Source organism: Micrasema longulum, unplaced genomic scaffold (genome assembly GCF_059751315.1).
Source record: "Micrasema longulum isolate JH-2025_06_02 unplaced genomic scaffold, ASM5975131v1 h1tg001856l, whole genome shotgun sequence".
Classification (NCBI taxonomy): domain Eukaryota; kingdom Metazoa; phylum Arthropoda; class Insecta; order Trichoptera; family Brachycentridae; genus Micrasema; species Micrasema longulum.
Window position 1 is genome coordinate 108022 of NW_028279030.1, and position 142080 is coordinate 250101.

At 34.2% G+C, this 142080-nt stretch overlaps 2 protein-coding genes across 2 annotated transcripts; both read right to left on the reverse strand.

Moving 5' to 3' along the window:
- Nucleotides 1-9025: 9025 nt before the first annotated feature.
- LOC148273725 (uncharacterized) lies at nucleotides 9026-15157 on the reverse strand. Its single transcript, XM_088238304.1, has 2 exons — nucleotides 14689-15157; nucleotides 9026-14088 (listed from the first exon to the last, which is right to left on the reverse strand). The coding sequence occupies exons 1-2, from the start codon at nucleotides 15155-15157 to the stop codon at nucleotides 9026-9028; spliced, it is 5532 nt and encodes a 1843-aa protein (XP_088094430.1).
- Nucleotides 15158-17014: 1857 nt separating this feature from the next.
- LOC148273726 (uncharacterized) lies at nucleotides 17015-118827 on the reverse strand. Its single transcript, XM_088238303.1, has 2 exons — nucleotides 118147-118827; nucleotides 17015-18630 (listed from the first exon to the last, which is right to left on the reverse strand). The coding sequence occupies exons 1-2, from the start codon at nucleotides 118272-118274 to the stop codon at nucleotides 17097-17099; spliced, it is 1662 nt and encodes a 553-aa protein (XP_088094429.1). The 5' UTR covers nucleotides 118275-118827; the 3' UTR covers nucleotides 17015-17096.
- Between the last annotated feature and the right edge of the window lie 23253 nt (nucleotides 118828-142080).

Here is a 142080-nt window from a genome sequence, read left to right on the forward strand (position 1 = left end):
TGTCCTATCTAGATTAGTCAATTCATTGCACGACTTGGAATTCTTTGGGATAGATCTTCCGGCTTTTCGTAGATCTCTTCGCGACTAAACAGTGTGGGATGAAGTTAGATTTGCATGGTTTAGCTCGAAGTCTTAGATCTTTCGTTTTTATGAATATAATGTAATTATTGTTTTGCCCTTGTCTGTCTTTCCTACTTAGTTTTATGTTCTTTTTGTTCAGTTTCTTGTATTTATGTTTCTTTATGACCGTGTTGTAATTGGCTTAGGCCGTATATATAATAAGTAAATCAGTCTTACGTTTCAAGTGGTCGTCTAGGGACTATCATGGACATTTACCGGGCGTATGGTCTGTTTTTTATTGATTTTAGTGATCGTTTTACACTCTGTATAACATTTGATTGGATAAGAATATTAATCCAATGATATTTTCACTGCAAACACTCACCATGTTTTGATAGTAAATAAATTTATTCAAATTAATAGTCGAAAATTGAAGTCCGAGAACGGACGCAGCAGTCTCCTATGACGAGCGTCTTGAGGATGTGTTGATGGACCTGGCTTGGACACGTGCTGCGCATGCCTCAGAAGAACTTAAACCCTCTCAGTTGCCTCTTCTTTAACCCTGCGGGCTCACGCCGCCCTAGAAGGCCGTCAATGACAACCTTTCGACTTTATTCAGCGGAACTAAGGGGCGCTGGATTGACGTAGGAGGAGGCGAGAGTGCTGGCTGACGATAAGATCTCCTGGAGCCAACTAGTGATGTCCGCATGCTCCACTTAGGAGTGGATGTGGAAAAGAACAAGAATAGTCTAAATAGGAAGTTCTTAATTATTTCAACAGAAAGGGAAAACATTTTGAAGAAGGGAATATGGAAGTCTAGGCATTTACAGGGCGTATGACCTGTCATTGGCTGGTTTAAGTGGCCACTTTACACACTGTGTAACTATTTATTTGAACATCTAATATTTGAACATCTATAATCCTTAAATTCTTTTATCGGTTGATGTTTGTGAAGTTAAAGAGCTGAAACCTTTATTTATGCGAGTGAGATTTATCTAATTGACAGGTTATAAGCCCTGTAGATGCCTAGATTTCTATATTACCTTTATTTGTCCTTCATCTCTGTTGTTATATGTTAAAATATTAAAAGCCTATGTATTGTATAAATGGACAATGTCCGTAAAATAAATAAATAAATAGAAAAAGGTTGTCCATGTCTGGTTTATGATTTTAGATCCCAGTATTAGTTTCATTACATACAAAACGGGTATAAAAAATGCAACGCCACTGGTCGATGTATTGTACAGTTTCGCTCCAATTGACAAATCGATCGCGAAATAATATACTTCAATTTATTATTAGAAAATGAATATGGCTTTGGAGCATAATTTAATCTACCTGCACTTTGTTGCGGTTTCACTTACAAATTCAAAGTGCAGACTACACAAAAGATTATGCATTTGCTGTTTAAAACGGAGTCCCGGTAAGTACCGAAATCGACCCTAATAAACATTGAGGTATATAACTATAGTCCTTAAAATATAGCTTGATTAGAATTACAGTTGTCAGCAAAAGTGACGACATAACTTTGTAGTAACGTCTAAGGAGTGATTTATAAGCTTGGAATTAACGAAATATTATCAGTAAAAAAATAATTTAAAAAATTTGGGCCTATAAAATATGCATTTCTCTGTTCTAGCTTCGATTTACAATGTGGTATTTCTAACACACGATTCCTTCTTTGACTTGATCTATTTGAATAACTTGTAAATAAATTTTGGTTCTGAAATATATATTTTAAACAATATATTTGTCCTATGTCTAAAAGTTTAGCTTCTTGGAACAATTGGAAAGAGGGAAACGTACGATTTTTGTGAAGCATTATTTTTAAGATACATTTTTGAACAGTTTTTATGGTTTAATATGGTTGTTAAAAGCTCCCCCATCCAATTATTCCGTTGTAATAGTATTTAGCTGGGCGTAAATACTTAACCGTTTGAACACATAGGTTAAATGTCTCAGTTTATTATAATCCTTAAAATGTAACATGATTAGAATGACAGTTGTCAGAAAAAGTGACGACATAACTTTGTAGTAACGTCTAAGGAGTGATTTATATTGAAACACAAAAAATCATTCGTATCTGGCATATTTTTTTTTTATACAATGCTTGACATATAAATCAACATAATTATATAAAATCTGCTTTAAAACAAACAAAAAAAACTAAAATAGACATAATTTTTAATGAAGTTCTTACAAGGTTACATCATTTTGCAAAAAAATGTTGGTGATGGGACAAATTGATCAATGTAAATCGATCGATTAAAAAAAATATTTATTTGATATTGTTTATGAAAAAAAATACAAAGTGTCTTATTTTTGGTGAATAATTGTCTTAAAGACACTAAAACGAGCATGTATTTGCGTTTTTATATCAATTTTCGGAAACAGAGTGTCGTGTTTGAATGCGGAGAAATTTGAAAATCGATTTGATCGGTACATGGTCAGTTGGTCAGTGATCAGTAATTTCCTAATACTATTAACATTATTTTGGCACCTGTCATTTTAATCAAGCTATATTTTAAGGACTATAGTTTTTCTGAATTTGCAAACTTTATTATGGATACAAACCATTTTTTTCATTCCGATAAAATTAAACTTTTACATTCCGTCACAAATAAAGGTATTATGTATAATAAATAACTTAGAAAGTTATTTTGGTACGTGTATTGCAGGCGATTACTAGTACTTAATTTAACTCGGAAGAGTCTTAACTACATAAAATAAAGTAATCTGCTAATTAAAATACTTAACTTCAATATCAATACATAGATGGCGCTCCAACTCGCTTGTGAATGGTTTCTCGTTTAGTAACATATATACAAAAATCAAAAATATTACCTGTGTGGATATTCGCTAATAAGCGGAATGGGGAATGTTGTAGTGCCTACTTAAAGTGGCCACTTAACCCAGCCAATGACAGGTCATAAGCCCTGTAAACGCTCGAATATCCATAATCCTGAATTTGAAAAAATTCTACCTCATCTCTGTAGGGATATAAATAAAAACTTTGAAAGTATTGAAATGCAATAAAAAAAATCGAGAAAACTTTAATAATATTGTATTTCAAAATTCTTAACCCCTGCTATTTATATTCTCCATAATTAGGAAAACCTCATCCCCTCCACCACACAATGAATTAACACGCCAGATACGAATGATTTTTCGTGAGTCAATATAAATCACTCCTTAGACGTTACTACAAAATTATGTCATCACTTTTGCTGACAACTGTCAGATCAAGCTATATTTTAAGGACTATAGTGCTAGAAAGTTCACTATTATGGCCGGGTGGATTGGCGCTGCATGTGTAAAAAGGGCCACTGGTGTCACGTAGCAATGGGAAATCGTACAATTTAAAATGTGCGCAGCAAATAGATGAACCCTTTGTGAAAAAAATGCGTTATCTTCTACAGGAATCATAAATAAAAAAGACATTTGAATATATTTTTAATTCATTTAATCACATCGAATATGTACAAAATACGAATCTATAATTTTGCTATTCCTTAAAACTAATGACATGGCTTATAAAAGAAATGTAAATTTTGTAAAACTTAAAATTACTTCACGATTTCAGGAAAATCTTAACATTATAAGCGTGTCAAAATACAAAACAATCCGAACACATATATTTATTTATAAAAAAATCGATTTAACCTATAAGTAAAATATACAATTTATCACAATACATTATTTTCTGTCACCTTTATGATTAAAACTGTCGCAATAGGGAAATATCACACTACGAATACCGTCAAAAATATATGAAATGGATTTTGAATAATTAATTGTATTTTCAAAATCAATATAGATATTGTGAAGAATTTTTTTCATACATAAATTTAAAACAGAACTTAAAATAAATACATCGCTAGAAAAACGCAACATTGATAGTTGTGACGTCAAGATTCGTGACTATGTTCTAAACAAATTTGAATGCCAGGAACAAATAAAAATGAATCGTGACGTATTAGGGGCGTGGCCAATGGAATGACCGTTTTTTGCGGGAATTTAAAATTACTAATTTGAAAATATTTTTTATGCTACTAATAATTATCAAAAAAAATTTTTTTTACTGGACAGTATTTCATAGACCTTTGTTACTTTAAAAATGTTTTAAAAAAAGCTATATTTCCCTATCGTTAGAAGAGTTTGTTCAAATATGTCGATATCTAGTTTGGCATCATTTTCTCGGGACCTGAAGAATGGTAGGTAAACACGCCAACCAATGTAATTAATTCTACTTATTTTGTGTACTGAGGAAGTTCAGTGTATTTTTCAAAATTCTTAACTATCAAACCGAGCCAAAATATACTGTTTTATTTATCGTATTCATATTATTACCATACATTCACGGAGACTGGACCGCTGTGCACGTGCAAACCACGAGCCCACTGCGTGATATCGCATGATTGGCCCATTTCACACCACGGCAAAAATCTACACGACATGATAAAATACATTACGGTGGATCGATATTTATTGTTTTACAATTATTTACTTATTTGGCCTGGCAAACGCAATAACCAGAACACCATGAGACCGACCAATCTCCAGTCGATTTTCTTTTGCAGGATTTTTACCCGCGTTTACTCGCTAAATTTAAAAAATGATTTTGATAAAGTTATCAGAAAAATATATTTTGTTAAGTTTAAGTATATTATTTGAATCGGGTTGTGGTCCCGTGGCTAGTGTTGCGGACTCACGGATCAGAGGCCCGAGGTTCGAACCCCCCTCTACCCCAACTTGATTTCCATTTTCTAATAGTGAGTTATTTACAACTCGTTGAAAATGGTCACCAAAATTGAAATATTTGGGTAAATTATAAAAACACTAATAATTATCTTTTTTTTAAAACAATATATTAACCTAGTCGTTTTTATTGATAATTTTATTAAAGTCATTAACTATGGAGTTTTATAATAAAAAAAAAACGAAAAATACAAAAATTATCATATTTAAATAGGTACTAACGAATCTAATAAATGTCAATCCACTATAATTTTACCGTGCCGTTTAGATTAAGGTGACACATCACACATATGTGAAATAGGCTATTCTCCGTCGGGTATCACGCGGCTGGTTTGTTTATTTCGAAATTCTTGTAATAATGAACAGACTTTAGTTTCATAATTTCGAAATTACTATGCTCGTCATGTCACGAGTTCGAATCGGTGAGTTTTCCTGACATTTAAAAGGAAAACCCCATACCTTTCAAAACACGATAAGAGCTTAAAAATATGACTACCCGGAAATCGGAAATCTATCGTAACACATGACAACGCTATAATTGATTGTTCACCTGAACCTGTGACGTTCAAAGTTGTCCATTTTACATTTTAGCTAAATTTCGCCGTACAATTACCGCGCGTAAGAAAACGTTTTTTATATCAGATTTCCCGTAGTACTGAACTTTCTTATTCTGTTATTGAAGTTTAGTTTTGGAATTTTATCAAAGAATATCTACAAATTGTATGTTTTTAAGTATGTATCATTTGTTTTTTTAATTACCTTGTAAAATAAAATGAAATAGACAAATAAAATAAATTATAGCAAAATAACATTTAAATACGGAATACAATAAATTTGTTTTGTTTTTTAATTTAATGAAAAATATTTTCAAAATTAAAAAAATGTCTCAAAACAGAAATAATAATTTGTTTACAAATAACTTTCAAAAACACATCGGTACAATAAAAATTCATGTAATCACAATATGAGATATAGATTTAATGAAACAATTTATGCGAATAAACATGTTTTTAGAATTTTCTATTTAAAAAGATCTCCATTTTTGTTTAGACATATATCTTTCTCAATCAAAGTTTCCGAGAGTTTAATTTGGTGGATGTTATTTAAGTGTTGGACATACTGAATTATTTGTAAATGTTTTACTTACTGAAAATAATTTAGAAAATTTAAAAATAAATTGCAAAGATTTTTAAAGCAGAAGTTGAGATCAGATAATATTTGATTAAAAAGTGTATTTTATACTTTGAGGATTGTAAATATTGTGATTGAACCTATTATATATAATATTAAATATGTTTTTTATTCATGTATCCAGTAGAACTCCGTTTATCCGGACTCCAGTAATTCGTATTGCTAAATATCCAGATCGTTATCGGGACATAAAAAATAAGGGAGAAGTTTTTAATATGATTCCAATTCGCTGTATTATTTCAAAACCAATAAAATCTAGCACTTATTAATCCGGATATTTGGAGATTTACTGTACCTACAAATTTCCATTTGTAAATATCGACAGCGAAAATGTAAATAAACCCTTCAATTTATGTGTTATTAAATGTTCTAAGGGATAGTTGCACTAAACATGTAAGCCAAAAAACATCTTCGTCACAATAATCAAACCCTTATCTGCACCCTGGCGGTGCATAGGCTACTGCATTGTTAAATCAAATGCAGCGTCCCTCGATCATCGGTTACATGAGGGTAAGGTGATAAGTTCTACGCTTCAGCTGCCTGTCCAGGGCAGTTAAATATTGTAGTGTAAAAATACCTACAAAATAAATATTTCATGTTAACCTTCGCCCGTCTTATGGCAAAAAGATGCATCTGAAAAAAGCTTAAATTAAGATGATCGTCTGTGATATGTTTAATGGGATTTAAATGAGAACTTTTCTATGGTTATACAAAGTTGCCGATTGGCTATTGAAGCCTTATAACAAAATAATCTTAAATATCATGTGAAAGATCTCAGAGTAGAATATTTTGTGCCGTATTTTGGCAAATCGGTGCATCGTATTCATTAATTTGTAGCAATATTTAAAAAAAAAATATTTTAAAAAAAAAACGTGAAAAATACGTAATCGTTTTCAAGCTATAAATAACACAATTCAAAAAGAAAAAAATCAAAAACTCTACTAAATCTATGTTCTGGAATCAAAGGGTTAACGCATTTTACATTTCCACTGTCGATATTATATTTTTAGGGATAAAAATGACGCAAAATATCCCAATTTACATTTTACATATTATTTAATTAAATATACTAAAATGTATTTACAATTCTTGTAGTTTAGTGACAGATTATGGCATCAAATGGCCTCGTGGCCATTTTTAAAGTATTTTTTGGTATTATCATCAAATCATGGCCAGATTGTATGGTAACTTACCGATATAAAAATTACGCATCAAAACTAGAATTCGGCTTTGTCGTAATTATTTTGATTCAGTATCATTCAAAAATATATTAACACTAAATATTTTATATACATCAGGTTAAAAATACGTAAATTAATTTATGACATCTTAAAAACAATTATAATCAGTCTTTTATTACGTTGGTTGCACAGAAATTAAATTAACTATTATATAGATTGATAACACTCGCGTGTCTAATTAAGAAATTAATAAAATCGATGGTTACGCTATTGGAGTTGTGATTATAGCTTTTGTATTGAAAGTTTTAAATTGATAAGCTTTTTGTCTATTTTTTAAAAATCACTGTTTTGGGATTTGTACTTTATACGAACGTTTTGTACTAAAAAAAAGGAGAAAAAATGTTTACGGATTATACTGATTATAGAAATTTAATATGTATAAGCAATGAGTTTACTTCACTTTTAAATGTCAGATAGTTTATTTGACCTGAAAGAGGCTCATATAATGTAATATGTAGCATACGTTAAAAAAGGTATAAAAATATTATTTTACATTTTTCAAATATATTTGCTGCATAAAATGTATATTTAAAGCATTAACTTTACGGTAATTAATTATATAATTGAAACAAGAACACTTTGTTTTTTAGCACTTATTAATTAATTTAATTACCGACCGGTTAGGTAATAAATCAAGTCTTTATGTCAAGTGTTATTTTCCGTTGAAATTCGATCATTTGCACCTGTTTTCAACAAATTAGACAAAAGCGGACTATATTATGAACTATTGTTTATTTATTCAAAAAAATATATATCAATTTAAAATGTTTCAGTAGTTGTCTACGTTTGATGCTCAAAGTGTTTTTATTTTAATTTAGATTATATTAATTACATTTCACTTTTATTTTGTGAGTTTTTTATGCATGAAGTTGCATTGCATTTTTTATCAACACGACAGGACATTTTGAAAATCGCGTACTATAGGTGATGGCTGTATTTAATTATTATAAACAATGAAAAGTATTGTTTTTAAATAGTATTGATGGTTATTTTCATTATATAATAACTTGTATTTAAAAATAAGTTATAAATTAAAAATACTTGTGTAACGTACGCGTTACCACGATGAAAGTTTCGCCGGTTCGTCACCCGCGTCTGCCGCAGTCAAGCTTCCCGGCGTAAGTGGGAAGCCGCCCTCCCAGACAGAGCCAAAGACAAAGTCGGAAGGTAGGAGCACAGCTGCGCCGACCGCAAGTCAACCTCAATAGCCCTGAAAAGGACTTTCCACCCGGTCCAAGTGGTGCAGAGAGGCGAAGGCAGTCAGCAGGCAGAGCGGAGCGAAGAGCGAAGTGCAGGAAGGCGAACAGGACGGAGAACGGAATAAAACACGTGTGAACTGTTCAGAGTTAGGAACTCAACTGATTTAATATCTCCCATTGACCGCCTTATAAAGCGGTGCGCGTCGGGCTCCGTGAGTCGGCCATCCCACCCGCGCCGGCTGCCTCGGAGTGGTGGGGGTAATCTTTCCCCGCCACTCGCTACATGCCGCCGGCCGCAGGTGGCGTAAATACGGGCGCTCAATGCCCGTACGGGCCATTTCGTCGGCAGCCGCGACGCGCGCAACATGACATTTACATAATATATTTTTGTACATTTTATTCATTTTAACCTAGCTATTTTTCCCCGGTAATACTGAGGCCAGGCTCGAAAGTGACCATTTTATCTTTATTGAGAGCCCAGCCATCAGTTCTATACATTTACCGGGGATCCTTTCTAATTATTGTATTATTTTAATTTATTCGATTTTACGCGTCCGGAACACTCCCCCCGTGCAGCTAGTCTGTACTATTTTCCTGCTGGGCGCGTTGTTCCTCTTCCTTCATTAGTACGGCGATCTTCACCGCTGGTCTGGTGTAGGTGCCGTTGGTGGTCCGCACCTCGGCGACTCGTACTTGTCCGTCAGCTGCTGGTTCTGCACGGGTGACTCTGCCGCGAGGCCAAGAATTCCGCGGCAGATTTGGGTCCATGATGAGCGCGAGGTCCCCGACCTGTATTGGAGGCGCGGGCTCGCGCCATTTCTTCCTGTGCGCCAAGGTGGGAAGATACTCCTTCAGCCATCGGCGCCAAAACATGTCGGCCATTTTCTGGGCGATCCTCCATTGCTTATGAAGGCAGGCCCCTTCTTCCCTTTTGTTATAATATGCCAGAGTTGGCTGTGTGTTGGCTGACCCGAGCAAGAAGTGGTTCGGGGTCAGCGGTGCTTCGTCGTTGGGCTTGGTTGACACATGCGTGAGCGGGTGATTGTTCACGGTGTACTCTGCTTCAGCCAATATGGTTTTGAGGGTCTCCTCTCTTGGAGCCTGCTCGTTGAGGGTTGCGTGGAGGGCTCGTTTTACAGATCTCACGAGTCTTTCCCACGCTCCCCCCATATGAGGTGATGAGGGTGGAATGAATTTCCACTCAATTTTGCGAACTGTAAGTTCGGCGAGCATTCTGGGGTCCGCCAGGAGCTCGTCTACGGCCTGTTTCAGCTCTTTGTCCGCTCCCCTGAAGTTGGTAGCGTTGTCCGAGTATAACGCGTGTGGGCAGCCTCTGCGGGCGGCCATCCTTCTTATGGCCATTATGGCGGAGTCGCTTTCGAGGGACGACGCTAGCTCCAGGTGGATCGCGCGTGTGGTGAGGCAGGTGAACAGTGCCCCATAGCGCTTTTCTTTTCTTCGGCCGTTGGTGATCATCATCGGCCCGAAGAAGTCAAGCCCGCAGTGCGTGAACGGCGGCGTCCTGAAGGCCAGTCGGGCCTCAGGCAGTTGCCCCATCAGCGGGGGTTGGGGCCGGCTGCGCAGCATTTTACACAGCGGGCACCATCGTGTTATCTTCCTCACAGCCCCGCGGAGTCGCAGGATGAGGTAGCTGGCTCTCAGGTCGGCGATCGTCCTCTCGACTCCCGGGTGGCCACCCTTCCGGTGGCTGTGCGTGATCAGCAGCCGGGTGTATGGGCAGGTCCCGTCCATGATAGGCGGCGCGCTGCAGTCCTCTGCGAAGCTCTGTGCCGCTTGGATGCGCGTTCCCATCCGGATGACTCCCTCTTTGTCTAAGAAGGGTGCCGCTGCATGGAGGCGGCTGTGCGGCGGGATAGGCGCCTTTCGTCTCAGGAGCTCCAGCTCTTCTCCGAAAGCCGTCTCCTGGGACCGCTTCAGCAGCATGATTTCTGCGGCCCGTGTTTCTGAGGCGTGAAGTTCAAAGGTCCCCCCTGGGGACGGTAGGGACTCGTGGCGGCGGCATCGTGCGATGAATCGCAGCACCCATGCCGTCGCCCTGACGAGTCGGGTCCACGACGAGAAGCGCTGCACCTGGGGTAGGGCCTCCGTCCGTCTGATGTGGCCCACGAAGTGGCGGGGTTGTTTCCGCTCCAGCGTCTTCTCGTCCGGTTGTTGTAGTAACTTCTTCTCTTTCGGCCAGTCGGCTTCCCCTTTTCTCAGGAAGCCGGGGCCTCCGAACCATAGTCCCGACCTCGCAAGGTCGGGTGGGCCCTTGTCGCGGGTCCCTATGTCGGCTGGGTTGTCCTTGGTGGGGACCCATTTCCAGTCCCGTACGTCTGTGAGCTCGTCAATCTCGCCCAGCCTGTTTGCGACGAACGTGCTGTACCGCAGTGGGTCGGTTCGCAGCCAACACAGGACCGTGCTCGAGTCCGTCCAGAACACGGTTTGGGTGATGAGAGCTCGACTCTCTTTTTTTATGGTGGCGGCCATCCTTGCCGCTAGTAGCGCTGCCTGGAGTTCTAGTCTAGGCACTGACAGAGGCTTTAGGGGGGCCACCTTGCACTTCGCCATTGCGAAACTTGTGGTATCGGCCCCCACAAAGTATGCCACTGTGCAGCATGCCTGCTCTGACGCGTCGCAGAACACGTGCAGTGTCACGGGTTCTTTCTGCCCTTGCAGCGAGCATCTCGGTATTGTACAGCCGTTCGCTGCCAGCAGGTCGCGCCATTCCAACCACTTTTCGGCGTGGTCCGGTTGCAGCGGTTGGTCCCAACCTGTGTTTGTCCTCCAGATGGCTTGCAGCAATATCTTCGCCCGTATCGTGAGGCACGCAATGAAGCCTACTGGGTCGAAGATACTCATGGCGGCGCTCAACATGCCGCGCTTGGTGGGTCGCTCCGGGATGGCTGCACTTTCGGCTCCGTGCCGAAATATAAATAGGTCGCTCTTGGGATCCCATACGATCCCGAGGACCCGCTCCGTCATTACTTCTTCCCCTATGGTGACTGCTGTATTGGCCCGGTCGTCGGCCTTTACTTCTTCCAGGACATCTGGTTTGTTTGAAGCCCACCCGGTGAGCCGGAACCCGCCATTGCCGAGTACGAGGGTAACATCGCGTACCAGGCTTGCAGCTGTTTCTTCGCTGTCTGTGGCGTCTAGGTAGTCATCCATGTACATATTGTGCTCGATCGCCTCTGCTGCGGCGGGAAATTCTTTCGCGTGTGCTCGTGCGACTGTGTTTCGCACGAATTGCGCGCTGCTGGGTGAGCACTTCGCTCCAAACATCATGGACGCGAAGACAAACGTGTCGGGCTCCTGCCCGTCCTGCGTCCGCCATAGGAACCGCTGCGATTGCTGGTCGGCTTCCCGGATTCTTATCCGCAGGAACATCTCCCGTATGTCGGCCGCGATGGCTACTCGTCCCTCTCTGAAGCGGATCACGTTTCCGAGGAGGGATGAAAGCAGGTCAGGTCCCGTCAGTAGATGGTCGTTCAACGCCGTCCTCTGGAACTGGGCGGCGGCGTCGAACACGACCCTTATCTTGCCAGGCTTGTTGGGGTTTGTCACCGCGAAGTGGGGCAGGTACCATTTGCGCGAATGGTGGGCGTCTACCTCCTCGCGGCTTAGTTTGACGGCGTATCCCTTTTCAATGTAGTCCGCCATCTTGGCGCGATATGCGATCGCCAGTATCGGATCCTTCCGTAGTTTATTTTCCAGGGAGTGCAGCCGCTTCATGGCTGCTTGCCGGTTGCAGGGCAAAGAATCTCCGTCTTTCGCCCACAGTAAACCGGTCTCCCATCGTCCGGATGGTAGTTGTGTGGTTGAGCTGCTCATGAGCTCCGCCGCTCGCACATCTGCGGCGCGGCAACGTTCCAGGGTGGTTACACCTAGCGAGTCAACGGCGAAGCTCTTCTTTACCAGTTCCGCTAAGTCCCTTTCACCCTGGCCGTCTGGGGGTAATTCAAAGGCGGGGTGCACAGCCCCGCCGTAGGTGACGGCTCCTAGGGCCGTCTCGATGGTTAGCCGCCCGTCCTCTTGTAGGACTGGCGGGCCTGTAGATACCATTAGGGTGGCGTAATCAAGACCGATTAACATCTTCGGCTTGATGCCTGGCCCGTGTGTCTTGGTGCTCTTTCGGTTGCGGTGCGGCAGATCCATGACCCGCACCGTCTGTGCCTGGACACCAAATTCTTTGTTTCCTTTAACGAGGATTACGGATACACGCTGTGATTGTAGCGTGTCCGTGTTCCCACTGGCACCGATGAGTCTCAACTCCTCGCAGGCCCCGGTGGCGCCCACTGCACGGGCGACATCCTCCTCGAGGAGAGTTACCGATGAACCCTCGTCTAGTAGTGCGTGGATCTCCATTGACCCACGCGGGCCCTTCAAGGTTACTGGCACTACCTTGAAGGTCACTGGGACTTCCGTTCGCCTTGTCAATAAGACTTGCTCGTTCGGCGTACTGTCCACTCTCTCGCGGTGTAGTGACCGATGATGCCGCCCGTGGCACTCGTCGCACTTCGCCGCTTCACAGGTGGTCGTTTTGTGTCCCGGTTCTAGGCATCCGTAGCACACGAACTTGGCACGCACAATTGTCCACCTCTCCTCTACCGTTTTCCGGAGAAACTTCCGGCATTGTCCGAATGCGTGTCCACTCATGTCGCAGAACAGGCATTTTTTGTCCTGAGTGAGAAACACGTGCCTTTCTTGGGTACGCCTTTTCTCCACTCGGGCGGGTTCCGTGCTGATCCCGATGCAACCCGCATTCGGTATTGCACCGGTCAGTCTCGCTAGCCACAGTGCCAGATCCCTGGGGGTAGCTTTTCTCACGGTATCCGCTCGTGACATAATCCACATCATCCTCTCGACTCGTGGCAGCTTCTGAGTCATCTCGGACAGAAGCTTCGGGGAGGAGAGGTGGCTTCCATCGAGGCCCTCTACGGTCGATACGACGTTTCTTATCGCGACCGCGTAGTCCGTCAGGGCCTCCAGGGATGCGTTGTCGGCCAGTTTAGGGAGTTTTCTTATCCGCTCCAGTACTCTGTCCACGACGATCTCCGGGTGTCCAAAGGCGGCCTCTAACATCTTCACAATGTCCGGCACATTTCGGGGATCTACCAGCAAAGACGACACTGTGGCCTTGGCCCGTCCTGTGAGGGCTCGTTGCAGACGGAGAATGTTCTCCGCGTTTGTAAGGGAGCACATCTGTGTCGATTGATCAAATTGTGCCTTAAATATTCGCCATTCTAGCGGGTCGCCGGAGAATTGCGGTAGATCCCTAGCGCCGGTTTGCCTCGCCATGAACGTGTGCCACTCCGGCGGCTGTCTGTATTTCGTCACAGGCTCGCCGGTGGCACCCGGCGGCATGTATTCCGTGGGTAGCCCCTCTTGTACCCACGCGCTCACCGGGTCACGAAACTCGTAGCCCCCCAGTGGTATAGTACGTGCCGCTACGGGCTCGCCTGGCCCGGCGGCGTAGCGTACGTCGGCGTCCTCCCTTCGGCTGTGTGCAGGTGGCGCCTCATTGTCCCGATGCCGCTCATTGTAGCGGCCTTGTAAATGTGCGTTTGTCGCTCCGGCGTAGGCCGGCTCAGCGGCGTAGCGTGTGTTGGCGGGCTCCTTCATCCTGGAGTCCGTCTCTGCGACCGGGTGCCTCCGTGGCACCCCGTCTCTCACCCGGCCGCTGTCGTAGTGGCTCGGCGGAAATGTGTACGCCGCTCCGGTGTCCTCCGGATCAGCGGCGTAGCGTGTGTTGGCGGCCTCCTTCGTCCTGGAGTCCGCCTCTGCGACCGGGTGCCTCCGTGGCACCCCGTCTCTCACCCGGCCGCTGTCGTAGTGGCTCGGCGGAAGTGTGTACGCCGCTCCGGTGTCCTCCGGATCAGCGGCGTAGCGTGCGGTGGCGGCCTCCCTTGCTCTGAAGGCTGCTTCCGTGTCGGCGACAGGGCGCTTCCATGCGGCCCCGTCTCTCACCCGGCCGCTGTCGTAGTGGCTCGGTGGATGGATGTACGCCGCTCCGGTGTCCTCCGGATCAGCGGCGTAGCGTGTGGTGTGGCGTGCGGCGGCGGCCTCCCTTGTGCTGAAGGCTGCTTCCGCGTCGGTGACAGGGCGCTTCCAAGCGGCCCCGTCTCTCGCCCGGCTGCTGTCGTAGTGGCTCGGCTGCTGGATGTACGCCGCTCCGGTATCCTCCGGATCAGCGGCGTAGCGTGCGGCGTGGCGTGCGGCGGCAGCCTCCCTCGTACTGAGGGCTGCGTCGGTCCTAGACGCGTCTGACGTCAGCGGCAGCGGCTTGTGAGCCGGTTCCGACGTCCCGTGCGATGTGAGGTCCCTCTCGATGGTGGGCGTGAGGGGGGTTGCCATGTCTCGTCTGGCGTCCTCTCTCGCGTTGGCGGCCTTCAGCGCGGCGATGATCTCGTTGAGGCTGCTCACCTGCCTCTCGTGATGCGCCTCGCGTTCCTCCATCTGTCGGCGAAATGTCGCCGATGAGATGGACCGCTCCGAGGGTGCGGATCCCTCGTCCGAGTCCTTTTGTTCCTCCAGAAGTCCTTGATGAGGCTCCTCCTGGCAGTCGTGTGAAGGCCCTGGCTGGGGCTCCTCCTGATGTGCTCGTACAGACCCCGGTTGGGGCTCCTGAAGCTCCTCTTCGTGCTCCGTGCCGGCGTCTCGACGCGTTCCCGAACGCGTCGACACAGGCGATCTGTTGACCGGCATGCTGTAGGTGTGTTGTAGACTGGAGACCACTGGCGACGATCCTTAGCTCCGAAGGACCAAATGTAACGTACGCGTTACCACGATGAAAGTTTCGCCGGTTCGTCACCCGCGTCTGCCGCAGTCAAGCTTCCCGGCGTAAGTGGGAAGCCGCCCTCCCAGACAGAGCCAAAGACAAAGTCGGAAGGTAGGAGCACAGCTGCGCCGACCGCAAGTCAACCTCAATAGCCCTGAAAAGGACTTTCCACCCGGTCCAAGTGGTGCAGAGAGGCGAAGGCAGTCAGCAGGCAGAGCGGAGCGAAGAGCGAAGTGCAGGAAGGCGAACAGGACGGAGAACGGAATAAAACACGTGTGAACTGTTCAGAGTTAGGAACTCAACTGATTTAATATCTCCAATTGACCGCCTTATAAAGCGGTGCGCGTCGGGCTCCGTGAGTCGGCCATCCCACCCGCGCCGGCTGCCTCGGAGTGGTGGGGGTACTCTTTCCCCGCCACTCGCTACATGCCGCCGGCCGCAGGTGGCGTAAATACGGGCGCTCAATGCCCGTACGGGCCATTTCGTCGGCAGCCGCGACGCGCGCAACATGACATTTACATAATATATTTTTGTACATTTTATTCATTTTAACCTAGCTATTTTTCCCCGGTAATACTGAGGCCAGGCTCGAAAGTGACCATTTTATCTTTATTGAGAGCCCAGCCATCAGTTCTATACATTTACCGGGGATCCTTTCTAATTATTGTATTATTTTAATTTATTCGATTTTACGCGTCCGGAACAACTTGGAACACTTCCATTAATTTATTTGACCAATTGGCGTTTTCTCCTCTAACGGGTATCTTCAGACTGGTAAATATTATACAGTGTTAAAATCATTTATTATTTTTATACAAAACAAAAACAGTTTTCGAAATTGTAATTTTCAAGATGTCCGCCTGGCCGTTGAATTAATGGCCGATTGTAGTTCGGTGAAAAACTACATATTAACAGATATGATTAAACAAGTCGAGTATTTTCACAGAAAATTCTCGATTGTACATAATTCCACATTTATTCCATTAGAATATTTCTAAACAACCACCAATTTGACTTAATTAAAAATTGAAGCAACGACTGAACATATAGACGTCTTTTTAATTAAAAATGTTTGATGTTTTATATCGTTGCTTCAAAATTTTAATGCCCGTATCAAAATCACCTCTAAATAATATTTTTTAATACATGTTTTAATAAGAAAAGATTCTGCTATAGGAAACAAAAAATTTTGTCAATGTGTCGGAAAAAACAATCGGTTAATTTAATAGTTGAAATCGATACAATAACCGGTTGAAGGTATCAAATCAGGTGGTCAAATCATTCAAGACATTACAATAATATGAATGCAGTTTGTCAGGCAGAGTAAAATTGTTTGGGTCATTTTGGCTCGGTAATAATTGCGTTCGTTCGATTCAAATGAAAAATAGCAAAGTCACCTATCTAAATACTACGTGTAATTACAGTGTTGCATATTCGAACATTGAAATGCTCCGAGAAGCGAAGGATTAAGTTAAATTCTAATGGTAACAAGAAGGGAAGCCATGGCAACGAATCCAACACCGCGTTGGGTAATTTCTCAAAACTAGCTGAAAGTTTAATTCTGCTAGAACTATGCAATGTCACGCTAACTGCGCAAATACTTCCATTTCCAGTTTGATGTAGAAGGAATTTATATCTTAATCTTCCATTAGAAATTAATATACGGTATAAATAATATAATTAAATAGATGATCTAATATCACTGTCCCCACCTTGCTTTCGACACAAAATGGACTAAAATGAACATTACCTAAAATCACATTGACTTAAAACACATTCTCGTCTATAGCATCTTTTAAATACTTAATTCATAGAGAGGCAATCACTATATTAATATCACAGTAGTAATGTTTATAGAGAACTCGGTCACCGGACATCCTTGGTCGCCTGGCTGCTGTCCGCGTTGCCGAGGGATCCGATCACTATACTCTCCAGGCAGTTCTTGGTCGGGAGTTCGAGGGAGTTTCTCCTTATAATCGTGTCAGGGTCGGCGGCCAGTTGCGAGTCTTGGAAGAACTTGCATCTTTGGGATTTGCGACCCCATATTCTGGACTGCGCGCGGACCCGCTTCAAGATGGATTTCCCAGGGGGACAGCTCAGCAAGTCCGGGACGTGCTTCCCGCGGGCTTCGCTCTCCGCCGCGAACGCTCGCAGAAGCTTCCACGCCTTCTGAGACGAGTTTCTAGAAGCTCTCCAGCTCCTCTCTGTACTCAAAGAAGACGCCCTCCGCAAGGGCGCTGGGAGCGGACTCATGTCCTCCGAAGACCTCCGACAGCACAACCTGCACAATTCTTCTTTGATCCTCGTGCTTCGGTACGCGAACACGAAAGGGGATATCGTCACTCCCACGAAGAGAGCGTAGATCCCCGTCAGCCCGATCGCAGGAACTACCTGGATCAAGGCCGCGGGGAGTTGGGTGCTCAGAGCGAGAATGATCACTAAAGAGCTAATACGAGCGGCTCTAGATTCTTCCTTGTATCTAAAGAGAGACGCGTTCGATATACGGCATCGCAGAGACGTCATGTAGGAAGAAGCGCATCTCGGAGGAGGAGACGGCACTCGACAGTCGCTGGAGCCGAAGTTGGGGCTGGAGCGGACGGTCTTCAGTCCGGTAGACGGTAACGTCTGCGTGATCTTATAAATATCGTCGTGAGATAATCCTTTCCTTTCTTTCTCATGCGTGAGCTTCAAGCACAAGGGAGCAGGGAACGGTCTGTTGACATCCAATAAAACGCTTCTCAGAGATCGCGACAGCGCCGGTTCGTATATCGGAGGAGGCTGCGCGACAGTAGCACTTTCGCTGCTCTCGCTGCCGACGGACTTCTTGTCGCAACTCATCAAGAGCCCGACGCTTTCTTCCGTTTTGGGGTCTTCCTTCGGCGAGCGGTCGATCTTCAGCGACATCAGCGGTGGCGGCGCAGCGGGCGGCTTGGCGCTCTTATGCGCGGCGACGGAAATCCTCACGTACATCCAGCACACCGCGAGCAGGGAAGAACAAACCAAGACGAGGAAGAAAGAGGAGTTGACGATTCTCGGGATGTCGTAAGCGGCGCTTGTGCCGTGCCGCGCCCCGCAAAGGTTCCACACGCTCGGTCGAGTGCTGGGGACGACGGCGGTGGTCACCGCGAACGCTATCGCCAGCGTCCACTGGATGCAGACCGCCAGCGTGGCTTTGGCGTAGCTGACCTTGGAGTGGTAGTGCAGAGGGTCCGTGACCGCCATGAACTGGTCCCCGGCGATGAGCAGCACGGCGAGGGGCCCGGCCAGGGCGGCCAGGGCGGCGCCCCCCTCGGCGGCTGCGCAGCCAGGGCCCCAGGGCTCCAGCACGGGGTTGAGTATCAGCAGCGCGCCCAAGAACAGGCAGCTGATTAGGTTCCCCGCCAGGAGGTTCATCACGAATCTGAAAAAAAAAAAAATCTTTTAAATTTGTAATCAAATATCGATATTTTCAATGTGTGTTTATGGGCTCGAGCTAAGGATTTTATTAAGGAACACGTGTTGTTTTTTGTGAAAGGTAACGATTGACATGGAAGTTCAAGAACCTACATTTACCCATATTTCTAATATATTTTTGTAGATACAAGATTGAACTCAAGAGGAATTTTATTAACATTTTGAGCACCGGCCGAATACACATAAAACTTACCCTGTGCCCGGCCCATTTTTGTGAAATTTCATGCTTTGTGAAGGGTTTTTTAAAAGTGGCATAATTATGAAAATACTGGGTTAAATCAATTGAAACTCCTCAAATTTATTTGAAACAATTTAACAAGTCATTTTTGTATGATAGTTTTGCCAACATTTGCCTTTATGGAGAGCCACATTGCAATGTTCGCACATATACAGGGTCTCACTCCTTTTTTTGTGCTTTGTATCCGGAGTCCGGAGCCGTGTGAACACGTGATCATAATAACCACGCGTCGTGTCCCGGCCCCGTGTTTCCACGTAATTTACCAGCAGCGAAAAATTATTGATAAAAGTCACTAGATGTCAATAAAATGCACTTTTTTGGACAGCTGGTAAACCACGTGAAAACACGGGACCGGGACGCAACGCGTGGTTATATAATCACGCGTTTACACGGCTCCGGGATACGAGGGGTTAAGACAAATCCTGGTTTAGTATGAACGGGAAAGATATTTTACTTATCCCTATATTTGTGTATTAAAAAAAATAGAAAAGAGAAACCCACAACTAATATTTCCATTTTCGGACCATTTCCTAAAAATCGTAAATAACTGGGAATTGAGTTATAGTGGAGTGGGATTTGAAGATCGGAACTTTGGCCACAACACTACCGCAAGACCACAACTCGGTTTATTTGAAGAAAAAAAGGTAAATTAAATTAAATAGATTATTTGCAATATATCATCATATCAATTATACAGCACAAAATATCTTTATATACTTTCAAGACACCGTATATATGAAGGAATTATGCCTTAAATTAGTTTGGATAAACGGTTTTATTTTTCAGCTCGTGGGAAATAGAGGATATGGAAGAAGTACCACATTATCTTTAACATAATATTTTATTTTTTCTTTCTTATGTTATACAAAAATATTCTAACATAACTATTTTTAATTTTAATTTACTTTGTTTTAATTTACTTTGTTGAAAAAAAAAAATGCGAAACGAACTCCCTCTCTAAACACAAGTATCTACTTTATTAGAGAGGTAGAAACGTTATATATAAGGTGTTCTAAATATTTACCTATTTTGTATTTCAAAAATGTATTTTGTAAAAAAAAAAATATTCAATAAATAAAAAAAAAATAAAAAAAACTATCCATTGTTTATTATAGGAGCAAAAATTCATTAACATATTCTTGTATACCCACGAACAGGCAATGCCTTTGTGGGATTTTTTGTTTACTATTTTTCTATTAATATGTATTTTGTTGATATGCAATTATGCTTTATTTTTTTTAATACTCTGTTTTATTATTATGTTTATTGTTAAAAAAACAAAAAAATAAAATAAAAAATATTTTTAAAAAATAAAAAAAAGTTATGTAAAATACACTACAAAACCTAGACCAATTGAGAACAAAATAAATGTATTTCTTGAAACGGATGGGAAGCGATCCTTGGGCGCCTATTTTTATTACGTTCGCGAAAAAAATATATGAAATGACTGAAGTCTATGCAAAAACTATATTATATGCTAACTATTGTGGGCAACAGGAGATTAAAATTATATAAATGGATTACAAAGACAGCAAAATAAAATATTAAAATTAGTATATGACGTCCCTTATCTAACAGCAACTAAAGAACTCTTTATCATATCCAACATTCTATAACGAGACTAATGAACCAGGGACCAAATTCATTCAATAAACTATTAGACAAAACTCAACTAAATACTCAGACAACCTTTACAGAAGATGTTAAAAATATTTATTTATTTATTAAACTTTTTGTACATAATTTTATTTGTACATTGGCGGGCTTATTGCCAAATGGCAATTTCTTCCAACCAACCAATAAAATAACAGTTTTATTTTTACATTTCAAGTTATAGAACATATTCAATAGAAAAAAAGCTAAAGATATATAAAAATAGAAATAACGTATTTGTTTATAAATTACCTTAAATCAAAACTATTACTCAATGGTAAAAAGGAAAAAAGAGGAAAAAGGAAAAAAGAGGAAAAAGGAAAGGAGGAGAGATTAAGGAAAAGAAAGGAGATGTAATATTATCATTAACAAAAGAATATGAGTTTAAAAAAAGAAAAAATATATTGTTTAATTAATGTAATCCGTAAGGGTTTATAAATAAATTTTTCAAATAATAAAAAAAATAATATAATCTTCTCTAAAAGAACACCGCCAACACATGTTTCAATAATTTGTCTCACTCTGTTCCATTGAAATATTGCGTATCGTATCTTTTTCAACTTATTTTTAAATGTACCTACACTTAAGAAAATATTTAGTTTTATATAAATTATCCTTACACTGTATAATATTCACCAGTCTGAAGATGCCCATTAGAGGGTGAAAGCGCTAATTGGTCAAATAAATAAGTGGGAGTGTACCAAGTATTTTTAAATGAATTTACTTTTTTACATTACAATAGAATTCCATCAAGAATTGTTAATAAATAATTTAAATAAAATAAATATAATTATATATATATATATTGTAACGTAAATATGTCATCTTGCCCCGTTTTTAAGCAACGCGCAAATACTTACGTTTCCGAAAGTATATTTTGAGCAAATGACGCGGTTTCAAAGATTTTTGTTGCCAGATTACGGGCCGATGTTTACCGACACTACAAATTATACTGTCGGAAATGTAAGTATTTTCGCGGTGCTTAAAAACGGGGCAAGATGACATATATACGTTACAATATAAAACGGAATTATTTAGATAATTTACCTTTTTATATATTATACATACTATATGATTATTGACGTATAATGGAATTCTCCTAAACATTGCATGATTATCAAAGTGCATAATCAAGTTTATCCTAATGTCAATATTTATTGCGATACGAGTAAGTATGTAAGAAATGGCAAACCTTAAACCATAATGTAGCTGATTATTTTGCATTTAAATATAAATTATGCACTTTCAAACCACATAGTAGGTACTAGTTAGCCTTCGCTAGGACATTAATATTATTAACAATGTAAATAATAAATATGATGAACTTATAAATGGAGTCTTTGAATTAAATTCTAATAAATGTCATTATAATACTATACATACTTTTGACGTCTTGGAAAATTTCTACCAACCCAGCTTGAAATTCGCAGCCGCAGTGTTAGATCGTTTCCTTATTTTATCGTCGACAAACGGTGCATAGTAAATTGCATTAGTACTGAAATCGCAACAACAATTAAACGCAGTTATGCAGAAAGCAGCCAGCCATAGAAAAGTGAAATTGAGATAAAAGCACCTTTATGAAACGAGTGAACAAAAACACAACAGTTGGAATGTTTTTGACTTTGACAAATGATAAACAATGAATACATTAAATTTGGTAATGTATCCAAAATAAAACAAACGACGATCAGCTTTCCTTACTCTAAAACACCCCGATCTCTATAATAGATAGTCAAATTCGCGACTAAGGTGTTATTGCTAATACGAATCTCATGTTTAATATTCATATTGAATCAGTCCTGAAAAAACAAATTAAATGGTCGGACTCATTATGCGGGCATTGAAACCATTTAAACATGCAGAGACATGAAGAACTTTACAAAACATTTGTTCGTCCCCAGCTAAAATACTGTGCTCCTATTTGGTCACCTTACTATAATGTAAGTATTAATAGACTAGAGAGGCCTAAAACTTTTTTTAAGCAGGTCGACTACCGGGTAAACATTTACTTCTCTAACCACGCGAAAAGTATGCAGTACCATGGAATAAACTCTCTTAAAAATCGAAGAATAATGTCTAGTATTTTTTTTTTAATAACCGTGTCACAAATTCTTAGGATTCTCAAATCGAGTGTTGTATTGACAAATCAATTGAATTTATATAAAAATGTTCAATTTCCTTAAATGTTACATTTGACTTGTGTACAATGCACTTTAAAATATAGACTTCCTGGAATCCATACACCATAACTTATATACACGGATTGATATTTCAAAAGAGACTGGTTTTAACAAATTACAACAGAGATGGAGAATACCTTAAATAAGGGAATATGGAAGACTAGGCATTTACAGGGCTTATGGCCTGTCATTGGCTGGTTGAAGTGGCCACTTTACACACTGTGTAACATTCACCATTTTGCCTATGTTTGAACATCCACATTTCTTCAATTCTTCCATTTGTTGATTTAAGTGAGGTTAAGAGCTGAAACCTTTATTGTTGTGAAGAGATTCATCTGATTGAATTATTTCACATACAAGCCTAGTATTTGAAATAATTAACTCTAACTTCATTTTGATTTGATGCGCCTGAACTACTGAGCTCAATAAAATGAAATATCCAAACTAGAAACCTCAGACAAAACTTACTCTTTTATACCGATAACCATATAACTTACTATGGTTTTCATTCCCCTATGCCCAGAATTCTTAGGTCTGCCAACAAACATACCAGTCTTGATTTCTTTGATAACAAGTTGTCTTCTTTTAAACGATCACTGAATCAAATTCAATTATAAACACCCCTCTCCCGCTTCCACTCCCACAAAGTCTACTATAAACCATTGAGTCTTTCTAATTTTTTAATAATAATTTTCTATGCATAAATGTGTCCATAAAAATACCCACTGGGCGTATATATAAATAAATAAATAAATAGTAACTGTATTTTTTAAAATTAATAAAGTGATTTTAGTATGTATTTGTAATTGTTAAATTGCTAATAAAAAAATACCCTTTGAGACCAAATGCATGTTCAATCGAACATTGCAGTAACTTCTAAACCATTAGGAATAAAAATATAAAAAATACATAAAAAATGTTTAAATAATTTTCTTATCAAGCATCAAATATTTTTTACAACTTCCAGATTTAATTCAGGTTTCAAATGGTTAATAACTCCAATACTTTTTTAATAAAGAAATTTTCTTAATTATATTAAAGTTTATATTACCATTTCTGTCATGTGTTTTTTTTTCGTAATGAACAATGAAATACCTCTATTTTGGTTCCAGTATCGTAGCCTGACCGGATTATCAGGGCAGGCTAAAGAAATGTCAAGGCATGCAAAAAAAAAACATGCCTTACTCTGCTGCGGAGATACACACATTTATTCACGCAGTCTACATGCGTTTTTTCTATTTAGTATGGCTTGGTTTAGTTCTTAAAATTTTATGAACTTGGTCAAATCGGACGCATAAAAAATGAGGCCAAAACAGAATAGATAATATACATGTACCAGGTACCTTCGTTTAATCTTAAATAAAGAATTCGTCTTAAGAGTAAAGTTAGGTCAGCTATTAACCATTTATACTGGTATAATTTATATCTTCAAGCATTCTCAAATAGTTGTTTTACAAATCTGTTAAGGCTGTGGTCTGATGAAAAGTAAAAAAATCGTACGATTTAGCCATTATAAAACGCCGTTTTTTTTTCAAAATTGCTCAATGAGAAAATTCGGCGTATTTAATTTTTTTTTTGTTAAAATACTATTAATCTAAGCCAAATATATATTTTTATTTTTTTTATATATCGTATTATCACTGCTATGATTTTTTAAAGATTTCTATTTCTGAAATAACTCCGCGTGTGACGTCAGAGATTTTTCGGCGTGCGTGCATGAAAAGATGTATGAATGTAGAGGGAGCGAGGTCTGTATGCAAAGACAGAGTGATATGACATTCTTTCCTCTCTGCCTACACCCCTACGGGGAAACGGCGTGATGGTTCGTTTGTAAACGGCTCTTAAATTTCTTCTTGGACCAGCTGCTCTTATCAATATTCCATATTTGAGAATCTTTGATCAGGGACATCCCGCTTTAATAACGAATGTCAATCTGTATTACAAGAGCATCACACAAAACGAAATGACCACAAATTGGTTTTATTGCTTTTTATTACGGCATCATTCAAAATGGCGGACGTGGGGACACAAGTCTTGTAGATCGCTCCCGTTACACCGTGCGAAAATATACCAACAAAGGCCTTACTCATAACTGGTATAAACTTACGCCTTGGCATAGTGATATAACGAAGAACTGTACAATATATACCAGGCCCCGAGTATCTCGGCATATATGAAGTAGCTTAGATTAAGATGGGCCGGACATGTACAGAGAATGCCTGATTCACTTGTTCCTAAAAGATTAATGAGCGGACAGCCGGGTGGAAGGAGATCAGTGGGAAGACCCAGGATATGGAAGGATGAAGTGAAAAAGGATGCAGCGCAGTTTCTCCAGGTGGCAAATTGGAAGACGGCGGCTGAGGACAGACAGAGCTGGAGGCGAAAGTTGCAGGAGGTCAAAGCTCGATATAGGCTGTAGCGCCATCGAAGAGAGAGGCATAGTGGTAGACTTTGCAACTCCCCGGTGCAAAGTAGATTTGAAAGTGGCTCGATAATTTGGGAGCCACATGAACTGAAGTACCCTCTTATGATATAAATAATCCAAAAGAAGTTTCTGATATCTCTCTACGTGAGAGAGCGCAGGTATTATCTTTGGCTCTACCCGACCGAGTTTCTCCGGGGCATGCTTGGCTACAATAGTTTAGAGACTAGAAGGAAAGTGTATTTGACTGCACACATTTATTGACTGTTGCGCGGTATGGTTGATAATTCTGAAATTTTGATGAGCATTGGTTTGTATGTTGCTGATAATTACCAAAGACAGCGTCAGCATAGATTGTTTCATACTCCGATATACAGGACCAACATGCCGATGGTTATACCTGTAGGAAGGGCTACCGCCATGCCGAGCAACATCGCTCTGGATGTTGATCTGTTCCATGTATTTGAAGGGGTTTTCGGAGCAGGATTCTCCTATTTCGACAAGAGTCTTATTATGTATTTTTTTTTATTTTTATAATACATACGTCTTTAATTTTATTTTGTTATCTATATTTATTTTTAATAAATGAATCGAATCGAATTGAATATTATAATGATGCGAATACCATCCTAATTATTACTACTGCTACCATCACGCAATTAGGCAGAGAGGATGGACCGCCACCTACGTCTATCCTGACATCCATTTCTAGCTTCTTCCAAATTTATCCATCTTGTTATACAATTCCTTCGGTACTGCCTGTTTTTGACATGACTGGAAGATTTATTGCAATGGCAATCCAATGAAGAAGTTGAGTCCAACGGGAAATTGGATATAAAAAATGTTTTATTACGCGCGGTTAAAGCATTAAACTATAGGGCAAAGTTTGTTAAAATGTATGAAATAAATAATAATAAATATTTTAATAAAAACAAAATACTTTGAACGACGTCAGTAGTTCATATGAATCAAATAATGACGAGAGAGTTGTGAGTTATTTCTGGATTACGGTAAGTCAACGACCAATCGGCAGAACTGACCAAGGAGAAGCGGAAGGGAACTTGAGACGTCACACGCGGAGTAATTTCAGAAATACAAAACGTAAAAAAACATATCACCGATAATACGATGCATTAAAATAAAAATTTGGCTTAGTTTTAGTCAGAAAAAAACAGAACTTCCACACAAATAAAACCTTTAATTTTTTTCTTTTAATTGGCGGGAGTTTCACTCGCGACGCCAGTTTTACAGTTAACCGTTTAACCCACTGCGCCACGGCGCCTGCCGATGAGACTGATCACCTTATTTTATTTATTTATTTTATTTGTATTTATTTAAAAAAAAAAAAAAACAGCCATGTTAGCAAAAATACAATATTTACAAATAAACCAAAATTATAGGCCAATTATAGTTTTCTATACATTACTAAATACAATGTCAAAAAAAAAAGAAAAAAAAGCGTACATTTAAAAAGCCACCCCGCATCATTCCACACGTAAAAAAAAAACAATAATTAAGAAATAGTAAAAAAATAAAAGAAAAAGATTTTTGTTTACTCGGACTTAAAAATCCGTTCGCCCCGCCGCCGGATCTGCCATCCATACGGAGTAAACCCAGATCAGCATATTATATTCAATGTAACAAAAATGACCCAGAAACGCGGCAAATTGGAGTACCGATGCAGTGCCCTATGCGCCACTGGGTGTGGATAACGAAATGATGGTGATACACAGTTAGAAATACGATTAATTGAGATGTCAAATCTTGAGCAAACACCATATTCGTTTTGAAGGCAATTTTATGACAATTTCGATCTTGAAATATTTAGTTTCGTTAACTTGATTGACCTTCAGCACATGCTTTGCACAGCACTACGCCCACCTGTGCACATGGAAATCAGTTCTAAATATATCTTTATCATGTTAAAACCCACAGACAGTTACATAATGCTGGGCGAGCGGTACACTGGCCAATCAAGGATCGGCCATTCAAATTTAGAACCTCTATTCTCTATTCAAATTGAGCTGTTTGAATTTAGAATAAGTCGGCTGTTTTCCGGTTTTCCGAATGAGGAAGGCGAGTGTTGCGGGAAATCGGATAAAAATATGGATTTTTGGCCACACCAAAATAATATTAAATTCAATACATTGTTAAAAGTCATATTCCTACATTAGTAACCCCTCTGTTGGTGAGAAGACCGGAGTTTGACGTTTGCAAAAAGAATGCCGAATTAAAAAAAATACGAATTCAACTATAAACAAGTACCTAGGTTCCTACTTAAATTCAATATTTGAATATTATCAATTTTTAGTTTTGGAATTTAATCACCTACAAGTACCTAGGTACCTAATTATCAATGAAAAGTCTTTTGACAACGTTCGGGCAGGACAACGTCTGTCGGGTCCGCTAGTTGTATTATAATTATGTTTGATTAAATATACCTATTGTGCGAAGCCCATCACATGACGTCTGAGATGACGTAATAAAAATACGGATCGACATGTCGGTTGATAAAAATTCGCCACGCCGAGGAAGGTAGAGATAGTAGAAAAGTTATGTGTACCGTCTCGATATATACCGATGCAGATAGCGTTTGTAATTGCGGCCCAGGGCCCGTATTACGCTTACACTAGGAAATAAACATTTATCTTTAATTTTGTCTACAAAGTAAAATTAAGTTTTCAATAATGAAAATATAATATGTATACAATTTTTTTTTAAACTGTTCAGTTATAATATCGATTTACTTTATACCGTCTCGATATGTACCGATAAAGATAGCCTTCATAATCGCGGCCCTGGGAGTGTACGGCTGATCACCTCACCTACATGTCACAGATGATCGATAAACTCAAAATATCGCTGATGTTGAAAATCATCTGATGACGAATCGAGGCACATACGAGTATATTATAACTAGAGCCCAAACCAGCTAAGTATAGTCGGGGTCTACGTTTAAGGCGCACGGAAGAAATACGGTAGTGTGTGACGCTGACCGGTTGGGTTTAGATAAAAAAATAACCAGAACGAAAATTTAAAAATAAACTGGTCAATATTTACGAATATTACAATTATTTTATTAACATATACAGCACAAACGTCTTTTTCAAAAATTATAATATTAATATATTTTTTCAAGATTTAAAAACAAAAATAAAACCCTAAAATTATATTACACATCCAAAAGAAGTGTAAAACAATTAAAAAATAAATATAAAAATCAAATTAGATAGTAAAATATTTTAAAGGATTAATATAACAAGAAAACCATAAAGCTCTGTTTCATAAAAAAAACGCACACAATACTATTTACATATGATTTCATCATCCAAGAAGATCTTGGTCGTCTATTTGATTACTGTAATAAAAATCAATTGTACATTAATGCCTCAAAATGTTATTCAATGACATTTACTAAACGTACAAAAACTTTTACGCACAATTATACGATCAAAGATAATTCCAAGATGTAGCGAGATTAAAGACTTGGGAGTTATTCTTGATAATAGATTGCTGTTCGGGTCTCATATAAATTCTATTGTTGAAAAAGCTTACCAAATGCTGGGCTTCTTTTTAAGAATTTCCAAACCTCAAAAAACCAAATACATCAAAAACTTTATACAACACTTTTGTACGTAGTAATTTGGAGTTTGCATCCATTGTGAGGAGCCCACAATACGTCACAAACATAGAAAGGATTGAAAATGTTCAATGAAAATTTTTAAAATACCTAGATCATAAAAACAATAAAACGCTTTGTACTTACAGCCAATCTGCCAAACAAAATGGATTTTTTACCCTTGAAAATAGACGCACTGTATCTGAATTATGCTATTAACATAAATTATTTAATAATAAAGTAGACTCTTTTGACCTACTCTCCAAAATTAATCTTAATGTCCCCTTTTGCGTGACAAGAAATAAGTATTTATTCCATCTGCCAGTCTGTAGCCACTAACTATACACAATACTCTTTCCTCTATCGTTCTTGCTCTAACTATAATGCTTTTTTTTCATCTATTGATATATTTAACACGCTCCTTAATTTATTAAAAAATAAATTAAGACTCATTCTTTTTGGCTGCGATACGATTCCACTTGCTTTTTAATAATGCTCACACTTACACATACCTGAACACTTACTCCTACACAAATACACACAAACACACCTCTACATACTCTCCTCTCATACTAATACACATAAACACACCCTTTTGTTGTACCACAATTTTATATGTATAATTTTTATTTAGAAACTTCGCTGGTCTGTCTTTAAACCGTATTTTCAATAAAATGTTATTATATCACTGACGACCATTTTTTTTTTTTAAAAATAAATTATCATCATTCCCTTTCCGCACCCAATGGTGCACAGGGCACTGCAATGGCGCACCAATCGCAGCGTATCTTGAACATTTTAGTTACATGAAGGTAAGATGATCAGTCTCACGCTTCAGGTACTAGTCCAGGGACTATGAAATATTTTTAGTGTAAAACCACTCTTTCAAATAAATATTTTATATCAACTATGTCGGGAATCGAACCAGAGACCTCTTGCATGGTAGGCAAACAAGCTGACTATTACAAAAAAGAAACAAAAAATCAAACCTAAAAAATATACAGGGTGTTCTTAAAACCCTGTCACACCCGAAACCACGATGATCAGTAAGAGCAAGAAGACATATTGGCACATTAAAATAAATTTTTAGAACGAATAAAATTTAAAAAAATAAAATATTAAAAAAACAAATGGTTGCTAACTTCTGCAGGAGAGAAACGCGGAGGGGGGGTCTGACACACCTTTAACGCGGCCGCACCCCCCTTGCTTCTCCCCTGCAGAAGTAAGTAACCATTTGTTATTTTTAATATTTAATTTTTACAAATTTTCTTCGTTCTAAATATTTTTTTAATATGCCAATATGTCTTCTTGACCATGCTGATCATCGTGGTTTCGGATGTGACAGGGTTTAAAGAACACCTGTATAACACATTCCGTAGAAAATAATACATTCTTGAATTTCAAGGCGCCAATTTTTATCGAAACTCAACCGGGCAGCGTCGTAACATATTACCGCATTTCTCCCGCACGCCTTGAACGTAGACTCCGGCTTCAGCAACGAGATGTAGAATAGGTGATTCATAATTCAAGCCGCGATATGTGTATACATATTTACGATTAGTACACAAGCCTAATAATAGGGTAATAAATTATACACTTTACACAAATTAGAAAGAGTGGAGGCAGTTGATTTGGTAGGAACGAGATACAAAAATCGACATGACAAAATGTATTCTTTGGGCGGTGGACTTCAGAACGAGAGCACTCGATATATTTATACATGGATGCTGATATTAGCAGTTCACAGTGGAGTCCTGGGCCTCGATTATGATGGGAAGATTTATTCATTTATTCATTCAAAATTACAAAATTAAATATTTATGAACTTATTAAGGCTTTTTAGGCTATGCCCGTGTCAAGACACAATAAAAAACAATAAAAATACATGGTAAAATTAATTAGATCAAATTATAATGACATAGAATCGCAATCTAGAAAAAAAGGTAAATGTAATAAATAATCGAATTCCAATGAATACAATGCAAAAAAGATAATCAGAAATAATTTTTTAAATATAAATTATACAATTTAAGAATCACACATAATCAAATATACAAAATAGTGGTATCATTAAAATCAACAAAATAATAGTAAAATATAGTAGTATTAAAAAAAAAACAATAAGAGCATCATTTAAATCAACATAAAAAGAATATATATATAAAAGCATAATTGAAATGATAATTGAGTTATGTTTTCTAGAAATTCACTCAATACTATAGTAAGAAATAGGAGCAATAAATCATATGCCAAATAATAGTACGAACTAAATTAAATTATACAAAAATACATAATAAGAAAAACATAAAAATTATCAATATATATAAAAAGCAAATAAAAGTAAAACGTATGGAAGGAAAGCAGATTTGTAAATTTTTGCTAATCTCGAACATTAAAAAAATTGACAACCTCGTAGTCAATAAAGTAGTCATACCTTTACCTTCGTGGTATAGTAGAAGCAGAGGCGGTTCCTTAGTATGGGCATAAGTGCAGTGCACTGCCAAGTAAAAAATTGTGTAAATAAATTAGTAATTTTATTGATAGTAAAAATATGCTATAGAAACAGAAATTCGCTGCAAAAATTATACTCGTCAGCATCATAATATTCAATACTAGCGCCAAAAGATCTAGCGAAATCGACTCTAGCGGACGATTTTCTCATCTTGTCTACGCATGCGCAATCGTCCCAGTGAATATTCTGTTTTGCACAATCCTTTACCCTGAATCTGTATGAAATAAATAAGAAACACTTAGATCCATTGTGGATTTTTTTGTTGCAACTGGTGGGAATCGAAATGGTGGGGCCTGATAATGTCGTTGGTCCATGTCAATGACCACTTGAAGTGAGCAACCGACAGAATTAAGGGTAATTTAAATGTCTAGTTGCCAACTGACATCAGACAATCATTGTATCAGATGGAATATGACTCCTACACCACATAATTGGCCAGCTGAGTGTACCGTGACATTCAAATGTACAACGTATACTTTCATCTTTGTCATTTTTTAAAAAGCGTAAAAGATAATATCCGTACCTTAAAGCTAAAATGCTGGTAGTCACATTTGGTAAATTGTTCAGGAGAGCGGTTTAAAGTTGTAAAACTGTTTCAAATGTATCTCTCGAAGTAAAAACACAATTTTATGCTGTTTTTGGATTAATAGGCTTTTGATAAGAATAGTTTTTAAAAAAACATTTAAATAACTATGAGACTTCAATGTTTTTTGTTCTAACCGGCCCGCGCCCTAATTCCTCCTCTGACTTTAGTAAAAAAAGTAATGTAGAATATTTAATAAAAAACAATGTATTTATAAAAGTTTTTTTAAGCAAAAACATAAAATTACGTGCCATTAATTAAAACATGAATTATTTATGAATATAGCAGGTAAATATAAATTTAACGACATGATATTAATAGCAATAAAACAGAAATTGAAAGTAAACAGTATGTGAAAAAAAGCAAAGTAAAATGATGATATTAACGGCAAAAAAAAATGACTAAGTGGTTCAGTATGGTAGATTATGACAATAAGAATTGATCTTGTGCAAAATCCTTCGCTGCGTCAGAGGTAGTTTGTTGTAAACATTGTGGAATTTATTCGGTATCCACTGCTTTAATACCAGCAAACCATTGAATTTTGTTGAAAGCGCGAGTATTATTACTGCACTACTGGTGTTTTAGAACAAGCTATTTCAGTAGTGGTATACCGGATGACTCCAATGTTTTTAGCATTAATAGAATCCGAATATATGAGCTAAATGACATTCACACATGACTCAATTTTGCAAAAAAAGTGACTTCCAGCTTTTCAGCGTTAACGTACAGATATATCAATTCATACTTCCATGATAATTTTATAAATAAAGAATATAAATGATGGATGTCAACTTTTCTGCGTTTTAAACTCATAATGCCATCTTACGGCAGTTCACAGAATCTGCATTTCTGTTTAATAAAATTTGGCATCAAGGCTGTACTTTCCAAGATATGGATAGATGCCAGTTAAAAACTGGAAATAAAGCGATAATTTAATATAAATGACAACTATTTCTGTACCTTGGAGGATAAAATACGGGAGTCCACTTTTTGCAAGTTAAAAAATGCAGAAATTATCGTTATCAGCTATTTTATACGTGTCATATAAATGTGTTTTTAAGTTGAAATAAAAATCAGAAGTCCACTTTGTTTTAATGCAAAAAACATCAGTTGTCCCCGGATACGGTATTTGAATATCTATTATTACTTTCAAAATAATAATTCTTTTACACTGAAAGTTCTTTAGAGATTGAAATTATTTTGGTTCAAAAGTTAAAATGTTTTGAAAAATCGTACATTTACAAATTCTCTTTTCCTGACAATTTCGTTCAATGTGACTGACGTGGTTTATCCTTTAAGGTACAGATTTCAGATGATCTAAAACATTTTAGGCTGTTTACATTAAGCAGCTTCCTTTATATTTACGTATATATTATGTTTATATTAATGTCCAAGAGAATTTCTTTATTTGACGTCAGTCCTTTATATCCTGTACCCTTCAAAGTTAGTTAGTTTTTTTGCATAGCGATATTTGGAAGACCGGCAATCAATACAGGCTACTTATTATCCCAAAAAAATATTCATTCCATTGGGAAATTATTATTGTCAAATGACAAAATTAATTAATTGACTAATTATATAAATGATATATATTGTATATTATAAAATAGCAATTAGCAAAAATGTACAAATCTGCTTTCCTTCCATACTATTACTTTTATTTGCTTTTTATATATCTTGATATTTTTATGTTTTTTCATTACATATTTTTGTATTATTTGATTTAGTACGTACTATTATTTGGCATATGATTTATTGCTCCTATTTCTTATATTTCTTACTATAGTATTGAGTGAGTTTCTAGAAAACATATCTCAATTATCATTTCAATTATGTTTATATATAAACATTCATTTTCTGTTGATTTCAATGATACTCTTATTTTGTTTTTTTAATACTACTATATTTTACTATTATTTTGTTGGTTTTGACGATACCATTATTTTGTATATTTGATTATGTGCGATTCTTAATTTGTATAATTTATATTATAAAAATTATTTCTGATTATCTTTTTTGCATCGTATTCTTGAGAACTTTATTATTTATTACTTAAACCTTTTTTTCTATATTCTTATTATATTGCATCACATGTCATTACAATTTAATCTAATTAATTTTACTATGTATTTTTATTGTTAATTATTATGGCTTGACACGGGCATAGCCTAAAAAGCCTCAATAAGTTAATTATTATTTAAGCTAGTGTAATTTTGAATGAATAAAAAATAATAATAAACCTCCCTAATACCATGGAAGCGAAGCCGGTAAGCTAGTAAGCTAGAAATTTACAATAATATTTTTTTTTTTTTCCGACTCTAACAACATTTAAAAAAAAAACGTTGTATTGTGTATCTATGTATTTAGATTTTTTCTCACTATGGCGAAAGCAGTGTGTTGGCCACTGGTGACGTAATTGAATGATGATTGAGAGTGTGACATTAAGGTGACGAGACTGCGCATGCGCTCACCCAAGTGTCACGTGTCACGTGGTCGGAAGGTCAGGGAGTGTCATTCTAACTGTCGCAGTCGGTCAAATACTTTGATGATAACGGCCCTAATCGGAGCCACCAACAACGCTGTAGACTCTAATGGGTGCTTCATTATTCATTTGAGACGGACGAATTAAATCGTGAATTTATTGAAAATGGAGGAGGTCTGAAAAAGCCGAATTATAATAGGGTGAAGAAAAGGCAGTTGAATTTGTGAGCATGCAGTTAGAATGTAGTACAATTAAACAACTATTTAGATAAGGGCCTCGTGGTGTACTGGTCAGCAGGTTTGCCTACCATGCAAGAGGTCTCGGGTTCGATTCCCGACATGGTTAATATGAAACATATATGTAAATGGTGTTTTAGACCAGAATATTTAGTAAGACTGGTCATCTTACCTTCATGTTACGAAAAAATGATCGAGATACGTTGCGATTGGTGTACCAATGCAGTGCCCAAGCTCCATTAAGTGCGGAAAGGGAATGATGATTAGATTAATTATTCTCAAATACCCGGAAAAAAGGTTTTAAGAGTCTCGGTTGATTGAAGAAGAATGAAAGGTAGAAAAGGTTAATTATATTTGGTAGATCAATGAAAGGTTGCAAGAATTTTGGTGAAAAAACTGGTTAACTAGATAAAATTAGACCAGATTTTAAGAATTTTGGTAAAATACTTGGTGAACTGGATGAATGTAGACTAGAAATAGCTTGCAAGAATCATCGTGAGACGATATAATTAGGGGAATTCTCTAATGGGACGAATAATAATTAGAAGAATCTGACCAAGCCTAAATCAAGCAGCAGGAGTTTAAGTAATTCTAAGTTAAGAATGTGGTAGAATAACGGATGAACTTAGATAAATCCCATGAGAGATCACGAATGCATAGCAAAAACGTTGGTAGACTATGCGAAACCAGATGAATTCCCAAGTATAGAAAAAATAAATAGTAGGAATTCGGGTGAAAAGATAGATAAGCAAACGAGATGAATTCCATAGAGACCAAGAAAAAGGGATTTGTGGAAGATTACAAATAACACGTGTCTTCCAAGGACAGCTGGAATAATAAGAACTTAGATAAATACCCAGATTATGTGCGAAAAATCCTGTCTTGACCCCGGTAAACCTCTATAATAATGAGCAGAGCATCGAGAAAGTGAACAGCTTGAAATACTTGGGAGTTCACATAACTGAGAATGGTATCATGCTAAAAGAACTCGCAACCCGCTTGGGAATTGCTGGAGCAACTTAACAACAAGCTGGTTCTAGTTTTTACTCGGTCAAAACGAGATGCTGATTATTTAACTCTCGTATAATGCCAGTACTCTTACGGATATGGGTAAGAATCTTGGCACCTTACCGAAATTTAAAACTTCTGAGTTTTAAGAGTAAGGTGGTTTGATTTTATAATTAACATTAAAGTCCGAGAACAAACGCAGCAGTCTACTATAACAAGCGTTTTGAGGATGCGGCGGTCGGCCTGGTTTGAACACGCTGGTGCTACGCATGCCTCAGGAGATCCTTAACCCAAGTTACCACAATTACGGGCTCCCGCCGTCTTAGAAGGCCATCGATAACAATCTTTCGGCTTTATTCGGCGGAACTAAGGGACGTGGGAGGAGGCGAGGGTGTTAGCTGGCGATAGGGTCTCTTGGAGGCGTCTTATGATGTCCACCAACTCCAGTTAGAGAGATGATGTGGAAAAAAGAAGACAAATACATTGATAGAATGTAACAATTTGACCAACTTGTAAAGAGCCGCACCAAGAGCCGCAACTTGTAAAAGAACGGCACCTTTCTTCTCAGAATTTCCCCTTAGCTTTGCCAAGCGCTGTATAAAACAAAATACGCAGCAGCGTTGGGAGGATCATTATCGCGCTTCTTTACAGGTAAAATGTTTTTCCCAACTCTGGCTGATGCAGCAAACTTCCATCGTCATCACGAAAGTACTTTCAAAACGACCCAAATCTTTACCGGACAAGGAGCTATACTTATATAGGTTTAAATGAAGGAATGATAACTTTTGTCCATGCGATGATATTTCTTCACAGAGTATCGAACATCTGTAATTTCAGTGTTCATTTTTCAGTTTACAACGCCATAATCTTGAAGCCGAATGCAGGAAAGATGGAATATCTTTAACAGATATTCACATTGTCGTTAAAAGTAGTTATCACGCGCCTTTGTTCTTAGACTTAAAATTGTGATTGAACTCATAAAGGTAATAAACCAAAATCAGTGAGCAAAAATACCATTTCCAAGATAAAAAATAACGGAATTTTCCGAGTACCTTAGCCTTGTACATGACACTTAAGGCTATTAAATACAGGGGTCCAAACATACATAAAAAAAACAATTGTACCATTAGTTCTTTTATGTTGATTTTCCCTTTAATTGTTTCACCAATCATATCATTTTCGCAACCTCGCCAATCATCAAATATTATCTTCCCCTTCACACCTTCGAGCACACTTGAAATAGTTAAAAAGCTAAATTGATAACGGGACATTTCTTTTTGGCCAAAATTATTATTTCTTTCTACGTTCATAGCACGCTTTGGTGGATTGAATCAATTAAAGCCGCGATAATTGTGTTATGAAACCATTTCATTGATAACGATAATTACACAATGAAAATTCTACTCGTGGTTTGAAATGTAAACTATTGCAATAATTTATTTTCCACGTAACAATTGTGCCCATGTAACGCTGAATGATTTAGTGGCAGCTAGCCAAATTCATTACATTTTTGGCAAGACCATTGAATGGAAAGGAAATTATGGGTCAGCTAGAATAAACCAGAGTAATTGCAACCAATCACAACATGAGATACATCTTTGTTCTAGTGACGAGAGAAACAAGAATAGAGAAAAGATTGAAACAGTTAGCGGTTCCGAAAATGATAGTAATCTTCTCAAAAGTAGTAAGTGAAACACAGCACGCTTTAACTTCAGCCAACACCCGTTTTTTTTATGTATTGTTAGCAGATAGCCGCGTGAATTTTCAACTGAGACAAGTTCGTTTTGTAACGTTTTATCAAAACATTTTCTGTAAAGATGTGTACTGTATGTTTTTTGCTAAATAAATAAGTCGATCGTTTGTTTCGAAAGCTTATTGAATTTATAAATTAACATTAGATACATTGATTTACTGGAATAATAAAAATATATGGTGGCTACCTTTGCACGAGCCAATTCAAGGAGATTTAAACTTAACAAGAAAAATCGGAGACGAGTGAATTACACACTGTGTAACATTCGATCGGCCGATTAAATCAATCGGTTAATTACCGATTAATTAAATCTAATGTAAATCACATTGCGATATTTGTGAAAAATCACCTCAAGGGCAGTTAACATTTCTATCCTTGCATAATATTCATTTGTTTTTAAATTTGAGGGTATGAGAGTAATCTAATGATGTGTCGATAATTCGCAAGTGTGAAGGGAATTGGTTCCAGGCGGAGGGGTCGGCTTCTGCAAAATCATGACCTCCGAACCTAGTGTTTGAGTAGCGCCGGAGTCCGACAAGTTTTCCTCTGCCTGAACCAAATGCTGATTTATGAGTAGATTTTACTTGACATATATTTTCCGTATTACAGAAGTCCGATTAATATCTTGGAGCCATTCCATAAAGGGATCTGAATACTGTCACAGCTTATACAAATCTCAAAGATGTAAGATTACTTTGGTAGTTTTCTTAGCACCATTTTGTGGGTTAACCTGCCCTCCTAGGTCAGTGGTCGGCAAACCGCGGCTCGCGAGCCGCATATGGCTCTTTAGACACTTGAGTGCGGATCACACAAGTTTCAATCTTCGCTTATTTTGTCAACGGGTCCTAAAGAAGAACTTTTAGGATTATTGCCACTGAAAGGTCAAACACGTGGCGAGGATATTACAAACGCTGTCGTTAATTAAATGGACAGAGAAACACCATCTTACACTCGATAAAATCGTTTCGATTTCAACAGATGGGACTAAAAGTGTGACCGGAAAGAGAAAAGGTTCTGTTTTTATCATCACGAGATGCTTGTTTATCGTTGCATTAATCACCAAGAAGCGCTTTGTGCGAAGACATCTCCAGAAGAAATGCAATATTTTGGAATTGGTAATCAAGATTGTCAACACTGTTTGGTCAGCTCAATGCCTCTCAGGTATTGTACACTGATAACAGAGGGAATACGAGTTTAGTGGACTGTATGGAAATTGTTACTCACTTTAAGAGATCTTCCGATTGTTTCTTATATGGAGCACTTCACTATTGTTGCAGCACGGATATCGGTCTCGTGTAAATGATGACGAACTGTATAATTTAGCCTGTTTCTAAAACACTAACTTCGCTTTGTACAAAATATGCTGACGCAGTATATGATAAAGATTTATCAGAGGGACAACTTTTCACATGTGACTTGCTCACAGACGGTAGAAGCACAAGAGTTTGAAATAGGAAGGATTTGCGAAGGAACGGGACATTTACAGTCTTATATGAGTTGCCAGTATAGAAAATACAAATTCAGTACGTAACAAACACAATTGGTCAATTATCACAAATTCAAAGAATTTTCAGTTAAAAGAGAATACGCAAATCTTCTACCACATAACAAGGTCCGTTGGCTTTGAGGAAACCTTTTTATACGAAATAAATTTGGCTCGCAAAAGAAATCTTAATTCCTGTACCGCTGATCTCTGGATCTTTTGACTAATGAGTTTGCCGAACACTGTCCTAGGTCAAAGACGCTCTTAAATTGTTAAGATTTTCACGTACGTCGGCATTATTTTTTGCGTTCAACAGTTAGAATAGAAAATAGTGGTCGAAACACAATACTGTTTTTAGTTTTGTAACTCGTACCACGTGCCACTTAATGGAGCGTACTAAATACTGAAAACACATTATTATGAAAATAGCTACGAATTGTTTCAAAGTTTGTTCATTGCTTGTTAATTGCAACTCGTGGTGGCGGGCGTGCTATAAACTCGCGGCGGTCGCGGTCTAGCGCCGTTGTGTTCGTGTTGTCCGTACTAGCGGGCCGAAGCAGCCGCAGGTGAACTTGTTAGAATTTATCACCAAGATCGCAAGTTAACACAGACACGTGTGATTCACCCGAGATATAACTTTTCGACAGCATTCGTTCTACTTTCAGAGTAATCAAATGAATTCACAATTATTTGTAAATTATTAACTGCGTAATGAACTAATTTTTAGAATATAGATCCAGAACATGATGGTAGCGATGTACAAAATAATTCAAGTTCATTAATATTTATTCGCAAACCAGTGCATTGGGGACGAAGCGTAAAGTTATTGTTTCCTAAGAGAGCGGTGCTGTCATCTAGTGGCCGTCATGTAGCGGCGCGCGACGCCACTAAAACGTTATCTATACGTTGAGCGTTGATTGTGAGCAGAACGTCAAACATCGGTGCCGCCATTTACAAGACGGCCGTCATAACGGTACAAACAGTCTTTGGACGGTTTTTGTCGTGTGGCAGTGAAATTAAATAATAAAACATTCTACAGTAATACAAAAAGAAAATTATAAGTACTCTTTCATACAGCTGGGCAAAGTGAACAAAAAACTGTATATATTATGAAATGCATGAATAAATAAATAAAGTTACCATTCACCATCTTTGAAAAAGTTCAAAAGGTTCGTTCTATAGGAACAATACCCTACACTAAATATATCCGATACGTGGGAATAGTATTGCCGAGTTCATGAAGTCTGTTAAATACGGCATAACAAGTATACACTGTCCGTGAATTCTCGCTGCAAAACAGTGGCACCTATCTAGTCATTCCTCCGGGCACCCTGAAGTTAATGAGAGATAACAGTTCAGGGCAATCCCTTATTGAATTTACAATTTTGAATAAATTTAAAAGATCGATAATTTTTTTTATCGTTAAGTTTTAACGAATTTAATGTTTTTAGTAAAAACTTTACTCCTCTAGACACCGTTAAGACGGCCGTCTTAAAATCCACCGCATCACGGTATTTTACGGCCGCTTGATAATGGCACCGCTTTCATAGGAAACTGTCGCTTAATCCAAGCCGCGTTAATATTATTAATACACGAGGCAAAAACAATTTTAAGCAGTATTTTTAAAACATAATTATTTAATATATAGCGTTTTGCTGACCTTGAGTAAGTCGCAATTTTACACTACTTGGCAACAGTGAGCATGCGAGTAAAAAAGATTTTGATAAAAGAGATTTATAACGTTACGATTAGCTAGGTGGATTTATCGTTTCTTTTACACGCTACGGGTGTGTGGCCTTAACATAAAAAATCCTAGAGAAAACAGAAAATGTATATTTCGTTTAACAGAAGTTTTGTACCTTAAAATATGTAGTCTGTGTCCAGGCGGATTATTAAAAAGTTCAATACTATTGGAAATAGGATAAAACAAATGCATTCTTACACGTGGTAACAATTAGAGCATTTTGATAACCCAGGGAAATAACTCAAAATCTTAAATTTGGAGTTAATGATGCTGGATGGTATAGAAACACCCCCTTTTCATATTTTAAAAGGAAAACAAGCCAAATTTTACTGGGGAACAGTATTTATTTTCAATTTATTTATTTACATACATAAGTTTATTGTACATTATTTGAGACATAGGTTCCAACTCCATGGAACTATAAGTCCTGTGTTGAGATGGTACGAGCAAATATAGGATCAGAAACATAAAAAATAATTTGAAAAAAACTTATATATGGTACATCAATATGGTTAACAGTAAACTCAAACATTCGGAAAATCTTCAAGGAGTCTCCTACTCAAATCTCTACCACTAAGGAAAATCTAGTCTTTAACTCCTTTCTTGTCTATATTTATTACATTATCATTTATGTAAAAAGATCATACATAAATTGTTAAAAAATAAATAAATAAAATATAATAAAATGAATGCATTTATTTAAAATGAAACAAAAACATTTAAGTTTGTAAGTGAAAATTCTTTGTTTTCAGAAATCATTATTTACAAAACCACACTCACGAAGGATGAGACACCAAAAATAAAAAAAAATACTTAAACTCATTAAAATAGCATTATATCAATTCATTAGTTAACCCATAGAAAATTTGTTGATAATGATCCGTAAGATAAAAATAACTTTGTTTAATTTACTTACATATAACTTTGAATTATGTATCCTTACCTCTGTTCTGTATAAATACATTTAACTTTTTAATAAAGATACCAGTCTCGAAGATGTCGCGAAAGCGATGAAACCGGTCACTGGATATTCCAAATTTGTGGATTAAAGTATCACTCGTGTTTTATTTATATATTAAATTAAAATGAAACACTTTGTAATTCTTACCACATAAGAGTTAAATATATTATAACACAATTAGTGTCAGGTATTCTGAATTACCCATCATCAGGTGTAAATATAAACTTAATATAATAATAAGTGTTTTATTTTAAACACATTCAATTTTTTTTCCATAAAGTAAATAATAAAATAAATGCAGTTAACTCAAAATAATGTATTTTGAGTTATTTCTATAATATTATCGATTTTGACTGGTACCTGAAGCGTAAGACTGATCATCTTACCTTCGCGTAGCTAAAATGATCAAGATACACTGCGATTGGTGTACAATGCAGTGCCCTACGCGGCATTAGGTGCGAAAAGGGATTTTTTTTATTTTATTTAATGCACAAAATACACAATTTTACATAGCCACAATTATATGTTTTTTTTATGTCCCGACTTGTTAGAAAATTCCGTGTTAAGTCGGGACTCTTCGATATATAAATCAAAAATCAAAAATAGTTATTTACATATTAAAACAATATACAGGTAATCAAAAAAATATGCAAAATAATCAAAACAATATACAAAATAATAATAGAAAAATAAAAATAATAAAAATTTAAAATACATGTCGAAAATGGAATCAAAAGTTATATAATAAAACGTATGACAGTGATGACATACACATATACGATATACGTATATGGATAATAATGAAAACAGCAGCGATGTTATGCATTTATTCTTTGCATTTATGCATTTATTGCAATTATGATGATGATGTGAAAACATTTTTTATATACAATTTTCCGCAGGTCTGAACTTCTTCAATAGATGCAATAGCAGTGCCCCATGCACATAATTAATTTGACTCAATTGCTATTCTCATATCTGACTGGATTCATTAAATTTCACATATAAAACGGCTTTTATAGAAATTGAATCACATGCTATAATATAACCATTATGTAACGGCTAATTTCGGAATGGTATTCTCAGGGTTAAGGGCGCATTAAAGTTAAGTAACTCGAGGGGAGTGGTGTGGGCAGAGGGTGTGTTTCGGAGGGAAAAGAACTCGAGACACTGGAGACCAAAATAACTTCAAATTACTTTGTTTTTCTGTGGTGATTCTCAAAGTAGGGAGCAATTAATTTATAGTATAATGAGTTGGGTTTCACTTTGAGAGCAATAAAGATTAGAATATACAGGTAAACGCAGATTTACAATTACGCCGGTTGGTGCCGGCGTGGGATTCCCCGGTTCGGCCGACACCAGACGACAGTAGGCACCGCGATTCTAATAGCAGACACACTTTTACGCGTTGTTTTATTCTATTACCGTGTACGCGAGCAGCCTATTGTGTGTGTGATTTTTTTCCGAGTTAGTTTTCGTTTTGTTTTTAAGAAAAATAAAAAGGTATGATTGTATTTTTTCTGCTATGATTCTGCAAGAAGGAAGCAATAATCAAAGCAAATGAAATTGAATGCTTTTTTCCAAAAACTGTGAGAATTTAATTAAGTACCGACGAACTGGTGATGCAGAATTTACTATAAAAAATTCATCATTTATATCAAGAGATTATTATTTATTTTATATTTAGATTGTTTTGATTGAGAAAATTTTCTGTTATACAAGATATTGTGCTTGCTTTTATGATGCATACATTTTTTTAAATTTTTTTATTATATTGAAAACATATTATACATAATTATATACAATATTCCCAAGGAGTTTTTTAAAAAAAAACTCATTTAGGGACATACAGATAATAATTTTTTTAGAGACGTTTTTAAATTTTAAACTATAATATTATTTAACAAAAGCAGAAAAATTAAAATTATGATATACTACAAAATTAAAAAGGGTATGAAAAATACTTGAAAATAACAGAATAAACAGAATACTAGGCATGGAAATAAATTCAAAATAAATGTTTACATTATGCAATCTGGGAAAGAAAATTGAAAAAGTTTAAAAATTACATGGATGTATATATACATACTGAACTAGTACAAAATAAAATCATTTTTTTTATTAACAAAATATGCGCACACCCAATACAGGTTAATTTTTTTTATCAAAAACGTTGAAAAAATTGAAATTATGTATACAAGCCAAAAAAAGTATATAAAAAGAAAAAAACACAAATAACATTTAAATAGTATTAAAAATTACATATACAAGCAAAAACGGTGAAATATTAAAAGGTATATGTTCACATTATTTTATTCGATTACAAGCTTTCAAAATGGAACGTCAATTAGACGAAAGTGAGCATTTTCGACTCTTTTTCGAGCAGCTACTACTGTGAAAAAGGAGACAAAAAAATTAGAGCGGTTAATGGGTATTAAAAGGGTTCTCTGAAAAGGAGGTTGAAAGGGAGGTTGGAAAAGTTCTCTCAGATAAACAGGCGAAGTGGGATTACTGAAAATATTGTGAAGAAGTGATAAGATGTAAATGTTTCTTCTATGCCTGATATTGAGCCAGTGTAGTTGTGTGCGATATTCGGTTATGTGGTCGAATTTACTAAGGTTAAAGACATAACGTGTACGAACGTTTTGCATTTGTTCCAACTTATGAAGCAATTCAGAATTATCATTTGGGTAACATACCAGTGGCGAGCGGTGATTTTTTTTATAGGTAATCTACAAAAAATGTTCATTAATTTGTACCTATAGTACAAATAAGTACATTGTTATATTATTGTGAAATGCTATTTTTTCTGTGTTTCTGTGAAAATCAACTCAAACCACTATTATTTTTAATTTCGTGATATACGTAGCTTTATTTATTAAAAAAATACCACAATGACATTCAGCAGATATTTCCATAAAGATTGACATGTCAACACGAAGCACTGGCCGATTCCTTTTAAAATGAATAACGCCTAAAACAGTCGCTTCGAGCGCCACATGTCCTATGTGTTACAAAGTATGTTAACGGTATCATATCAGAGAAAAATAGTCCTTCGGAAATAATGTTCGAAATACTAGTTTCCAAATAGAGGATCTCCAAATTATATTTGTAATCCGCAAGATTGTTTTAGTACTAAAAAACCGCGACTTGGTTAAAGATGTAAATTATAGGGTACTCTTTTGTGTGGAGAAATAAGCTTTCGTTTTATTGTTTGTTTATTCATTTTAAGGACCTATCATAGTTCTTCAAGGCCGGGAGTCTGTTAAGTAAATAACAGCATTTATCGATATTATTCCTGGGCGATTACCTTTCGTTCCGGTTCTTCCTTTGACCCATCCTTATGGTACCTACCTAACATCAAGATAGAAGATATTCAAAATTAGAAGATTCGGATTTAGAACAAAAACCAAACAACATTTTTGACTTGACATAAAATCGGATAAAAGGTGGTTGGAATCGTCGCGCGTCGTGGAAAACATTTTCAAGTTAATTTTGTGATCCAGTGCCAGAAATTGAAGAACATTCAGATCATATTAAAGGTAGGAACCACTCCATGTTCTTAGCCTTTCTCAAATGTTTCCCACTCACAAAATTGATTGAAATTCGATTTTCATTTACAGTCCGCCTTTTCGTTAACAATCGGCTAGTTTCATTGTTTATCGAGAACGAACTGGGCGCTGATTTAGAGTGGTGGTGATTTATATTCAAAAATAATTATTTTATTTATTTTCCTATAAATAAAGTTACTATAAAACATTACTATCGAAAGTCAAATATAATGGTAAGCTGTGCATAATCGCCTATTTGGACGATTCGCCCTAGTAAGATACATCTGCTTAATGTTTTTTTTATTTTAATTATTTTATATTTAATTTATTTTACTACTTTTTTTCATTTTTTCTTTCTTCCCTGTTTTCCCATCACATATCCTTTCACTAGGGGTAGTGAACTGTAAGTTATGTATTTTTATATTGTTGATCCTACGTGAAACCCCTAAATATTTTGGTTGGTTTTATTAATTTATCAAATAAATAAAATAAAAAAGTTGAGAAATACTGGTTCAGTAGATTGATTGATCAGTCCACTCCCCCGCATTTGGATAGAGACCCACTTGAAGATAGGGGTTTGATTAACTTTACTGTGAACAGGGTTAATAAAACCATAACTCACTCTTCGAAGAATACAGATTACCTATAATGACAGTTTTAGTGACATCGACATATTACATTGTAAATACCATATTTTTATCAGATCTGTTTAAGACATTTTAAATTTATCTCCTGCTTGACTTTTAATTTTATTTTTCAATTTTAATAATGTAATAACTTATATTTACATATATGTTATTAATTAAAAAAATACTTTGTTCACTTTCACTTATTTATTTTGACCAATTAGCTCTTTTACCCTCTAATGGGCATCTTCCGACTGGTGAATATTATACAGTGTAAGGGTAATTGATAAAAAACTAAATATTATCTTAAGTGTAGGTACATTTAAAAATAAGTTGAAAAATATACAACACGCAATATTTCAATGGAACAGAGTGAGACAAATTATTGAAACATGTGTTGGCGGTGTACTTTAAAGAATATTTTATTAAATGAAAAATATTTATTGTTTTATTACAATGTACAGGGTCTAACTAAGGGGGCTAATAATAGTGAGTTTTTAAATTCTGTTTTTAAATCTGCTGATTTATTAAAATTCTATCGCTATTATTTATTGTTATTAAGTATTTTTAAAAATAATAACTTATATGTAAATATAAGTTATTACATAATAACAATGGAATTCCATCAAGAATTGTCAATAAAAAATTTAAATGAAATTTCAATTTTAAATTTTAAATTTAAATTTTAATTTTTACGTTTAATTTTAACTTTTGATTTCAACTCTTAATTTATACAATATTTGATTTTGCCAAATGTTCGTAGACAAAAGACTGGATTTCACCCCCTCGGGAGTCATTAAGATTAACAAATTACAACAGGAATGGAGAATACCTTAAATAAGGGAATATGGAAGTCGAGGCTTACAGGGCTAATGACCTGTCATTGGCTGCTTTAAGTGGCCTCTTTACACACTGCGTAACATTCACCATTTCGTCTATGTTTGAACATCCATATTTCTTCAACTCTTCCAACACTTCACTAAAATCAACAAATGGAAGAGTTGAAGAAATATGGATGTTCAAACATAGGCAAAATGGTGAATGTTACAGTGTGTAAAGTGGCCACTTAAACCAGCCAATGACAGGTCATAAGCCCTGTAAATGCCTAGACTTCCATATTCCCTTATTTAAGGTATTCTCCATCCCTGTTGTAATTTGTTAATCTTAATTTATACTTATTCACATGTACGTCTACTACCTGCATCTAATTAATTGTTGGTTGTGAATTTTTACAAGGAAATATAAATGTTCATGGAAGCAGAGAGAGAGCGAGGAAAGTAGAGCTATACAATGTCTTCTCCCTTTTATGTACTATTTATTTAATATTCATATTTTTACTTTTTTAGAATTCAACTATTTTCCCCTCTCCTCCTGCATTCATAATAAATTAGTGTGAAATCTGTAAGTGGTCTTACTTTTTTTATTTGTTCTTTTTTACCTTGTATTTATATGAAGACTGTATGATTTCCTTAATAAATAAATATATAAACTGGCAGTGCACAACGGAGTTTTAGTCCCAACACTTATGTATGGAAGTGAAACATGGAACTGGCAGAGGAAGGATGAAAGCCGAGTGAACGCGGTTGAAATGCGATCTCTTAGACGAATGTGTGGGAAATCAATGTATGACAGGGTTACGAATGATGAAATCAGGCGAGAGTGTAAATCTGAGACAAGTATAATTGATAAGATTAAGAAAGGGTCTCTGAGATGGTTTGGTCACGCAGAACGAATGGACGACGAGAGAATGGCAAAACAAGTATATATGGCAAAAATGAACGGCAACGTGAGACGAGGACGACCAAGGAAGACGTGGCATGATCAGATAAACCAAAATCTTAAGTCTGGTCATGTCAAAAGCAGACAGAACCGAAGGGCATGTATGACAAGATGTATGAATGTGGAAGAGGCTAGGATTGTATGCCAGGATAGACGTGTGTGGCGGTCCATTCTCTCTGCCTACCCCTACGGGGAAATGGCGTGATGGTGGTAGTAGTAGTAATAAATATATAAATAAATAACAAAAAATACAGAAAAACATCAATAATATTGATATGTATCTTTATTGGGTGATTCCGTGTAAGTTGGATTCGTTCCGACGTTTCAGCTATAATTGTAGGAGCTGTCGTCAGGATAAACTGAGTGCTTTGTAGAAAAAAAAAATCAAACAAACAAACCATCACGCCGTTAAACCGTAAGAGAAGGCAGAGGATAGAACGCCAAATCACACTGTGACAAAAACAGGGACCCTTCGAGTTCGGTATCGTCCATCATCTTGTTAACCTTAATAATAAGTTAAGGAATGCTATGTTTGTTAAGTTTTGTTATCGTTTACTTTTTGTGATATTATATGTTCACTTAATTACCATACTTACTAGTTAAAGAACTTAGCATAGGCTCGATGTATTATTATTGTGTTTTTTATTTTTTTACTGTAAACTTTTAAAATAAATCTTACGTTGCTGACATTCCACTCGCAGATGCGCTTTGTAGCTGCAAGACTTTTTGTGATGATAGCTATCATATATAATTCATACTATGTAAATGTTTTCAACTGTCAAGTATCTAAATTTAGTAAATGGGGTCTAGAATTTCAACAGTTCATGCGCTCAGTAGCTGCAAGACTTTTTATCTAAGTTCTATTTTTATAAATTAGTTTTTTATTTCGTTTTTTAAAATATTACTTAAACTCTAATCTTTATTGTCAAATAAAATTTAATAAAAAATGTAAAAAGGGGCTAGATTTCTTACTGTCCATGCGCTCTGTAGCTGCAAGACGTGCTGGGATATTGATTTATTGTACAGCGCCCTTGAGGTGATTTTCACAAAAATGGCGCTATATAAATTATCCAAACATGTATATATTTCATTCCCAAAAATGTTTTTCCTCTCTGTAGCAATATATACGGATATTTACAACTCGTTGAAAATAACCTCATAATGTAATATTTGGGTAAATATTATTTTTTGATGAAAAAATAAAATATTTTAACCTACCCGGACCGAAGTGGGGGATTCGAATCCCCCATAGACCGATTTGGTCAATTTAACTTAATGTAAATAAGCATGCGGCAAACTAACAAAAATGAATACGAATGAAACACGAATGAGAAAAATATGTGTACGCGAAAACATTAATAAATTATTGCACGGTCATAAACACTTCCAACGTTTTATTCTACCGACGCCATTATACAACTAGGCGCTGGGGTCGTTTGGTCCCCCCGTTCGGATCATATGTAATTTTTGGATGCTTAGTGAGGGAAAAATTAACATAATCATTTTATGTATTTATCGTTTTTTTTTATATACCTACCAATATAAACCATTCTGTGTTTTTTTTTGCTATAACTATGCAGAATCGATTACTACAGATGAGTTGGCTATATTCTGACGATATTTTAACATCCATGTTCAATAAATTCTTCGATCTGTTTTATATTTTTGTAAAGTAAAAGAACTCACCCCTTTATGAAATTTTACCGAATTGTTTCACAAATTAGAAAACGCCTAAAAAGACTCTAATTTCGACATTTCTTTCAAATGTAATTTTAAAACATTTCGGTATTATTTTTACAAAAACTACTGTTGGTTCCCAGGGGTTATTTTTAAAGGGTAGTAACATGATTTTTTTATAAGGGCGGGTAAAGTAATTTTATCGAATTCCATGGTAGGTATTCAGGGGTAGTTTTCACGGGGGTGAAGGTCAAGGCACCTTCCCACACTCTAAAATACTTACCGTGAAGCACCCTTAAAGAGAATACACCCTTAATTACAATGCGTAAGTAATAAGATTTATCGATGCCTGTCAGAATATGAATTGACAAAATCAAGCTTTTATTTTATTTTATTTATTTTTTACTTAGAATTTCTATCACAAAAAAATAAAATTTCAAAAACATATTACAATACTTTTTTTGGGAGGTATCGTTCTTAAAATCATTTTTGCATTATTTTTATTACAAATGTAGTTTTTAAGGTGTTCTTCAAAAATGTGTTATCCACTGTTTTATTGAATTTTTATGTTAAAAAATAATCAATATAAAAAAATGTATTACCTTATTGGTTCTATTAAGTACTCATTTATTTTACTAAATATTTGTATATAACCACATACCAACTTTTCTATGTCTACCGGTTTCTAGACGTACCCGTCTCTTCGTCAGGACATCAATTAAACCAACATGCAAAATCTACTAAACACATTCACCATATACCACCATAACCAGCTTTGCTAATGTGAAATAGATTTTAACTCCTATATTTTTATTAAAGTCATGATTTAAATTAATTAGGTGATTTGCAAATTCAGAGAAATTATTATTGTGAAGACACCTCATATATTTTTTAACACGAATATCATTTTTTTTTATGTTCTTCCAACGTAAACTGAAGAACATTAATTTTATTTATTGTAAAGCATAATCCGCGAGGCGAAACATATGGGCGAGGGTGTATATTTTAAGTTCTGTAATTTCCTGCCGGTAAAACAACTTTGTGACAACAAATTGATTGTGGATCACTTTGTTGATCCGGAATAAAAAAAGAGTTTCCCACACTCACAACACTAGATTAAAAAATAAGGGCTGCCTGATTATTCCCCGAATTACAAATTACTTCGGAGAGCGAACATTAAATTGCGGTGTTCCAAGGTTGTTCAATGATCTCCCACAAACCATCGTCAACATGAAAGATTTTCAAATAAAAACAAAAGAACTGAAGAAATATCTTCAAGATACTTTATAGTGCCTGTTTATAAATAAATTTGTAAAATATAAATAAAATAAATGTAAAATAAACCTGTCATAAAAAAAAATGTGTCCCATCGAAAAGTCTTTAGACTTAGGTAGTGGGTAACAAATTGTATTTAAAATCATTAAATAAACACTGCTCTGCAGCACTGAAACTGAAAATAAAATAAATTAACACATTACAACAGAGATTAAGAACAATTGAGATAAGGTAATATAGAAGCCTAGGCATCTGCGGAGCTTATGATCTGCCATGGCTGGTCAAGTGGCCACTTTAAACACTGTGTAACTTACATCATTCTGCCCATCTGAACATCAATATTCCTTCAATTCTTTCATCTGTTGATGATTGTGAAGTTAAAAAGCTGAAACCTTTATTTATGCGGTTCAGATTCATCTGATTGAATTCTTTCACCTACATACTAGGCAACGCCAAAAAATTGTTTTCAATTTCTATTTCTTCTTCATGGACCAGGTGGATTTATCAATTTTTGGCGATAAGGACTGGATTCAACTCCCTAGAGAGCTTGTACCTTCTCTAAATTGTTCTTCATCTCTGTAGTAATATGTTAATATTAACAGCTCTCTAGGGAGTTGAATGCAGTCCTTGCCTACAAAAATTTTAACAAACTCAAAATATTGTTGATAAAATAAATTATTTATAATTTATACTACATGTACAAAAAAATAATAGCGACGTTTCCCTGTGGGGGTAGGCAGAGAGATCGTCACGCCACCCCGTCCCGTCTTTGCAGACAGACCTCAGTTCCACGACATACAGAATACAGACATCTAATTATTCCACACAATTTTAGTGCTTCAAGAAAATGACCAAAATAAACATCGACAGCGTCTGGATGTGAAAAAGTGCCACGAAATAATGGAAAGCTAATTTAGCTAGAGAAGCCATACTTATTTTTATCACGCGAAGAGCGAAAGAAAAAAATACGTCTTATTGATTTGTCTTCAGGTAGAGTAGACTGACTCTAAAATAAGAATGCGGGCGCTCACAGGGTAGCGCCATGTTGTAAAAATGAAGTCAATGATACACTATTTATTTTAATTATGCAACCGTGCATGTGTGAAAATATTGAGCAGTATGTTTATTTAGGTTTAACTATAGATTGTAATTTTAAATGGGATGTACATATTAGAAAATTGTGTAAGCGATTAAGAGCAATAAGTAATAGAATGTACAAATTAAAATATTATGTCCCTGTTAATACTTTACGAATTATTTTTTTATCTCTCTCTGAATCAATTATACGATACGCCATAACTTCCTGGGGGTTATCAAGTGAAACTAATATTAATTTTATTCAAACCTTGCAAAATTCTATGATCAAATTGCTACTACATAAAGATGTATACTGCCAGAGACACAATATTTCAATATCATTAATGTATAAATCTGTAAATAAATTATCTGTTAGGGCTCTACTTTGGTACAAATTAATTTGTCAGCATGCGTCGCACTCCGAGTATAAACCCAAGTTGGTACATGATTACAACACCAGGTTTACTAGTATGGAAGGGCTAGCTGTTCCTAGATACTGCAATAAATATGGCAAAAGGACACTGCAATACAGTATACCTATAATATTTAACATGTTACCAAATAATATTTAAAATACTGAGTTAAATACAGGAGTGAGACGTTTGCTCAAATTATGGTTATTAGAAAAAAGTTTTTTGTATTAGTGATAGTTTTTAATTTTTCATCATGTAATATGTAATTGTTTTTCAAGTAAAATTATTGTTAATGTAGGTTAAGTGTAAATAATCGATGTAATTTATAAGAACCTGCTGACGAGTTGTATGTATGCAACTCAGCGCAGGACTTTAATTTAAGACTATTTTGTAAATGTTTTTGAAAAAATATACAAAAAATTAAAATTTGCTCATACCAGGATAATAAAGCGACAAAAAAACTTTAAAATACATATTTTTTAATGCGTTTATTATAAAAACGAAGGGTCAAGGTTACAAAATGAAAAATACACTAATAAATCTGGTATGTTATTATTATAATTATTTATTTTAAAGAAACAAACAGTCGACAATGAAATAGTAAAATTTTGAAAAAATACGGTTTAAAGACAGACCAGCAAAGTTTCTAAATAAGAATCATACATATTATTAAATTGTGTTATAACAAAAGGGTGTGTTTACGTGTATTTGTATGAGAGTAAGTGTAGATGTGTGTTTATGTGTATTATTTTTTTTTTTGTTTTTTTTTATTTTTATTTATTTCGAATACAAACAGATGTACAGGTTAAATGAGTATTAAAAAAAAAACTATATAAAATGTATACATAGTAGGGCCTGCCATCCAATTATATGTATTCACTAAATAATACTGTAATAAAGCGACGACGGCTTGAAGTTTAAACTATATAAATAATAAATATACTAAATATTAAAATAAGATAAATATGGACAAAACAAGGAGATAGTGGAAAGGAAAAGAAGGAAATTTATAAGGAGTGGTAAAGGATGATTGACGGAAAGTGAGAGTGGAAAATTGCATTTGATTTAATGATTAAATGAATTATGAATGAAGAGCATGAATCAAGCCTATTAATTCTCTTCTGTACATATTGTATGGAGTGTTAAATATATCAAGACTATTAAATTTTTTGTTAAATGTTTCATATATACGAGGGATCGTAGAATGTTTCCGATGATTAGTTTTAAATTTACGAATATATAAAATATCAGAGAGTCTAGTTTTAGTGTAGGAGTGAGTGTTCAGGTGTGTGTAAGTGTGAGCATCATTAAATAGTAAGTGGGATCGTATCGCAGCCAGAAATAAGGAGTCTTAATTTATTTTTGAATAAATTAAGGGGCGTGTAAAATATATCTATAGATGAAAAAAAGCATTATAGTTAGAGCAAGAACGATAGAGGAAAGAGTGTTGTGCATAGTTAGTGCTACAGACTGGCAGATGGAACAAATACTTTTTTCTCGTCACGCGAAAGGGGACATTGAGATTAATTTTGGAGAGTAGGTTAAAAGAGTCTTCTTTTTTATTTTATAATTTATGTAAATCGCATAATTCAGATACAGTGCGTCTATTTTCAAGGGTAATAAATCCATTTTGTTTGTCAGATTGGCTGTAAGTACTAAGCGTTTTATTGTTTTTATAATCTAGGTATTTAAAAATTTTATGCCAACAACAGGATAATTTTGGAAGTATGTACGAGGTGTGTACAGAAAATAACGGGAAGTTTTCAATGTTTTTATTAATTAAATTGTCGGACGTATACAATCCATTCTAACGACGGTAAATGCAATTTCTTATAATAAATACAGGTACTAATACAATAAAATACAACTAAATAAATTTAAAGCTAGGACAAAAAAATAAAAATTACTACCTCAAGACAAGATCCGGTATATTTTAGTGATTTTTTAAATCTATAAAGACTGACACCAAAAAAGTCCAGATCTTGTCTAGAGTTTACAATACGAGACATTGGTGCATGCAAGCCATAGTTTGTGCTGTGTTGATCAAGGAACAGCGCATTATTATTTCGCAACCGGCGGATTGGAGCATTGAATGCCACTTGTTCCAGAAACGATGGTACATCAATTGAGCCATTTAGTAAATTAACATAAATATGGCGTCAATGTTATTTATACGTTTTTGTAGACTTGAGATTTTGAACATTGACTCCATTTCTCCGTATGTGTAGTCTCCCCTCTCGATCATGGATAATTGGCCATGCTACTTTTCTTAGAAAACGATGTTGCACCGATTCGATATGATTTATCCGGCCTACATAGAAGGGAGACCAGATCACGGATGCATATTCTAAAAGAGGATGAACAAATGAGCAATTTAGTAGTGTCACATGTTTGGAGAGTCCGATTGCCAAAATTATGTTGGTATACCTGCTCTTACAGTTTGCTAAAATTTTCAGCTGTATTAATTGTTTACTTTGTCTGTGGCAGCCGCTAAGGTTCTGTAGCTCAATCACAAATAATATCTACATGCATAAAAACATGCTAAGCATTTGAGCGATCACAATGAACAATAATGAACACGCTTAAGTTATCGCAGACATAAGTCAACGGGTGCGTAATCTATAAGTCAACGCTCGTGTCGGTTTGTTTTTTGTTTTCCTCGTAAATAAATACAGTTCACTGGCGAAAAATCAGCGTTTACTATAAAAAATAACACAATATATTGCATTTGCAAAATAATAAGGAGTATCTAATACAAAAAAGTGAAAATTAAATTACAATTACTATGGCGAATGCTTTTCTTGACATTTGCTAAATGCAATAAATAGCATGGTAATAAATAAATAAAAAAAACAGATTTGGAATATTTTCCATGTTTACACCGGTGAAATTCAAATATGTGATCGCGCAGCAGGATTATACGTCGCGAAACGTAAATATTTTGACATTTAATATTAGGTGTTAACGGATGTACCATTGTGATCACGAATACGATAAACAACCATGGTGAGAAATTGTTATCACGTCGCTTATTAGCACGTCAATAGTTATTTGTTATTGAGCTACTGGAAGCCTAAATCAGTCTGCGCTGACGGTGTCGTACGTCGGCCATTATTATCATTTTCTATCCGTTCCAATTGCAGTGTACCTGGATAATTTTTGTTACGTAGAAGGCAAGGCGATCGGTCTTACGCTTTAGATGCTATTCCGGGGACAATGAAACAGTGGGGGGGCTTTATTTACATCAATAGAAAATGGAAGCCGCACTTAACCCAACGAAGAGCTACATTTGCCGACGTCTGCTCTAGACTCTTGGGTTGGTCGAATCGAGGACACGATGCCATCATACGATTCTCTAGTCTTCATCTATACGCACACGAGTATGTTAATGAGAAAACAAACGAACAGAAGCTGAAAACGAGTTGTAACAATGTCAGACACGATCGTCTAATGATTTATAGTCACGACTTTTCCAGAGTGAAACAATGAAAAACATAAAATTGTGTATTACAATAACTTGAAGCGATGAATTCGTAAAAAAATATTGAGCTGCCGATAGTGGCGAATAACGTCTCCATGACGAAATATAGAAACTGGAAAATGTTTTAAGGCGTTACCTAGCAGGTGAAATAATTCAATCAGACGAATCTATATCAATACCCTGAATCTTCATATATCATATCAATACCGAAACTTTGGATTATAAAAGTTAAAATATTGCTTTAAACATTCGAATATAAAGGCTCAAACATCACGTTTGCCTTAAAATTTTGAACTTGGATGTTCAAACACTACGTTATCTTTGAATTTTGTAATATCAAAGGAAATTACAACATTATGTTTTCGTTGAACTTTGGAATAAGGAAGTTCTAACATGATGCTATCTTTGAAATTTTTGATTATGGAAATTTAAACATCGCTATAAATTTGGAATATAAAAGTTCAAACATTACGTTTGCCTTAAAATTTGGAATTTGGATGTACAAACATTACCAAATCTGTTGATATTAGAAATTTTTGTAAAAGATAGATTTGCCGCATAATATGTTAATAAACTAAATAATAAATAAATAAATTACATTATTTTTGAATTTGAAAGTTTGAACATTATGTTAGTTTTTAACTCTGAAAAAGGGATCTTCAAACATTATCAAAACTGGATTCTCATTTTTTATTTATTTTTTATTTTAAAATTTCATTGATAAACCCTTACGGGTTACATACATTAAACAAAATATTTTTACTTTTGAAATTCACACTACTGTTAATGATAAGATTTTTAACGTCTTTTATAAAGGTTGTCTGAGTCTTTTGCTATGTTTTGTCTGGTAGTTTATTGTATAATTTCAGTCCCTGGTCTATTAGTCTCGATTGTCCTTGTCTCGTTTTTGAGGGTTGTTAATGATATTTTTCTGATATTCTCGTATTGTGTCCATTTTAGTACAATTTTTTTCAAGTTTTAGTTCTTCGTCTACAATTACATCAGTGGCTAATTTATGAATAAATTTTAAGGATTCTAGTTTAAAGAGTTCAGTTACATTTAATTGCTTAGTTTGTTTAAAAAGTTCTTTACTTGCTGTTAGATAGGGTATTCGCCTAGACACAGAACTACCCACTTCTCCGTTGTTTAAATATCGGTCAATTAATTGTCATTTAATTAAATTTAATTTAGCAAATTCTGTTAACATTGGTTTATCATATTTCGTTGTAAATTTGCAATACTAATGCTAATTATTCAATTATCATTATGTTGTACGATAACGCCGAAGTATTTTTTCACGTTTCCGAGCACGAGATGTTATATATTTAGACACGTGCTATTTTAATACAGATTATGAGAAGAAGCCTTATTACCATTATGGATAATTATAGAGGGCAGGTTCGGTACAGCATATTTATGTATGTATTTGCATTATTAATTGCTAGTGCAGACTTTCCAATTTTTACGCAAGATTTGTTAGCTAAACACGAAAGAAAAGTCAAATATCAGATGCAGTAATTATTGTTTACAAAACCAGTGGATTCACGTTATGGGGAAAACATTCACGCGAATCGATACGCATATTAGATTATATATAATATATATATATAGATTATATATAATTTAAAAAAAAAATATTTGAAGAAGGTAAAACATGAACAGAAAATATAAAAGGAAAAATAATGAAACCCACTAAACCGCGAAACCGGCTTGTCAGCAGGTTTCTTATTTTTCCTTAACAAAGATAAACGTTAGAGAAATTATATAAATTTAAAAAGTAATATAAATATTATTAAGAACTAAAAGCATACCTATTTTTCACACAAAACTTATTTATAAAAATTAAAATAGATGACATAAAATAATAATCAATATAAAGCCTTGTTACATATTAGCTATTTAATTATTTCCTTCTTAAAAGCTTTGTCAACATTTTCTTTTAAGATCTGCTTAGGAATCTTATTAAAAATTTTAGTATATGTATAATGAAGTGTTCTTTGGCCATACTTGCATAAATAATAATTATTTTTTTGTTTTTTTAATACACGTAAGAGGTAAAACAGAGTATTAAAAAAATAAAGGATAATAACATAGCAATGAAATACATATTAACAGTAAACATAGTAAACAAATAATCCCACAAAGGCATGGCCTGTTCGTGGGTATACAACAATTTTTGCTCCTATAATAAATAGGCTGGTAAAATATTTTTGTGATATATGAGAAACAGAAAAGAAAATATTCTGTAAAAGATTATAAGGCCCTTTTTTATTTTATAGTAATTGAAAAAGAAAATAAATATTTTTAAAAAAACATATCATATAAAAAAAAGAGTTAATATCTTTAGTTTGAATCCAGGATAGAGCGTGTTTTTTAAAAGAAGGAAAATTTTGAAAGTTTGGGATCAATGAAATATTATCAGATATAAGAATTAAATTTTGTTGGGCCTATAAAATATGCATGTCTCTGTGCTAGCCTCGTTTTACAATGTGGTATTTCTAGCACACGATGCATTCTTTGACTTGATCTATTTGAATGACTTGTAAATACAATATTTGAGTTTGTCCAAATGTTTGTAGACAAAATACTGGATTTCACCCCCTCGGGAGTCATTAAGATTAACAAATTACAACAGGGATGGAGAATACCTTAAATAAGGGAATATGGAAGTCTAGGCATTTACAGGGCTTATGACCTGTAATTGGCTGGTTTAAGTGGCCACTTAACACACTGTAACATTCACCATTTCAGTGAAGTTAAATAGTATGTGAAATAATTTAGTCAGATGCTATAATATATAATTAATTTATATTATTTATATTACAAAACGCACAATGAAAGAACAAAAACATAACGTAAGCAATAAATTTGTGGAGCAGTTGATTCAATATTGGTTTCAGCAAAATGAGACAATCTATTTTACTTCTACCTAGCTCTACTATCCATTTTTTAATCATCATCACTGTTCCCTTTCCACACCTAATGGTGCATAGGGCACTGCATTGGTACGCCAATCGCAGCGTATCTTGATCATTTTTGTTACATGAAGGTAAGATGATCAGTCTTACGTTTCAGGTACCAGTCCAGGGACTATGAAATATTCTAGTATGAAAACACCCCTTTAAATAAATATTTCACATCAACCATGTCAGGAATCGAAACCGATACCTCTTGCATGGCAGGCCAACGCGCTAACCATTACACCACGAGGCCGACATTTTTTTATAGCCTTTTTAAACATTTTCTCGTTCCTAATTATTTTAATAGATAGTGGAAAGTAGGTTGTACTTTTTAATTGAATAATGCTCAAAATCCCTTGTCCGAAAGTGGTATTAGTTTGTATTTGTGTTGAGGATCTAGTGATTATATTATTTGTATGTGATGTATGTATGTTTGTTCTGCGATATTCAGTCGTTTAAAAGTTATTCGGATTTTTAAGAAATTTTGGTAAAAATCCGATTTTAGGCTGTCTCAAGTGTAACCAAACTATTGAGTCTACGATCGTATTTTTTTTTCTCCAAGTAGCTCAATAGTGGGTCTTTCATCCTACAATACAGTTTTCAGTCGTTATTTGACTAAATCTTCTGTCTTCATTGGAGAGACGTAGAACTGAGATGGAGCTTATATGCATTTTCAAAATACTTAATGCTTCAAGTGATGTCCCATCTCTGTTGCAATCAATTTCTTTTCATGTTCCCAACCGTGTCACCAGAAGTCAAAATCTGCTATTTATAAAATCTTCAAAGAGAAACTTTGGTTTTATGCCTCAATGTCCAGAATGTGTAGATTAGTCAATTCATCACACGACTTGGAATTCTTTGGGATAGATCTTCCGGCTTTTCGTAGATCTCTTCGCGACTAAACAGTGTGGGATGAAGTTGGATTGGCATGGTTTAGCTCAAAGTTTTTGGACTTTCGTTTTTTTTTAATATATCGTATACTATTTTTGTTTTGCCCTTGTTTGTCTTTGCTAAATAGTTTTATGTTCTTTTTGTTCATTTATGTTTCTTCATGTAACTGTTGTAATTGGCTTACGCCGTATATATAATAAATAAATAAATTAATAAATCAACATTTTCATTATTTCCAACGCAATACAAACAAAATCATTCCAAAAAGTATTTGCTTATTTTGCCTGTCCCTAAATGAGAACATTTACAAAAAATGTGTGGTTATATTTATTAATTTTAAACTTTTGTGCAAAATTTAAAATAAGGTTAGTGTACTCATAATAATAATATTTATTATGTTAAGGTGCAAGGCAATGTCCGACCTTCCTTGTAAAATTAACCATATATATTTAGCACCGATAATAAATACAATTCTTTATTACACCGAGAGAGAATATAAAAATATTATTAGGACAGCAAAGAATCTCAAGTGCTTGGCCTCGCGGAAAATAGATGTCAGTGTAGTAGGCCACGGAGTATTTAGCCGGGATTTGAACCCAAGATGGCTGACTAATAACATCAGTGAAACAGGGTTGAACAAAAAGAAGACGGACGCAGAAGTTCCGCTGACAACTGTCATCAAACGGAGGCGATACGGTTGGCTGGGCCAGGCTGCGGATGCCTCCTGAGAGCCTCAACCCTTTGCAGGGAGCAAATTACAAAGACGGTACAAATTTGTCCTGCGGTGCTATTCTGGGCCGCGATTATGAACGGCTATCTTCATCTATATACTGAGACGGAATAAACTAATATCGATATTTATGTACGAAAGTGTGTATATTTGTATGAAAACTCAACAAATCTTCGTCGGTAACCGATAATTGAACATGTTTAGAAAAAAAAATCTAAACGTATTTTATTTTTCATAAGAAAACTTAATTTTACTTTGTAATTGAAATTAAAGATACATTTTAACTTCCTATCAGAATACGTACCCTTTCTTTAAATCTCTTTCGCGGCCGTAGAAAACACTTTTATCTCGTGTATTTACATACAAAATAAAAGCGTTAAAGTTATGTACAAATATTTAATAACATTTAGTAAAAAAATGATTAAAAAGCTGGCTCTTAGCCGGAATTTGAACCCAACACGACCGAATGATGTGTCTCAATATTTGCAAAGTAATTTTTCACGGCTTGTGTGTCTTAATATTAATTATTTGTCTTGAGGGCTACGCCAAGGCTCGAAAGGGCAAAAAACTAACAAATAACGGGGCTTATCTCCGGTAAAGACATATGTGGGCTTTAATAAAGTTGTTTATTTAAGAACCTATCTTTGTTTACGCCGAACCTTGGCTTTTGCGTCCACAAACACATAAATACGAGTTCGTTTTATTTGTTTATAGTGGCTGCAGGTTCAATTACATCCTTGAGAGTAAGTTTCAATCCGGATATTGATTTAATTAATATTTTTGCCGGTTTTACTAGGCGGATTTAAAAGTTTAAAGCAAGAAAGTTACAGCAGTTTCCTATAAAATAAAACAGCTAACACTCGATTAAAAAAATATTTTATAATTTTTTTATGAATTTTTCACGCCCATGAGGCTTTTACATACGCGAAAGTTATATAAAATATGAGTATATAAACAACATTAAATTTAAAAAATACAATATAAAGCAACATAAGATAGAACAGTGTTTAGAAGTAAAGTTGGTATAAAAAAAAATAATGAGTATATAAACAAAATAAATTTAAAAAAAATACAATATAAAGTGATAAAATATAGAACTGTGTTTAGAAGTTAGGTTGGTTTTAAAAAAAAAAACAAAAGAAATGCAGTTAAAGGTTTAAAGCAGCTAGGTACATAATGTTATAAAATACAGATTTTTAGTGAAATAAAGATGCCATTTTTTTCTCAAACAAACAACAAACAAACCATCACGCCGTTTCCCCGTAGGGGTAGGCAGAGAGGATAGAACGCCATATCACTCTTTCTTGGCATACAGACCTCGCTTTCTCTACATTCATACATCTTCTCATGCACGCACGCCGATTATTCCTACTTTTGACATGTCCATAAAGATGGACTTAAAGAAGTATTTGATGGACTCGATCGTGCCATGTCTTTCTCGGTCTTCCTCGTTTTCTGCATCCATCAACATTCGCATCGTAGATCCTTTGAGTCGTTCTTTCGCTGTCCACTCGCTGTTCGCTCTATATGTCCAAACCAACGCAACACCCCTTTCTTGATTCTGTCGATAATGCATGTCTCAGCCTTACACAGTTCACGGAACTCGACATTTGTGCACCTATCATACATCGTTTTACCACACATTCGCCTGGGGGATCGCATTTCGATAGCCATTATTAAAAAAAACAATATGTAAAAAACCCACCAAGAAAATTATTTATCAACATAAATGAGAATTAGGTTTCTTCTCTTTCTCTTTTCTAAAATTTCTTGATGAAAGAAATTGAATTTGAAATGTAATAAGTAATTTTTTTATCATCTTTTTTAATTAAGGATCGATAAAATCCCGTCACTGGTAAACAATTTTTAATTAAAAGTGGTTAAAACTGCTACATCAAAACGTGCTTTAATGGATAAAACATTAGGAATCAAACTTTAACTAAAAAATCAATGAAAGAAAGAAAAATTACGTCTATCTGTCAACGTGTTAACACTGGGCACTGGCCGATTCCTTTTAAATTGAATAATGCCAAAAACATCCACTGCGAATGCCACATATCCTATGTGATACGTAATATATCAATGGTATCCTATCAAAGAAAAATAGTCCTTCGGAAATAATGTTCGAAAGACTAGTTTCCAAATAGAGAATCTTCAAATAATATTTGTAATTAGCAAGCTTGTTTTAGTACTAAAAGGGCTGACTTGGGTTAAGGATATTATTCAATTTTATTTTAATATTATTATAATATTATTTAATATATTACAACATTATTATTTAATATTATTTTTATTTATAAGAAACATATTCGAAAACCATATTTGCCGCAACAAATCGATTTCTTAGAACAGGCATTTGCCCATATAGGAACCGATTGCAACATTAGGCATACTAATATTTCTGGCTTGCCGACCCTTCATATACTGAGCCTACTCATGGTACAAGCAGAATTTGCCAGAGTGTTTTTTGTGCCATTTTTGTAACAATGTATGTATAAACTAATAAATAAAGATTTTAAATATAGTAATTACTTAGAATATAGAGAATTTGGTATTATTTATGTTTTCTCTGGATATTTATTGTTTACTTTTAAGACTGAAAAAACACACATTATGATACTGTAATTACTTTTTAATATTATTATAAAATACATAATTTACTGCCTTAGAACGGGGAAGCTATCCCTAGTTAGGCAGTTTAGATGAACCAACAGCAAAAATAAAAAAATATGTATGTTTACTTTTACTACTTAATTAATTTGTTGTATAAATATTTACTTGTAAATTGCTGTAATAAATATGTAAAAAAAATAAATAATAATAATGATAAAATAGTGTACTTTTTTGAATGGAGCAATAAGCTGAGGTAATCGGCTTGTTTCATTGTTCACTGAGAACGGGCTGGGCGTACTTTTTAGATATTTTTTTTGTAGGAAGCTATAAACGATGGTGGTGATTTATATATTAATAACAATTATTTTATTTATTTTCGCATAAACATATTAACTATAAAACATTATGATCAAAAGTCAAATATAATGGTAAGCTGTGCATAATCGCTTATTTTGACGATTCGCTCCTGATGTATAAGGAGTTATATACCTTTCATGGAAAACGCACGCTCGGTAAATAAGTCATTTAGCAATATATCTCGCGGTTACAGGTGCTAATTAATTCCCACTTATTCTATTGAAATAGTTACCATGCACATAAGTGGACATGCTAATTCGTCATAATTTACTTTGTGACGTCGAAATGCTTCTTATGACAAACAACAATTGTCGATAACTTTCTAAACGGTTTTAAAATACACCATCAAAAGACAAGAAAACGGTATTCAGTTCGTATTTTCACTGTTCCGTTTTAACGCGAAAACAACGGAGAAAAATTTTAAGCATGTTGGTCGAAGAAAATAATATCTTGTACTATTATTTGGATGGTGTTATGCAAAAATACGTTGAGTCACACTAGCCTCAAACAGAGATAATTTGCGCATTTTTCAAAAATACAATTAATAATTTAGCTTGGCTGTGAAGTTTAATACACTAAAAAATACTAAATCGAACAAAAAATGGTACGATTTCTGTATTTATTATTTTGTTTTATAAATAACAAAAAAACTGGGATAACAGAACGCATGAAAAACTATAACTTTTGTCATGACAATAACGCAAAAATGTTACCTCCCAAAAGTTTTAGCTGTCAGCCTCACGGGAAGTTCAGCCTCACGGGAAATTGGATAAAAAAAAGTTTTCTTACGCGCGGTAAAAATTAGAGGGTTAAATTGTTCGGCAAAGTTTTTTGAAAATGTATGAAAAGAATATCATAATAAAAACGAAGTACTTTGAACGACGTCACTAGGTAATGTGAATCAACCAATGATGAGTCGTAAAAAAATCCGGTTTAAGGTACGTTAACTGACCAATCGGCAGAACTGACCGAGAAGAAGGGAAAGCTTTAAAAAATCAAAGTGCTTATAATAAGAAACATATATTTTTTTTAAATTTTGGCTTAGTTTAATAGTCTATTAACAAATAAAAAAAACACTAAACTTTCTCATTCTGGCGAAGAAAGCGTTTATTTTTTTAATATTGTTGTTAGACACATATTTGTATTGATTCGCAACAATACGTTGAGCATCTCAAAGCAGTGTTACATTGTTGCGTGGTTTTAGGTTAAGGCTGTAGCCTGGTAAAACGCACGCAAAATGAGGAAATCACACGATTTTGCCATTTTAAAACGAATGTTTTTTTTCAATCGCGCAATAATAAAAAAATAAAAAAACATGTATTAGATAAAAACAATAATTATCTAAGGTATTTCTGTTAAAAAATATGCTTAAAAATTTTATGTAACTAAAATAGAATTACTTTTAGACCGGCAGATTACGCCATTTCAAATTTAGACTAAACTTAGGTATCTGGAATCTCATAAAGGCTAAGTATTGAACTAAAATGTGTTGAAATAATTGGAAGAAAATAAATTGAACATGAAAGTGGCCGAAGCAAATTTTTAATTTTATGTTTTCGAAAAGAAATACAAGCATATTTAATCACAAACATTTTTGTGACACTTTCCTTTATTTCTACGTAAAATTATGCCTTCGGCAATACTTAAAAAAAATAGTTTATTGAAATATTTTAGTTGAAACATTTTTTTATAGAATTGTATTATTTAAAAAAAAAAGATAATTCTAGTCGTAATATTTAATTTATAACAATATCTTATTGACTTTTTATGACCTTCACACCTGCCCTGACCGGTACCGATAAGCGCCGATAGCCATTTTTTTTCGTTTTTGTGGCTAGACACATTTTTGCATAGTACCATCTATTCATGCTCTGGAATTTCAACACTAGCTCGGTATTAAGTGTTGAAATGAACGACAATGTATAATTATTAGAATTTCTATTAGTTTTTTAAGTGTCAAATCTGCCGGCGGACACCTTCATTACAATATGCCGTTTGTCAATGCCTCTCAAAAATGGAGTGAAATGCTCGTTAAATATTTTTCACAAGTTCTCTACAAATAAAACAAATTAAATTGAATATTTGTTTTTTTTTAAAAGTCAACGAATCACGTATGCTTTTGGTTGAATTTAAAGGATTGTTTTTTTGGTTCATTCATCATAAAATAATTCAATTATATTTAAAAGAAATAATATAATTTAATTGGTGTAAAAAACGTCACTGTTTTGTTTGTTATTTCTTTACATACACTGATATCGTGGTATAACATATTTAAGTTCTTTTTTGTACCTGTAAAGATATATATATTTTTATTTACTTACGAATTTCAATGTGGTTGCTGGTATCATTATAAATCTTTTGAAAGTGGTCTCACCTGAAACGAATAAATAAAATAAAATTAATATCTTTCCTCTAATCAAAATATTGCTCTTTTCGACTGTATTTTTGCAATTTATTATATATTTATTTGTTCTTTTACAATTGATGTATTACTTTTTTTACATTAATGAAGATGTTTTCTTACAGGATGGGGGGGGGGGTTGTCCCGTGCTGTAAGAGATTTTTTTATATTATTTTGAAACATCCCTTAAACATAAATAAATCATAATATCAAATATACACATTTGGTCATGATATTCACAACAAAAATACAATAACTCGGGGAATCTTCATGTTTCTAAGTTTCGCTCAACAAAGTTCGGCCAAGTTTGGTGGCTTCCGTGGTGTAGTGGTCAAGTCACTTGACTCACACACGGAAGGTTCTGGGATCGATTCCCAGTGAGAACACAAAAAAAGTGATTTTTCTTAAGCCTGGATGTTCTGTGATGTAATTCACCACTGTGGGCCTTCTGGCCTGTTGTGGTGCAAAAAAAAAAAAACAATAAATAATAAATAAATAAAATGTTTCTGGAGAATACTGGCCATTCCGAATTTAATAAACTGCCCGATGAGCTAAAACACGAAAAGTCGAATAGAAAATCGAAAAGTGTTACAATTAAAAAATATAACTCAAATCTTTTTTATTATTGATAAAACATAAAATAGATTTAGTAGATATTATACTTCCAAGAGTTATATAAAAAAAAAAACTCATTTGGGACCGTACATGCAAAGAAAAGATTTTTGTGACAATACATAATATCATACATAGTTAATACACTCCACACTTTTGATACTGGTAGTTATTAACGTAATTTATATAGACGGTGTAAAGTGCAGGAAAACGTCGTTATACGCCGGGGTTCCGTTCCGAGAGACACCAGCCTAAAAAAAAAATTGGCGTAAAATGAACACAAATTTAATGGAAGATATAAAGTTAGGTGCCGTGTCAAAATTATAAGAATAATCAAATATGTTTATTTAATACATATCCTTTAACTATATATTAAAAATAAATTATAAATGTATTTAGTAAATACAGTTTAAATTCGTTTAAAAAATAAATTAAAACCTCTTGATATAAATAATGATTTTTTTAATAATAAATACTAACTCTTCAGTTCGTCGGTACTAAATAAAATTCTCACATTTTTTTGAAGAAGGCATCCAATTTCATTCGCTTTGATTTTTGCCCCTTCCTTGCAGAATCATAGCTTAAACTACACATATTATTTTATTATTTTAATTTTAATAATAATAAAATAAAAATTATAATCATACCCTTTATTTTTCTTAAAAACAAAACGAAAGTTACTCGAAAACAATTTTTTTTTTTTTTTACATTTTACATTTTTTTTTTTTGCACCACAACAGGCCAGGAGGCCTAATTACAGTGGTGAATTACATCACAGAGCACCCAGGCTTGAGAAAAATCACATTTGAATTTTTGTGTTCTCACCGGGAATCGAACCCGGAACCTTACGTGCGTGAGTCAAACGTCTTGACCACTACACCACGGAGGCCACACACACACAATAGGCTGCCGGTAATGGAATAAAACAACGCGTAAAAGTGTGTCTGCTATTGAATCGCGGCGCCTACTGTCGTCTGGTATCGGCTGAACCGGGGAATCCCACGCCAGCACCAACCGGCGTAATTGTAAATTGGCGTAAATCGAACCGACGAAAAACGACGTTTACCTGTACTGTGTTTTATGTTTCTTGTATTATGTTTTCTTACAATTTTGGATGTATTAATTAGGTATGATATAGTGTATGGTCACAAAAATGTTTGCTTTTTATGTACGGTTCCAAATGAGTTTTTTTTATAATTCCTTGGAGTATAATATCTACTATATGTATAAAAACATCATTCTACCTATTTGGACTGATCCACTCATCAAATCGTGCGCGTCCCACCTCCATTATCCATTTTTCAATGGCGATTTTAAAGTGGCAGTATTTGCTGATTGTCCTTTTGGACAATGAAAGTAGGTTGTACACTTTAATGGAGAGGTAGACCAATCCTCTTTGACCGAAAGTAGAAATGGGAATACCAAAATCTAGCAGTACTCATGCATAATTTATTTTTTATCACAACATGGAGGCACAAATACACAAAGGAATGCATTATAATATACGTTATAAAGTGTAAAATAGAATGTTTGTTTTCATTTTCTGTTTTTAATCAGCTTGGCAGCGATACTGACGGGAAAATAACAATAATTCGATCGCCAATATTTGTTTTACAAACAAAACTTGCGAGTCGTAAGCTGATTCGATTGGCAGCTACTAGTTACTGTACCTACAGCGATGAAAATGATTATTTTTATGACATGTTCCATAGACAAGGTTTATTTATAAAAGTTTTTTTCTTTTTTCACTTTGTTTACTCCACAGTGGTGTTTTCAAAACGATATATAATTTGGCAGTAGAGACGAAACGAAATACGGAATTTAGCAGTGCAAAAAAAGTGAAATATTGATTTCGGTGGGGCAGACAAAGCGATGAATTCAGTTGTGAAAATGAAAGTAAAAATGCGGTGGTGTAATAATGCGAAGAATTCAGCTGTGTAAATACAGTGAAGAGGTCCATATAAAGTAAAATAGGTAGGGAATTCAGTGTTGCAAATAAATTGAAGAACTGAATTCAGTGGTGCTTATAAAGTGAAGCAGGTAGTGAATTCAGCGGTGCAAATAAATTGAAGAACTGAATTCAGTGGTGCTTATAAAGTGAAGCTGGCAGTGAATTCAGCGGTGCAAATAAATCAAAGAACTGAATTCAGTGGTGCAAATAAATTGAAGAACTGAATTCAGTGGTGCATATAAAGTGAAGTAGGGAGTAAATTCAGTGGTGCAAATAAATTAAAGAAGTTACTGAAAGTGATGCCGAATGTTAATTATTCAGTGTAAGAAAGGCATATATTTAGTACATTCGTTACCAAATGCTCTTTATTTTAAACATTCGTGACCCGAAACATTCAATATGCAGATTTTACATTACCACTTTAAAATATTTTTTTCGCCTAGTGCATTTGAAGGTTATTCAGTAAATACAAAAATATGCGACAAATGTCGTAAGTTGCTACTGGATACGCTCGATTTCTGACGGATGTCGAACGCATTTTAAAATACATTTTGCACGAAAAGTGGAGACACTTACAGCTTTCCAGACTTTCTAGCAATTCATTGAACATTTTCGAACCCTCATGTTCCAGTCAGTCTCACCCTAGGAAGCCTGAAATCACCCCAATTCTCGTTCCACACCTAAGCAAACTCTTATTATATTTAATTTCTTTTAACGTGTATCCAGGAAGCAGAACGTTTTTAAACATGTAAATAAAAGTCAGAGTGGTCAATATATGTATATATATATATTATATCCAGGGTATTTAATTTCTCTAACGTAAATTTGATTTTGGTGTATGGACCACACTTTAATACTACTCTCATTAAGATGTTTTTTTTTCAATTTATAACGGAGTATAAGCTTCCATGGGAGAGTAAGAATCGTGAAATTTGAAGCACGTAACGAAAGAAAAAACAAAAATAATCATGATTATACTTGATTATGTAAGCATGTGATAACTTAATTGTACGTAACGGCAAAGTCATTCAATTTTGATGGAATTACGCAGTATACTCAATAATTACGTCAAATTATATATCATATTAGTGATTCTGAAGAGTTTCGTCATAAAAGAAATTATAATTTGGATAATTGAATCATAGCACGAGTTTCTTTAACACGTTTTCGCTGTACGGTTCAAGAATTAAGGAGAATTATGAAACGATTAATTTTGAATTAATTTCGACATATTGAACATTGCTGAATAAATGTTTGATAGTTGAAATACATCTTTTGTGGTACAACCACGAATCAGGAAGCATATGATTCGAACCCCACTTTACTATTTGTTTTTCATTTTCTAATACGATTATTAATGATTAACAAAATACGGCTTAGGAAAATATGGAAATGAATTTTTAGTTATGATTTGCGAATTGACACATGAATCGTAATTAATTTCACATTCTACATAAAAGATGAAAAAAAAAACAGAATGAAATTCGTTAAAATATATTGAAATATAATTGCATTTTAATCATTCGTTGTGGTTAAACATATAAGTAAATATCAGTAAATATTTGTGTGCTACGAGTGTTCATGTCTACCGATTTCGAGACGTATTTGTCTCTTCGTCAGGATGCTAATTAGACTAATATACCGTTGCTGCCGTTGATGCCGCCCGTCAATTAATAAATGCGTTTGTAGTGTCTAGAGTAAATTATTAAAATAAAAAATTAACCTAATTATTAACGACGTTCTTACAAGGTTACATCATTTTGCAAAAATGTTAGAAATGGGACAAGTTGATCAATGTAAATTTTTCGAATAAAAAATAATTCATTTTACGTTGTTCATGAAAAAAGTATAAATGTCTTATTTTTTGGTGAATAATTGTCTTAAACACACTATAATAGGCTTGTTTTTGCGTTTTTATATCAATTTTCGGAAACAAGAGTTTCATGATTACATGAAAAAACTGGTAAGATCGATTTGATCAGTGATCAGTAATTTCCTATCACTAGTGACATTAGTTTGACAGTTGTTATTTTAATCAAGCTATATTTTAAGGACTCTAGAGGATGATATCCAGTTATTGCCCACAAAAATTTGGATAAACACAAAATAATTTATTATTGTCGTACGTTTTTATTTCCTACATGTTTATCGATTACTGATGAATCTCACCCCGAAGCACTCCGCCAAATGAGTTGACTGAGGAAATGCACTCCATATCCGTTGTTATATGTTAATCTTAATAACTCCCTAGGCTGTCAAATACAAGACTTGTCTAAAACATTTGAACGAACTTAAAATATTGTTCAGAAATTATTATAAATATTGTCGTACGTTTTCCATTCCAACATCTTTTCGATTAACGATGAATAGGCCCCCGAAGCACTCCGCACTCCGCCAAATGAGTTTACTGACGCCAGTTTACTGCCGTATGCACTATGCACTCGAAATCAAATTAAATCTGAATGCGAAATTAGACTACGGTCGAAGGACTCCATTCTCGAATCAACAAGCGGTAATGGTCGACTGTAGTAACGAGACTTGCCTCGTTAATTATGGCTTTTTAATTAAGGAAGCTTTTACATTTTTTGAATTCGCATTATTAATGGTGATTATATTTTTATGAATTGAAACTTCCTGAAGTATTATAAAATAATTTATGTAGGTTGAATTTAATATTTTGATTTCAGACCACAAATAACTATATTGATTTATGTTGTCTGTCAAAGCTTTTCCGTGTCCGGAAGAACGATAAATAAAAATAGTTTCCTAAACATGTTCTCTGTACTAGACAAGCGTTTCCACAACTCAGCAAAAAACCACCCTGGCGGATAAAATAGCGAAGGGTGGATTTACTTTTTTCGGTGTAATACTTAATTAAGTAAACTAACGAACCAGTACACTCGAGATCGACTAATCTCCACTCGATTTCCTTTAGCAAAATTTTCCAAGCGAGTACAAAAAAAATAAATCGAAAAATGAAAATAATAAATAAGTATCCACCCACCAAGGAGCCTCATTCTAATGGGACAATTGGTTAAACCTGAGGATGTTAAAGAATTCTCCCGATACTTCACGGTCTGGGCTTGGAGGGGGAGATTTGGGAAAATGAGAACTCTCGCCTTCCACACAGGAGCTAGGCTCTTTATAGACCTGTGCCTCGATTATGAACGCTATCTTCATCTGTATATATCGAGACGGTATACTTAACTTCTGTGCTATCTGTATCTTACCTCGGTATGTTCTACCTACTTGTCATATCCACATCATATGATCGAAACAAGCCAATGGAATGACCACAAACAATTAGTCCGCGTTCCTTACGTCATTAACATTTAAAATAGTTCTTATTTATATTTTAAATAGGCTTCTGTAATGAAAAAGTGCTCACTTCAAAGCGATTATAAACTCCAATAAATCCCAATTCAAGCTAAAAATGCTCGCTTAAACATGAATTTTGCATGACTTTTGGAAATCACCTAGACGGTACACTTAACGATCGTCTGTATGTATTTACCGATCTGTACCGATCGACTACAAAGCCGGCTCCTATAACGTCTCGATACATACACTCGGAAAGATAGTAAAACAGATGGAAAAAATATAATAACTAAATTATTTTTTTAGAGTGGTAACTTTCTGACGCATATAATCTGTGTCTGACGCCTAGATACTTTATTTGTTAATAGGAGAGAACCTAGCGACATTATTTCTACATCTAGGCGTTTGTTATATTAAAGTGACAGTTATGTCGCAATTTAATTCGACTTCAAAACTTACTTACTTCTCTCTCATATTTTTAAAAGGCTTGTAAGAAAAAAAGTGCCAACCTCAAACGAATAAATTTTTTAATAAATCATAATTAAAGGAAAAATTGCTCGGTGGAACAAAATTTTTGACACTTTTAATGCGTAGATAAACGTATCGAGGGATTCTAGACTCGTAGGTATAAAATTATGTACTTACATCAAAACTTGATGGTGTATCGATACTATACCTTTGTAGTCGGTCGGCAGACTTTTATCTTCAACTATGACCTCATACTGAAGCTATGTCATTTTAGAGCGTAGATATGTGTACCGCGACGTACGCTACCCCTTGATTAATATCGATGGTAGTATATCTTTATAATCGCTAGAGGGAATTTATCTTCAACTATACCGTCAAGGTGAAGGTATGACGTCTTTATCTTCCCATCATAATTGAGGCCCTGGGCTCGGAGAGGGAGAACTATTCTCGGGGACCCGTCACAATAGATCTTCACAGGTCATAAATAAAATTCTTTCTGATAGGGAACATATTATATGGTACATTGATTTTTAAAATTCACAAGGTTTGTGTTAAAGACATCGCGTCATTAGCGTAATATAAGTTGGCAAGTAATAGTTTTCTTGAACTCAAATAAAACCGTATTGTTCAAGTTAAAATTGGATTGAAGTATAGAATTCCTGAAAGCGGAGAAGGTACAGAGTAAAGACACATAAAGAGCACAAAGGCCCGATATTTGCATAACTCTGTAAAGTCATAATCACTAGCAGTGAGAACATCTCTGTAGGCAATGCGAAAGAACTGTACATTATAATTTATACGATATTTAAGAAACCTGTTGCTGACGGCCACAAACGCCGAATTCAAAAATTCTAGTTCGGATTTTGCGAAAAACAAAAATTATCTGCGAAATTTTAAATGCTGCATGGTACAGATAAAAATGCTGTATTAAAAGGGTATTTTTACGTTTTCCTAAAAAAAAAAAATAACAAGTTTAAAAATACGATAGTGACGGTTAAACCTTAAGGCTGTAGTCGGGAAAAACTAACGCAAAATTCAATAAGATATTGTTTTAAATTAAATATTACAACCAGAATTATCTTCTTTTTTCAAAAAAAGAGAATACAATTCTATAAAAAAAGGCTTCAACTAAAGTATTTCAATATATTTTTTTAAAGTATTACCGAAGGCATAATTTTAAGTAGAAATAAAGGAAAAGGTCACAAAAATGTAAGTGTATTAAAATGCTTGTATTTGTTTTCAAAAACGAAAAATTAAAATTTGGCCGAGGCCACTTTTAAGTTAAATGTATTATCTTTAAATTGTTACAACAAATTTTTGTTCAATACTTAGTCTTTATTTAGATCCCAGATACCTAAGTTTAGTCTAAATTTGAAATGGCGTAATCTGCCGGTCTAAAAGTAATTATATTTTAGTTACATAAAACTTTTAAGCATATTTTTTAACAGAAATACCTTAGAAAATTATTGTTTTTATCTTAAATATGTTTTTTTGTTGGGCAATTAAAAAAAAAACATTCGTTTTAAAATGGCAAAATCGTATGATTTCCTAATTTTGCGTTCGTTTTTCCCGACTACAGCCTTCTGAAAGTATGCAGTACCATGGAATAAACTCTCTAAAAATTGAATAATAACGTTAGACTATTTATACAAATTAATAAATAATATAATTGATTCCCCTAATCTACTAGAGCGACTTTCATTCCCCGTGTCATCTAGACCGACAAGACAAAAACTTCTGTTTTACACAAACAAAGCGTCAACAAACTATTTGAAACAATCTACGATACCTAGAAAAGCGAGCAATATAACAATAGATTTACCGAGGCTGATATTTTTATGACAATGTATGTAAATTTAAGTGAAAAATCATAAATATTGAGAGAAGCAGATATTTAATTAATTTTATTATTATGTACATATTTATCATATCTTATTTATTCAATTTACAGAAACAAACAGTCGACAATGATATAATAACAAAATAAAGATACGGTTTAAAGACAGACCAGCGTAGTTTCTAAATAAAAATCATACAACAATGTTTGAGTATGTCCAAATGCTTGCAGACTGGCTGGATTTCCTCTCTAGGGAGTTATTCATATTTAAATTTATTTCAACAGAGAGGGAAAACATTTTTGAGAAGGGAATATGGAAGTCTAGGCATTTACAGGGCTTATGACCTGTCATTGGCTGGTTTAAGTGGCCACTTTACACACGTTGGGCCCATTTTCAACACAACTCGATGAAAGTGGGCCCAAAATAATATATTTGGGTAAATCATAAAAACGCAAATATTTCTCTTAGAAAAATATATATTTTTTTAACTATCCTCTTAAAAATGTAATTTTTTAATATTATTTTACGTGTATGATTTATGTAATAGGTTCAAATAGATAGAATTACATCACAATCAAACCAAGGTTAACGATTTAAAAAGCAGTTCATTTGGTTATTACATTATGAAGGATGTAAATATGGACTAATTTTATTTCCTGATTCGAGTAGGATATAATGATTAAGTACGTAATTAGAATATTAAATTGTATAGAGTCATAGATGAGAGTATTTTAAAAGTCATTTGCCATCTGAATCATTTAAATGACTATGCAGATATAAAGATATTTTTAAAAAAATAATTAAATTTATACTCGTAATAACTCAAGAAAAAAAAGTAAGACAAATTACAGTAGATGATTACGTACATTATTCAAAATTAATTACATAATTGAAGACATGAGTAGATAAAGGCGTTATGTGACGAAAACAGAAGAAGAAATATCTTGGAGTAAAGTTTTACAAAATACTCGAGATAAAAGTGTTTTCTACGGCCGCGAGAGCGTTTGGAATTTCACCACAGTTCAATAGGGAAAAATATACGCTCCTATATACCTCCGTGAAATTTCAACGCTTATCAGTTCATGGTTTATCTCTTGGTTCTAATTCTCAAGGCACTCTCTTAATACCCATCCACAATTCCTCTTTCTTCTCTAACTCATATCATATCTGAAGAAACATCTCCTTTCTCTTCCTTAATCTCCCCTTCTTTCCTGTTTCCTCTTTTTTCCTTTTCGAGTAATGGTATTGATTTAAGATAATTTATACACAAATACATTTATTTAAATTTTTATACATCTTTTTTATTTTCTATTGAATATGTTTTGTAACTTGAATTATAAAAATTTACCTTTTATTTTATTGGTTGGTTGGAAGAAATTGCCATTCGGCAATAAGGCAATAATTATGTACAAGAAGTTAAATAAATTAATAAAATATCACGATTTTTTTACAATTTTGAATTAAAAAGGGCCTCTGAAATTTTCGAAAAAATCCTTCTCCGTTGCAACAAATTCAGATACTTAAAACTCCCTTGGGAGAAAATCCAGTCTGTCTACAAACTTTAGGAAATACTTAAAACATTGTTGAATATTTTGACATTATTTGACATTAGAAAAGTGGTTCAATGAACACACGCCCGCATGTTTTAACTTTGGATCAGTTCGATTCCCGGCCGTGAACTGCGATCGCTAGAAGCTAAATAGAAAATGACAGAGAAGTATTATTTATATTTCTCTGAATAAAAATAATTTTACCAGAATTGTAAAACAGATGGAATTAATCTATTTGTTGTACAATTATATAAATTTATCTTTGAAAATAACCATAAAACGTTCATTATTTTATATGTGTGCAATATTATGTCTGAACTGTTTTATTTGAATCTTAATTAAAATAATGTCTGATCACCCGATGACAAACTATTATTTAATATATTATTAATGTTTGAAGCATTAACTTTGTGGTCTAACATTTTACTAAATGTTATTAAATATTTGTATATAACCACTTACCGACTTTTCTATGTCTACCAGTTTCGAGACGTACCCGAATCTTCGTCAGGACACCAATTAAACCAACATGCAAACCAACATGCAAAACCCACTATACACCTTCACCGTAGTTGTTGCACAAAAATATAAAACCAACACGACATGCATTTTAATAGGCACACGCACTGATTAGGACAAACATGCACTGATTAAATTATGCATGTCATACAAACAAATTTTGTTGATCTTAAATTCAAATTCAAATTATTTATAGAAAGTAGACTGAATGCTGTTGAAATGCGATCCCTCAGGCGAATGTGCGGAAAAACAATGTATGATAGGTGCCCTAATGTCGAAATTAGAGCAGAATGCAAGGCTGAGTTAAGCATTATCGACGAAATTAAGAAAGGTCTTTTGCGATGGTTCGGTCATGTGGAGCGAATGAATGATGAAAGAACGGCTAAAAAGATTTATGATGCGAATGTGTCTGGTTGTAGAAGTCGAGGAAGGCCGAGAAAGACATGGCATGATCAAGTACAACAAATTCTTGAAAGTGGTCATGTGAAAAGTCGGAATAATCGACGTGCGTGCATGAGAAGATGTATGAATGTGAAGGAAGCAAAGGAAGTGTGCCAGGACAGAGTGGTGTGGCGTTTTATCCTCTCTGCCTACCCCTCCGGGGAAATGGCGTGATGGTTAGTTAGTTAGTTAGTTATTCACAAAGTAACATAACAAATAACAAAGGATTTGAGACGTTAAATTGGAACTTTATATCAAACCAAGAACCCTTGAGCAATGGTTCGACATTATTAAGGTATAATACTCTCTAATAGCAAGAGTATTTGCCTCTTAAACAAAGTTTCACTAATGTGAAAGATGTCGATCTCCAAAGTGATAATGTTCAGCTGCTAATGACTCCCGAGGGGGTGAAATCCAGCCTTTTGTCTACGAACATTTTGACAAACTCAAATATTGTATCTTTAAAGGATAACCCACAGGAGTTACGTTGAATGAAATGTTCAGGAAACAAGATTTTGTGATTGTGCGATTTCCAAAACATCATAACTTTTGAACCAATTGAGATAATTTCAACCTATTAAGAACTTTCGATGTAAAATAATGATTTTTTTGTTTAATAACAGTAATAGTGTAATTGAGAGTACTGACGTTTTATGCACTAATACATAGTGGCTTCGGTGGTTTATTCACGTATACAACAGCGTATTGCGATAGTTACTGCATTTTTAACTTCGAAACGGCAAAAAGTGGACTCCCGTGTTTTTTCCTCTATTTGAGGGTACAGATATTATTTCAACGTTGCGTGTTAAACATCAGTCAATGACAGACAGGCCATAAGTTCTAATTGCCTGGACTTCTAAAATACCAATTATTTTGATAAAAATATCAATCAGGGATGCTTTATTCTTTTGTTTGTATTTATCAACTTTAGCAAACCTTTCTTGTAATCTAATATTAATTATTATATTCGCTCGTCTATTCAGATACTATATAAGCTTGGCAATCAATTCTGTTCTATTGATAAATTTTGCTCTTTAATATCAAAACTTAAAGATATACTTTTTTACTGGTAAAATTATTTATTAACTTATTTTATTTTATTTTATTTTCTTTTATTTTATTTTATTTTATTTTATTTTATTTTATTTATTTATTTATACAGGGTGTTCTTAAAACCCTGTCACATCCGAAACCACGATGATCAGTATGAGCAAGAAGACATATTGGCACATTAAAATATTTTTTTAGAACGAATAAAATTTAAAAAAATAAAACAGAAAAAGCAAAAGGTTGCTAACTTCTGCAGCGGTGAAACGAGGTGGGGGAAGGGGGGGAGTCTGACACTGCGCCGCGCTCCCCTCACTTCTCTCCTGCAGAAGTAAGCAACCATTTGTATTTTTTTAAATATTTTATTTTAAATTTTTGTCTTTGTTCTAAATATTATTTGAAATATGCCATTATATCTTCTTGCCTATACTGACCAACGTATTTTCGGATGTGACAGGGTTTAAAGAACACCCTGTTTTGTATGGGCGTTTGTCCAATAGGCACTTTTAATGACATATATATATATATACATAGAAAATTATTATAAAGGAAAGTAGAAAGACACAATGGTATAAGGTAGACTCGGTGGGAGTGGAAGCGGGAGACAGGTGTTTATAACTAAATTTGATTCAGTGATCGTTTGAAAGAAGACAACTTGTTATCAAATTAATCAAGACTGGTATGTTTGTTGGCAGACCTGAGAATTCTGAGCATAGGGGAATAAAAACCATAGTTAGTTATATGGTTATCGGTATGAAAGAGTAAGTTTTGTCTGACTTACTCTTTCTCTAACTTCACAAACGTCAACAGATGGAAGAATCGAAGGAATATAGATGTTCAAATATGGGCAGAATGGTGAATGTTACAGTGTGTAAAGTGGCCACTCAAACCAGCCAAGGACAGGTCATAAAACCTGTGGATGCCTAGACTTCTATATTACCTTCTTTGAAATGTTCTTTATCTCGGTTGTAGTATGTTTATATTGTTAAGTGTCCTCGGCATGGGTAACCCCAGTAAGGTCACATTATTTTAACTATTAATAATTGTTTATAATAGAAAAAAAAATGAATGAATTAAATGAAAATAGAACTTTACAAAGGAATTTTATTGATATTTTTATCTTCAATCTCGGGAAAGTTCTCAATCTCTGATGTAATATAACTATAAATTCGTTAAAAAATTTGTGGGTCCTTTTGAAATTTAGTATGTTTTTAACGCAGTAACAAATAGCGTAAATCAATTAATAAAAAATAAAAAAACATTGAGTATGAAGTAATAAAACGTCCTTCAAACTCGTCCGTTATAAAACACGAATAAAGGGGCGTCGCTAAAGCGCTTCTACACGGATCCGAAAACTGAATATAAGAAATCTGGGCAAGAGTACTTGTAGCTATACGGCGATATTGACTGTCCGGATTTGCTGTTAAGTGTCTGTCACCCTCAATTAAATTTTCCCAATTGAAGACCGCTTTAACAAAGCAAAATATCTACAAAATGTAAATTTTTCAGGAGAAGGTATTTTCATGTTAAAAATAAAACTATTACGATTTTAAATAAAATAAAAATTACATTTTATAGATAGATAAATCCTTACACATGTTCTAAAAATCAACAATGTAGAAGCAGTAACATTATTTATTAAAAAGTTCTAAATTCACGAATTTTTACAAAAAATAAATATCTACATATTTTTGTGATAGGAATGTATGGAAAATTGATTTATATATGAAATAAGTTTACTTTTGCGTGAAATCATTTTGAAATGACTTTTTGTAAAATTATATGTCTACTGACATATCTAAGTACCTATGTAAATATACACTTTTTTTCGCATAAAATAATTGTTAAACCAAAAATTTTTTGACTATCTTCAAATGTTCATAGACAGGCTGGATTTTCTCCCTAATAACTCTCTAACTAACAGACCTAACTGTTGAAACAGAGAGGAAAAACATTTTTGAGAAGGGAATACGGAAGTCTAGGCGTTTACACGGCTTACGACCTATTATTGGATGGTTTAAGTGGCCACTTTACAAACTGTGTAACAGTCACCATTCTGCCAATGTTTAAACATCCACATTTCTTCAACTCTTCCATCTGTTGACTTTTGTGAAGTAAGAGTTGAAACCTTTATCATGTTGGGTGAGATTCATCCGGCTGACCCACTTCACCTACAAGGCAACTTCTTTTACTAGTTCGGATGTGTCTCAATCATGTGATAAAGGTTTCAGCTCTTTTACTTTACAAAACTGAACAGGTGGATAAGTTAGGGAAATGTGGACGTTTAAACATAGGCAGAATGGTGAATATTAAACAGATTATTAAGTGGCTACTCAAACTAACAAAAAACAGGCCATAAGTCCTGTAAATGCCTTAACTTCCATATTCCCTTAAAAAATGTTTGCCCTCTCATTTGCAACAAATTTCATTATTTAACTTTGGAGTAGGATTGTTACGGTGAATGTCTAAAAATTGTATGATTTTTGGTATGTATCTTTGTTGAATTACCTAAAAAATTCAAATAAAATAAATTATACATAGGAATTATGGATTAGGAATTATGTATGGAAGCGAAGCATGGAGTTGGAAAAAAAGGGACGAAAGGAAACTGAATGCTGTTGAAATGCGATCCCTCAGGCGAATGTGCGGAAAAACAATGTATGATAGGTGCCCTAATGTCGAAATTAGAGCAGAATGCAAGGCTGAGTTAAGCATTATCGACAAAATTAAGAAAGGTCTTTTGCGATGGTTCGGTCATGTGGAGCGAATGAATGATGAAAGAACGGCTAAAAAGATTTATGATGCGAATGTGTCTGGTTGTAGAAGTCGAGGAAGGCCGAGAAAGACATGGCATGATCAAGTACAACAAATTCTTGAAAGTGGTCATGTGAAAAGTCGGAATAATCGACGTGCGTGCATGAGAAGATGTATGAATGTGAAGGAAGCAAAGGAAGTGTGCCAGGACAGAGTGGTGTGGCGTTCTATCCTCTCTGCCTACCCCTGTGGGGAAATGGCGTGATGGTTAGTTAGTTAGTTATATATAGGGGCACATCAGCTGATCTTTCTACCATCTATCGTATAATTTTATACATATTTTCTGGTCAAAATCTGTTCAGATTTCTGGTCTGTGTAATACACCTTTTTTGGTAGTAGTAAATTTTATCTGATCAGATGTTTCGTTTGGAGCAAAGAGAATGTAAAATCCATAATAATTTTGCAGGTGAAACTGAATTATAAGCTAAAACTATATCCTGGACGGTGTTACATTACATTATATCACATGTCCTGATTGGTAAGAAAAAAAATATCAAGGTTTTTATATTGTTAAACTAATGAATGCTTTTGAGACCGTCACAAAAATATTTTAATGCTGATATCAAACAACTAAAAACAAATTGAGTCAGACATGTTTTTTTTTTAACATAGTAAAAAATAAATTGTTGCGTTCTTATGATTTACAAAAAAAAATATTTTTATGACAATTTAAAAAAAAAATTTTTTTTTTTAAATTTTATTTTTTAGTAGGCGAATTGGTTCAGCCGGATGAATCTCACCCACGTGATAAAGAAATCAGCTCTTTTACTTCATAAAAGTCAACAGATGGAAGAGTTGAGAAAATAAGGATGTTAAAACATGGGCAGAATGGTGAATGTTACACAGTGTGTAAAGTGGTCACTTAAACCAGCCAATGACAGGTCATAATGCCGAGACTCCCATATTCACTTCTCAAAAATGTTTTCCCTCTCTGTTGCAACAAATTTAAATACACATTTTGATTTATTTATTTTTCATCCTTGAAAATGTGCTATTGCTATTTATATAAATGATTGAAATTTGAATGAAACTCCAAACCTATTCTCCAAAATGAATTTCAATGTCTTCTTTTGCGTGACAAGAAAAAAATAATTATATCATTTGCCAGTCTGTACTATTAACTATGCACACCACTCTTTCCTCTATCGTTCTTGCTAAAACCGTTATATAATTCTGTTTTTTAATTTATACAAAAATAAATAAAGACTCATTCTATCTGGCTGCGATACGCTCCCACTTGCTTTCCAATGATGCTCACGCTTACACACAGCTGAACACTTACTTTCACACAAATACAACTCTACATTTACTCTCATACAAATACACACAAACACACTCTTTAACATACCTGTATATATATATATACGCATGTTAACATTAAAAAATGTACTATAATTTAATATGCATAATTTTTATTTAGAATCTTCGCTGGTCTATTTTTAAACCACGTCTTTATTATGTAATTTACACTTTGTTGATTGTATTATTTTGTAAAATAAATAAATAAATGTGTGAAAAACTTTACCCGGATGTATGCACTATTTTTAAAACGTATTTATTTACATATTTTCTGTTGTTTTTCCTTATTTATATTATTTGATATTTTGGCGGCTTAGAACAATTAAAGCCTATCTACATAATAATGTTCCTTCTTGTGGTTTGGAATGATAGTTGATTCATTAGATAATAATTTATTAGATTATCTCATTGTTCCGAAAAGGATTATAATCCTCTTTAAAAGCTTATCGACACAATAATATATGGAAATGAAAATTATTATAGACAATCGGTTCGCAAGTATTAAACTAAGTGGAAAATATTTTGAGTGATGAAAATCTAGGCAATTTATTTATTCATTATTTTTTAAATAAATCTACGGCCTGATAAATACATTTTATTATGTTTTTAAATCTGTTAAATTCACCACTTATAGATTTTTTTTTATTTTCGTATTTTAACTTTTTTTTTTTAAATTTATTTTTCCATACATATATTATTTACATAGATATATATTTAAAAAAATACACGTTAGAAAAATACATCATAAAATAAAGATATAATGTGATTTATGTAAATAGGAAAAAATGCCCACAAAGACTTTGGCGTCTGAGCGTGGGCCATTCCTTTTTTAATTATTAAAAAAGTTTAAAGCATATTATAAATATGGTATGACATGACTACGAAAAGAAAAGAAAAGAAAAATGAAAGGAAAACAAAATTAACATATGCTGATATTATGAAAACATGATTTATTTGCAGTTAGCATTTATTTTTAATTTAATTCATTATTTTTTATTTTCGTTACTAGAAAATGTTTACAGCAAAATTTAAATGACTAAATATTTAAACTACATATACAATGTATTTTAATTGTTTTAAATAGTTAATGATGACATGTTATTATTTAACCAAATGCCACGAAATTTTTGTGATTTAAAATGCTTTTATTTCTTTTTAAAAACCAAAATTTAAGTTTCTTCTTGAACACGATCACAATACTAGAGAAAAGAACAAAATTAGACTTCCATTTAGGAAAAAGGCAAAGTCACAAAATTCAATTTTATTTAAAGCAATTAAAAAGTATTACGAAATGGAAAAAAATATTTATGAAGAAAAAAACATATCAAAATTTAAAATAATGGTCAAGACATATGTGATAAACAATTTTCATTTTCAATGTTATTATTAGAACACACATAACAATATGTATGATATGTGTGCCCTACTTTAAGATTTAAATAAATAAATAAAATAAATAAATAAATAAATAACTCTCCTTTTCAATTTATTATCATCAAATCATTTAAACAATTTTTTCATGAGTACCAATTTACCTAAGTTTAGTTTAGTTTAGTCATATATATACATTTTATAAATATATTTTTATTAGAGATACCTAAAAATGATTGTTTATATCGAATGTTTGTTTACATTATTTTTTTAATGGCTTGATTTCGATAGAACGGCGTTTTAAAATGGAAAAATTGTATGATTTTCTTACTTTTCTCCAGACTTCTGGCTTAAGCTCGGGTTTCCTAGGACAGCGGTGCCCGTATTTTAACGGCTGTAGTGAACATTAATGCGGTTGACAGCCGTCGTAACGGTGACTAGAGAGTGGTTTCCTATAAAAATGGTGTTGATAACACCGTTAAAAAATAAAACCACTCTCTAGTCACCACTACGACGGCTGTCCACCGCATCACCGTTCACTACGGCCGTTAAGATACGGGCACCGCTGTCCTAGGAAACCCTAGCTTTAAAGACGGTGTGATTTCCATAATTAAGTGGTACACCCACTTAACCATCGACAGATGGCTTGGGTCCGATCTCCCTAAAACATCTGATCAAAATGCATCTAATTTTGCATGAGTAGGAGTCCAACAGACTTGACTACACACATAGAGTGGGCGCTTACCAAATCATTAGATCACTAAACGTCATTTGCATATGTGATTGATTAAAAACATCCGTACAAAATTCAGCTAAAAACTACAAATCTGTACAAAAATAGTTATAACAGTGCAGGTAAACATCGTTTTGCGCCGGTTCGATTTACGACGATTTACAATGAGGAAGTTCAGTGATTTTTTAATTTTTTTTGTTTGTTAAGAGACTATTAATCTAAGTCAAATTTTTTTTTTCAATTTTTATTTATCTTATTATCAAGGCTACGATTTTTTAAAGTTTTGTATTTCTGAAATAACTCCGCGTGTAACGTCAGAGGTTCATTTCAGCTTATTCTCATCAGTTCTTCCCATTGGTCCAGAAGCGACAAGCAGACCGGAAATCTTCCATAGATCTCAGATCATAGGTTGATTCACATGAACTAGTGATGTCATTCAAAGTAGTTAGTTTTTATCAAAATATTTTTTACTATTTTTTCCGTACATTTTCAAGAAACTTTGCGGTACAATTTAATGCTCTAATTTTTACCCCGCGCAAGAAAACATTTTTGTATCAAATTTCCCGTAGGGCTGAAGTTCCCCATTTGCCGGCGTCAAATTACGGAGGAAGTAATAAGCTGCGGTATCAACAAATGGTAGCTGATACTGGGAGAAATCATTCAGAAAATGGGCCTTTTAAATACGTGTCAGCATTGTGAATAACTGCAGGGCCTACTTTTAATAGATTAATAGTAGAGAAATATCAATAATAAAGGTCTAGGAAATAGTCCAGTAAAAAAAAAAATTTGGTAATTCTTCTTTCTTCTTCTCTGTCGTTTCTCAGTTGTGAGGGTCGTGATCATTGGTACTCTCATCAGCATTCCATTGACAAAGCGTCTCCACTCTTCACGGCTTTGCGCCCTCTCCATATAGGGTCGCCCGTGAGGTTGTTTTCAGCCGGTCGATCCATCGAGCTGCAGCTCTGCCTCTGCTTCTTCGTCCTGGCACACTGCCTGTGATGATTATTTTCTCCAGATTTTCTGGGTCACGTCTTGCTATGTGACCGAAGAACTGCAGCATACGTTGGCAGCATATGGCCGATAGGCGAACTTTTATGTTGCGTTCTTCCAGTATGGAGAAATTTGTTCTTCTGGCTGTCCATGGTATTCTCAGCATTCGACGCCAACACCACATCTCGAAGGTATCTATTGTCTCCTGCTCACGCGCTTTAATTGTTCACGTTTCTGCGCTTTACAAGAATATTGGGAACACAAGCGTACGCAATATGAATATTTTACATTTTTTTTTGAGATACCCCGATCTTGCCAAATTTTAGTCAGTCGAGTCATGGCATTTTTTGCTATTAGGATGCGTCATTTAATTTTTAAAGTGCATGAACTGCCCGCAGAGATGAATGAGCCTAAAAAAACAAAATCTTGCACCTTTTCAAGGTCTTGGAGACTAGTTGATGGTTGTAGCATATTGGCTCTGTCAACAATCATGAGCTTCATTTTGGTTCTGTTTATTTCCAACCCAAATTTACGACTTTCTGCTGCTACCCGAGCCAATAAATCTGCCATTTCCGGCTCGTCTTTAGCAAGTAACGTGGAATCATCTGCAAATCTGAGGTTGTTGATTAGGCAACCACCAATTTCGAAACCTCCTTTCCAGCCTTTTTTTGCTAATTATTAGTGGCTAATACTTTTGAATTTGTAATTTTGAATTCATTTCATTGGCCATGTTTATTTGTTCCTTGCCATTGAAATTTGTGAAGAACAATTTCACGAATCTTGACGTCACAAAAACCAAGGCTAAACACGTCGCGTTTTTATACGACCGTATTTTTATTTAATATCTTTTTTACATTAATGTATGAAATAAATAAATAAAAAATTTGAAACGAACCTGAGACCTCTTGCATGGTAGGCGAACGCGCTGCCAATTACACCACGAGGCCGACAATAAGTACTTAATACAAAAGTAATACAATTGTAAATAACTATTTTTTTGTGGTATTGTAAAAATCATCTCAAACAACCATTATTATTAACCACGCGATATTATGTAGCTTTATCCTATACTATTTTAATACAATACTTGTACAAAAGATTATTAATAAATACCACAATGACATTCAGCAGACATTTCCATTATAGTTTAAATGTCAACACTGATCACTGGCCGATTCCTTTTAAAATAAATAATCCCAAAAACAACTACTTCAAACGCCATTATATCCTACGTGATACATAATATGTCAACGGAATTCTATCAAAGAAAAACAGTCCTTCGGAAATAATGTTCGAAATACTAGTTTCCAAATAGAAAATCTTCAAATTATATTTGTAATCTGCAAGCTTGTTTTAGTATTGAAAAAACCTGACTGTTAAATATGTAAAATACTAAGTATTTTTTGGAAGAATAATCTGAGGTAATCGGCTAGTTTAATCGTTCAGTGAGAACGAGCTGGGCGCACTTCATAGTGGTGTAGTGGTCAAGACGCTTGACTCACGCACGGAAGGTTCCGGGTTCGATTCCCGGTGAGAACACAAAAATTAAAAATGTGATTTTTCTCAAGCCTGGGTGTTCTGTGATGTAATTCACCACTGTCATTGGGCCTCCTGGCCTGTTGTGGAGCAAAAATAAAATAAAATAAAATAGTTTTCTTTTGTAAGAAGATATAAACGGTGGTGGCGATTTATTAGAATTTTTTAGTATTTTCCCATAAACATAGTTACTATAAAACATTATTATCGAAAGTCAAATATAATGGTAAGCTGTGAATAATCGCTTATTTGAACGATTCGCCTCTGTTACGTGATCTATATTTATTTTGAATGCACCGACAATGCTTTATTATAACATCATTATGTTCAAGTGTCCACTTGGCCGCAGATGACATATTTATTAATATATTAAAACGTCACAATTATTTTTTTAAATAACCCAAACCTGGCAACGACGCTTGGCAGCCATGTTTTCAACGTTACGGTTTTTAGTATTCATTATAGGTATAAAGTTATTGATATTATGAAATGTGTGAGTTAACATCGGCCATTTTAAGAGTATATCTTAAAATGTAAAGACTGACACGGCGTTTTCAAAAAGGCCATTCAAATCCACACAACATGGTAACATTTAAGAGGATTGAACAAACAAACAGTCACGTCGTCTCCTCGTAGGGGTAGGCAGATCACTGAAAGCCATATCACTGTTGCATCTCGCTTCCTGTACATTCATACTTCTTCCAATGCTCCTTAAGTATTTGGTGAATTTGGTCATGTCATACCTTTTTAGGTATTTCTCGTTTTCTGCATACATCAACATTCGCATTCATTCGCTCTACATGTCCAAACCAAAGCAGTATTTCAAAAACCTCTATACACCTACATATTATTTATATTACAAAACCTTAAAAAAAAAACACTTATTTTTTTTAATAGCCTTATTAAAACAATTTTCTCGTTATCAATTGTTTTAATGGACAGTCGAAGTAGTTTACCGATTTTAATAGAGAAATATCAAATACTACAAATACCGTTAAAAATATGTGAAATGGATTTAGGAAAATTATTTTCATTTTAAAAATCTAAATGGATATTGTGGAAAAATGTTTTCATTCATAATTTTATAAAATAAAAATGATAAAAAATACGCCTTCACGAAAACGCGACATGATTGGCCTTGACACTCGTGACGTCAAGATTCGTGACGCCAAGAATTATGTACGACGGTCTCTTCATACTGCAATGACAAAACGTCGAACTTAATTGCAAATCGTGACGTATGAGGGGCGTGGCCAAAGTGATGAAGCGTTTTCGCGGGAATTCAAAATTACAAACTTAAAAATATTTTTTATGATACTAATAAGAACAATAAAAAAAAAATTACGAGAAAGAATAAAATTTTATTAATTCATCATTGCAAAAAAAGTAATATTTTCTGATTGCATAATATTTGCTTTGACTGGACATCTATTTTATTTTATTTATTTAACACTTTATACACATTTAAGGGCAGGCATGCCTTAAGGCAATTTCTTCCAACCCACCCAAACCGTTCACTTTGATAAAAATTACAAGTACATGGACATATTCTAGAACATAGTTATACCTAATCAAATAATTTTATACAAAATTTGAAACAAAAATGAACTAAAAATCTACAGTATATTATGAAGAGAGGGGAGGAGATGGGAAGGAAAGAAGAAGGAGAAAGGAAAAACTCAAATATTTAGATAGTGACATTTTAATCTTTATTTAAATGAAAATAAAGAAGGGGAGTCTCTGATATTAGTGGGTAGATTATTCCACAGTCCAGCAGCTACAGCTGTGAAAGAGGAAGCAGAAAAATTAAAGCGGTGAATGGGAATTAAAACGGCTCTCTCGTTATTAAGAGATAGTCCACGTTGTGATAGATGTTGGAAGAGCACTCTCAGATAAACGGGCGAAGTGGAATTATTTAAAATATTGCGAAGAAGTGATAGAATGTTAATGTTTCATCTATGCTTTGATACTGAGCCAGTGTAGTTGCGTGCGGTGTTCGGCTATGTGGTCAAATTTGCGAAGATTAAAGATATGAAAGTATTAGAAGCAATCTCCATTGAAGGAGTTACTAAGGTATTTGCGAAAAACATTGAAAACAGAATTGTCAGATTTCTAGTTATGCTTCACCAACTCAATGGAGTTCACGGTGTCAAGTAATATAATTGAAATCTGTTTTGGCAAGATTTAGAGACGGTTTTGAATTACGCTATAATTTAAGGTAGGTAAGTTTATATGTATAGTTTATTTTATTATTTTAAGCGGACAAAGGCAACCTCTTCTGGCTCTTTCTAGAGCATATAGGACATGCTCAACGGATGCACTCTCGGTTCTAACGGGCTTGTTTCCTTTAGATCTGGAGGTTCAGCGACGATCTGCAAATTTCCACCTAAAGAGAAGGCGTTCCTCTGTTATTGGTGGCGTCCGTCTACTCCCAACTGAAGGAATGTCTCAATTGAATATAAGAAAAATGACTTTAAATGCTCTTCTTAATGCTTGGCAATCGCGATGGGAATCCCCTTCAGGGAGGGTTACCTTTATTTTTTTTCCTTCAATCCGTCAGCGCTTAGAATCTTCTTGGGTTATCCACGATCAATGGACTACGCAGTTTTTATCAGGTCATGGTAAATTTAATCAAAAATTATTTGTTTTTAATATTGTTGACTGCCCTTCGTGCTGCTGCGGATATCCTAACCAATCTTCTGAACACATCCTGTGGTCTTTTCCCTTTCCCCTTCTCTATGATTACCGAATGGAGCTTCTCGCTACTATCCGTGGCCCTGTTATAGGTCCTGTCGGATATACAGATCTGGTGGCTTCTAAAAAGAATTTCGAGGCCTTTAGAAAGTTTTGTAATCATTTCGGCGAATTGATCATGCCCAATCAATTTAATCCCAGTCAGTGAAGAATTCACTTCCCTCTCTTCTCAATCCAATGAAATACATATTATGTACTTCTGGATTACTTTCTTTTAGCACAAAGATGCTAAGGCTACCAGATTTCAGAGAGCTCCTTTGTGCAGCTTTTCTCGTTTGACAACGAGCAACTTTTCCGTGTATGTGGGCACCGCCAAGGAGACTTATGTCCTCAGATGCGGTATGCGGTGGGCAAACTGTATAGTTTATTTTGGTATCAATAACTAATTTTCCGTTTTTGGTGGAAATAAGTTTGCTCTTAATACTCCCATATAACGTATCCATTCAGCAATCGTTCCAACTTATCAAGCAGTTTACCATTTGGAATGTTATACGTCATTATTCCCCGTGCGTTTTCGTTGGTAAAATTCCTTATTGCTCGTACGTGTCCTTTATTACGGATATATCCTACCAGCAGGTATCGAACACCAATACAATTTGGTCTAATTACACCGGAACGTGACTGGTATTTTACATCCGTTTGTGTCCCAAAGCACCTCCGAAAAGTGAAATTTATTTCAACACGCGAAACTGCAAAAATGACTCTGTTCAAATATTTCACCGTTCTGTACACTGACGTGTATTAAATACACACGTTCGTTTACTAGTTCTATATGAGCATGGCAAATAGTACGTAGCCCTCAAACAATTTGAAAAAAAAAAACAAATCATGATACACACGCAAATATTTAGGTGAGGAAAAAATGCAACATATTACTTACAGTAGACCGATGTTAACGGTCCGTGCTTTTTACTGTATTACGTGTTTTGCTTGTCAAAGTCGACGTGATATGACGTGACGACCCTTGCTCTCTCCGCTGGTCACTCCCATTTCTTCGGGGACGACTTTTTAGCTCGGATTTGTATGGAGTGTTATCTCTATATATTATATCTCAATGCTTTCAAACTGATATAACTTTCAATATCTGGTAGTTAATTAAAATCTAGAAGGTACTTCGAAAATGCAACTCTGTCACAAGTATGCTTTATTGCCGTTATAAAACTAACATATGGCTCCTTTATCAATAGTGATTCCATCCTTAATTGATCGCGGTAGAAATAAAGCGAATAATGGCATATTCAATAAATCAAACGTATTTATTAGCGGCTCCCATAGCTTATTACAATATTGCATTCTAAACCCATGAACGCCGAGTAAGGATCGTTGGTGCAACATAACCCATTCATTCACTCCATGTACGAGTAGGCAGATGTACCAGCATTTCCTGATTGAGTGTATATCGAAATTATATATAGTAATCTCCGCTGTGAAGGCGCTGGACATATAATTATAATGAGGAACTTCAGCCCTACGGGTAATTGGATAAAAAAATGTTTTTTTGCGCGCGATAAAATTTAAGGCATTTAATTGTAAGGCACAGTTTCTTGAAAATGAACGACAAAAATAACAACAAAAAGTAAGATGATTTTTATTTATTTTTTTGTTTTTTTTACAATAAACATGATAATAAAACAGAGTATTAAAAAAAAACAAGGATAATTGCATATCGATGAAAAACAAATTAATAGAAAAATAGTAAACAAAAAAATCCCACAAAGGCATGGCCTGTTCGTGGGTATACAAGAAAAGTTTATGAATTTTTGCTCCTATAATAAATAGACAGTTATAATATTTTTGTGCAACATAAGAAAGCGAAAAGAAAATATTCTGTAAAACATTACGAGTTGTTTTCTTTTTTTACAGTAATTAAAATTAAAAAGGAAATAAAAAATATTTATAAAAACATAAAAATATTCCTCATCATTAAAAGGCAACAAATTATATCATAGAAAAAAAAAGTTCATGTCTTTAGTTCATTTTATTTACTTTTTTTATTTTATTTTATTTAGTGCACAAAATACACAATTTTATTATAGAGCACAATTATATTTCTTTATGTCCCGACTTGTTAGGAAATTCCGCGTTAAGTCGGGACTCTTCTATATATAAATCAAAAACATTTATTAACATATTAAAACAATATAAAAAATAATCAAAAATGAAATGTTTGAATCCAGGATAGTACGTGTTTTTTAAAAGAAGGAAAATGTTGAAAGTTTGGGATCAATGAAATATTATCTTAGTAAAAAAGGAATTTAAAATTTTTGGGCTTATAAAATATGAATGTCTGCGCAAATTAGTTTCATATTTTCGTTTAGAATAACCTTAATAAGCCACAGGTCATAAGCCCTGTAAACGCCTAGACTTCCATATTCCCTTATTTAAGGTATTCTCCATCCCTGTTGTAATTTGTTAACCTTAAAAAGCATTTGCAATGAAAGCTCTAGCCCCGCAATCTTAAAGTTTTGATCTAATTTTACGAAGTACATAGTTGAATTTTCGGGATTCGGCTTATCAGGACAGGATGCCAATGTGTGTTTCCCATATTTATATTGACTTAATGATTTAGAAGAATGTAGAATATTATGCGTGTTAAGTGACTCGAGTAATAACATTGCTTTTATAATAACATTCGTTGTTATATGTGACGCGATTAAATTTCTAGAATGAAATACGTGTGTACTTAATTGAAGAAGCCATTACAGAAACTCGTTAGTAAATTCGGTATTGTCAGTAATGCACAAAAAGCGGGAAATTTGACACTATTTTGAAATGAATCATTCTTTTTTCAAATGACGCTGATATATAAATATGTATGCATCTAATAATTCTGTCAATAAACCACCGACTAACGTTTGGTGAAACTTATATTTGAAGCAATACTTCTGTGTTTATTGATTTATTTTTGCTTTATTAAGTTAGTTCATAACATCTTAAGAACTAATGTAAACTTATAATAATTTTACAATTTTTTTATCAAAATTTCCCAATAACATATTTTTTCAAATTAATTTTAAATATTTCAATTTTTTCTATTTCCTTTATTTCTTCAGGTAACTCATTGTACAGCTTCAATCCCTTGTACAATGAGTTTTGAGATTCTGTTTTTTTCCTCATTGGTAATCTAATCTTTTTTTTACCCCTTGTTTTATATGTATGACATTGCTGGTTAAATTTTATTATTGTTTTTATTTTATTCATCTCCTTAATTATTTTATGTATAAAAATTGCCACATTATATTTAATTTTTTGCTTTATTGTAAGCAAGCCACAATAAAGCAACTTTGTGCATTCTTTCTACATTGGAATAGATATTTCTTTTGATTATCTATTCATCTTATAATTATGCCTTTTTGGAATGGAAAGGTTTTTAGATAGGTACTTGTTATTAATTGTTCAACTTATTTTTTATTTATTTATACTTTTACATTGTTTGTATATTTTTTTTTTTTTTTTCCTCACTGGGGTATCCCGTGCCGAGGGAAACATTTTACAAAATGTGAAGCATGCCTTAGATTAGCTATTCAAAGTTTACAAAATAATAACAATAAAAAAACGTAATTAATCCAATTAATCTAATTATCATTAACATAATAAACAATAAAAAACTAAAATAATCACAAAAAACTTAACCAATACATATAGACCAATATAACCAATTTAAAAAAAACAAAAATCAACTAATTATTTATTATTTTTAATTTCCTATTTGAGGTAGTTAGATGCAAAACCGCCAATGTGCATGATCACTAATAATGGAAAGATCAACAAAACCAGTAGCCAAATGACTATTTCTTTTACGTTATACCAAGTACAAGTTATATATAAATATAAAATAGTATTTATGCGGCTGGTTTAGTTGTTTTTCCCATCAAGCAGCGATCATGCACAGTGGCAGTTTTGCATTATCACCCTCATTTATATTATTTACGAACAATTATTTTTCTTGATGGAATTCCATTGTAATTTAATTTTTAAGATCCTCATGACTTTTTAACTTGTTTAAACTATGTATTTATTTTTTTAAATTTTTATTACATCTTTTACTTTATTTTTTAATATGCTGTTTTTTTTTTTTTTTTCTTTCTTTAAATATGCTTTTTGCTATACAACATACATTCATTATTTTTATTATGACTTTAAATATGTTTCTTACTATGTATTCTGTTTTTATGTTTTCACTGCATTTATTACCTTGTTTTTATAATTTATTTTTTTTGCTACGTTTTTTTTTACTACATTTTTTACTATGTTTTTACTACATTTTTACTATGTTTTTACTACAATTTTACTATGTTTTTACTACATTTTTTACCATGTTTTTACTACATTTTTTACTTTGTTTTTCACTTTGTCCTGTATCTTTATAACTGTTTCTATAAATTGATTACTGTTTTTTATATTTTTTTGACTGTTTTAGAACGGGGTAAATAGCCCTAGTTAGACAGTCAAAGCAACTTTACATAAATTATAATTTTGTGTATGTAATATAATGATAATAAATAAATTAGGCAATAGGTAACATGTTTTCTATAGATTTAGAGTTTGATATTTTTCATGACAATAAACGTAAATTTATGTCAAGAGTCATAGAAATATTAAGAGAAGCACTCATTTCATTAATTATTATTATTATATACACGTTTTTCATTCCTTATCATCTAAATTTGTTATATTTAACATAATTTGAATTATTGTCTTCAGTCTAAACATTTTTTTGGTGTGTGCATGGGCATCCTTACACTAATATACAAAAAAACTGTCAATATAGTCGAACATACTGTTTGTTTACCTAATAAAAAAGTAAATTTTCATGTACGTTGAACTGTATATTAAACTACTTAATACACTTCCATTCATTCATTCTACCAATTAGCAGTTTCACCCTGTGAAGCTATGGTTTACTAGGAAAGCGGTGCTGTAATCTAGTGGCCGTCATGTGGCGGTCGATGACGTCATTGACGTTGTCTGCACAAACCGATGGTGCTGATTTCCTAAAAAGCGTTGGTTGTGTGTGAGCAGAACGCCAAACATCGGTGCAAAAAGTCTTCGATCGGGTTTTTTTGTGTAGCGGTGGACATTTTTGCCCATTAAAATGAGTGCAAAAGTGATGCGGACTAACGAAATTGACGAAATTTTGAAAGAAATTGAGCTTTTTATAATGCGAAGGAGCATGGACTGTAAAAAATTCCGAAAAAAACGTATTTGTGGAGAAATATCGGGACCACACTTGAAATATTAGGGGTGGTATTCTGGATCTTCTCTACCCCCTAGAGAGTGATTAATTTAAAGATTTTTATTTTTTTAAATGCGACGACACGTTGCTTCATATAATGGCCACACTGATGATTAAACGTCAAATGATGAATAAAATTGCTTCAAAAACGGAAATATAACTAATACGGTTTGGTCAATTCAACCTAAAAAGTGTGTTGGGTAATACTTAAGGTCGCAATAATGTTCTTAATGAAAATCATAATGTTTTGTTTAACGAGCTTATATTTTTTGAGGTTTAATAATCAGTGTGGCCATATATTAAGAAAAAAATAGCCGCATGGAAAAAATAAATATCCCCAATTTAACCACTATCTACGGGATAGAGAAGATTCATAATTGCACCCCGGGTACGTACAAAAATGTCAATAACAATAAAATTACACGATTTTTGTGTATTAGAATTTATTTGATTAAGTTGCAGACTTTTTTTAAAATAAAATAAATATTTGCACCCAAATATTTAATTTTGAGGGCTATTTTCAACGAGTTGTAAATAACTCACTATTAGAAAATGGGAATCAAGTTGGGGTAGAGTGAAATTCGAACCACGGACCTTTGATCCGTGAGTCCGAGACACTAGCCACAGGACCACAACCCGATTCTTATCTTGCATAATTGATGAAAAACGGTAGAAATCTATAAATGAGGATAAATATGCAGAATACCAAGGTTTATTACGAATTGTATGTATCCTTGTTGAACATCCAAATGAAAAAATAGAAGGTCGCATGACTCTGAAATTGTGTAAAATTGAAGAAAAACTGACGAACTATCCATTATGACTACCAAAAAATATGACATCATAATCCAGCGAATATTTTTGGCATACGAGCCATCACGGCCGCCGTTAATACGGTCGTCTTATTACAGCCACTGGCCCGCTAGATAATGACACTGCTCCTAGGATACCATAGCTTAACGGACAACTTTCGACTGGGTAAAAAAAAAATAGGTCCGACTTGTAGCGGCTTTACAGAAGAGCCAATTTGTTTTTTTTATTTTTTAATTAATAAAAACTCGCATAATAAATACACATTTAAAATATGAGATTTTTCATTTAAAAAATCTAGTCTTCTATAAAGTTGGCTATATGTCGCTAAGGAACTTTAGCCTTTAACCGTCGATATAATATGTCGGTATCTATAGAACTATCTACACACAAACTTAATGTGTAATTATTGACATTTTGATTGTGTAAGTAGGTACCTAATTAAACATTATTTTAATTACGTTTATCTAAACATCCGGCTTTGTAATAATTGTAAACAAATGGCTACTATGTAATACTATTAATAGAATTAAAGCTTTTATTTGTATTCAAACATAATTTTAATGGTCATATTTTATTTGACGAACACAACAATTTATAACGTTTTTTAGCGTATTTTTGTATAGTGATTTAACCTCAGAATATATAATGTTACTTTTGGAATATGTAAAACAATAAATAACGTAAAATATTTTAAATCTCAAGTTACTCAAATTTTTGGGGAAGCATCGTTTTCGGACCCCGCATGTACATTTGGGTGGGTTTTTTTTCCGAAGTTTGAAATGAAAGAGGTCTAAAAAGTTGCCTTTTGAATTACTCGGAATGCAAAAACAAATATTTGATACTACTATTGGCCCTCAACCAGGGCTGGAAGTTTTTGAAAAAATATTTTTTTTGCGTAAAACCGGCTGTCATTTCGTATTTATGTAAGAAAATCAGTCCAATTAAATTTTATAATATGCATTAAACCTTATTTAATAAGCACCTAAGGGCGTGAGTTGAACTTTGTTTTGTAATAAATAGGAAGCATTATTTTAATGAGCCATTGTTTGCGTCAATATTTGCCAGGCGCTCAACGGAATCAATGATTTTTACACTCCGCGGGGTGCCGCGGAGTGTAAACTTTTTGCATTTCGGTAGTTTTAAAACGTGTTCGAATTCGTAATGTTATCAAATTATACCTTTATTAACAAAAAACTAATTTTATCAATATAGATAATTTACTAAATGTTTAGACAGTGATAAACTTCAAACTTCGGTTGAGGGTCAAAAGTAGTATGGAATATAGTTTAAATAATTTTTACGCTCAATGTGAACCAAAATGCAACTTTTTAGACCCCTTTCACTTTGATGTATTAAAAAATAATATAGCTTCATACATTATCGGCCCACTCTTACATATATGTATGTAGGTACCTTCACCTAGATGTATCAAAATGTATTTATATGCAATACTGTATTTATATAGGTTTAATTTTATTACATTTTTTGAATTTATTTTTGATATTTCATGCTTCTAAATACCGTACATTATGACGGATATATTCTCTATTTAGAAATGTATGTGTTCACAGTGTAATAATAATAATAAATAAATAAAAAATAACGGAAAAAGGTCCAAAATGATATAATATCAAGTAAACAGAGACGGCATATAATGGAGTTATTTTATAAGCTGTTACCAAGGGAAAATACAAGGAAAATTCGCATTTTCCGGCGTAGTAACTCGTAACATTATGGAAACATGTCAATAAGAGACGAGAGGACCGTATACTGTGAAAGTAATTTATTATTTGTGTATAAATGTACCATTTGCATGTTTTGCCAAGTATTATAATTTTATGAAAATTCTTGAAGGAATTTTATGGTAATTTGCTATGTAAATAAAAGTCGAGTCGTAGGTTTTTATAATAGATATACCAATCTCAAAGATGTCGCGAAAGTGATGAAACTGGTCACTGGTTATTCTAAATTTGTGGATTTAACCTTTCCCTTACCTTCCTAAATACACCAGCGCGTTACGATGCTGCGTAGTCACTACACATTAAAAATAAGAGATTTAAAAAGGGAAAAATGGAATATTTATAGGGAATGGCTTTAATTAACTATAATTTAATTCAAAGATGATAATATTTCAAATCTAACTGCTGAAAACATAAAAAAACCATTGGGTATCAGCTAACGACTCGGGTGAAACATGCCCCGCTCCAACTTCCCAAGAGCTACTAAGCAGCTATATAGTACTGGATTACGTGACTGACATAGAGTATACTTTTGATGATATTTGTGATTTATCCCCGATTTCTGATAAAATGCTCTTTTTGTGCCTAATAAGAACTTATTATTTCAGTCGATACGTAAATGTGAAATGGAGGAATACTGAAAATCTAAACCCAATATTTACTATATTTATAAAGATATCATAGTTATTAGACGCAATGTGTACTAGCTACACATCCCCGGGGAGGGAGGGTTAAGAAGGGCGTGGCGGCGGTCAGACTTTTCTTCATAAAAAACGCATTCCCGTATTTTCTCCCTGGACTATGGCACAAGAGTAGTGTTTACGCACTATAGATATTTACCATTAGCATTCCTTTAAAGTTTTACATTTTTAATAAATTGTTTCATGCACATAAAAAAGCACTTAATTTTATGTACCGTGTACAAATATCACCAATGTTTGAGTTTGTCCAAATTTTTATAGACAAGGGCTGGATTCAACTCCCTAAGGAAGATGTTAATATTAGCATATTACAACAGAGATTATGAACATTTTAGAGAAGGATTAAGAGCATTTTAGAAAAGGTAATATAGAGGGAGCGAATATTGGAATTGGAAAAATGATGATGAAACTAGGTTAAATTCTATCGAAATGCGATCCCTTAGGCGAATGTGTGGTAGAACGATGTATGATAGGCGCACAAATGTCGAGATCCGTGAACTGTGTAAGGCTGAGATATGTATTATCGACTGAATCAAGAAAGGGGTGCTGCGTTGGTATGGACATGTAGAGCGAATGGACGGCGAAAGGACGGCTAAAAGGATATACGATGCGAATGTTGATGGATGCAGAAAACGAGGAAGACCGAGAAAGACATGCGAACGGTGCACTAAAATCTACTTTGGCAAACAAATGTTTATCGCAGGAGGCTAAACTAGCAGTTCACAACGGAGTTCTAGTGCCAACTCTAATGTATGGGAGCGAAGTATGGAATTGGAAAAATGATGATGACAGTAGGTTGAATGCTGTCGAAATGCCATCCCTCAGGCGAATGTGTGGTAAAACGATGTATGATCGGTGCACAAATGTCGAGACCCGTGAAGTGTGTAAGGCTGAGACATGCATTATCGACAGAATCAAGAAAGGGGTGCTGCGTTGGTATGGACATGTAGAGCGAATGGACGGCGAAAGGACGGCTAAAAGGATATACGATGCGAATGTTGATGGATGCAGAAAACGAGGAAGACCGAGAAAGACATGGCACGATCAAGTCCATCAAATACTTGAAGATGGACATGCCAAAAGTAGGAATAATCGGCGTGCGTGCATGAGAAAATGTATGAATGTAGAGCAAGCGAGGTATATATGCAAAGATAGAGTGATATGGCGTTCTATCCTCTCTGCCTACCCCTGCGGGGAAACGGCGTAATGGTTTGTTTGTGTTTGTTTGTTTGTGCCTCAATGTTTAGCTGTTGATTTTTGGAAACGGCGTGATGGTTTGTTGTTGTTGTAGGCATCTACAGTGCCAATGACCTGTCTTTGGCTGGTTTAAGTGGCCACTTTACACACGGTGTAACATTCACCATTCTGCCGATATTTGAACATCCATATTTCTTCAATTCTTTCATCTGTTGATGTTAGTGAAGTTGATGAGCTGAAATCTATATTTATGCGGATGAGATTGAACTAATTGAATTATTTCACCTACATACTAGGCAACGCCGGAATTTTTTTTATTAAAATTTCTTTACTTCTTCATGGACCAGGTGGTTTTATCAACAATATTTTGAGGTCATAAGCCCTGCAGATGCCTAGACTTCCATATAACTTTCTTTAAAATGTTCTAAATCTCAGTTGAAATATGTTTGTATACAAATATGATAGAAATCTCAGACAAAACTTACTCTTTTATACCGATAACCATAGAACTTACTATGGTTTTCATTCTCCTATGTCCAGAATTCTTAGGCCTGCCAACAAACATACCAGTCTTGATTTCTTTGATAACAAGTCGTCTTCTTTCAAACGATCACTGAATCAAATTCAATTATAAACACCTCTCTCCCGCTTCCACTCCCACCAAGTCTACTATATACATACCATTGTGTCTTTCTACTTTCTTCTACAATAATTTTCTATCTATAAATATGTCCTTAAAAATGCCCATTGGGCGTATAAATAAATAAATAAATGATAAATAATTTTGAAAAACGGAAAAGGTAACGACACAGAAAATTACATTTTAAAATTCTCGAAAAAAGAATTAAACGAGTCTAGCTTTGGGGTGCGGAAACCGGTACAAAAACACCTCGATTTTGATAAGGTATAATCAGTCCGACGCGACGTGCAGTTGTTTTTTTCGTACAATATCGGGGAAACGTCAGCGAGAGAGTGATATAAAAACTATGTTAAAATACCTATTCATCGAATTTCTCTGACTCCACCCATCACTCGTCTTTTATTTCGATAGAAAATTTATAACTACAATTGATTTTATTGTGTAACATAAATATGATGTTTACGTTATGTTAAATTTAGGTGTGTAGATTTATTATGAAATGTATTTCCTATTGTTTACGTTTGGCTGTCTCGAACGGTCATGGAAGGATTGATCGCAGAACCGAAATAGATCTAAAGGTATTATTAATTGGATCGGAAGTAAATAATACCAACTTGAGAACAAAAAAGGTTGCTATAGAAAAAAGGGACGGTATAAAAAGGCGGGTAGGAACTAGGTAACGTCGGCCGGAAGGGAAAGTTCTTTTTTTTCGTCTTTCGATCGATAATAAAGGGTCTCATACATAGAATTAAGAATAGTCCAGAAACCGCATACGCACATCAAACAGAAGGCGACTGAACTACTCATAAATGAGGAGGTTTACGTTTTATTTATTTATAAATTTATTGCAAAAAAATAATATACATACTTAATAACGGGGAATCTATATAAAACCAACTAATATAAAATGAAAACGGAGTGTTCTCTGTTTATGATAGTCTCCATCTAACATGGCACAGCCCGTTCTAAGATGGAGATTTTCTATATTTAGAGCATAGGTAGTACTGATAAAACAATAACACAAAAAAGAAAAACTAAAACTACTTAATTATAAATGCCTAGCTAATCAAATGTAAGAAATTAAAAATAGTTTTTATACAAATATAAAGTATATATTTGTGCCAAGAATACATGTTACTTAAACATAAATAATATAGTATAATATATAGTAAAACAAATATAAAGCAATGAAATACATAAAAATATAAATAATATGTGTATCAATTATATAAAGTACTACGTTTTTTGATATAGATATATTTTTCAAAAAATCTCTCGCTTCACAATTTGTATGTGCAGTTATTTTAATTTAAAAAATTGTTTTACATTTTGAGTCTTTTATATTTGGCAATAAATCATTAAATATTTGTGGAGCAATTACATTGTATTGCTTTTTACCAAAGGCGGTCGATACAAATGGGACAATACAGTTAATTTGTGTTGCTGAACGAGTGTTTATATTTTGTTGGGTTCTTTTGACCTCGCTTAATTTATCATAAAATTTAAATAGTAGGCACCTCACAAACAATTGTCTTACATCAAATATCTCTAACTCAGCTAATAGATCTTCCGTTGAATACCTCAAGGGTTTTTTGAGAATGATCTTCATGATCCATTAGTTTCTTTGTAGACATCGCTCAGTACGCAACTCCTGATTGGAATTCAACTATGCCGTGTTGTGTCCTTTTAAAGTGTAGAAATACTGCTAGGAACTTAAAGAAACAGGATGCAATCACATTTTATGTGTAATTAGCAAATGAATGTGTATATAACAAATGTATTATTTTAAAATTGAATTGTTTTTCCATCTGTCAGATTGTCGAAGAAACAAAATGGAGATTTCGTTAGTGTTGCCAGGGTAGTAAATTTTTTACCCTACTTTGCTCATCTAATGAGAGAACTAATGATTATTGGATCTCGGATTAAACAACTCTGTTCTGGACATTTGACCGACATTATCTTCAAAACATCAAATATTATTTGACATGATATAAAAATATCCGTTTTATGTAAATTATATATATTTTTAAATATTTTAAGTTCAATTATTCAATTACAAACATTACAGTACGACCTCACGCATGTGCGCGGCGAAAGAAGGGCATAGTGGGGGAATTATTGGACACAGTCTGATGTATTCAAATATGAGTCTACGCTCCTTCTGGACTATTCTAAATTCTATGGTCTGATATTAAAAACATAATTTCGCAACATTCCACCAGAAGAAAAATTATATATTATTTAATATAGGCAGAATGGTGAATGTTACACAGTGTGTAAACTGGCCACTAATGGCAGGTCATAAGCCCTGTATGATGCATAGATGTAATGCAAAGACTTTTATATTACTTATTAAACTTTTTGTACATAATGTTATTTGTACATTATTGCCAAATGGCAATTTCTTCCAACCAACCAATAAAATAAAAACTTTATTTTTATAATTCAAGTTACAGAACATATTCAATAGAAAAAAAAATATTAAAAAGCTAAAGATATATAAAAATAGAAATACACGTATTTGTTTATAAATTACCTTAAATAAAAAATATTACTCAATGGGATAAAGGAAAAAAGGAAAGAGGAAAAAGGAAAGGAGGAGAGATTAAGGAAGAGAAAGGAGATGTTTCTTCAGACGTGATTTAAACAGAGATAATGTAGCAACATCTTTGACGGTGGATGGGAGATGATTCCACAGTCGAGTTGCACGGACACTATATGAGTTAGAGATGAAAGAGGAATTGTGGATGGGTATTAAGAGAGTGCCTTGAGAATTAGAACGAAGAGGTAAACCATGAACTGATAAGCGTTGAAATTTTTCACGCAGGTATATAGGAGCGTTAGGGTTATGAAGTACATTGAACAGAAGTGAGAGGGAGTGATAGTCTCTCCGCTGTCTAATTTTGAGCCATTTCAGTTGCCTACGATAATCAGAAATGTGGTCATATTTCCTTAGACCAAAAATGTACCTAATGCATGTATTCTAAAGGCGTTCAAGTTTATCGAGTTGCTCACAGCTTAAATCAGTCATGAAAACATCAGCGTAATCTAGAATGGGTAGTAGTAATGCTTGTACAAGGTTATATTACCTTCTCTAAAATGTTCTTCATCTCTGTTATAATATGTTATTCAGCGTTTAACTTATTTGAGTAAGTTTCGGTTTCTGACAAAACTAGAACAGAAGTCGAAATTCGGTTTCCGTTTCGGATGAAAATCTCGTTTCGGTCGATTGCCATCTAGTATGCGGCACGACCGACGCCGACGCCAAGTTCAGTCCTGTTGTGGGTTGACCGTCAGCAGTGTTAACGCACCTACTTGGTCACGGGGTTGCGTTGACGTAAGCCCGGTGAGGAGCTGGCAGTGTTGGCGCGCGCGTCACAGGTTAACGGGCAGCACACACCGCGGTGCTCTGCACAGAGCCGATGCTCGGTTGCATCAGAAGGCCTGGCGAACTGGTCGGTTCCTCAAATAGCTGGTAGATTTACCGCAAGGATGCTCGCTTCAACGCGAGTGGTACGACTCCGTCACGCCGTTCGTTTATTCCTATGTTAACACATCCATATTTTTAAAATTAGCAGATGGAGGAAATAAAGAAATATTTACATATAGGCGAATGGTTAATTATACCGAGTGTAAAACTGACGACTCGGTCAATTTTTCAATTTTTTATATGATTTTTTTTTAAATTTTCAATCTTGCAGTAGGGCACATATATACAATTTTTTATGTTAATATAAGTAAATATTAGTATTTATTTATTTGCTTATATTTTTTTTTCGTTATAGACTATGATTAATAATGATTAACAATATACTTTAAAAAAAAATATATTCTTACATTTGAGAATAAACAAAGAAGACTTAATAAACAGAGATAATTAACAAAATGTTCAGATAGTTTTAAACACTACGTATTTATGTTTATAATTAATTTATGGACATCTATATTATTTATATTACAACACGCGCAATAAAAGATCAAAAAGAAAATGATGTACGAAACAAAAAATAAGAATAATATTTTTTTGTTTTGTACACCATTTTGTGAAAGGGGCCTAAATTATAATATATTGTTATGGTATTTGTTACAGTCAATATAGTGTAAAGTTTCCGTAAACCAAGTTTCGTAAAATTTCCATTGAAAATAAACGTAAAAATAGCATTTTCCAATAAAAAAAATATAAAAGCGCCATCTATGAATAATTAGTTTCATATTTTCGTTTAGAATCATCTGAATTGCATTGCTTGCATTCTGCATCTCATTTTATGTCAATAGAATAAAAGTTTAAATTATATTCTCGAGCGAAGCGGGAAGTGGAGAGTTCTGGGTTTAGTGTGTACGAACGTCTTATTTCCTTCTCAAAAAGGTTCAATATCTGTTTCGAAAATATTCATAAAAATAAATCAAAGAAACCATCACGCCGTGTCCCGAAAAGGTGAGCAGAGAGGATAGACCTCGCTGAAAAAAAATTGTCCAGCTAGTGGCCTAGCGGTTAGCGCATTTGCCCACTATGCAAACTCTTGTCTCTGCAAGTTCTCGGGTTGAATTCAGGACATGGTTGACTTGAAATATTTATATAAAAACGTATCTTTAGATTAGAATATTTCGTAGTCGCTGGACTGGCACCTGAAAAGACAATCTGAAGCGACTGATCATCTTGCCTTCAAGTAACAAAAAATAGAATTAATAAAACAATGGAAGCTTGGAATATATTTTTGTTTTTGTCTGTACGCAGTATTGTTTACATGTGTAAGTTGGCGCATTTTAAGGAATAGATAACACAAAATGTTTCTCGTATGAATCACTCAAAACGGGGACTTTAATACTAAAAAAAACTAGTTTTCTGTACACAACCGCCATAAAAATAATAAATGATAAGACATTCCAAGAATAATGTACGCTCCTTTTCCTTATAAAACACAAGCAACGAAAATATCGACATAATGACAATTTTACAGGCAAAAAACAAGATAATGTTTTGATGGGAATTAAATGTAAAAACTTGAGTAAAAAATATCAATGTTCAAAGTGTTTCTAAACGTTTTTTAAGGGTTCAATAATTCGCATTTCGTCTACATCAATGTTCGGCTTCACAAAAATCAACAGATAAACATCGCGGTATATAACTAGAGTAAACATAGGCGTTCGAAATATGTTCCCTCAACCTGCGGCCAATTGGTCTATGTTTGATAGAACGGACTTTAGTCTGTTGCGAGCGTTCGCCGGCTACTTTTCTCTTCGAAATTACTGAAATTCTTATATGTACGCTAAGATACTGCACAAATCGATCTGGAAAAGCGATGGTATAACCTCTCACCGGCAAGTGATGTTATTATTTTAATCAATACTTGTTTAAAATAGCTATTTTAATGTTAATAAACGTCTTATTAGTATGTTAAAAAATTTAAGAGACTCTCGAGACCTCTCGCATGGTAGGCAAACGCGCTGACCATTACACAGCGAGGCCGACTATTATTTATTAAAAATAGCTAAATTATTTTTTTTAATTTAAACCAAAAAAATTTTTTTTGTATCCGTTGTTCTTTTGAACTATAAAACAAAAAAATCCGAAGAAAAGATTCTAACCTGGAAATTCTTCTCGATCGTTTTGTTTTACCATTTTAACCAATTTCAGCCCAGCGCAAAAGTTTCATTTTTTACGATGCGTAGAAAAATATTAAGGTCGAATGGATATTAACATAATCTTACTTGGTCAAGAGTACAAGATTCATTACGTAATTGAGACTTTAGTATGTGAAATTACTATTTCAGTATTTTATATCCACGACTGTAATTCTATGACCTTTTAAGAGATAAGCAAACTATTGCTTTAACTTATTATTAATAAACACCGCGTAAATTCATGATTCTTTACGAGGAAAAAGAAAAAAAAACATTTTTGAGATTTTTTTAAAGTTGCAAACAATATACTTACATTTTACAAATTAACACATATTATTAAAACACTTTTATCTCGTGTGTTTGGTATGTAAATACACGAGATAAAAGTGATTTCTACGGCCGTGAGAGCGTTTGGAATATTACCCCTAGGCATTTAAACTTTTAAATAAGTATGAAGTTTTAGTATTAGTTTTGATCAAACAGCATTATTGATTAAATCGGGTTAATACAAAGTAATAAAAAATTAAAGGCATTTCTTAGGGCCAGCTGCGCCAAAGAAAGTTATCGTATTTTGCGGACGACAAGACGCACCCCAAAATTTATCAATCAATTTAAAAAAAAATGTTATTGACGGTAAGACGCATCAGACCATAAGACGCACTCAAATTTTTGGTTGATTTTTCAGAGTAAAAAAGTGCGTCTTATGGTCCGAAAAGTTTTTAAAGGACATTTTGCTGTAAGTCAACGAAAATCGACAAAAAGTAAATAATTGTTGCGTTTTCGTCAAAATGTGATATAATTCCGCAAAATATAACCTACATCAACAGAAATATTTTTAAAATCTCTAACCTACGTATGGAATAACAACGCATTAAAAATAACACTTTAAACAATATTGTACCACTTATTTTTTGACATTAAAAAAGTTAATTATTTTTATTTGGAAAAAAAATATCAGTACCAAAACTGCTAATTTAAATTTAAAAAGGTGTTTTAAAATTCAAGAGCAATGGTCCAGAACTGCCGTATGTAAAAATATATAAAAGTTGTTTGAGAAATGCAGCAAAATATGAAAAATGATAAACACATTTAATATCAAATGTATGTCCAAATGCTGGCAGACTGGCTGGATTTCCTTTCTGGGGAGTTATTCAGATTTAAATTTGCTGTAACAGGATTTGCTGCATCGAACCCGAGACCTCTTGCATGGTAGACAAACGAGCCGATCATTACACGTGGCCATAAAATATTAGGTTAGGTATAAAATGAGTAGTGAATATAGGACATAAATTAATGTAATGTACATATAAATTTGAAGACAATAAATGTTTACATTAGTACAACAGAGATGAAGAACATTTCAGAGAATGTAATATAGAAGTCTAGGCATCTACAGGGCTTATGACCTGTCAATGGCTGGTTTAAGTGGCCACTTTACACACTGTGTAACATTCACCATTCTGCCTATATTTGAACATCTATATTCCTTCAATTCTTTCATCTGTCGATGTTTGTGAAGTTAAAAAGCTGAAACCTTTATTTATGCGGTTGAGATTCATCTGATTGAATTATTTCACCTACATACTAGGCACATTCTCTGAAATGTTCTTCATCTCTGTTCAACAGCTCCCCAGGGAGTTGAATCCAGTCCTTGTCTACAAAATTTGGACAAACTCAAAATATTGTTGTATGCAGTAGTGTTAATGTAAATATTGTGTTGTAAATACTATATTTGACTTCGATTATTATCATAGAATTATAAAAATTATAATAAAAAATCGTGAATAAAACATTTGCGCCTACTAATTTAATTGTTTTCATTTAATTCACGCATCACATGGGAAATAACGTTGTATGATTAAATGCATAAATATTTGATTTCTGGGATTCAAAGGGTTAATCCTATACAAATAGGAAGCAGAAAAAATATACATACAAAGAGCTGTCAATTTTATTTTTACATATTTTATAATTGAACGCTTTGAAGGCACATTAAATTATTGTAAAATATCTACTTATCTGGCACTTCACTTAATATTATTTATTATCAAGTTCATAGAATGCGGAAATTTTTCAATGATTTTTCAAGTACTTTATTGGAAATTATGTAACACGACAAAGAAATACATTAATCATGAAGTAATAGTGTTCCGTCTCACTGCGCGAACTAGAAATGTTTTTATTTGTATACAATAAGTTATCAAGACGTTTCTATTACACAACTGCATTTCGAGCGTCGGCGTCGTGAACTTAGAGTAAAAATATGCATACACTCTAAGGTCGTCAGAAGGTGTAAATGCAACCCTACAGGCAATGACGCGTAACAACTAGACCCTAAAGCTAGGGTTTCCTAGGACAGCGGTGCCCGTATCTTAACGGCCGTAGTGAACGGTGATGCAGTGGACAGCCATCGTAAGGTTGATTAGAGAGTGGTTTCCTAGGAAAACGGTGTTAAATAGTGTTGATAACACCGTTTTCCTAGAAAACCACACTCTAGTTACCTTTACGACGGCTGTCCACTGCATCACCGTTCACCACGGCCGTTAAAATACGGGCACCGCTGTCCTAGGAAACCCGAGCTTTACTCCTATCTAATATCAGTAGCTAAATCACAAATAACTATCGACGTGCTTGAAAACATGCTAAGCATTTGAGCGATCACAATGAACAATAATGAACATAATCAAACAAACCATCACGCCGTTTCCCCGTAGGGGGAGGCAGAGAAGATAGAACGCCATAACACTCTATCTTGGCATACAGACCTCGCTTCCTCAACATTCATACATCTTCTCATGCACGCACGCCGATTATTCCTACTTTTGACATGTCCATCTTCAAGTATTTGATGGACTTGATCGTGCCATGTCTTTCTCGGTCTTCCTCGTTTTCTACATCCATCAACATTTGCATCTTAGATCCTTTTAGCCGTTTTTTCGCCGTCCGTTCGCTCTACATGTCCAAACCAACGCAGCACCCCTATCTTGATTCTGTCGATAATGCATATCTCAGCCTTACACACTTCACGGATCTCGACATTTGTGCACCTATCATACATCGTTTTACCACACATTCGCCTGAGGGATGGCATTTCGACAGCATTCAACCTACTGTCATCATAATTTTTCCAATTCCATACTTCGCTCCCATACATTAGAGTTGGCCCTAGAACTCCGTTGTGAACTGCTAGTTTAGCCTCCTGCGATAAACATTTGTTTGCCAAAGTAGATTTTAGTGCACCGTTCACCCTGTTCCCGGCATTCACCCTCCTTTCAATATCTTTCTCGGCCTTTCCGTCCCTAGTAAACATACTTCCCAGGTACACAAATTCTTCTACCTGATTCAGAATATCTCCGTTTACGCTCATCTCACATTTAGTTATACTATCAATAATGAACATGCTTAAGAGTTATCGAAGTTATAAGTCGACGGGTGTGTAATCTCTAAGTCAACGTTCGTGTCGGTTTGTTTTTTGTTTTCCTCGTAAATAAATACAGTTCACTGGCGAAAAATCATTTGCAAAATAGTAAGGAGTATCTAGTACAAAAAAGTGAAAATTAAATTACAATTACTATGGCCACTGCTTTTCTTGACATTTGGCTTGCCAACCGCCGGCTAAATGCAATAAATAGCGTGATAAATAACAAATCGATAAATAAAAAAAGTAGTTTTGGAATATTTTCCATATTTACACTGGTGAAATTCAAATATGTGATTATTAAAGCACCTTTTGTTTTTATGCCCCGATTTCCAGAATGTGTAGATTAGGTAATTCATCAAACGACTTGAAATTCTTTGGGATAGATCTTCCGGCTTTTTGTAGATTTCTTCGCGACTAAAACAGTGTGGGATGAAGTTGGATTGGCATGGTTTAGCTCGAAGTCTAATGTCTTTCATTTTTATGAATATATTGTATGCCATTATTATATTGCCCTTGTTTGTCTTTGCTACATAGTTTTATGTTCTTTTTGTTCAGTTTCTTGTATTTACGTTTCTTCATGTAACTGTTGTAATAAGGAACTTCAGCCTTACTGGAAATTGGATACAATAAATGTTTTCTTGCGCGCGGTAAAAAAAAATGGAGCATTAAATTGAACGGCAAAGTTTCCCGAAAATGTACAAAAAAAATAATAAAAAACATTGAAATAAAAACGTACTACTTTAAATGACGTCACTGGTTCATATGAATTAAACTATCATATGAGAGCTATGGAAGATTTCCGGTTAGCTTGCCATGAATGGACCAATGGGATGAATTGTATGAGAATAAGCGGAAACGAACCTCTGAAGTTATTTCAGAAATGCAAAACTTTAAAAGATCGTAGCGCTGATAATACGATATATAAAAATTAAAAAAAAAAATTTTTGGCTTAGTTTGATAGTCTTTTAACAAATAAAAAAAAACAAAAAAACCACTGAACTTCCTCATTGGCTTTGGCCGTTTATATAATAAATTAATGATTAAAAAAAGTAATAATAATAATATTGATCCAGTGATTGCAAATACTGTCTCTATCGTCAATAAACAATGTTATTATTATAAGTTGGTCAAAACGAAGAAGGTGAAAAGTAGCTGGAGACACAAACCGGTATAAAATCGCTCGCAGCAAGGACATGTTTGATAATATCGCGTGCGAACGTCGCGGGCGTTGGGTAATGCTAATTCTTAGCACAGCCATACCGAGAACGCTAAATGGAGACACCTGTTAGTAGTGTTATAACGAGGCAGAACGAGAAGTGCCCACATGAACAGGAAGGTTGTGATTTGCCTAGGAGATTTATACCAGCAGAAACGGGTGTAAATTGTGCGAGTTCATGGCAGGTATGCAAGCATGAACAGAAATATTGTGAAAATTTATTTTAAAGGTCCAAATGTTTGTTCTCCTTCTTCTTCTTCAGCCTTATTCTCTCCACTGCTGGATGGCGGACTCTTCTAAACGTCTTCATTCCTTCCTATCACCCGCATTCATCATCCATGTTTTACCGGCAATAGAGGCGATGTCGTCGAACTATCTTTTCTGTGGCCTTCCAACACTTCTTTTGTTTGCCCATTGTCTCCACTTTATGTATTTATTTATTCACTCTCTTTATCAAAATACAATTCCATATTCACTTTGCCCAGCTAACAAGGGTACATACCCCGTTCCAAGCTAGGCAATTACATTTTAATATATTATAATACTTAACAAATTAATATAGAGCACAGACAAACAAAATATAAACTTATTCGGATACACATTTTGATTCATATACATACAGACATACACATATATACACACATGTATATATAAATATACACATATATACACATGTACATACACACACACGTACATACACCCATGCGCATACACATACATACATTCATAAAAACATAGACAATTTATTTATGCCGAACTTCATGGTTGTCATCTATAAATATATATTTTTTAAATTATATATTTATAGATGACCACCATGAAGTTATTATTCTGGATGTCCACCTGCCATCATTTTACCTCGTCAAGTGTGCTGCCCATTGCCATTTAAGCATATAAGAACTTATATAAAGTTTATATTTGAAGCACTAACTGTGTGGTTATTCATTATAATAAAATAAATAAAACAACTTAGTTTTTAACCACTAATTTTTATTTTTCACCAACCGGTTTCAAAGCAAACAAGCTTCTTTGTCGAGGTTTACATAACTAATGAATTAATTCCTTTTTATTTTATTTCTATCATGTTCACTAAAGAAATTTCACCGGTGTATTCAAATTTGTGATTGCGCAGCAGGATTATACGTCGCGAAACGTAAATATTTCGACATTTGATATTAGGTGTTCACGGATGTTGCATTGTGATCGCGAATACGATAAACAACCATGATGAGAAATCGTTATCACGTCGCTTTTTAGCACGTCGATAGTTATGTGTGATTGAGCTACTGGATGCAAATACACAGTAATACGGCGCGGCGGGAGGGTTTGCTGTTTGCGTTTAGGAAAATATTTCGGCAAGATCTACAAATTGAATACAGAATAATGCAATTAAATTTAAAAATTACCTACATGCATATATTTAAAAAAGTAGCTTACGTTTTTGTGCTTATAGACAAGAAGAGTTCTAAATTTAGTGATATGGCAAATTACATCAAGTATTTGCTGTCCCAGATAGCAGTTAGCAGGCATAAATAATATTATAATGAACTAGTTAGACATTTATTGGAATATAAATGAATATTAAAAAGTATTTCTTTAAGAATAAAGATATATTCGTGTTCTCTGGCACGTAGCATTTCAAATGTCAAATATTTTTTCTTGAATGTCCAGAAAATCGTAGTAAATTAAAGATGAATTATTAAATTAAGCTATTAAATTAAAAAAATATTTTAGATTAAAAATGTTGAGTTTTTGTAAAAACGGACGAAATTTATGGCATGAGATAAACCCGTTTTAACGAAATCTAAGGTAAGCATCATGAAAAAGCGAATAGGCTGAAGATTATTCCACTTTGTGGTGGTTAGTGCGTTTATCTACCATACCAAGGGTGGTATTCAGAATCTTCTCTACCCCCTAGAGAGTGATTAATTTAGGGATTTTTGTTAATTATCTATATTGATAAAATTATTTTTTTGTTAGTAAGGATATAACGTAATCACATTACAAATTTGAACACGTTAACAAAACTACCGAAATGAAAAAAGTTTACACTCCGCGGAACTGATTCCGTCGAGCGCCTGGCTAATATTGACGAAAACAATGGTTCATTAAAACAATGCTACCCATTTATTACAAAACAAATTGCAACTCACGCATTAAGATGCTTAATTAATAAAGTTTAATGCACATTATTAAATTTAAATAGACTGATTTTCTTACTTAAATACGAAATGACACCCGATTTAGCGCAAAAAAATGACTTTTTCGAAAACTTCAAGCTCTGGTTGATGGCCAAAAATAGTATCAAATATTTTTTTTGATATTTTTTTGCATTCCAAGTAATCCAAAAGGCAACTTTTTAGACCCTTTTTATTTCAAAATTCGGAAAAAAATTATCGGCCCACCCTAATGTACATACTATTAAGAACATCGTAATGAATTTAATGGAAAATCGTTTTTTTATTTAAAAAAAAGCTAAGGCATTTTAGAGACTTGCCAGCAGGTAGGAAAGACAAAAATATGAAAGGATGTTTTAGGAATTAGTACGCCACAACACCCAGACCAATTGAGAATAAATCTTAGCGGGAATCGAACCCGCGTCGCCAGTTTTACAGTTGGCCGTTAAACCAACTGCATCACGGCGCCTGTCAACTCAATAAAACAATTGCGAAAAAATGAAGTCACTGAACTTTTAGGAAACCGGAACTAGAAATGATAAAAATAAGGAAAATATGAAATCGGTAATGAATAAATTAATTAATTAAATTGAAACATACTGAGTTTATTTTTTTAACAGTGTAATTATATCGTAAATTACAGTTTATAGCGGCGGTTGACACCTGATATTTGAAGAAGGACGAATTTGCGAAATTTGTATTTTTTATGAAAAACACATCTTTTGTCAATGATTATGATAAAATTATAAATAAACCAATCAATGAAACTTCATGGTAAAGTTTTACTTTTTATTATTTTGACCAACGAGCGCTTTCGCCTAAGTAGGCATCTTCGAGACTGGTGAATTGTTTACAACGTTTACTATAATTAACATATTTTGGATAAAAGATCAAATAAGTATTTCAACAGGGGATAGAAAACATAAATATTTACAACTAGTTTGCTAAACAGTTGATTTTTGGGAGTTTTTGGACCGAAATTGGGATTAAGCTTTTATTATTTAAAAGGTGGTGTAACAGACGCGGCGGATCACTGCTTCGTCCGTAGCAATCGCGCCCGTCACAAGAACTGTATTTCTATAGGTGCTGGTGTCAAACGCAGAGTGGCCGGGCGTAGGCGGGCCTCGGCCGACGAACGATAAGCTCCGGGGGAGGTATCGTCGCCTAGAGATCCCTTGCGGGGTCGCTAGCGAGTAGCGCTGGCGGCCGCAATCCTGAGTCAGGCAACCGGGTTGTAAGGCCGGTATCTCTCCGTCGGTGGGAACGGCGGGGTGTGTTCCGGGGAAGTATCCAAGGGTCCAAATTATCCGGGGTCCAAAATCCAATCCAAAGAGTATCCGAGTTCCAAGTCCAGGGGGGTAGCGGTGTTCGAATCCAGGTGGCGATGAGGTCCGGTTTGAAGCGAGGTAGGGAGGTGAAGTGGAGAGTAGAAAGCCTTAGTAGTGTGGTGAGATGACTGACTTTATTTTTCCCCGGCGGGGCTATATATACAACATTTTGCCGTGCGGCGGTGGGCTAGGCCAATAGCGGGCGGTGCTAGGTTGACCAATCACGCGGCGAGAGAGATAGCGAGCACATTTGCCGGCTCTATCGGTCTCTCTCGCGCCACGTATAAGGTCCCCACCCTCCCGCTACCGGCCGCAGTTCCCCGCCGACCGCGCGGCGATCAACACTTATACAGAACAACATAAAAACACATTATGGGCATACAAATATTTTCATGAATTCTAATCTATATGTGGGCTTCAGTATGGCGATCACCACCCCCGAAAGTGACAAATACTAGTCTTTATTGAGGAGGTGGTAGATCGCTTACACATACTGAAGCCTCCTATGCTACATTAAAACCCCAGGAAGGGCCGCCAAGTTGGTGCATGTACTTTTACGTCGGCAACAGGTGGGAAAAGGACACATGGCGAAATACAACAGAGTAGGAAATACACATTTTAACAGATAAAGTTAGCACAATACTTTGATTTTTTGACAGGGAAGTTAACATACCTATAGATGAATGACGAAATATTTTAATATCCATACTTAGATAACACATTTGTTTATGGAATGAAGTTCTTAATTTTAATAGTTCATTTTATGTTAATAAAAGCTTAATCCCAATTTCGGTCCAAAAACTCCCAAAAATCAACTGTTTAGCAAACTATAGTCCTTAAAATATAGCTGGATTAGACATTTGTCAGAAAAAGTGATGACGTGACTTTGTAGTAACGTCTAAGAAGTTATTGATATTGACACGCGAAAGATCATTCGCATCTGGCGTGTTAATTTATTTTTTTAATACAATGCTTGACACATAAATCAACATAAATATATAAAATCAGTATTAAAACTAAAAAAAAACTAAAATAAACTTTATTTTAACGACGTTCTTACAAGGTTAGATCATTTTGCAAAAATGTTAGAGATGGGACAAATTGGTCAATGTAAATTGATCGAATAAAAAAAAATTCATTTGATATTGGTTATAAAAAAGGTATAAATTTCTTATTTTTTGGTGAATAATTGTGTTAAACACACTATAATAGGCTTGTTTTTGCATTATTATATACATTTTCGGAACAGAGTTTCATGATTGCATGAAAAAAGTGATGAAATTGATTTGATCAGTGATCAGTAATTTCCCATCACTAATGACATTAGTTTGACAGCTGTCATTCTAATCAAGCTATATTTTAAGGACTATAGTTTTAAATATTTATGTTTTCTGTCCCCTGTAAAAATATTCATTTGATCTTATCTCCAAAATATGTTAAGAATAGTATAAAAGCTGTAAACAATTCACCAGTCTTGAAGATGCCTACTTAGGCAAAAGCGCTCGTTGGTCAAAATAATAAAAAGTAAAACAAAACCATGAAGTTTCATTGATAAGTTTATTTATAATTTTATCATAATCATTAACTATGGAGTTTTATCAAGAAACATCTAAACAAAAAATTAATGTTACATCTTTTGTTTATTTTTAAATTGATTAATCCTTCAATTAAAAATACAGGGAACGCGAACTTCCGGAAATCAAATTTTAAACAGTTATTTTATACGCCTTTGAAAATAATATTCGCGGTCTTACGATTTACCCAAATATAAAAAAAATTGGGGGCCATTATGTAAATAGCTCGCATAATAATAATAGTATCTATTCTAACAATTAACAAATAATAAAAAACGAGCGATACTTAAATCCACAAATTTGGAACAACCAGTGAGAAGCTAGAGACAAAATAAAGATCAGTTTCAAATTTAGAATCTGTAACCAAACATTATGCTAAGCACTAAAATCCTCGTTCTTCTCTAACTCATATGGGGCCTTACTTATTAGATTTCCTTATACCAGGTTTATAATAAGAAATAACTATACCCGGTTTAAATATTTACAACCGATATAAAAACAAGCTTACTTATCAAAATATTTATTACCTAGAATAACGATTCGCAGGTTATTTCATGCTTATTTTTTTTAAACAGTCAACACTGATATGTGCGCGTGCGCAGTAAGTAGTTTTGTAAAAACACAAACAAATGTCAAAGTCAAATCGAGACTACTGTCAGTGTAAAGCTCGGGTTTCCTAGGACAGCGGTGCCCGTATTTTAACGGCCGTAGTGAACATTAATGCGGTTGACAGCCGTCGTAACGGTGACTAGAGAGTGGTTTCCTATAAAAATGGTGTTGATAAAGCTAGGGTTTCCTAGGACAGCGGTGCCCGTATTTTAACGGCCGTAGTGAACGGTGATGCAGTGGACAGCCGTCGTAACGTCGATTAGAGAGTGGTTTCCTAGGGAAACGGTGTTAAATGGTGTTGATAACACCGTTTTCCTAGGAAACCACACTCTAGTCAGCGTTACGACGGCTGTCCACTGCATCACCGTTCACTACGGCCGTTAAAATACGGGCACCGCTGTCCTAGGAAACCCTAGCTTTACACCGTTAAAAAATAAAACCACTCTCTAGTCACCACTACGACGGCTGTCCACCGCATCACCGTTCACTACGGCCGTTAAGATACGGGCACCGCTGTCCTAGGAAACCCTAGCTTAAGCGAGAACACGGAGAAAACCGTTAGAAAAAAAAATCAAAATTAGGAAGAAGAGAAGTTAAAAACGAATTCTGTAGTTTATTCGTGTTTCTTTTTTATCACAATTAATTAAAACACATACAAACATATAAAATTTCAGATATTATTCAAACAAATAATTAAAAATCACTTGAGTCGCATTGAGAAGGTCGCAGGACTACGAAATTGTTTAAAATTGAATAAAAACTGATAAACCATGCATTTTGATAACCGAAAAATATGACTTTTGACAGATCGCGTGCTTATTCCAGCGTTATACCACATAAGGAGCAGGTATAAGATTCTATGGTCGCTATCCCAGATTTAAACCGAGTTTAACTCTATGCGAGGTTAATAAGTAGTACTTTTTGCTATGTCATCATTATTCTACCACTATTCCCAAGCTTAACTTTCTACCCGATTTATAAGTAAGGCCCATGGTGTCCATGCGGCTCGACTGTGGAAGCATATCCCATCCACCATCAAAGATGTTTCTACAGTATCTCGGTTTAAATCACCTCTGAAGAAACATCTGCCTTCTCTTCATTAATCTGTCCATTCCTCTTTCCTTTTTTTTTCCCCCTTCCTATTGAGTAGTAGTGATTTAAAGTAATTTATATTTAAATACAGTTAATTCTATTTTTATTTATCTTTATTATTTTCTATTGAATATGTTTTGTAACTTGAATTACAAAAATTTAACTTTTATTTTATTGGTTGGTTGGAAGAAATTGCCATTTGGCAATAAACCCCCCAATGTAAAATTAACATTATCTACAAAAAGTTATTTAGTAAAAATAAAAAATATCACGCAAAATAAACAGATATTTACGCCTGGATACATAATATGTAATGTAAAAAGTAATTTTCAGGCTGTATTGAAAATATGACCACATTAGACAGCGGAGAGACTCACTCCCTTTCACTTCTGTTCACTGTACTTCATAGCCCGAACGCTGCTATATACCTCCGTGAAAAAATACAACCCTCATCAGTTCATGGTTTACCTCTTTGTTCTATTTCTCAAAGCATCCTCTTAATACACATCCACGGTTCCTCTTTCTTCTCTAACTCATATAGTGTCCACGCAGCTTGACTGTAGAATCATCTACCATCCACTAACAAAGATAGTGTATCCATAGTATTACTGTTTGAATCACGTCAGAATAAACATCACCCTTCACTTCCTCAATCTATACCCTTTTCCACTTTCTTCTTTATTCTTTTTTCCCATTGAGTAATAGTATTGATAAAAAAAATACTGTTAATTCTATTTTTGTACATTTTTAGCTTTTTATTTTATTTTCTATTGAATACGTTTTGTAGTATAAATCATATAAATCCAACTTTTATTTAATTTATTCATTGGAAGATTTTATCTTCTGGTAATAAGCCTTAATTTATACTGGGATTCACATTGAACGAAATGTCCAGGAAACAGGATTCTGTGAAAACATTACAACTTTTGAACCAAATGAGATAATTTCAACAATGTTTGAGTATGTCCAAATGCTTGCAGACTGGCTGGATTTCCTCCCTAGGGAGTTATTCATATTTAAATTTATTGCAACAGAGAGGAAAACATTATTGAGAAGAGAATATGGAAGTCTAGGCACAAATTTGTGAATAAAAATTAGAAGTATCTTCGTCGGCAACGTGTAATTGTACACGTTTTGAATAAAAATTCATACAAATAATATAATCGAACAGAAAATTCGAATTTGCTCTGTGGACAATAAAAACGTAACTCTAAATTTATTGCAACAGAGAGAGAGAATATTTTTGAGAAGGAAATATGGTAGTCTAGGTATTTACAGGGTTTATGACCTGTCATTGGCTGGTTTAAGTGGCCACTTTACACACTGTGTAACATTCACCATTCTGCCCATGTTTGAACATCCACATTTCCTCAACTCTTCCATCTGTTGACTTTTGTAAAGTAAAGGAGCTGAAACGTTTATGTGGGCGAGATTCATCCGGCTGAACCAAATCACCTACTAGGCAACGCCTGAAAACAATTTTCCAATTTTATATTTCTTCTTTTACCCGGTAGTTAATTCAACAATGTTTGAGTAAATGCCTAGACTTCCATATTCCCCTCTTTTCTGACAACTGTCATTCTAATCATGTTACATTTTAAGGACTATAGTATACAAAGAAATTGTCAATGTTTGTGTACATACTGTTTGTTTATCCGATAAAATAAAAAAATGAAGCCTGATTCGTTACCCTGATTGCGCGTTCCACGGCTTTAGTATGATATGGAAGAAGCAAAAAAAGAAAAATCTTCTCCACCGTCCACTGTAAAGTGGCTAAGAACCAGACAGTGACAGGTCATAAGTCCTGTAAATGCCTAGACTTCCATATTCCCTTCTTAAAAATGTTTTCCTTCGCAGTTGCAATAATTTTCAATCTCTTTAGGGAGTGAAATCCAGCCTTGTCTACAAACATTGCTACCCTCTACCCACGTAGGTAATTTAAATTGTTTTCAAACATGTAATTTTAACTGCATTTTTTACATGCCGAAACATAAATGACCCTTTTTTAGTATGCATACTTATATCAATACTTTGTTTACATTTTTTCTACGAGAATCTTCCTTTTTTTACTGTGGCAGGCAGGTACAAAATGCGAAGGTACAGAAAAGGTTGTTCGGTAAATAGTCAAGGATCTCATGAGAAAGGAACTTACCTATTAGATATGGTTCTTAGCGATGGTCTCAGGATGAACACGAGAAGCGCCAGTCCATTCGCTCCCAAAGAAATTAACATCACAAGGCCCACGACGATTTCACCACCCAAATCCAAATATGAGGCCATTTTGCCTCTAAAACAAATCACTTATTTCTGAAACACTTCTAACTTCGAAACAACTGTCCCAACACTACTCCAAAACAAGCGATTTAAAATTTAGAACGATTGTCTGAAAAATTGCGGGACAAATTACAAATTTGAATTCAACGAACATTGCACAAACGTCAAAAATTTCTTGTGTCACAAGTCAGGGAGTGCAGTTATTTTATTCAATACACAACATCACTTGAATTGGTACATATAATTAAACAAATTCACTGACATTTATGCACATAGCTAGTGATCTGGAATGTATTGCATAGCACATTTGACACATAAAAGAAACTATGTCTGTCTTCATCTTCATAAAATTACATCAGAAGAGCAACAGCGTTGGACTTTATCACTAAAAACTGTAAATAGCTTAGTTCTGGTTGTCATTACTTGTAACTTATCGTTATTGTAGCGAACCATTTTGACTTTTTGTGATTCTTCGGTGGAACAATGAATAAATTGCTCCGCGAACAAGTTTTTGACAGCTGGATGCGCGGCGCTTTCACGTCCACCTCTGACAACTGCCAGCGGGCGACTGGCCGAGCGCCGAGCGTCCGTTACTGAATGTGAATGCGGATTTTGAAGCGGGATCTCCTACAACAGAAAGGGACAGCAATCAAATATTTGAAATCAAAGCGTTCCACAGGGCCAGAGAGTAAAGCTTAACAAATATTATGTTTAAATTTTTGAAATAAGTATAGAACACAGTTTTCATTCGCACTTTCAGATTTCAGCATTTTTGGAAGGAATAGGATCTTGATTAGATCTAAAAGTTTTTCCGCCACATAATAAATTGATGATTCATAATATTTCAACGGCTGAAGAACACATTTCTGTGTATTTTCGACTCGATGGCGCTCTCAGTAGCTCAATCACAAATAACTATCGACACGCTAATAAGCGACGTGATAACAATTTCTCACAATGGTTGTTTATCGTATTCGCGATCACAATAGAACATCCGTGAACACCTAATATTAAATGTCAAAATAATTTACGTTTCGCGACGTATAATCCTGCTGCGCAATCACATATTTGAATTTTACCCATGTAAATATGGAAAATATTTCAAAACTGCTGTTTTTATTTTTTTATTTATTATTTATGCTATTTATTGCATTTAGCCGACGGTTGGCAAGCCAAATGTCAAGAAAAGCAGTCGCCGTAGTAATTGCAATTCAATTTTCACTTTTTTTTGTATTAGATACTCCTAACTATTTGCAAATGAAATATATTGTATTATTTTTTTAGTAAACGCCGATTTTTCGCCAGTTTGTATTTATTAACAAGGAAAACAAAAAACAAACCGACACGAGCGTTGACTTAAAGATTGCACACGCGTTGACTTATGACTGCGATAACTTAGGCATGTTCATTATTGCTTTTTTCGCATTCAATCAATCTGTTGTGTATATTTTGAAATGCATTGAAAATGAATTGGAATTGAAAATGAACTGTTGTGTTCTAAATGTAAATAAAAAATACATCAATTAAATTAAGAATATGACGTCACAAAATATTCACTTATCGTTCAACTGATGATTTAAATAAAAGGTATTTTACAGCAAATAATTATTTTATTGTATTTGGGTCCTAAGTAAACTTATCTTTTCTTGATACCACTATCTCATCGATAAAGGAGTTTAATGTGTTTATTTAGACAGTCATTTTAACAACTAGTTATTCCTTAACTAATTTATTTACTTATTTATATAAACGCCCAATGGGCATTTTTAAGGACATATTTATACATAGACAATTATTATAAAAGAAAGTAGAAAGACACAATAGTATATAGTAGACTTGGTGGGAGTGGAAGCGGGAGAGAGGTAATACACATTATATTCATTCATATCCTTATTCAATCTCCGCACTTAATGGTGTATAAGCCTCTGAATTGGTACACCAAGCGCGGCATATCGTGATAATTTTTATAACACTGAGATAAGATAATCAGTCTTACGCTTCAGGTGCCAGTTCGGGGACTATGAAATATTCTAGGGTTAAAACAAAATTTTAGATAAATATTTCATTTCAACCATGTAAGGAATTGAACCCGGGGCTTGCATAGCAATAATAATAATAATAATATATAAAAATAAATTGCAGAGTAATCTGCAGGCGATTACTAGTACTTAATTTAACTCGGAAGAGTCTTAACTACATAAAATAAAGTAATCTGCTAATTAAAATACTTAACTTCAATATCAATACATACATGGCGCTCCAACTCGCTTGTGAATGGTTTCTCGTTTAGTAACATATATACAAAAATCAAAAATGTTACCTGTGTGGATATTCGCTAATAAGCGGAATGGGGAATGTTGTAGTACCTACTCAAAGTGGCCACTTAACCCAGCCAATGACAGGTCATAAGCCCTGTAAACGCTCGAATATCCATAATCCTGAATTTGAAAAAAATCTACCTCATCTCTGTAGGGATATAAATAAAAAAAAAAAAAATATTTGACTAATTGAGGGGGATATGAAAATTTAGATTTTGGCAATCACGTTAAAATTACTACAGAATTTCTTGTCAGTATGTGAAAGCAAACAATGTTTTCTGCGGACTGCTAACATTAAAATAATACTTCTGGAGCAATTTCCTACTCTTTTCGTTATTTGACGTTGGTGGAAAAACTTATAATTCACAGGCATAACTCACAGTAATGACACAAATTATTTCTCAGATCTTCAGAGTAATAATTCTCTAGAGAAGCCCTTAAGCTCCATTGCATAGAAAAAAGGCGTTCTTAACATTTGGTTAAGTTTTAGTTTGGTTTTTAGTTTAACAACAAACGTGTAATAAATGGTTTTGGTTTGGCTCGCAATTCTCAACGCAATTACCTGCGGTCCATTGTTTTGCAACCTGTAGCTAAGTTAGTGGTCAATAATCATAAAATGGTTTTTCTCCGTATGAGCGACTCTATGAGGTTATTACTCTAAGCTTAGATCCATTTAATAATCTATTGTCTGCTATTTAAATCACAAATATAAACGTATCAAATGATAAAATCGGCCTACACTAGATGATGTCCGATTATTTATAAATTTATGGTTTATAGAAACGAGTAGTGGGGTGAATAAAAACGATTTGAACGAGGTTTATCAAGAGGTGAAAAGCATCAAGCCATATTTTATTCATACACGTTAAGAAAGACGAAATACTCATGTGAAAGGAGCATGCTGAATAAAAATGCAAGTCCTAGTTCTAGTCGGTCTTAGGATTTTAATGCGATAAAATTTAAAATTTTGTTTAAAAACAAAAAAAAAAGACATTTGAATGTAAAAAAGTAAAAAAAATCTATTCACCCCGTATTACCGGTACCTCGTGTCCGAGCGGAATGAAGAAAACAGTTTTTTACGTAAAAAAGAACCAGAATGAACCCAGGATGAGTGTTTTCGGCAAGAAGATAAATAGGAGATATTCCGGTTCGTGATCTAGTCACCGGATTTGATTCTCGATATTATTAACCCAAAATATATATTTTATATATTTGATTTGGCCTCATGGTGTAATGGTCAGCGCATTTGCCTACCATGCAAGAGGGCTCGGGTTCGATTCCCGACAGGGTTAATATGAAATATTTATTTTATAGGGTGCTTTCACACTAAAATATTTCATAGTTCTTGGACTGGTACCGGAAGCGTAAGACTGATCATTTTACTTTATTGTAACAAAAATTATCAAGATACGCTGCGATTGGTGTACCAATGCAGTGCCCTATGCACCATCAGGTGCGGATAGGGAATTATGATATTTTTGATACATACATAAATACATTTTTTGCACCACAACAGGTCAGGAGGCCCAATTACAGTGGTGAATTACATCACAGAGCACCCAGGCTTGAGTAAAATCCCATTTTAATTTTTGTGTTCTCACCGGGAATCGAACCCGGAACCTCCGTGCGTGAGTCAAGCGTCTTGACCACTACACCACGGAGGCCGCCAAAGATAGATGGTTTGTCGTCGCATTATTCTCTATTTCTATAACTGGCACCTAAAACGTAAGACTGATCACCTTTCATTTGAATTTTTTACAAACAAATGATAAGTGATGCCCTGTGATTGGTGTACCAATGCAGTGCCCTATGAACCATTAGGTCAGCTTGATGAAATTATGATTTACTTTATTTTCTAAAAGGCATAAATAACTGTGTTCAAAAATGAGAATCAAATTGTGGTAGGAGGAGGTTTAAAACTTGTACTTCTGATTTATGAGTAAGCGACAATACCACGGACCACAACTCGGTTCCTCACGGTGGATAAGGAACTGAATTGGCTGCTGTAATAGCAGCGCATCTAGATCATTTTTGTTGTGTGGAAGGTAAGGCCATCAATTTTACGCTTCCTATAAAAAACCACCTTTAAAACCAATCTGCCAGGAATCGAACCCAGGACCTCAAGAATGGTAGGCGATTGCGCCAACTACTGTGCAACGAAGGGAATTTATCTCCACTCCGTTTCAGTTTTCAGAATGTTTACCTAAGATAAGAAATGGAGTCAAAAACGCGCGTCCAGAGTTCTGGTTCTTTTTCACATTCAGAACTGTATTATTTTTCCACCTGGGCACAGAATAAATCATAAATATGTAAACGTGTTTTTTTTTAGTAAAACGAAAATTAAAATGAAAGTACGTATACAAGAAAAGTTTTGACAACCCTGGCATAAAAGCCTGAGAAAACTAGACTGATACGAGACGGTCATATGCGTGTTCTTGCCATAAGAGCGAGACGCAAACCAAATAATGTCTGGTTCTGGACAGAGAGAGACACCAGTATGAACATCCAGTGTAATAGAAAGATATAGCATAAAGTTCAAGTTAAAAAGAACAGTCTTGAATGCCAATTAGATAGGTAACTCGTTCCATTTTCAAATCCGAGTGCGCTTCGCGGGAAAATGGAGTATTCGGATTAACCATGGATAAACCCGCCATAACTGGTTTGTTGTCAAATTGCATGTACGTAATATCTATGGGCTGAGATGCTGAGATAAACAATAACAAGAAAAGGCGGTGGCTGAGTAATTTGATGAACAGATATTTTAATATTGTTTTTTTTTCTGTCACTATCTTGCAAATGCCCCCCGAATATTGTGCGAAAAATACGACTGCACGTCATCAAAATAAAATCGACAAAATCAACGTTTCGTTGTCCCGTTTTCTGCACCTCAAAACTGTACGGATTTTGAGTTTTTTTTTTAAAAAGAGTATCCAAATACTAAAATATTATGTCTTTACGTTTTCTCTTTTTAGAAATAGTTAACATATTTTTATACCATACGTTTATAGACGGCAGATAAAACTGGACCCTTTTAAGGGTTTTCAGAATGTCCTAGTTCCCGTTATAAAGTATTTATAAAAAAAACACCAATAGGGATACGCCAATAGTTAATATCTATGACGTTAAAGAAAATCATTGCTCTAGAGCCACAATCCTGGGAGAAAACACGAGAATACGTTAATATAAAGAAAGGTGAAATCGCGTTTTATCTTCTTTTATTTTCCGCTTTTTGGAAAACCAACTGACATCTATAAAAATATAAGATACGTATAATTAGTGCATTTCAGTCAGCGCGTTTGACTACCATGCAAAAGGTCTCGGGTTCGATTACCGACATGGCTCATATGAAATAGTTATTTATAAGGGTGTTTTTACATCAGAATATTTTGTCAGAAGTCATTGGACTGGTACCTGAAGCGTAAGACTGATCATCTTACCTTCACTATTATTAATTTTGTACATCAATGATATGACTTTGACATTGTCCGATTTCCAAATTCAACTATTTGCAGATGATACGTTAATTTATGTAGCCGACAACGATTATGATTCAGCAATAAGGAAAAAAAATACAGAATTAAAAAATGTTACCAAATGGCTTAAAGCATGCAATATATCGTATAATTTTTTATAGTAAACGCCAATTTTTCGCCAGTGAACTGTATTTTTTTACGAGGAAAACAAAAAACAAACCGACACGAGCGTTGACTTAGAGATTACACACGCGTTGACATATGACTGCGATACAATACAAAATTTAAAGATATAGATTTCACAAACATCACTCTGTCAGATTTAAAATTTACACTAAAAATGCATTATGTAACTTAGTAGCCATTATAATAATTAATATGTACATCTCCCTTCCCCTCCTTATCCTGTCTTCAAGCATCCTTGTCCTAAACCCGCCCAATTTACAATAAATTACTGTTCTTAAAAAAAAAATGTAAAAATTCTTTGATTATTGAAAAATATTTACGAGTACATGAAAATAACATTTTTATATGTATAAACTTTTATGTATTTATTTAATATGTAATATATTTTCTTTACTAACTTTGTATACTTTGTGGAAATCTGTTATTAGTTCTGAGTTTATGCACTATATCTGTTTGTTTACTATAAATATGTATGTAGAACTGTTGATATCCCAAATGAAATAAATAAAATAAATAAAATAAATAAAATAAATAAAATAAATAAAATAAATAAAATAAATAAAATAAGTAAAATAAGTAAAATAAGTAAAATAAGTAAAATAAATAAAATAAATAAAATAAATAAAATAAATAAAATAAATAAAATAAATAAAATAAATAAAATAAATAAAATAAATAAAATAAATAAAATAAATAAAATAAATAAAATAAATAAAATAAATAAAATAAATAAAATAAATAAAATAAATAAAATAAATAAAATAAATAAAATAAATAAAATAAATAAAATAAATAAAATAAATAAAATAAATAAAATAAATAAAATAAATAAAACAAATAAAACAAATAAAACAAATAAAACAAATAAAACAAATAAAACAAATAAAATAAATAAAATAAATAAAATAAATAAAATAAATAAAATAAATAAAATAAATAAAATGAATAAAATAACTTAAGCATGTTCATTATTGTTCACTGTGATCGCTCAAAGGCTTGGCATGTTTTTAAGCACGTTGATAGTTATTTGTGATTGACCTACAATTTGCTTGCTGAATACGGCTTCCACAGATAATATGGTTCTATCTTTCTGTACATATTGGCAGTTTATCAGCTATCTGATTTCTATTCATTAACTTCTCACATATATTTACAGTGTGCATTACGTAATGGGTTAAACGGCCCGTAAAGTAATGCAGGCAACAATTTGTCAAATAAATAAATAAACTTCCGTTTCAAAAATGTTCTCCCTCTCTGTTGCAATAAACCTTAATAAATTATATCATGGTTTAAATATGGTGGAAATAAATATTGTCCCAAAAACTGCAACGAAATGAAACAATAAATAAATCGATAATAATCTAAATAAAAAACAAATTATTAAGGACATTAAGGTTATGCATAAATCATTTATCAGATATTCATTTTCCAAATATTTATTTAAGTCTCCGTTTCCGTTCAGATACCTGGGAATATCTTTAAGATCAAATTTGTTTTTAAATGTTCTAACGCGGAAATCCTTGGTAAATAATTTAATTCAGAAAATGCATAAAATTATACCCGCTTGCCAGTGTTTTGTGTGTGATTAAGTTATTTTTATTACATGTATTTGTGTATATTTTAATATTATTATGTAATTCAGACAGTTTTATTGTGGTTGACAGGTCTCTATGACGCAGTGGCAACAACATGTTCTCTGCAAGGTCGTAGGTTTTACCAACTCCATAAGATAAAAAATCGATATATTTAGGGGTTTTGCTGGAACTCAACATGTCGCTTTTATATAATTTATTTCCAGAATACTGATTAAGAGGGTAAGACAAGACTAAAAATAGAGTGTGGGATATGCAAAGTGGCTTTATGAATGGAAGAGGATGTATAGTATAGATCAAATATTTGCTTCGCGAAATATGACAGAAAAAAATCTGGCTACACACAAAAAGATTTTCTGCGCATTTGTCGACCTAAAAATATGGAAGATTTTATCGGAGTATGGAGTGAACGGTAACCTGACGAGGGCTATTGCGTCACTGTACAAGGACAGCATAGCATGTGTCAGGGTAAATGGATCATTCGCATCGTGGTTTAATAGTCCTAAAAGAGTCAAACAGGGATGTGTAATGTCAACATGGTTGTTCAACGTACACGTCGATAACTGTATGAAAGAACTGAAAGATTTAAGAATGGGAGCAAATGAGTGATATAACCGTTAACTGTCTTTTGTACGATGATGCCGTACAGCAAAGAAGAACTGCAATTCTTGGTAACAATAGTCTACGATATATGCAAGAAAAGCGATTTGCGCGAAAGCGACATTTATTAATGTTGATAAATCGAATGTAATAATTTTTGAAAGGGATGAAAATATAACTTAATGTAAAATCAGTGTGAACGGAGGTATTCTGGAAAGTATGTTTACTAGGGTTGGAAAGACTGAAATATGTATTGAAAGAAGTGTGAGTGCCGGGGATAGGGTGAGCGGTGCACAGAAATCTACTAAGACAAACAAATGTTTGTCGCAGGAGGCAAAACAAGCAGTTCACAATGGAGTTCTAGTGCCAACCCGAATGGGAGCGAAGTGTGGAATTGGAACAACATTTGTGGGTATATTATTCGACAATCAAGCAGCTACTATTGTGAAAGAGGGGGCATGAAAATTTGAGCGGTGAAGGGGTATTAAAAATGTTCCGTGATTACTAGAACGAAGAGATAGTCCATGTTGTGATAGATGTTCGAAGTTCTCTCAGATAAACAGGTGAAGTGGGATTATTTAAAATATTATGAAGAAGTGATAGAATGTGAATAATTCTTCCATGCCTGATACTGAGCCAGTGTAGTTGCGTGCGGTATTCGGTTATATGGTCAAACGTAGCGAATGTGTGGTATAACGATGTATGATAGAATGACGAATGCGAGATCGGGTTGAGGTATCCGTCTCTTGGTCAGGACACTACTTACACTTACATGCAAATCCCTATGATAATAATTAACCAATGAAGCGACGGCAGTTCAACATATTTGCGAATCTCCGGATTTGCCTTCCCAATACTGAACGAAAAAAAGTCAACGTTTCTTTGTCCCGTATTCCGCCCCTCAAAACTGAATCGTTTTTGTTTATTTTTCGCGAAATAGTATCAGATTTTGGGATTTTGGATGGTCCTAGATCCCATAAGAAACAATTTATCAAAAAACAAAACTGTAGACACACGCAAATGGTAGTGTAAAATAAAAATCACTGCTTTAATGCCATAATCCGGGAAGAAATACGAGAATACGTCTGTATGAAGAAAAGTTGGACTGCGTTTCCTTTTAAATTTTAATTCAGCACGCTTTTCATTATTTTCAAAATGCTGAAAGAATAGCATGGCTGATAACTTATCGAAAAAAATCGTTTAAATCGCGCACACATTTCTAAGAATATTTTCTTGTCAAGCTAGTACCCAGTTCTTTGTACCATAATACGAATTTTATATTCAAATGCGAATTTAACCCTTTGTATGAATAATTACCTAAATTATTTTATTTAATTTTATTAAAAAAAGAAAAGAAAATTTCCAAATAAATATGCGTGAAAACGAGTCCTTATCCGCACCTTGTGATGCGAAGGGAACTAAATCGGTACTCAGATTGCGGCCTATCTTGGTGATCAGTCGTATGATTCAAGTGCCAGTCCGAGAACTATTGATTTATTTATTGTATACATTTATAGCGTAAATAAGTATTTATTTTCTTTTATTCAGGAAACATACAGTACAGTAACATAGTTTTATATTTAACACAGTTAGACTTAACTCTAATAGACAAGGAAAGTTTCCATATTGTTTAATAATTATTTCCATTTGCGGTCGCAGGCCCTATGGCATGGAATGCTCTCCCAGCAGAGGTGCGAGGCTGTGAAAGTGAAGTGATGTTTCGGAAAAAACTTAAGACCCACTTGTTCTCTAAATCATTTGAATAAATCCGTAGCACGTGACAACAAAATAAATTATTTTAATTAAATTACAAATTTAAAAGCTTCAATTAAATTAACTTAACAATAGAATCACCATGTAAAGCGCCCTTGAGGTATTTTATTACGAAAATGGCGCTATATAAGTTATCCATAATTAATTAATTAATTAATATGTAAGGTTATCGATAAAAGTGCAAAAAAGAGTATACATATTTAATAACAGGGAATCTATATAAAATTTGTGGATAGAAAATGAAAACGGAGTGTTCTCTGTTAAGGATACTCTCCATCTAACCATGTTAGATGGAGACTATGGGGACAGGGAACCATGGGCTCAGCCTGTTTTAAGATGGAGATTTTTTATCTTTTAAAGCATAAGAAATTCTATACCAATATAACAATAACAAAAAAATATTATAAAGCCTAGCTAATCAAATGAAGGTTTTATACAAATACTCATATAAAGTAAAATCGGTAGTCAAATGGCAAAAGGGACCATCTGTATTTTTTTCTGTTTTTTAGTTTTCAAAAGTTTTAATCAATATTTCAGTAAAAACACATGGAATAATAAAAAAAAAACAGCATAATTTAGAATAGTAATTCACTATTAAAAAGCAACACCTTCCTTTCTTTCCTTCCCATCCCCTCTCCTCTCTTCATAGTATATTCATAGGATTCGTCTCTGGCGCTCTGTAGCGGCCTGACGTGTTTTTACTCGCTCCTCAAAAAACAATATTTTTTCTAAAGAAATCTGACTTTCTAAAATCCGTATTCTGTATCAAATAATTTATTAGCATTATTACCTCAGTTTAAGTGAATAAAATAGTTTATTTTGTTTGTACATCCGCGTATTTTGACTAAATTATAAAGTAATTTTCTATCGCTAGTGTTAGTTCAGTTGAGTTTTGTGCGTACTAAACCATCGGACTCGTGAGCCACCGGAACCTAAGACGAGCACGTGGACGGGGATAGCGGACAGAGAACTGCCACATGTTCATCACTCCGCAACTCCGTACCCTTGAGGGAAGTTACAAATACCCTTACTTGATTTATGATATGTCGACAAAATTGTTAACAATTTGTCGATTCTCTAAAGTTAAGGCATGTGCAAAGGAGTCTCTTCATTACCTTACATTACCTACACAACAGACTCATTGCTTCAGTTTAAAAATGTAAAAGAACGATTAGATCAGCATGTTATCGATATAGTATATAAATATAATTTAATTTCTTCAGGACAAGTTTCAAATCTATTTAAGAAATATAGAGGATGTCGTGGGGGAAGAAAAATAAAAAATAAAAATAAAACAAACACAGTTGATAACACAAATAACACTTTTATTAATCAGATTTCTAAGTCACAAGTCACATATTTAAATAAAGATAAAAATCAACCAAAAACAATTAAACACGTAGAAATAAATAGAAACGCAAACACACCTTGTCCTCTTTCACTTGGTACATGGAATGTACGTTCAATCAGAAATAAAATTGATGATATCCCCAACATAATTAACGATAATAATCTAGACGTTCTTGCATTAACGGAAACTTGGCATGAAGACCATAATTCTGTTACCATTAATCTACTTCGTAGTAAGGGTTTTAATGTTATTGAAGAGGCACGGAAACCATCCATTGAAACCGTTCATAAGAAAAATAATATAACATGGACGAACCACGGTGGAATTATTGTACTAACAAAAAATCAGCTTAAATTAACAAAAATTAAAATACCACTCTACACAACTTTTGAATGCATTGGCTGTAGGGTTAGCGCAGGCAGCAACCATTTTACCTTAATCACAATTTATAGACCAGGTTCTAAAGCACCACCTCGGAAATTTTATTCGGAAATAAAATCTTTACTTGAATGGGCCATCACTCGTACAGAAGTAACATACGTAACTGGAGATCTGAACATTCGTTTCGACCGCAAGACGGATTCAGAATCGGTTCGTTTTAATGCACTTTTAAGTGATTTCGATTGTTCACAAGAAGTAAATACCCCTACACATGATGCGGGAGGTACACTTGATGTTATAATACGACGGAATTGTGATAAAAAAATCACAGTTTTTGTAACAGACATCGGACTTTCAGACCACAGATTAGTGCACTGTAAAATTAATATCCAAAAACCAACACCAACTTACAAAACACTCGCATCAAGGCCATGGAGAAAATTAAATTTAGAACATTTTAAATCCGAACTTCTGACATCGTTGATTGGTCCGGACATTGACCGTCGCTCAAACGACGTCGATCAATTGGTTGGGTTGTACAATGAGGTACTATCTAACCTGATAGACAAACATGCACCATTTACTACGAAAACTATTCGAAAAAGGAAATCTGATGCATGGTTTGACGAAAATTGTTGACTCAAAAAGAAAGAGCTAAGACGTCTAGAACGCAAATACAGAAACACACTGTCAACTTTGGACCGATCAATATGGTTAGATATGCAAGCCTCTTATAGGACATTTATAAAAGAAATAAAATCTAGTTTCTGGTGTACAAAAATCACTGAACAGAAAAAGTCTCCAAAACAACTCTGGCGAAGCCTTCAATCTGTTCGTGGTGACTGTATAGCAGAGACATCTAACACAAGCGCTACTGCCACTGATTTTGCCGACTTTTTTACAAATAAAGTCGAAAAATCAGACTGGCGTGTAGTTCAGCGAAAAAACCTGTAATTTTAGATAATGCCCTTCGAAAATTCAGTAAATTTGAACCAACGTCTATAAATGAGGTTAAAAAAATTGTTGCGGCATTACCCAACAAACAATGTATATTAGATCCGATGCCAACATGGCTTTTGAAAAAATGCATTAACGTATTAGCTCCATTTTTAACAGATTTATTTAATACATCCATGGAGCGCAGCATTGTTCCGAGAGCCATAAAAAAAGCAAATGTAACTCCACTTTTAAAAAATTCCCAACTAGATGTGGAAGATCTTTCCAGTTTTCGCCCTATTTCAAATCTTCCCATCGTATCAAAAATACTAGAAAAAATAGTTTCTCACAGGCTCGTTAACTATATCGAGCGGAATTCTTTATTTTCGGTAAGGCAATCGGCATACCGACGTTTTCATTCCACGGAGACGGGAGTGATAAGAGTACTGTCTGACATTATAACGTCGGTGGACTCTGGTAATCTGGTGTTGATGGCTCTTCTGGACATGAGTGCTGCATTTGATACTGTAGACCATAATATTTTGCTTGAACGTCTGGAGAAAACTTATGGTATCCGTGATCAGGCACATATGTGGTTCAGTTCATATCTTAATAAAAGAGAATATGCAGTCGTGTTCCAGGGTAAAAGCTCAACCAACTTTCGGGTGTCTACAGGAGTGCCTCAAGGGTCAGTACTCGGACCACTTCTCTATCTCCTTTACACTAAAGATATAGAGAACATTATCAAAGAATGTGGATTGTGGTCGCACTGCTATGCAGATGATACGCAGATTTATTTTTATTGCAAACCAGGCGAGAGAAGTGTGCTTGTCAATTTAATTGATGGATGCATCAAGAAAATAGGAAACTGGATGGCTGAAAACAGACTAACATTAAACCCATCAAAAACTGAACAACTGTGGGTGGCTTCAGCCAGACGACAGAATTTGATCCAGGATACGGCTCTACCCAATGTAGGGAGTGCCGTTTTACCCACCGTTAAACTACTGGGAGTTTTACTCAATTCTGACCTATCTCTTGACGCTCAAATTAGTAGAACGATAAGTTCATGCTTCTACCAGCTGAGACAAATTAAATGCATACGCAAAAATTTGCCGGTTGATGCCGCCCGTCAATTAATAAATGCGTTTGTAGTGTCTAGAGTCGATTATTGTAATGGTATCTATGCAGGTCTACCAATGAACAAAATGACTCGCCTACAATCTGTATTGAATGCCGCAGCGAGACTTATTTTCGGAATCTCTAAGTTCAGTCATATCACTCCACTACTTCGGGAACTACACTGGCTACGTTTTCCACAGAGGGTCGAATACAAACTCTGTTGGCTTATGTATAAGTCACTGCACAACTCGGCTCCGGAATATCTAAGGGAACTATGCATTCCAGATGAACTAGCTGACAGGCGTCTCACGCTTAGATCAGCTACGTCTACGGCGAGAGGAAAAGTTATTACACCTCTACGCAAACAGCGCACTAAATTTGGTGAGCGCGCATTTGCGGTCGCAGGCCCTATGGCATGGAATGCTCTCCCAGCAGAGGTGCGAGGCTGTGAAAGTGAAGTGATGTTTCGGAAAAAACTTAAAACCCACTTGTTCTCTAAATCATTTGAATAAATCCGTAGCACGTGACAACAAAATAAATTATTTTAATCAAATTACAAATTTAAAGCTTCAATTAAATTAACTTAACAGTAGAATCACCATGTAAAGCGCCCTTGAGGTATTTTATTACGAAAATGGCGCTATATAAGTTATCCACAATAAATAAATAAATAAAAATAAATAGTGTTATTTTTTATATATAAATATTTATTTTTGTTAATCATTGCTTTTAATTTTCGTATAAAATTGTAAGATTCAATATGTCCATGTATTTATGATTTTCTCAAACTGAACGGTTTGGGTAGGTAGGCAGAAATTGCCTTAAGACAATATGCCCGCCCTTATATTTATATTTATTGTATATGTATATAAAGTGTCAAATAAATAAATAAACACCAAAATATTTTAGTTTGAAGATTGAAGTCTTGAAATTGAGTCGTATTTCAGCTCTTCTGAAAATTTTTGAAAATTACAGATGGTCCCTTCTGCCACCTGACTACCGATATATATGTGCCAAGAATACAATATGTTACCTAAACATAAATATATAGTATAATATATCAACAATATTTTCAGTTTGTCAAAATTTTTGAAGACAAGGACTGGATTCAACTCCCTGGGGAGCTGTTAATATTAACATGTTACAACATAGATGAAGAACATTTTAGAGAAGGTAATATGGAAGTCTAGGCATCTACAGGGCTTATGACCTATCATTGACTATTTTAAGTGGTCACTTTACACACTGTGTAAGCCAAACTAAAAATTTAATACGCTTTCATTGTATGCAAAACAGCGGAAGGGCTTCTCTTTAAGCGGTAGCGAATGATTTTTTTTTTTTCAAATGTACCTAATTATCATTAAAAAAATATCTGGACTAGCTTTTCTAACATTAATTTATTACAAACCTTGTTTTTACAATTTTGATACCGCTGGCGAGAGCGGGTTAAAATCGTTCCATAAATTCATGAGATTCTTTATTCAAAACCGTTCGATCATTTCAAAATAGAACTGCATTTTAATTGGATTCTTTGTCTTAAAGGCAAAATGGTTTCTGCTTTAAAGTTAAACTCCCAAATAGCAACATTTGATTTGCATGCATAAATAATGTTGCAGTTCAGCGGGGTCAAGAAGCGGCCATTTTGATAAACGCATTGTCTTATTGATTTTGTATGCAATAGGAAAATTACAACGTGTATAAAAATCATAAAGAGATATTCCCGATAATCAGCATTTAATTTTTGCGTAGGGAAAAACTCGTTTATTTACTAAGACAGTATGCATAAATATAACAACTAGTTATACAACAATATTTTGAGTTTGTCCAAACTTTTGTAGATAAGGACTGGATTCAACTAAAATTAATATATTACAACAGAGATAGCTTGATAGGTGTTTATAATTGAATTTGATTCAGTGATCGTATGAAAATAGACAACTTGTTATCAAAGAAATCAAGACTGGTATGTTTGTTGGCAGACCTAAGAATTCTGAGCATAGGGGAATGAAAACCATAGTTAGTTCTATGGTTATCGGTATGACAGAGTAAGTTTTGTCTGAGGTTTTAGTTGGGTTATTTTATTTTATTGAGCTAAAAAGTGAGTTGAGAATTTTAAATAGGAATAAAAGGTCGGATTTATTTCGACGGTCTTAAAGAGAAGATATATTTGAGCTATTAACATATTTCAACAGAGATAAAGAACATTTAAGAGAAGGTAATATAGAAGTCTAAGCATCTTCAGGGCTGTCAATGGCTGGTTTAAGTGGCCACTTTACACACTGTGTAACATTCACCATTCTGCCCATATTTAAACATTTATATTCCTTTAATTCTTTCATCTGTTGATGTTTGTTGTAATCTGTCAATATAAACAGTTCCCCAGGGAGTTGAATCCAGTTCTTGTGTATAAAAATTTGGACAAACTCAAAATATTGTTGATATTTGAGCTAGTTTCTAACTCATTATACGTATATTGGTCTTTGGACAAGCCCAACCTCCAGCCTATCTTTCTTGAAAATCGAAGTTAAACTGATTCAATATTTTTTATGTGAACATCATAATATGGAGACCAGATAACAGAGGAATACTCTAGGTGCGGGCGAACTAGGGAACAGAAGAGCGTTTTAAGGGTATAAATATTTTTAAAGTCAATTGTGCTTCTGTCAATAAATCCAAAGTGTTTGAAGGATTTATTGATAACAGGTTCAGTATGAATTGTAAAACAAAGTTTAGTGTCAAGATAATACCTAAATCTCGTATACTAGACATGATAATATTTCATCGTTCAGTAGTATATAATATGATTTTCCAAATCAGAAAATCTCGTGATCTTGCACTTACTTAAGTTGAGATGTAGATTATTAGATAAACACCAGATATATCTGACAGACAAATAACTATTTAACAATGTTTGAGTATGTCCAAATGCTTGCAGACTAGCTGGATTTCCTCCCTAGGGAGTTATTCATATTTAAATTTATTTCAACAGAAAGGAAAAACATTTTTAAGAAGGGAATATGGAAGTCTATGCATTTACAGGGCTTATGACCTGTCATTGGCTGGTTTAAGAATCAACTACCTGGTAAAAGAAGAAATATAAAAGTTGGAAAATTGTTTTCAGGCGTTGCCTAGTAGGTGATTTGTTTCAGCCGGATGAATCTCACCCACGTGATAAAGGTTTCAGCTGTTTGACTTCACAAAAGTCAACAGATGGAAGAGTTGAGGAAATGTGGATGTTCAAACATAGGCAGAAAGGTGAATGTTACACAGTGTGTAAAGTGGCCACTTAAACCAGCCAACGACAGGTCATAAGCCCTGTAAATGTAATTCCCTTCTCAAAAATGTTTTCCTTCTCTGTTGAAATAAATTTAAGTAAATATTCTTCATTTTTATGATATAAGAGCAGTATTTTTATTTTATTTTATAAATTTATTGAATAAATAAGTATACATATTTAATACACGGGAATATATATAAAACTAATAAATTAGAAAATGAAAACGGAGCGTCCTCTGGTTAGGATAATCTCCATCTAACGTGGCTGAGCCTGTTCTAAGATAGAGATTTTTCTCTGTTTTAACGAATAAGTAGTTCAATAACAAAACAAAACAAACAAAAGCTACTTAAATATAAACGCATGGCTAATTAAATATAAGAATTTAATAATCATTATTATATAAATATAAAATCTATTCATATATACATATTTTTATTTCTTTGCTTGTTTATTAATTTAACTTAAATTTGTCTTTCTTGCTTACCGTAACCCTTTATTTATTTATTGTTTGCTTTACAGAATTTATTTCATAAGCTTGTATCTTTGCATTTTTTTTTACTTTGCAAAACTTTTTATTATATCCTTTCTAACTAATTTCACATATTTTTTCTGTATATTCTGTTTATTTTTTAGTATGTTAGCATGTATTTTATTTTTATTTTTTGTAAATGCCTGCTTCAATGAACAAAATTAATAAATAACTAACAGCCGTAGCCAATTTGTACACAAATAAAGTGAAATACAAAGTTATATAATATCAAGAAAAAAAAGTTAATTGTTATGGTTAAATTCAGTAAAAGTAATGTGTTGTAAAAAAATAATTAAAGATTTATGGTAAAACAGTGGAGAAGAATGGACGATGTTACTTAATCATAAATAGAACCAAATTAGACTTCCATTTGGGAAAAAGGCAAAGTCACAAAATTCAATTTTATTTAAAGCAATTAAAAAGTATTACGAAATGGAAAAAAATATTTATGAAGAAAAAAACATATCAAAATTTAAAATAATGGTCAAGACATATGTGATAAACAATTTATAAATTAAATATATTTGCAATGTTATTATTAGAACACACATAACAATATGTATGATATGTGTGCCCTACTTTAAGATTTAAATAAATAAATAATGTAGTAAAATATCAAATATAATGTAATATAATACATAATAATATAAATAATATGTGCACCAATTAAATGTATGAAATAAATGTATAACTGGACTGTCATTGGCTGGTTTAAGGGTCCACTTCACAAACTGTGTCACCATTTTGCCTATGTTTGAACATCCTTATTTCTTCAATTCTTCCATGTGTTGATTTTAGTGAAAATCCCTGAATTAATTTGTTGATCTTAATGACTACCTAGGGGGTGAAATCCAGTATTTTAAATACAAACATTTGGACAAACTCAAAATATTGTAAGTAACTTTTTGACCAAAAAAATGTCTAAAACGTTTGTTCGAAATCGATAGGACCCTTAGTCTTTATCGGTTTCCGAGTGTGAAGAGTGTGCTTTCACAGTTGATACTATTAAGTAAAAAGGCTTCGCAATACAAGTAGATATTATTAAATTACTCGTTTCATACAGTTTGACAAAGCTTATGTTTTATTTATTTTATTTTATTTTATTTGGGATTTTTACAGCTATTACATAAACAAAATAATTAGAAAAATCTTAACAATACCAAAGCCAATTTAAAAAATCCACTGTAAATATAATGACACATAAAATATAAGAAAAGAAGTTTAGTAATTGTATTTGTGTGACGTTTGTATTCATGTGTATGTGAATGTGTGTATGCGTGAATGAATGAGGGAGAGGATACATGTACGTGTGGGAATGAATGAGGGAGAGGGTGCGTGTGTAAGGGTGCGTAAGTATGAGAATAATATATTTGCTCAAAACTTGTAAATTGTATTAAAAATGGTACAATAAAGAGCTTAGTAAAAAGTTAGAAACCTTTTTGTTAAAATTCAAATGACGAAATGATATAAATTGTTTTTTTTTTTTTAAGTACCTATGTTAAATTTCAAAACCATATTCTGAAAAAAAAAAAGCATTTTATATTTTAAATTTAACTGATACACATCGAATGAATAATGTGCGACGAGTCCTATTCAATTCGGTTGGTAACCACAAAATGCAGTAAATACGAAATAATGACAACAATAAAATAAGGTTTGACAATACGCGAACGTTGATTCAAAACAAACACACAAATGCATATTATATGCACCTACATAATATATAAATAAGAATAACATATAAGTTTAATAGAAATGATTCAGATTATAAAAATCAGGTGTCACAAACAGATGTTATGTTATAATTAAGATAATGTGGTGTGTGCATATGCATATGCAAGTATTTTTAGAATTAGAAACTAAATGTAATATAATGTTTCTGACACGATAGGAAAATTAATATAAATTATTTAAAATTAAATATTTAATTACTATATTAAATTGTTTTGAAAATATATTAAAAAAATCGAAGGAGTCATACTTAAATGCAAATATTATCTTCAGGTCACTAAGTGATTTGACGTGATAACGTCAACTGTTTATTAGTGATTATTGATTATAAATACTAGAAAGATCAATCTTGAACTTCGGAACCTCAGTTTTTGTATACATGTTTGCCAACTAATAGGTTAGTGAAATTACTGATATGCTAATTATTATGTGTTCCATACATTCATGGAGACAACCGCAATGGAATTGCAGACCTGAAAACACCAGCGAAGCAATAGAATCGATGTCTAATACACTAAATTGCGTGTCAACATGGACAAAAGAGTATGGTTTACTAATAAACCCGTCTGAAACACAAATTATGTTTGCAGGTAGTCAAAGATTGCTTAGTAAGCTAGACATACCTTCACTTTATCCTTTTATTGTCAATGGTACCAATATTCAGTACAGGAAATCCTTAAAAAATCTAGGAGTACTAATGGATGAACATCTCTGCTGGCGAGCTCATACTAATGAATTAAGCCGCAAAATATTTTTCAGTCTACACTCACTTAGAAGGTTGCAAAAATTCTTACCCATTAGTACTAAATGCACTCTTGTACAAGCATTACTACTACCCATTCTAGATTACGCTGATGTTTCCATGACTGATTTAAGCTGTGAGCAACTCGATAAACTTGAACGACTTCAGAATACATGCATAAGGTACATTTTTGGTCTTAGGAAATATGACCACATTTCTGATTATCGTAGGCAACTGAAATGGCTCAAAATTAGACAGCGGAGAGACTATCACTCCCTCTCACTTCTGTTCAATGTACTTCATAGTCCTAACGCTCCTATATACATGTGTGAAAAATTTCAACGCTTATCAGTTCATGGTTTACCTCTTCGTTCTCATTCTCAAGGCACTCTCTTAATACCCATACACAATTCCTCTTTCTTCTCTAACTCATATAGTGTCCATGCGGCTCGACTGTGAAATCATCTCCCATCCACCATCAAAGATGTTACTACATTGTCTCTGTTTAAATCACGTCTGAAAAAACATCTCCTTTCTCTTCCTTAATCTCTCCTCCTTTCCTTTTTCCTTTTTCCGCTTTTTTCCTTTTTCCCATTAAGTAATAGTTTTGATTTAAGGTAATTTATAAACAAATACGTTTATTTCTATTTTTATATATTTTTAACTTTTTAATCTTTTTTTTTTTTCTATTGAATATGTTCTGTAACTTGAATTATAAAAATATTTATACTTTTATTTTATTGGTTGGTTGGAAGAAATTGCCATTTGGCAATAAGCCCGCCAATGTACAAATAATATTATGTACAAAAAGTTAAATAAATGGAACGATATTTACTGTTTTACAATTGCTTATTTATTAAATCCCTGACAAACGCAATAACCAGTACACCACGAGACCGACTAATGTCCCGTCGATTTCCTTATGCAGGATTTTTACCTGAAAGTATTCGCTTAATTTAAATAATGATACATTTTTTTTTCTTATATACGGTCCCAAATGAGTTTCTTCAATAACTCTTGGGAGTATAATATGTACTTTTTGTATTATATGTTTTATTTAATAAAAACAAAAAAAAAACATGTTAACTACCCATTGTAATACAGACCCTAAATCTATTTCACACACATATCTGTATTTCTTATCCATCCGGACACGGAATAAATGAAACTTTACGTGAGAAAATCACCACCTGTATAACATACTTCAATTTGTAACTATGCAATTTCTTGCTCTTTTACACGTGTTGAGGTGTCTTTAGGTCAATTAATTATTTGGTCTAGACCGATTTTCCTGGAATTTGTATCCAAATTTTATTGTTAGCAGTTCGTGCAACTTAAATTAAGGTATCAAATGCATTTTTTTGTAGTGGCAACAAGTATTTTAAATATTCGATTCGTTATAGTATCTGAAATTGTCATTAATAAGCAATGCTACACCTGTTTCGCAAACAATCGATTGGTGCAGAAATATACCTGTGTTTTGATGACGTACGAATTATATACTCGGAATTGATTCATTAAGTGCGTCATATCATAGAAAATTCTTTTAAAAGTTCAGTTCATAGTAATTTATTACGGAATTACTATTAGTATTATTAAGTTTGTCTCCGGGCGGATGAAGAATACAGTTCTGTATGTGAAATAATAAAAATGATACCCAGAGCCCCGATACAGACATCTACTGAAGAAATATTCCACAAATTACAACTTATGACACCAAAACAATTATACGCTAAAACAATACTCACTAACAGATTCAAAAACTACTTTTACTCAAATGAAAGACATAAATAAATACAATACAAACACAAACAAACAAGGGCAGAGGATAGAACGCCATAACACTCTATCTTGGCGTACAAACCTCGCCTCCTCTACATTCATACATCTTCTCATGCACGCACGTCGAATATTCCTACTTTTGACATGTCCATCTTCAAGTATTTGATGGACTTGATCGTGCCATGTCTTTCTCGGTCTTCCTCGTTTTCTGCATCCATCAACATTTGCATCGTAGATCCTTTTTGCCGTTATTTCGCTGTCCACTCGCTCTACATGTCCAAACCAACGCAGCATCCCTTTCTTGATTCTGTCAATAATGCATGCCTCAGCCTTACACACTTCGCGGATCTCGACATTTGTGCATCTATCATACATCGTTTTACCACACATTCGCCTGAGGGATCGCATTTCGACAGCATTCAACCTACTTTCATCATCATTTTTCCAATTCCATACTTCGCTTCCATACATAAGAGTTGTAATTAGAACTCCGTTGTGAACTGCTAGTTTAGCCTCCTGCGATAAACATTTAAATTACATACAAATAATATAATCACTAGATCCTCAACACAAAGACAACTTAAACAAATACAAGCTAATACCACTTCCGGACAAAGAGATTTTGAGTATTATTCAATTAAAACCCATAACCTACTTCCACTATCTATTAAAACAATTAGTAACGAGAAAATGTTCAAAAAGGCTATAAAAAATAGATAGAGGAGCTAGGTAGAAGTAAAATGGATTGTCTCATTCGCCCAAACCAACTTTGAATCAACTGCTCCACAAATGTATCGCCTATGTTAGATTTTCGTTCTTTCATTGTGCGTTTTGTAATATAAATAATGTAGATGTGCATAAATTAGTTAGAAACATAAATACGTAGTGTTTAAAACTGGCTGAAAATTTTGTTAATTATTTCTGTTTATTAAGTTAGTCTTCATTGTTTATTCTCAAATGTAAAAATATTTAAAAAAAGTATATTGTTAAGTGGCCTCGGCACGGGTAACCCCAACCAATGAGTTTACATTATTTTAATTGTTAATTATAGTTTGTACATGAAAAAAAATATATAAAATATGAGATAGAAATAGAATCTCGGACGAGTGATTAGACTCTTTGGCTTTTCTCAGATAAAAATCCTGAAAAACGGAAATCGAGTCAGTCTTGTGGTATAGTTGGTATAGGTGATTTCGACTACAATGCTTGAGATCCCGGGTTCAATTCCTAGCAGGTTCGAAGTGAAATAATATACTGTCCCTGCGGTGCTATTCTGAACCGCTCTCGCGGCCGTAGAAAAACATTATCTCGTGTATTTTGTTTCGAATACCAGCCGTGGGCCTCGATTATGATGGAGAGATAAAGACGTCATACCTTCACCTTGACGGTAAAGTAGAAGATAAATTCACTCTAGCGGTTACAAAGATATACTATCGACCCACCCCCTTCATGTTTTGGGTAGGTACATCGATATGAAACAAGGGGAAGCGTACGTCACGGTACGGTACACATATCTACGCTCTAAAATGACATAGCTTCAGTATTACGTCATAGTTGAAGATAAAATTCTCCCGACCGACAACAAAGAAATACTATCGATCATCATCAAGTTTTTATGTAAATACTTCGGTTTATACCAACGGGTCCAGAACCCCTCGATACATTTATCTACGCATTAAAAATGACAAAAATTTTGTTCCACCGAACAATGTTTTCTTTAATTAGGGTTTATTTAAATTTTTAATCGTTTTGAGGTTTACACTTTTTTTTTTAAAAGCCTATTAAAAATATGAGAGAGAAATAAGTAAATTTTGAAGTCGAATTCTATTCCGACATAACTGTCAGATTATGAGAAACGAGCGGCTAGATGCAAACATTATCTCGTTAGGTTCTGTCCTATAGTTAAAAAGTTACCACTGTAAAAAAAAAAATTATTATATTTTCTCCGTCTGTTTTACTATCTTTCTGAGAGAACGTATCGAGAGCCGACTTTGTAATCACTACGTACTACCTCAGTGA

Excerpts from the sequence above, each read along its gene's own strand:
- LOC148273726 (XM_088238303.1), bottom strand. The coding sequence starts at position 118,274 with ATGGCCTCATATTTGGATTTGGGTGGTGAAATCGTCGTGGGCCTTGTG. Across the intron at positions 18,631-118,146 it reads CTAAGAACCATATCTAATAG|ATTCGTGATGAACCTCCTGG; the intron begins GTAAGTTCCTTT and ends TTTTTTTTTCAG.
- LOC148273725 (XM_088238304.1), bottom strand. The coding sequence starts at position 15,157 with ATGCCGGTCAACAGATCGCCTGTGTCGACGCGTTCGGGAACGCGTCGA. Across the intron at positions 14,089-14,688 it reads TAGGACCGACGCAGCCCTCA|AGACGGACTCCAGGATGAAG; the intron begins GTACGAGGGAGG and ends ACCCGGTCGCAG.